This window comes from Equus przewalskii, chromosome 1 (genome assembly GCF_037783145.1).
Source record: "Equus przewalskii isolate Varuska chromosome 1, EquPr2, whole genome shotgun sequence".
Taxonomy (NCBI): Eukaryota; Metazoa; Chordata; class Mammalia; order Perissodactyla; family Equidae; genus Equus; species Equus przewalskii.
The window spans coordinates 94,944,853-95,082,880 of record NC_091831.1 but is presented as its reverse complement, the minus strand read 5'-3'; the positions used below and the strand labels follow the sequence as shown (position 1 = coordinate 95,082,880).

General features: G+C 47.0%; 1 long non-coding RNA gene across 2 annotated transcripts; it reads right to left on the bottom strand.

Moving 5' to 3' along the window:
• Window positions 1-28,902: 28,902 nt before the first annotated feature.
• LOC139083131 (uncharacterized) lies at window positions 28,903-96,191 on the bottom strand. 2 transcript variants are annotated; one of them, XR_011539703.1, is made up of 9 exons: window positions 96,073-96,191; window positions 88,057-88,201; window positions 86,374-87,239; window positions 80,978-81,075; window positions 65,349-65,463; window positions 62,765-62,990; window positions 60,139-60,253; window positions 57,094-57,148; window positions 28,903-29,227 (listed from the first exon to the last, which is right to left on the bottom strand). It is a non-coding gene; the product is annotated as an uncharacterized lncRNA (long non-coding RNA). The 2 variants fall into 2 exon arrangements; XR_011539701.1 differs by having other exon boundaries at window positions 60,139-60,222.
• Between the last annotated feature and the right edge of the window lie 41,837 nt (window positions 96,192-138,028).

Sequence of the window (138,028 nt, the reverse complement as noted above, 5' to 3'; positions counted from 1 at the left end):
TGTGGCAGGCTATATTTTCCAAAGAAGATCACAACAATATTATCTTCCATCCCACTTGTTCTTTCAATATGACTTTGAACTCCTCCTACAGAGAGGTGGGGGCCTTGTGGCTAAGGCAGAAGTGACATTATATGACCTTAAAGGAAAGTACAGCTCCACCTGGTTCTCTTGGGATGCCTATTCTTGGAACCTAAGCCACCGAGCTGTGAGGAAGCACAAGCAGCCACATAAAGAAGACACATGTGTGTGTCCCAGCTGACAGTCCCAGCTCAGATCACAGTCAAGAGCTGGGAGTAACCGCTAGACATGTTAGTGAAGGAGCCTTCAGATGGTTCCAGCCCCGGCCGCCATGTCACCCCCAGCCTTGGTCTTCCCAGACATCTTGGAGCAGAGACAAGCCCTCCTGATGGGCTCTTTCTGCCTTCCTGACCCACAAAGTCTGTGAGCATAACCAAATGATTGTTTTACAAAACTTGGAGTGGTTGATTATATATCAGTAGTAGGTGGAACATGCGCCAATTCATCAATATGTAGACACACCTGTCTGGGATCTTGCCCTCTTGCTGGGGGCACTGCCAGGGAACAGGGCATGAGTCCCCACTGATGTAGAACTTGCACATCTCTCCCCCCCTCTCTCCTGCTGGTATCTCTTTCCAGGCTAGGGTGGTGGGTCTAGCCTTCCTTTTTGTTTCTCCAAAACACTTTATATACAAGCATCTCATCCTTCTTCCTTTCATCTCTTCATAACTTCTCTAACTTTGCCTAATCGTTTTGGCTTTTGAAGCCCCAAAACCTATGAGATGCACAGGCTTTTCATGTGCCCCACCGTCTCTCCTATAGGAGAAGGAGCACAGAGGCAGGGACCTATTTCAAAGGGAGAAAGGAAAGGGAAAAACACCCCCTGAGAGGGGGAAAAAAGTGCACAGATTATTTTTAACAGCTTTATTGAGATGTAATTCACATAGCCTACAATTCATCTGTTTAAAGTACACAATTCAGTGACTTTTAGTGTAGTTACACAGTTGTGCAATCATCACTACGGTCCATTTTAGAACATTTCATCACTACAAAGAGAAACCCCATCATCCCCCAGACCCCCATGCCTCCCAGTGCCTGGCAACCACTAATCTTCCTGTCTCTATAGATTTGCCTATTCTGGACATTTCATACAAATAGAATCACACAATATGTGGTCCTTTGTGACAGCTCCTTTCACTTAGCATAAGGTTTTCGAGGTTCATCTGTGTTGTAGCAGATGCACAGATTAACATCTCAAGGTGTCGTCAACCAGAGGCATCCTTTCAGCTCCCCTTCCCTCTGCTTCAAATCGTGGGGAATGTGGTTTTTTTGTGTGTGTAAAGAGCAGTTCCTGTCATCACGCACATAGTCGTTCCACATACGACTTGTGCGGTGGAATCAGCAACCAAACCCCAAATTTGAGGTCCACACTCCAAAGAGAAATGATAATGGAGCTCCCAACAGCACCTCACTCTGCCCTCTTTCCCCATGTGATTAAGGGCCCCGTGGGAATCTTGAATGAACTACTTACTCCGCTGGACCGTCCACCCATATGGACCTGCCCTGCCCAGCTACCATGAGCTCACACAGAAGGCAAGGAGCTGGGGAGAAAAACGAGCAGGGGCCAGCCTTGCCCAAGGTCTCCAAAACACAGGGCTGGGGGCAAGGGCTCCAGTCATTAGGACTGCTGGCATGGACGGCTGTGAGCAGGCAGGGTTTAGGACCCAGCGCCGAATAAGAGCGGCTGTGGGGGTTGCCAGTGGAGCGCTTGTGGCTCACCTAAGAAAAGGATGAAGAATGGGCTGGAGAGAAGCGTGACCATCAATGAACCACAAACCCTTTTAGCATCCATTTGCGATGGCTGCTGAACAAACAATTGCAAACACACCGGTCACTAACTGGGGCTTGGGTCTCCTGGGGCAGCCTTGAACTCCAGCCTGAAGCCCCATCCCCAAACAAAGAAGAGAGGATGCGCCCTTGGCAACCCCATCTTGGTCTCTGTACATGGGTCCAGCCATGGAGCACTGCAGCCTCCATCTCCTTGCCTCTCTCCATTCGGGTTCTGGTCCTTGGCAAGGAGGAGCCCCCAACACCTTTAGCTCCGTGAGCAATGCTCTGTGATGAATAGAGATGAGTCGCTGGGCTCTGCTGTCCAGTAATAACTGTTTTGATGTCAGCTTTCAGAATCAGATCCTGTTTACCTAATCCGTCCGTTGCTTATGATTCCCTTGTTAGAGGAGGGCGCAGATCTTATGTGTTAAGATTACGCAACACATTCCACTCCCCCGAAACAAAGGACAGGAGGTTTGGAGATCCCTTGATTTGGATAAGTAGGAGCAGGGCTGCCTCTCCAACATTCCCCTCCATCCTCCATCCATTCTGTGGGGTGCTGGACCCAAAGGTTCGGTCAACTAGGCTTGGTCTGAGGGTCAAGAGGGCGTTTGCAATAAGCAAAGCTCCAAGGATCTCATACAGGGATATGAATTCCTCAGGAGGAGCAAAGGATTAGGGTCATCCACCCACCCCCCCGCCACCCAAGGCCCCCTTTGATCCATGGACCAGCCAGATCCTTCCAGCACCTTCCAGACACAGGGGCTTGGGGTGGGGTCTCTCCACACTGCGGGTAAATAGGAAGGCTGGAGACCGAGGGTGCTGAGGGATAGGGGCAGCCTTGCAGGTCCGCCAGCTGACTGGTCACCAGTTGGAGGGAGCACGCTGCTTTACTGAAATGGAAAACTCCCAGTTGGAGGCCAGAACAGAGTAGATGTTCAATACGGTCTCATTTAGTCTGAATCTGTCAACTCTCCAGCACTTTAAGACCCATTGGCAAAAGATGGCAAAAAAGGATGACAATGGGAGGTGTGGGGGACTTTGAGAAAGAGCTTGAAATCAACTGACTCGGGCTGCAGAGCACCCTCTCCCCAGACTTGGGTCCCCAGTATCATCAACTGGGCAGGCAGAACTGCCAACAAGGCTACAGAGCTCTGAGCACACACCCCCCACCGCCCTGCTGTCCTCCCCCGCCCCCCTGGTGACGTCTGCCTGTTTATTTGCTGAGTCCTGGTTTAACAATGCGCTGTTTTTACGAGTTGTGCTGTAGTTCTTGGTAAAGCACTTTAATCCACTTTAATGCCCCCACTCTGCTCCTCCATGACAGCCTGGCGGTTACGCTAATGCATCCCTCTCACCTCAGGGTTACTAATGAGGTCAGAGGGAACGCAATATCCCAACTGAATAATTCACTAATCAGATGCTACAGACTCCAGTGGTAAAATTTATTTCTGACACCTAAACGGCAAATGGGTTTGTGGACACACTCATTCTCTGTGCTGCAGAGCTATTTCTGCTAAATGGAGGGCTGCTGTGTTTGCTTAACAAAAGGGCTCTGGTCTGGCCACAAACACATCTCATCAACCGGCCTTGCATCTCTGCAGGGGGATGAGTAGGGGGGGTGGGGACCACCGAGGGTGGAGCGCTGTTTAAAGGGAAAGGGGGGCTGACACCAGATGGGTGCGGCCTTGCCAGCCCCTTCCCCTCTCCTTTTCCTGGCTGGCAGCAGGTGCCCTCCCACCCATTCTTTTGCTGGGGAACATGAAACACCCCAGGTGCCTACTCCCTGTTATGTCTGTCCGGCGTTAGAGCGGTCATTCTGATCAGTTCTCCTTGCAGGCATCTTGCAAACGGATAGAAAGCTCCCCAGGAAAGTGCACACGTTCATTATAATTCTGTACTCAGTTTTGGGGGGTTCCCAGCTCCTCTAAAGGCCTCGGCCTCAGGGTAAGACCCTTCCTTGCATTAGGCTCTGCTAGATTATCACCAGAGTCTTTTCCACACTAAGGGGCCCGAGGCAGAGGTCTCTAAGCTCCCTCCCAACTCTGGGATGCTCTGTACCTCAAGCAGAGCCCCCGTGGTCCAGTTCTTCACACACCAGCCCCACCTAGAGAGAGGGGACCCTCAGGGGGACCCTGACTGAGGGAGGAGTTCGCCCCTCAGCCTCTCACATCCCTTCCCTCAGAGGCTGGAAGGACACACATTCATCTTCAGATTCCACCCACAGAGAGCGTCCCCCGTCCTCCAGGGATGTGGAGCTGCAGTCTGAACTCCAGCCAGAGTTTCCCCCAGGAACCAGAGCAGCTGCTCTTGTTCTAGAACATTCCAGGCTTCCTTGGATCATACCAGGTTTCTTTTTACCCCTTCAAGTGACCAGTGCCCGGAATATACAAAGTCAACCAGAGTCCCTGTGTTTTGGGTTCAGGGTCTCAGATAAAAAGGAAGATGGGAGCCCTGCCTTCCAGAATCCAGCCTCTCCGATCACCGGCGCAACAACCGAGGGCTCTGTTAATATGCTTTGAACTTCATTGCCAAAAAAAATAATAATATATGCATATGTGTACAAGAGAGATGAACCTGAATATCCCTCAAAAATACAGGTTATAAATCAAAATTATCTTCAATTCTCAAACAGACCCTACAGATCAGACAACCTCTGTCAAGGAATTAAAACCAGAAGCTTTGGGGCTCCCTTTCCTTTCTCAAACCCCTGTACCACTCACTGGGGTCCAGAGCCCGCTTTGGGGGCCTCAGGCTCTGACCAGTGGGCTGGGGAAGGGAGCTGACTTGGGCAGGTGCCTGGAGCTCGGCCACAACCTGTCGCCTGCCCTGGGCAGGAATGGAGTGTTCGGGAAGGTCCTGGAGGAGCCTTGGGTGTCAGCAAGAGCTGGAGGATCCGAGAGAGCACAGCCCTCATCTGTGTGTCTTTATTAATCAGCACCCATGCCACCTGAGGCTGGTCATCAGTCCCCACCCCCGAGGCTGCACCAAGGTGCTGGAGAGGGCGACAGCTCGGCAGCTAATGGGGGGCCCTCCCCACAGCAGAGAGGGGAGAGGGTGGGCGTGCATTGCATCCTCAGGGCTGGCAGCTCAGGCGGCCCTAATTGCCTGTCCCCTAGCGCAGCCCCTCCCTGGCTCCTCTCCTTCACCCTGCCCCTCTCTCGCTCTGCAAGAAGCTAAATGGGCCTCTGCTCCGTGCCCCAGGGGCCCAGGAGGGGCATGGTCCCTGGGCTGAGTCCTGTATGCCCCACAGGTCACAGGTCTCCAGTCTGCTTTCTGTAAACAGAGGCAAACATGGCCGCTCCCCACCAGCCTGTCTGAGCCGCCTCTGGGCTGCAGACTGAAGCAGCTCCCCCGCTTGACCCTTGCTCTGAGGTGTGACCCCAGCTTTGCACTCTGGTTCTAATTTAGGCAGCCTCCTCCTCCCTGGTTCCTGGGAGCCTCAAGCCTGGCACACGATCTGAGTCCTGCATTGCTGATTCAGGCAGATTAACATGCTCGCTCCCGGTTTCGGTTTGGAGCCTGGCTGTGCCGGCAGACTGTGTCACCAGCAGGTCTAGCTGTCGCCAGCAGGTTCCAGCTCTGGCTCCCTGGTGCTGGGCAGAGTACTTTGCCACTGACTTTTCCAGAATCTATCGCTTCACCCCTCCTCCTCTTGGTGCTCAGCCTTGAGCCATGATGCTCTCGTCACCTTCAAATCCAGGAGACTGTGTTGGCCTGACACCCCACGGCTCCCAGTCCCCGGCCTCTTAGAGAAGCAAAGGGAACTGACATTTGCTGAGTCACTTCCACGTGCCAGGTGCTGTGCTAGGGACTTCATCCTTGAGGCAACCCTGGGAAATACTGTCACCATTTTTCCATGACCCCGTGCCTCCATGGTAACCCAACAGGAAGGAGGGGAGAACTGTAGTTCAGACCCTCAACTTGGAGGAAGCACTCACCCTAACCGGAAATGGTTACTCTTACCCAGGATGCCACAAGCTTGGGGTCCCAGAGTAGCAGTGTAGGACACTGGAAAGGGAACACACAGGGTCCCAAGCTTCGTGACTCTGTCACTCACCGCTGCACAGACTTGGATGGGTCATTTTACCTCTAAGCCTTGGGGTCTGCCTTATGGGAAAGGCTAGACTAGATGCCCCTCATAGCCCCCTTAAGTTCTATCATTCTATATTGGGATACAGATCCTTTATACAAGGAGGTGATAATGAACATGATCATGACCAAGATGCTAATGATATTAATAATAATAAGTCAAAAAAGTGGCACTAACATTTATTGAGAGCATGTTATATGCCAGGCATTGTGCTGTGTGTTTTACATGGATTATCCCTCAATTTTGCCCTCAGTCCTATAAGAACCAGCATTGTTCCTATTTTACATATGAGGAATCTGAGGCTCAGAGATGTTCTGGAACTTACCCAGGATCACACAGCTAGATATTGGTGGAGCCAGGAATCACTCCCAGGCAATCTGACTTCAGAAACTGTGCTCTTAGCCACTATTCTAGACCTTTCTCTACTAAGCTGCATAAAAGACTTTGCCAGTCACTGGTCAGGCTGTCTTGAGCCCCGGCGGCAGAGGGCAGGGCATGCTTTTCCAAGGAGTAGTAGATTGAGAGTTATAAATCTGGATTCCACACCCAATGGCTTTGACTTGCTCTATGGCTCAATTTCCATCTCTAAAAGGGGACAAAAGAGTCTTTCTTAAAAGAGCCTGTCTTAATCCAAAGTAGGAGGGATTTTAAAGAGAAGAAACTCGAAAGGAGATTCTATATGGAAAGATTGCCTATAAATGTAAGGTTGGAATTTGGGGTTCCCTCACAATTCCAGATCCTTAGGATGCCCTCACTCCCACTGATCTAGTTTCTCCCTCCAGGTTGTCCAAATGAGGAGACAAGTACAGGAGGATGTTCTCTCTTCTTCACATTGACTCATTTATGTATTTTTTCCATTCATCTTCATTCCATCCATTCATCCACCCATTCATAAACTCCTTTTATCTTTTAACCAGGTTAATTTACTCAGACATTCACATATCCACCCATCTTTATATCCATTCCCATCCACCTACCCACCAACTTATTTATCTGTTCATCCATTCACTCATTCATCTATCTATCCTCTCATCCATTCATCAAACCACACGCCTATCCATTCATTGACTTAGCCATAAATTCATCCATCCTTGCATCCATCCACCCTCTTATTTGTTCATTCAACCGCACACCCATCCACCCAACCTCCACCTGCTCATTCATCCATCCATTCATCTACTTACCCATCCATCTAACTACCCACCCACCTATCTATCCACTCAGTTATCTCTCCATTCACCCACTTATCTATCTATCCTCTCATCCATTCATCAAATTATACACCTATTCATTCATCTATTTATTAATTTATTCATAAATCCCATCCATCCTTCTATCCACCAATTCACCCTTCCATGCAACTACTCCCCCATCCACCTGCCTACAAATTTCTCTATCAACCCACTCATCCACCCATCCATCAGTCCATCTACCCTTTCATCAATTCTTCCATTCATTCACTCAACACGTTTAGACTACCTGCTATATTCCAGACCCTATATTATGTGCTGAAGAGAAAATGGTGAATAAACCACTGATTCTGCTTTGGAAAGGTCAAATTACAATGGATAAGACAGTGACACAAAAATAGGCAACTGCAGTAGGGAATGGTGTGGGCTGGCTAGTGGGAGGCATGGAGAGATGCAGAATTTAGAAGAAGGTCCTTTGTGGGGATCAGAGATCTGCTCCCAGGAGTTCATATCTGGCGTGGGTTTCAAGAGGTGATTAGGAGTTTGGTAGGTGAACAAGAGAAGTCCATCTTAGCAGAGGCAACTGCATGTGGAAAGGCATGAAAACATGAGAGAAAACAAAGCTCTAGGGCAGAAATTCTCAACTAGGGGTGATTGTGCCCTTGAGGGGACATCTGGCAATATCTGGAGACATTTTTGATTGTCACAACTTGGAGGCCAAGGATGTTGCTAAACATCTGCCAATGCACAGAACAGCCCCATTCCAAAACAAAGATTTACCCAGCCCCAAATGTCAATAGTGCCAAGGTTGAAAAACGGAGGAATCTGCTCGAGAAGGACAGTAGATAGTTCAGGACGGTTGGTGTAAAGAAAAGAGGAAGCAGTGAGAGGAAACCCCAGAGAGGCAGGCAGGAGCTAGATCGAAGGCTGCGAACCACATTTATTGAACACTTACTGTCTTGTCAAGTCAGGCTGCTATAACAAATAACCGTAGACTGGGCGGCTTAAACAACGAACATTTAGGGGCCAGCCCCGTGGCCAAGTGGTTAAGTACACACGCTCCAATTTGGTGGCCCAGGGTTTCACCAGTTCAGATCCTACGTGTGGACATGGCACCGCTGGTCAGGCCATGCTGAGGTGGCGTCCCACATGGCACAACCAGAGGTACTTACAACTAGAATCTACAACTATGTACTGGGGGGCTTTGGGGAGAAGAAAAAGAAAAAAAACAGTGAACATTTATTTCCCATCATTCTGGAGGCTGGGAAGTCCACAATCCAGTGCTTGGTGAGGACCCACTTCCCAGTTCATAGATGGCATTTCCTCACTGTGTCCTTACATAGGAGAAGAGGCGAAGGAGTTCTCGGGGTCTCTTTTATAAGGGCACTAATCCCATTCATGCGGGCTCCATCCTCATAAACTAATCTCCTCCCCAAGGCCTCACCTCCTAATTCCATCACATTGGATCACATTGGGGACGACGATTTCAACACACGAATTCGAGGAGCTCACAAGCATTCAGTCCGTAGCACTCCCTCTGTAGTAAGTTTCCTGCTAGGCACTGGGAACACCGCGATAAAATTGGATCTGGATGCTGCTCTCCAGAGCTTTACAGTCTCACTGGAGAAATGACACGTACACATGAGGGGACGGGAACCTCTAGTATCTGAGCCACCACAATGTGTCACTCTCCATTCCAGGATCTTCATATATGTTATTTCATGGACTTCTTACAATTCCATGAGGTAGATACTTTTATTTCCATGTTTCAGATGAGAAATCTGAGGCTCTGAGTTTTTAAAAAAAAAAACTAGCTCTACATCACCCAGTGAGTGAGTGGTAATGCACCAAAGTCCGCACTGCCCAGCTCCACAACTCGAGGTGGCAAATTACTAGCAGAGACCTTGATGGGGAGTGTAGTCCCCAGAGACTTCATGGAGAGAGCATAACTTTACCAGCATCTTGAATGAAGAGGGGAATCAGAGATGCAGGAAGGACACAGGAGGCAGGAGGGCGGAGTAAGTAAAGGCACAGGTGAGCAAGAATGTGGCGGGTTCTGGAAACCCCAGGCAGTTGGGGGATTGGAGAATGGAAGAGAGGAGGGGAAAAGTCCTATTGGGTGCCCATTGCAGCAAGCTGCATGGGGCCCTGCAGGTCTAGGGAAGATGCTCATGGCCGTGGGAGCCCAAAGGACACCAATGGCACAGGCATTAGAAATACCCTGTCAACAACCTCCGAGGAGTGAAGAGAGAGAAAAGGAAAGGTTGAGGGGAGTTTTCTGTTTCAAGTCTGAGTTTTGTCTAAAAATATCTGTTCTTGGTCCTCTGAGTATGGACGCATCCTCTGCCTGCCTCTATCAGTTTCCAGGGGGAAGGGGCAGCCCATGCAGATGACCAGAGGAGAACCTGCTGCTATAGGCGGCCCTGGCCAATCCTGGAGGGGCAGGACTGCTGTCTTTTGGGGTCTCACATTCACCTCTATTAAGAGAGCTGTGCCCCCTCCTTCAATTCCTTCCCATCCGCCATATACATCCTTACAGACACACAAACACATACACACACACACACACACGCCAGATCTGAGGGTTTAACGGACACTGCTCATCAGATGAGGGAGACAGTTTGCTGAAGAAAGTCTTCACTGACCCCACTGTTCGGAGCTGCATCAGGGTGAGAGGCCTAAAGAGAATCAATTTCATCCAAGAAATCCAAAAGGAGACAGAGAAGGGAAGGGACCGCCTCAGCAGTAGCCAGAGAGACAAGGCCAGGGAGCCACGGCCCAGGCCAGAGAAAATCTTTGCAAATGTTTGCAAAGAATTTCTGACCATGGCAGAGAGACAAGCCAGGGCAGGGAGAGGCCTGGTCTCTGTGGGAGGAGCCCAGTGCTTCAAGGGCAAACAGCCGCCCTTTGCCTCCTAGGGAAACACGTGAAAGAATAGGAAAATCCTGCCCCAGGAGGGCAGTGCCCGCCATGCCAGGCTGCTCCAGGCTCCTCACATCCTCCATTTCTCCTTCCCCTCTTAGCATCTCAGCTCCCCTCCTGGTAGGAAGGGGATGGGAGAAGGTCAGAGACTCTGCCTCTGGAGTGCGACCTCAGGGTTGGGCACCAACCAGGCAAAGAGGAGGTGTGAGGCTGAAACAGGGCATTATCTGCCACCTGTAGAGTCCCCAAGGAGGAAGCAGCTCCCCCAGACTCTGCTACCTTGCTCTAGACTCATAAAGAATCTTCAATCACTAGTCAACTGGGTTCCTTCTCTCTCTGGGTCTGGAGGTGTCTCCCTTCCATCTGCCCCTGCAGAGTACCTGGGCCAGCCATGCTTGGCTGAGCTGTGAGGTCACAGTCAGTGCTACATCCACAGAGGACCGTACTGGGGAATTGTGGGCCAGAGGGCAGGAAACAGGGTGTGTATGTGTGCCCCCAGATTGTCAAGCAGCGGGAGTCAACCCTAGCTGGCTCCTTGGGAGAGAGGAAGGCCCTCCAGCAGTCTTCTCTGGCTCTGGGCAGATGGGTTACACACCAGCGTCTTCATCTGGCTGGGTTTGAATAACAAGATCCTAAAAGTTTGCAGGAGGAGGCCTGAGGACTTGGGCTCAAGGAGTCCTGGGGAAGCAGCTGTCGCTAGCCAGGGCTGTCTTCTCACTGGGTGAGGGGCGGGACTGCACACCCTGCCCCACACCTGGAGGCATGGCCTATCTAGTCCAGCCTGGGGTGGGCATGCCTCAGGGTCACCTATAGTGTTCACAACAATGGAAACCCTTCCAAAAGCAGTGGCCTGCTCTGGGGTACCACCAAGCTGCCCTTCTTTCTTTCATCAAGGATCTGCCACTCTGCCAAGTACTGTTATGTGCATTACACGCACTGCACCCACTAGAACTGGTTCATTCAAGGCAGCAGTGCCTGACACGTACTCGGCACTCAGTAAATATTTCTTGGGGGAATAAATGTTTGCTTTATTTCATCCTTGCAACAACCCTGAAAGGAAGACAGTTTTGTCACCACAATTTGCCAATAAAGAAGCTAAGGCTTGTAGAAGCTAAGGAACTCACACCAGGCCACTTAACTTGTGAGCAGTGGAGCCAGGACTTGCATCCATATCCGTCTCACTCCAGAACTCTCATTCATCCTCATCCAGACACTATATTATCTTTGCATTATAATCAACGAAGCATCATCTTCATCTTGGGAGTTGTAGCATGTTAAACCAGGTACCGCTCAACTATGAATGGAGTGAATTGTCACGGCAGGAACCAGCCAAAGGAGGGGGCCTTGTGGGGAACTGGAAGAGGGGAGGAAGAATGAGGGGGTGGTCTTCAAGGGCTCAAGGCCTTTTCTGTCCAGGCATGGTAGGCAAATGGTTCCACCATGAGAAAGGCCCTTCACCAGTAGCCACGGAAATGCCTCAGTGAGGACACAAGGACTCGGGACCCCTTAGGGTCAGGAACCTGCTTGCATTGTCCAAGAACTGGATCAGGTAGAGCATATGCCACCAGCGCAGATACAGAGCCACCTTCGAATGATGGAATGATCCCTTGTATCTTGATACTGGCAAGGTGAGGGGCTCACTGATGGGCATTCATGATCTGTGACCCCTGCTCCTCCTCCCCCGGCCCAGACCCTCCATGGAATGGCCACTGCTGTCATGGAACACCCGGCGAGTTTAGATGTCATGAGCAGGTTTCCTCAGGGCCTGATGCCCTCGGTGACCTCAAGCTCACCCAAGAGGGGCCTGGTGCTGCCACCACAGACCAGCATCTCTAAGGCCCAGCCACCTAGACCTGTTACATTCTCTTTCCCCCACCCCTCCATCTTCCAGCCCAGGCTCTGTGCACCCCAGGGGACATTTTCTTCTGTCCCAAGGGGCTCATGCCAGCCCCTCCAATATTGTGGCCCAAGTGAAATTCCTGACCCCTCCCCCAGATCAGAGCTGCTCCAGCCACTGCAGAGTACAGGTCAGGCTCTCTCGACCATGGGGAGATCATTATTTTAGAATGTGCCCGCACCTCTGGGAAGTGTCAGTGCACAGAGCAGAGTGAAAATAACAAACCAACACCACCCAATAACAAACGTGGCACATCATGACAGGGACCTGACAAAGGAAGAAAATAACTTGGAAGGGGGAAAACAAGTTGAAGGCTCTGAGTCTGGGTAGGGCAAGGGAGGTGAGCTTGAAGTCTCCAAAGGGTGAGTTCCCCCAAACTAGGGCACTGTCCCTGCAGCCCTGTGCTCGACTCCCCTCCCGTGTCAGGTGACCTGGGCAAGGGAAAGGTGTGGATGCAGAGGGTGGACACTGGAAGTCCCATCTGGAGGGAAAGTCAGTTACGAGCCACACTAGATTCTCTGAAATGGGGTCACCAACCCCAGGGCAAGACAGAGTAGGGGCCAAGGAGAAAGGCCACAATGGGGCAGAGAGACTAGGGGAGAAACAGTGCAGGAGAAGAGGGTGGACACAAGCTTGGAGAAATGCTCTGCCTGGAGTAGCTTCTCTTGCCCATCTCACACAGGCCGTGAATGGGCTTTGAAAGGTGTGTCTGGTGTTGCCCGACGCATCTCTGCTCCCTGTTCTTATAACAGCACTTACATCCCCTTCGGCGACCAACTCCTCCCTCATGCTCAGCCCACGATTTGGTGGGGGAGGGTGTGCTGACTCCATCCTCCAGATTCAGAGGTGGGCAAATGGCCCAGGCATGGCCAGGGTATTCCATGCCCCCGGCCACATCAATAGCTCACAGATAGGCTTGAGAGTAAATCCTGTCGAGAAAAAGAAACTTGTAACTGACTGCTAGCCAAAAGCTGGACGTAAGCTTGTTGCTACCAAGGGCCGCCATATGGAGAAAGCCTGCCTGAGAGAGAAGAAGACAAATAGAAAAGAAATGAAAGAGTGAGAGAGAAAGAGAGCTGATGGCATTATTTGAACCTCTGGAGCCAGCCGTACCCGACATTTCAGTTATAGAATTTGATACATCATATTTGGGTTTAAGCCACTGCAGGTTTGGTTTCTGTCACTTGCAACCCAAAAGGTCTTGATTCATCCAGATACTGCAGGTGCGTTAAAGAGGCTGATGCCAACCAGCTCCCTTATTAGGGAAGTAGAGAAGCCACTGGCCAGACAGAAGCTTTCCCAGAGCATTGCTGGGGCTGATTCCACAGGGCATCCAGCAAGAAGCCAAAGGGGCCAGCAGACTAGGCCACGAGGGAGGGTTCCCTGCGTCATGATCTTGGCTGACACACTTGATGGAAGCCCAGGCCACACACGAGGGCCACAGTCATGAAGCTCATGTGCGTCCCCTTCCAACATGGGACTCTCTGAGTATTCGGGGTCCAGCATCACGTGGTAGCAGTGGCCTCTCCCCTTTGGTCCATGAGCCAGGAGCACTAGGTGGTAACACCAAGTGCTGATCCTACCCCACTTTGCGTGACTGTGACTTTTGTGCTTAGCTTGTCACCCCATTAAGTTGTGATCTCTCTGTTGTCTGTTTAATGTAATGGGATTAAGAGAAAGTTTTGTTTTGTTTTTTTGGAGAAAAGGATTCCCCTACCACTTTTTAAATTTAAGAACCAGTGGCCTAAAAGTCACTTTCTGGCCATGATCAGCCTTGTCTGGGACAGGGGGTTGACCTACGCATCTGTTTACTAACATGTCTTAGGCCTGCAAATTGGGTTTCTTGACCTTATGGCCCCAGTGTAGGCAACACAGGCCTAGTGTAGGCCAATTTTTTTATTGTGCTAAAATATACACAACATAAAAGTTACCATTTTAACCAATTTAAAATGTACAATTGAGTGGCATGAAGTATGCTCACCTTGTTGTGTAACCATCACTACCACCCATCTGTAGAACTTTTTTCATCTTCCCAAACTGTAACTACACCCATTAAACACTAACTCCCCTTACCCTTCTCCCCCTAGTCCCTGGCAACCACCATTCTACTTTCTCTCCCTATGAATTGACTATTCTAGATACCTCATATGAGTGGAATCATTCAGCATGTGTTCTTTCGTGACTGGTTTATCTCACCAAGCATGTCCCAAGAGTTTATCTATGAAACATAGCTTTTGAGAAATTTTGTGGGCATTCCTACTAACTGTGGTGCTCCAGGTCTTTGCTGCGATGGCCAACTCACCTGATTTCACACCTGAGGAAGATGATGTTCAGAGAAGGGGATCTGTTTCTTTAAGTATAGGCCCAGCATTTTGTAATTCCAGCCAACTTGAATTAATACTCCTGGAACTGAGCTGCTGGTTCCTCATACATTTGCTAACCCTCCCTCTTAAAATCCTTTCCCAATGAGCAACGAGGAATCAGATGATGGCTCCACCCAGAAAACCCCCCAAAACAGAGGAAGGTAGTCCCAGGACCCAAAGAGTAACTTGGCAATCTGCTGATTTGCTTCTCTCTCCTCCCATTTCCAAGCAGCCTCATGAGTTTGGAGCAGAGTGATTTTAGTAGAAGGCACTGCCAGGGTAGGTTTGTGATAACACGCCTCAGTCTCAGAAAATAAAGCCTTATCTGAGTGAATTCATGGGAGCTTAAAAAGAATTGAGGTTTGTTCCTGCAACTCCCACCAAAAGAATGGGAACCAGACGTACTCGTGGATGCACTCACACAGAAATTCCATCAGAGGGCCCTGGGTCCTGCTTCTGAGGCTCTTCCAGGTCAACCATTCTGATGTATTACGTTTTGCTCTGGTCACTCCTGGGTTCTACATGACTTATCACTGCAACTGGGTTTCCATCGTGTCTCAAGTCCCCTGCATTCTGTAGGTCCTTCACCAGTTCCAACTTGGCCCCCCCTTGGACAGTTTTATAAGATTTGCCCTCTGACCCCTTGCACTGCCCTCATCCACCTTTGGATTCCAGGTGCTTCCAGTCCCAGTCCTGAGAACAAACAGGCCAGGGGAGGGAGATGGACATTACACCAGAGAGCCATTTCTCCCACCTGCCTGATCCCAGCCCATGGGAGGACAACAGCAAAACCTGGCACATTCTACTGAATATTCTCATTCCTTTCCCCTAAAGTCTCCCCGACCCAACTCCCACACAAGCCCAGGGAATCCCCACACCCTGTCTCTCATCCCTACAGGAATACCCCTGAGCTTGCTAGGAAGTCAAGCCCGAACTGACAGAGTGTGCCTATGTGTGTCTATTAGGAAATAAATGCAATACCTGACATTCCCTTTAACTTAGGTGAAGTCACCTGGGCCTCATCTAAGGGGCTAGGTTTGACATCGCTAGACATTCTGTGAGTCCTTCGACACTCCCCAGATTGAATGGACGGGTGAGTTTTGCCCCATTGATGGGAGAAACAAGAGTCTTGTTGGAAGTGCTTTAAGAACCTTGTCTTTTCATTATCCAACAAACAGACATGTCCCACCTAATGGAACACCTGGAAAATGAGAGGTAGAAAGAGATCTGGAAGGACCGAGGACCAAAGGCTGATCTTTTAGATTCTTTTATCTTCATTCCACTTCCATAAAACGAAAGTAATACATTCTATCCAAAGTGTTGAGGAATTAAGTGAAATAGTGGATGTAAAAGTGTTTGACAAATTGCCTGACGTGTAGTGGATTCCAAATGTCAGTTTTTCTTTCTTTCCTTACTTTCCTTCCTTCCTTCTTCCCCTTTTCCTCAAATAAGCAATAATTTATTGAAGGACTAGACTCCTTCAGCATTTTCCTTCCCGCTTACCTCACAACCACCCCGGTCCCACCCCAGGAAGAAACATCATCTGATTGGTCCAGGCATAGAGCAGCAACTGGGCCACGAGCACTGGGTCACTGTGCACAGTGACCACATTCGGCTCTCTCTTCCCTCCAGTTAATGCAGACGACCCTCTAGGGACCTGGCTGGCCCTCTCTTCGGTGCCTTCCTCTGTTGAGCTGGCCACAGGTAGTAAACACCTAAGACCTGTGTTCACACTTTAAGTCATTCTTTATCATAGAGTCCAGCATCAGCCAAGCTATTAACAAAGTGCTTCTTTACTCCCATTTGGTTCTCTACTCCCACTCAGTATCTTGAAACTCTGTAAAAAGAGGATTGTCAGGTCAAGACATGAGCATTCCTGGGTCTCTGGCAGATATACCATCAAACTTTAACCTAATTTGTGCCACCTTTTACCAATGGAACAACTTCTGCCTGGCCTGGCAGTGGTCCTTGGATGCTTGGAAGAATTCCTTCAGCCTAGACCTTGCTCAAGCCCAAGTAGACCTGTTCACCTGCCCCAAACAACCTCACCCGGCTAGGACACCTCCAAGTTCACCAGGATTACTTCCATTCATCCTCTGCAGTAGGAACTGAGAGCCGTGTGGAAGGGGCTGACACCCACCCACAAGGAGACAGCCAGCTTGCAACACACAATCCACAATTCCTTCACCCAGAATACTCATTAGGAGGAAAAGGCACTTCACAGGCTGGAAGGTGAAAAAAAAGAAAGACTCTTGCTAGAGAGACGAGGGGCCTCAGCCTCCAGCCCCAGACCTGCAGACCAGTTCTCTCAACATCTCTTTTAGGTAGGTCAGATTTTGTGGCTAAAAAAATTGATACTGTCCACATAAATATAGTTCATATTGCATTGCACATATTTATAAATATAAGTGCTGTAGCACCACCACATTGCCTGCGAAGAAAGCGAGCAGGTTGTGATTAGAGGTGAGCTGGCTGCTGATTGTAGGTTAATTAGCTGTGCTAATAAACTGCCTGTGGCTTTACTTAAGAAAAATAACATATTTCATCTTAGGTAGAACAATTACGGTGCATGTAAAATAGGTATTTTTGCCTAACGAGTATTTGAAATGCTTGCTTTGCAAAAAAAACACACATAGACATACACACACCACTCTTTTCTTTAAAACAAAGAAAAAAAATCTCCCCCTCACCTTCCCCCTGATTGGATTGTGGCGAGGATGAACTTCAAAGTGATTCGAGCGGTTTTCCAGTCCAAAAGCTGACCTGCAGCTGATGACCACTGGCAACAGAGCAAGTCTTCGTGAAATCAGAGTTGGATCCCAGTGGGATGTGGGATGAAGAGCAATCCAAGTTGCTAAACAACAGGGCTCAGAAGAAAAACCTTAATTAGCAGTGACAGCGGTACTTGCGATGGGCATCGCTAGGACTTGGTCAAGGTGTCAATGAGGAAAGAGAGCAATGAAAGAGCAAGGACAACTAGTAGACTGCAGGGGCAGAGGTGGTCAAGGCAGCCGGATGGGGCTACGACTCCAGGTACAATATCAGGGGACGTTTGGATCCAGGGTCTGCATGAACATCTGATCAATAGACGTTAGAGACTTGGGACTGGAAGAGACCCTAAACCTCATCTGATGCTGGGATGGCAGCGACCTTACTACCATGTGAGTTCTCTTGCTCTCCTCCAGCACCCCTTTGCAGATGTGGCTAATGAGTCGCAGCATCCTTTCCTACTGGTGCCAGGCAGCCACTCAGAGTTGATTGGAACTGGTCATCCCCAATCTTTGCCATCCCTGATCTAACCGTGCCTCTTTGCTTTAAGGCAAGAAAAATGAGATCCAAGACAAATTCATATTGTGTTCAGTGTTTTAAGTGACCTTCACAAAGGTCGCTAAGTCTTTCTACCATAAACCACCTCCAGGAGACGTCCAGACATCTGTAGTTCTTGGCTTCATGAAAGCTATCCTCAAGTCAGTCACAATAAACCTTCCAGAATCCAGAAAAATCATCTGCGGGCAGAGAGGGCGATGTTTGTGCCAAGCATCACCTTTGAAGGAAGATACAAGGATACAGGTTGAAGGTGGAGAAGGATCAGCAGAGCCATGAGGTGGCATGCCGGGAACCAACTTTCTCATGGGCTCTGAGCCAGGAGAGATGGTGGCGTTGACTAGGAGGAACGCTGCTCCAGTCAGGGTGTCTCAGCCGCCAGGGCTACCATAAGAAAGGGCCACAGACTGGGTGGCTGAAACAACAGAAAGTTATTTCTCACAGTTCTGGAGGCTGGCAGTTCCACACTGAGGAGTCGGCGGGTTTGGCTTCTCCTGAGCCCTCTCTCGTTGGCTTGCAGATGGCCGCCTTCTCGCTGCGTCCTCACATAGTCTTTCCTCAGGCTGTGCACATCCCTGGTGTCTATCTCTCTCTTAGAAGGACACCAGTACTATTGCATTAGGATCCCACCCTTACGACCTCATTTAACCTTCATTACCTCTGTAAAGGCCCTATCTCCAAATACCACTGCATTGGGGTTAGGGTTTCAATGTAGGAATTAGGGGGAGACACAATTCAGTCCATAATACAGAGTCATCAGCTCACAGCCCTTAGAGCTGGAGGCATCTCCGAGGGCACCAGCTCCCAGCCCTGCCCAGCGCAGGACTCCCTCTGCAGGACATGGGTGAGCTCTTCCAGCCTCTGCCCCAACAGTGACAGGAACTCGGCAGCCGCATGAACACAGGTGCATGGAGGAGGGGCTAGCAACGCTGCCAAATGGTGGTTATCCATCCACCACTGTGGTAGGTAGAGTCATGGCCCCCCAAAGATAGCCACATCCCAATCCCCAGAACTGGTGGGTACGTTAAGTCACATGGCAAAGGGGAACTAAAATTGCAGACAGAATTAAGGTTGCTAATCAGCTAACTTAAAATAAGGAGGTAATCCTGGATTATCTGAGTGTGCCCAGTGTAATCACAGGGGTCCTTACATGGGGAAGAGGAGAGTCAGAGGGAGATGTGACTACGGCAGATACTGGCTTTGAAGATGGAGGCAGGGGCCAAGAGCCAAGGAACAAGGGTGGCCTCTAGAAGCTGGAAAAGACTCCAGAAAGGAACACAGCCCTGCTCACACCTTGCTTCCAGCCCAGTGAGACCCGTGTTGGACTTCTGACCTTCAGAACTGTAAGATGCTAAGTTTGCAGGGTTGTTTGAAGCCACCGAGTTTGTGCTAATTTGTTACAGCAGCCGTAGGAAACGAACACAAGAAGCTGATGAAGTTCTCCCAAATGCTGACAGAGGAGAAGGGACAACAGGACTGGAAAGAAGCTCACAGAAGGATCAGAAAACAGAGACGGCCAGGCCCCTACCTCTTGGGACAGTAGGCCCACTGCTCTCCGTTGATAGAGCATTTCAGACACATACTCGCTTTGCGGGTGGACCCTAGCTCAGTGCTGGAGAGAGTAAAGACTCAACACCATTCCTCATGGCTTCATGGAACCCCCTACTGACCCCTTGGGGGGTCTCAGGCCTCATGGGACAGGACTGGCTTACACAGATGTCGCCACAATGACACCATCAGCTCCTTGGGCCAGAGCTCTCAGCCTTGTCTGAGGGCTGGCTACAGAATGAATTCTGGAGTCAAACCTGGGTTCTTAGCAGCTATTTGAAAGGCAAGGCAACCCAGAATTCCGTTTGTCCATACAGACGTTAGCGTCTATAAAAGTCCTGCCGTAGAGCGTTTTCTTCCTGATACACTGCAGTTCTTGGTGGCAGTTTAACCCTTTGAATGGTGGCCCCCCCCCCCCGTAATGTCATTCATCTTCTCTCTGAGCTGTTCCCTTCACCCCCTAGGGCTTTGGCAGACAAGTCAATGGGGTGTGGAGATCAAGGCCCTGCTTTGGCAGGAAGCTTCCCCGGGGAGGGGAGACAGCCAAGGAGGGAAGGAGGACGAGGCCCCTCGGAAGCCAGAGTTTCTGCCAAGCCAGGGAGCCAAGCTGAAGGCACACTGTCCAATCCTGGAGAGCTGGCAGATAATAAGTGCGACCAGTTTTCCCTTGTCTCCCGGAGCCCGGAACCCAGGGACATGTGCAAGGCACGTCTGGGCTTCGGTGTAAAAATAAACCCGGGGCTGTCAAGCCCCAGCATATTAATGACAATTAATGATTCGCTTTAATCCTCCCCAGCTCTCCGTGGGCATCTGTGACATGCTTTGGGCCGGACACCCCTCCCAACTCCCTCCGCCTCCTGCGGATTCCGTCCATATGCTGAGCTGCTCAGGAATGCAGGTCTGGGAGGCAAACTGAACGGGAAGAGAGGCCCACTACAAAACGCCCACCCAAGGGTGGCTGGAGAGGGGCAGCCCATCAGCGATGGGTGGGGGCTCCCTTCTTCCTGCTCTTCCCTGGGACCTGCAGGGCCTGGGCAGCTGGCATCTCCTTACAAGACCCCCTGGGCTGAGAGCGGGAACCAAGAAAACTGAGGCCACCAACATGTGCTCCCGAAGGTGGGATTTTGGTGTTTCAGGTGCTCCTGCCCCTCAGCTCAGACCCCACTCAGAGAGCAGTGCCATTTCACCCCTGCTGCTCGGGACCCCAGGCCCTGTAGGTGAATGCCAGCTGCCCCCAGCCCCAGAAGGACTCCATCCTCTTTAACCTCTCTTCCGAGATAGAGTTCCCTTTACACAATCCCACAGCACCCTGCATCCCCCACTGCAGCACTCCCCACAGGAGGCGTCTGGTTACCCTGTGTCCCTGCCTTGACCATAGCATGGGGGCTGGGACAACATCTCCGTGTTCCCCATTTGGTCCCAATTGCTTGGCATAGTGCAGGCGTGTTACAGGTGCAAAATAAACATTGGCTGTCTGCCTGGCCAACTGGCCATGTATGGAAAGTGCTTAGAACCGGACCTCACACGGGCCACGTGCCCTGCGAGTGTCAGCTCTTGTTCTTCACGCCAACGGTTCCATTTCATCCTCCCACCACCCTATGCCTTAGGTGCTATTATTACTCCCATCATTCAGAGGAAGAAAATAAAGTTCCTTACGTTGAAATAACTGATTCCAAGACCCACAGCTCATAGGTGCTAAAGCCAAGAGGCAAACCGGGTTGTGTCTGCCCCATTCCATCAAGGTCACTCCCACAGAGGTGGGGCCCAGTCTCGCCAATCAGAGCAGAGCTGGGGTTCAAGTGAAATGTTTGTGGGTGATGATGGTTCACACATTTGACTCATCGATACTTGAGAAACGGGGGCAGAAGGCCTAGTTAGAGGCATGAGGATGTTTGCGACAACTAGTCCTGAGGTCTGGACCCCTCACTGTGGGTTTAGAGGCAGAGAGAGTGTCGCTGAAGCTGAAGTAAAATTATTTGCATTGCTGATCATCCAGCCGGGATTGCTCTGCCAATCTCGGAGTAGGAGCCTGGGTGGCTCCAGCCCAACCCACGCGTTTATAACCCACTCACGCCGGAGCAGGAGAGGAAGACTACAGGCTCTGCCAGCTTCTCCCCAGGCTCTAATGAGCGGGAGATAAACTCTGCCTAGATAACACACTGCCTTTCTTGCCAATTTGGGATTTAAAACCACAAGGAAAAGAAAAGGAAAACTGAATCAAAAAAGCCCCGAAAACCAAGTAACTTGAAGACTTCTCCCCCTTTGAAATCTCGGTAATTGGGCACTTATCTAGGGCGGGAATGTGGGCTTCTCCGAGCCATTACAGAAACACACACAATGAGGAAGTTGTTGCCTTTTTAGTCCTGTATGGAACGCCTATTATTCCAGCTGAACCCGCACTGGGTTTCCACACGGACAGTCTTTGGTGGCAAAGGAAATCTCTCTCCCCAAGTCCCCAGCTGGCCTTGGTAAAAAGAATCAGGTTGTTGTTATAGACTCAAATTTAACCACCAAATTCTTCCTTTTAAAAGCACAACCTCCCGCACAGGCTGTCCTGTGATGTGATGCAAAACCCCCAATTCGACACTGTTTATGCTTCCATTTCAGGCATCAGCCAGCCAGGAGCATTCAACCCGCTCGCCGCTGTGCTTTCATCTGGCTCAGTGCTGCTGCTGCTGCTGCTGCCGCGTGCTCCACACAGCCTCTCAGCCACCTGTCTTCTCATCTCCTTAGGCCTGGGCGTGGCTCCCCTGGGGACTCAAGCTGAGAAGCACCTTCCACCTTTGCCCTTGCTTGATCCCCCAAGACACAGAATCATGGGACTTCCATCCACGTAGCAGCCTCTCTCGCTCTCAGATTGAGGATGCTATTTTAGAAGAAATCAACAGGATCCACCTCTTCCTCTGAGCAAGCAGCACCTTCCTTGAGCTCTTCTTATAGAAAAGGATGGCAGTACATGACAAGCCCCCACTCTCTTGATCCGTCCACAGAACCAAGCGGCAGATGTGTCTGAGCAAACACAGACTCGACAGCAAGACGTATTTGTTGAGCTCTTAAACCAAAGCCTGCATTAGGGTCTTTAATGACCAACCCCTCTCCCTACTCCCCCTATGCGCACACACGCGCGCACACACACAAACACACACACACACACAGCTCTCTCCATTGTCTATGCCAGCACACTGGTCCAGGCCTTCCCCCAGACTATTGCAATCGCCTCCTGTCACATCTTACACCATCCGTCTCTCGCCACTGATCCAGCCCTGCGCACTTTGCAGAGGCTGGTTTATGCCACTGCCTTGCTCAAAACCCCTCAGGGACCCTCCACTGCCCCCAGAATAAAGGTGATCCCTTTAGCCCAGCATTCAAAACCTCTCCTAACGTGGCCCCAGCAAGTCTTTCCAGCTGTAGCTTTCACGGCACCCACACACAGTCTGACCAACTGGTTTCTTCCCACCCCTTGCGCACACACCCACGCTCCTCCAGCCTGTGAGCTTGCTCATTCTACATCCCCTGCCTAGATCGTCCTCTCCTCCATCTCTACCTGTCAAATCTTACCTCACCTTCAAAGCCCAGCTCAGGTGTCACCTCCTCCACAGAACTGCCCACAGTTAGCATGGTACCTGGCAAAAGCAGGACATTTTCACACGGCCAACTTGACGCAGTCTTTGCAATGCAACTGATTTGCCTCAGCCACATCCATGTCTAAAATCCCTGAGTCCTAGCTTATCCTAGCTCCATCCCATCCCTGATACTCACCCTGGGAACGAGGGTTGACCAGGGGATGAGGTGTGGGGATGGGATGAAGATGTCCGGTTTAGACATTTCTTAGTTAGAGAATAGTTGGGAGCATAAAGGTTTGGTTTTTCGGTGCATGAAAATCTTTCACTGTTGAGTCAACTGCATCAAATCTCCTGTTCTCTGCCTGCCCCAAGGTAGGTCTTCCATATGCTCGTTGAACAAGTGATTGAATAAATGAATGAACGACTCTCCCACAGCTCGTTATAGCTCTTCCCTTCCTTGGTTCACTCTGAGACAACCAGCCTGACTCCCTGCAGCCCCTCCCACCGTGTCTCTCCCCGCTGCTAGAACCCCAGGGATCCTGCTGCCCTCTCGGCCTCTCCGCGCTCAGAGCTGAGGCAAAGGGAAGGGGCCAAAGGCAGCCCTCCTGTTCCCAGTGGCTCTGTCAGTGATGAGCCACTCTGTTCCTTGTCTCTGTTCCAGTCGGCTTTTGCCTCAATCCTGAGACCAGGGCCCATCCTTTGTCAAGGTCTCAGACTTAACTCTATTCGCAGTCCTCCACTTCCTCCGTGGTTTGGCTTCTTTCTACCCAGAGGCTAGAATCTCAACACTGAACCTCAGTCACAGGACTAGAAACTCTGCCACCAGAAGTGCAACCTCTCTGATGCCCCTGCCTGGCACTGCCCAATACCCCCAACAGAATGCCTATTACCAGGTATTGTCACTCTCTTCTGCTAGATTACAGTGGCAGAGACTGGATACAAGCTCACCAAACCCATACTCTCTTCCTTCTGGCACACACCTAGACTTCATTCTGGGGAATAGACAGGAGCCAAATGCCTGCCTTCTGACCAGCGGAATATGGGAGAAAGTGAAGCACTGAGCCTCATCTCCAGATCCAGCCCATAATATTTCTTGTTCAATCTCCCTCTCTCTCTCTCTCTCCCCTTCACTGGATGATTGCACACGAGGATGAGGCTCTAGCGGGCACCATTCAATATAGTAGCCGCTAGCCACATGTGGTTATTTAAATTCAAATTACTTAAAATGAAAGAAAATTAAAAATTCAGTTCTTCAGTGGCACTAACCACATTTTAAGTACTGGATCGCCACAGTGCAGAAATTGAACCTGTTCGTCATTGTAGAAAGCTCTAGGACAGCCCTGCTCAACGGGGCCACGTTGAGCCAAGTTGGGCGCTTGAACACAGGCTTGGAACAGAGTTGGCTGCTCTTCCCAACTGACCTTTACAGGAAACCAATGTGAGTGAACAAGAAATGACCTTTGACTGGGGTAAGCTGCTGAGATTTTGAGATTGTTCAGGACAGTAGTCAGTACATACTAACACCAGCCTCAAGTGTGCCAACACTCTGGGCGCTGTGCCCAGCCTCCCTGGGTGTCATCTGTGCCTCCCTCCCTACCCCAGAGGGTGGGAAAAGCCTCTCTTCTTGACCCTTCCTCACTCCTGCATGGGTCTGTGGCTCTTTGCATCCCTCTTCCAACTTCTGCATTTCCCAAACCCTTTTCCCCATTTTGCCAAATCCATGTGCCACCCATGTTATCACTTACTTAATATCTTTCTTTAAATGGGCTCCTTTTTAATTGAAATAAGTATATTGAATAAGGACACTTTACGTAAATTCTTAAATAGAATATTAGTGTTACTCATTGTATTAGTCAGTGTTCTCCAGAGAAACAGAACCAACATGAAATACATACACATGAGATATATATAGATATAGATATAGATATAGATATAGATATAGATATAGATATGGAGAGAGGGAGAGAGATGTTATGAGGGTTTAGCTTACACAGTTAGGGAGGCTGACGAGTCCCAAGATCTGCAGTTGACGAGCTGGAGAACCAGGAGATCAATGGGATAGTCCCAGGCCAAAAGCCTGTAGGCTCGAGACACTGGAAGAGTTGATGTTTCAGTTCAAATCCAACAGCAGGAAAAAACCCACGTCCCAGCTCAAGGCAGTCAGACAGGAGAAAATTCCCTCTTACTCAAGGGAGGGTCAGCCTTTTTGTTCTCTTCAGGCCTTCAGCTGATTGCATGGGGCGCACCCACACCAGGGATGGCCATCTGCCTTAGTCACTGTACTGATTCAAATGTTCGTCTCATCCAGAAACATCTTCACAGACACACTCAGAATAATGTTTGATCAAATGTGTGGGCACCCTGTGGCCCAGTCAAGTTGACACATAAAATTAACCATCACACTTGTCGCAAATAGAAAATAAATACAATGAAAACCTGATAATATTATTTAATACTATCCAGCTAGTATCCATAGCTGTCTGAGGCTTGCTATTTTTTCTCTATTTAAAGGGAGATTAGCAAGTCTTGGGGAGGCGTTAAAAGGGAGCTGATACCACACTGAGACTTTCACCTTAAAATAATCCTAAGGATTGTACAAGAGTCCAAAAGGGAACACCTTCCCCAGTGAGTGAGTCAGCTCTTCAACGCGAGTTCATATCCCACCTCAGGTTATCCCCAGTGCCGCCAGCAGGATCCACACCCACTTGGGTGCCACTAGCCTAGACTACAGACCTCTGAAGGCCAAGACCACATCCTAACGACAGTCACATCTCCCATGGTGCCTCACGCGTAGGAGCCACTTAATAAACAGTAAGTGAGTGAAGACATGGCAGGGAAAATTCTCTGACCTAGTTGGCAGTTTCTGTCACAAGCAGAACATCATGACAAAGGAAATGGGACCAGGATGTTAAACCACACTAAAGGTTTCGTCTACCAAACAGGTCCCGTGGCACTTTGGGGCGGGGCTGTGTCTAAAGGAATTAAAACATTCAACAGCCCCGGGGCGAGATCAAGACTCATTCTCTGAGGCTCTAAAGTCTGCCCCACGTCATCCAAAACACCAGAGTGTATTTTAACAGAAAGAACATTGAACGTTTATATCTAAACACAAATTAAAGCCGCATATATACAAAAACACAGTGTACTAAGAGAGAAGAAAGAGAGCAGGAGAGAGAGAAGGCAAAGAAGAAACAGAAAATGGAGGAAAGAAGAACGCTGAAATCTGTCTGTGGCCCTCCTCAGCGCGAAACTTCCAGCGACTTCCCTCCACAATAGGGACAAGGCCAAGCTCCTTTTTAGATCCACAGAGCTCTGGATCATTTATAGCTAAATTGAGCCCCCTGAGACCACCCAGTGCCTGCAGGTCCCCACAGGAAGAGCTGAGGGAAGCCATTCCCTGGGTTCACTCATGGACCACCCAGGGCCATCTTTAGCTGATGGGACTCCCCGGGCCAGGGGAATTCTTAAGGATAGATTCAGGGAACTGGGAACTATTTTCAAATTTCCAGAAAACCTAATGGGCATCATATATTTTCCTGCAACAAAACCTACTAAATTACCATGGTCCCATAGAGGGGTCCCGCACTCACCTTCAGTGCTACATTTCATTTTCCTGCCTGTCTCCCCAAAGGAGTAGGAGCTCCTTGCAACTGGGAAGCATGTATTTGGCTGTTTTCACTTTCTTAAAAAAGATATCCTCAATGCCTGCCACATAATAATCCTTAAAAGATGTCTGAGAATAAGTCAGTGAATGAATGAATGAGACAAATAAAGATGACACTATACTGTTTTAATTACATACTTTGTTATCTATGTCTTTGAGTAATCAAAATGTGAAGGAAAGTCTATGAGTGGTTAAACATAAATTATTTGGACAGAAAATCACTCAAAACAAGTGAAAAAATAATGAAAGGGGTGCCAGGCAACGAAGAAGTCGGGAGCCTTTGACAGCACTCATACACACTTGTCCCCACACACAAAGAGTTAAGACTCTCCCCAAGGAAGCAGAGCCGTGGGGACACAGTCACTTCCAAGCCACCAGCTCCTAAGCCAGTATTTCTCAAAGGGAGGTCTAGAGATCCCCAGGATCAGAATCAATGGGAAATGGGTTAAATGCAGATTCCTAGGCCCTGCCCCAGACCCAGAGAGTCTGAATGTCTGAGACTAGGGCCTGGACTCCATATTCTAAGAAGTTCTTTGGGTCATTCTTAAGCACACTCACGTTTGAGAACCATCGCCCCAAGGGCTCCTGGGCAAACCTCATTCTGGCCACCTGCTGCCCAGAGCTGGGGACAGGCTCAGAGCAGCTGTCTCGTCCCCGTGCTCCAGCTGTGAGCGCTCATCCCTCACCTGGGACCCATAAACATTGTCCTGGAGAGAAGATGCAGTGAGAACCCGGCATAAATCATGCTCCTCTGCCCCTCTTCCCACCCCTGCCTTCCCTTAAGAAAGGCTCCGGCCCCGGGGACTGCTCACCGGCTATTTCAATAAACTCCAACTGGCCCTTTATCAGATGGTCCAGTCAATTAGAACTTCATCAGGAATCAATTTGTGAGGCCCAGCTGAGATGTAACTATAGATCAGGGCAATGGCAACTGATTATCCCGCTAATGGAATATTCCATTGATTAATTGAGTATTTAAATCTTCAGAGCGAGGCCATGCTTGCTGCCATTGTCGCTGGATGAAAGGGGTATGGAGAGCAGCTCAGGCAAAAAAGAAAGGAATGGTTCGTTCTTCATTTATCAGCTCTCAGCAAAATAACAGGTCTGTCCTGGGTTCTCGGAGAGCAGGAGCATGATAAGGCCTTCAGCACAATGCAGGAACCTCCCACCAGCTGACTGAGCCAATCAGGGGAAGATGGGTTTAAATTCTCCATTTTCTTGCAAGGCTGAATGGCCAGTGTCTCAAAGAAATATCCCTACCAGTGCTTCTCGCATTTCTGGCCACCTAGAGACCTGTCAAAACACAGATGCCTGGACCTACCCCTCAGTCTGATTCCACAGATCTGGGGTGGGGCCTGAGAATCTGCATTTCTAGCAGGATTCCCCAGTGAAGCTAGGCCCACACTTTGAGTGGCACTTATCTACAATTTATAAACATACATTTTAATACGCGGGGAGCCCCGGGGAGGGGGAGGCAAACATTATCTAAAAGCTATCTGAGTTACGCTACAGCCTGAAATTTTAAAATGCACATTATCAATGCCACTGCAGCACTGACAACACTTGTAATGCACGTGCATGCCGCATCGATGAAAAGGTGGACATAGCCCATACATTTTACCGGGATCTTCGATTAAGAGCGAAGGTTTCGTTTGGGGCTTACAACCTAGCTTCTCCAGGCCTGGGTTTCCTTGTGCTGATGCTGCCCATTCTCGCATCATCAACAGGCTCAGGGTAAGAAAGCACATAAAGCATTTAACGCATGCTTGGCACATAGTGAAGACGCAAGAGTCGGAAGCTATTACTATTATTACCCTGACACCCAATACCTAAAAAGGTCTCAGAAGTCGGGCTCCCTTTGGGGAAAAGAGAGATGTGATTGCTGTTCATCGAGAAGCAGATGTGTCTGCCTAAGGGATGGGAAGATGCTCCCCACATCTTCTCCGGTCGCTGCCCTGGGTCTTTACTGCGTGACTGTGAAGTTTATGGCCTGCAGAACTTCCAGGGGGCAGAATCACATTTCCCAGAACAGCAGGCAGATTGTGAGGGAAAAGGAAAGAAGAAAGAAATTGGCATTCACTGAGGCCCTACTATATGCTATGCACTTTTTTCATAAGTGATCTCATTTAATCTTTACAAAATCCTCGAGGGGTTGATGTAATTATCCCCATTTTTCTGATGGAGAAACTGAGACCCAGAGAAGGAAAGAGATTAGCTCCAGACAATCAGCTGGTGAGCTGGAATTGGAGCCCAGGTTTGCTTAACCCTAGGGTTTGCGTACTTTCCTCTACACCACACTGCGTCCCAGGTCTGGGTGTTCGTGCAGGTGTAGGTGCAAGTTTTTGGGTGGTGCTACCCTGTTATAAGACACATGACTGTGTGGCATGTATATACATGCCACACGGGCAGATGCAGGCCATCCGTATTCAAAGCACACTGCAGTCAGTTATTCTAGTCACTCAGAGTTCAACCTATCCCCCTGAGGACTTCTTTTTTTTTTTTTTTTTTTTTTTAAAGATTTTATTTTTTCCTTTTTCTCCCCAAAGCCCCCCGGTACATAGTTGTGTATTCTTCGTTGTGGGTTCTTCTAGTTGTGGCATGTGGGACGCTGCCTCAGCGTGGCCTGAGGAGCAGTGCCATGTCCGCGCCCAGGACTCGAGCCGACGAAACACCGGGCCGCCTGCAGCGGAGCGCGCGAACTTAACCACTCGGCCACGGGGCCAGCCCCCCCCTGAGGACTTCTTAACACCAGGTCCGCTCCTTGCCTGACAAATATGGATTGCTTCCTTGGTCCTTATATTTTCTTTTGAGTGACCTACAAAGCACAAAGAATGACAGCAGTTCTTGAATTATTTCAGTCTATAAAACACTCCAACAGGTGAAAGATCCCATCAGCTCCCTATCGTATGTACAGCTCCTGAAAACGAAAATCATCACCAGAATTCATGGCAAGACTGGCACACCAATGAGTGATGTCTGATTTTCAGAAAATACCAGAGGGCAATTATTCATCCATGCCACAGCAAATTGGAGCCACTGTCATCTTGTAAAACTTAATCCTAAAAGTGAGGCACCCATCAAAACCCGAGGGCCTCTCGTGTGTATGTCTGAGAACCACAAGCTCTGATGCCATCTTTCTCCCAGTGGCTTGAGCTCAAGTCTTAGAAAGTTATAGAGTCTGAGAGGGTAAGACACTTAGACAACTCTGTCTGCCCTCAGCCCCAACTTTCACAACACACTTTCCCATGACTTTCTTTCAGCTATTTTGGGACACCCATGACATGGATCTGTGTATTATTTAGTGTCATATAGGATGCTCTAAACTGGGCATCCAGGACACTGACTCAAGGCAGGCTGTTCCACTAACCAGCTGGTAACCTTAGAAAATGGTCTATCCCTATTTGGGCCTCAGCGTCCTCGGTTCTAATATTCTGATTCCAAAAGATATTCTCCATTTGGCCGATGGGATTTTAAGCCCTTTGTGGTGAGGGCTCCTGCTCTAGACAAGGATGTTTCCTCAAAGGGTAATTTGAGCCTGAGCAGACAAAGTATGACATAGACATCCTTTGCCTAGCCAGCTTGATGGAAGGCAGGGAGAGCATGAAAAATTCAAAAAGCAAAGATCAGAATTCAGCCAATAGTCTCAGACCACACCCCAGTTAAGCCTTTCAGATTTCCACCGTGTCCTGTGTGGGTTCCGAACCCTGCCAACTGCAGGCTCATCCTGGCCAGTTCCTCAGCCAAGAAGAGCCAGCCACACAGCTTATTCAGATCTCTGTTCCGCTCACATGAGAAGGACTTTTAGAGGTGGTATAGACTAAGTGGGCATGGGGTCAGAGTAACTCTCTGGACACTTTCAAGGGGGTAATGCTGTACCCTCTCTGCCCAGCACACTGGCAGTGACCTTGTGCCCTGGTGCCTGGTTCGTGACCACTCCAGTTTTCATCAAGACTGGGATCTAGTCTGACCCTCTAAACTATTTCCTACTAATCCCTGAATCACCAAAAGAAGGTGGTAGAAGAGCTGGAACTAATAGCTAGAGTCCTAACCCACCCACTGCTCCTTTCCCCCCACCATGCAGTTCCCCACACTCATGGTGGTAGATGGGAGGGTGAATATGTATCAGTTCCGATGCTTTTGGCTGCATGTAACAGAACACCCAATACAGATTAATCGAGAAGGGCATTTAATTGCCAAACCTAACAAGTTACAGAGCATGAAAGTTCAGAGGTCTATCTAGTGGTTGAACAATGTCATCAAAGAACAAAGCTTTCTTTCCTTCCACTCTTCCATCATTACCAATTTTCTTCAGGCTTGTCTCCTCATGGTCCCAAGATAACTGCTGTGGTTCCAGGCATCATATCCTTACACAACCATATTGCTAGTAAGAAAAAGGCACATTTTATCCTCATGTATCTCTTTTTATCAGGGAGGAAAACATTTCTCAGAAACCTCCCTGCATATTTCCTCTTAGGTCTCATTGGCAAAGACTAGATCTCATTGTCCATACTCTTGATGCAAGGGAGCCTGGGAAAGTGAGTATGTGACATTGGCACTTATAGCAGAAGGCTAGCTCTACCAACAAGGAAAGATTTGAGATGCAGAGAGCTCTGTTAGCTAGGCAACCAGCAGTGTCTGCCCCAATCAGTAAGATGGTCATTTGTCTGGGTAGAGTTGAGCCATAAATGTCTTTTAGACACGTGAAATTACTTCTTGTATGAGTTTGGAGTTCTAGGATGGCATAAATATTAGAAAACAAGTTTTGATATGAGATGTGAAAAACCATTCCAGGCACAAAGCTTAACCATACAGCAGGCAGGAACGGCAGACTCACAAAGTGATGGCTATGGCAGCCAAAGCTTGAGTGGTGGCGAGCGTCAGGGCTGCCGTGCCATACAACTCCAGGCGACGTCAATGATGTAGGATGGAATGATGGTACACCGAGGACATACATGTGTTGTGAAGAGAATCTAAGAAAAAGAACTTGATCCCCAGAACAATCAGAAGCCTCTGTGGGACCTTCAACACTGCCCCAGGCCTCTGAGCTCTCCCTTCAGATTCTCACCCCTGGAGCATCTGCTCCCCCATCCTAAGTCTGCCCTCACCCTCACCTCTCTTACCAGGCAGGGGATGAAAATGACCCTGAGTCCAATGGATCAAACCTCATGAATAATCTCTGATGAGCAAGAAGAAACAGTTATTTTTTGCATCCCTTCTCCCTCGCTCCACTCTTCTGCCTTTGGGTCCATTAGGGCATGGGTCACAAATAAGAGAGCCCTAGAGAAGAGCTAAAGACAGATAAATGCAGATCACTGGGATGAAACTGAGGGTGTGGCCTCTCCAGTAAGACCTCTTTGCCATCTCTGAGGCCCAGGTTGGTAAATAACCATCTCTATTCATATCAAGGTCTATAGGAGCCAAAAGAAGAAGCTAAGGGCTTGGCCAGGGAAAGCGAATGGGCCTGTTGGAGAGCCTGCTCTGAGCCACGCATTAGGTGGGTGTTATCTTAAGTAGAGTGATATAGCTAGTAACAATGAACAAGCCCCAGTACAGAGTCTAATAGGGACCACCCTCTGCATGGTTTCCCCATGCAATTGATAGAAAGAGTTCCCTTTCCTTCTCCTTTAAGAAGTGAAAGTGGGTTTTGAAAAGCAGTGTGAGGTCCTGAGTGGTGAGATGGGGTTGAGGGCAGATGGTATGATGTGTGTTTGTGTGTGTGTGTGTGTTTTGTGGCTCAACTGAGAACCAAGCACGGACACCTTGGAGCCATACACAGTGGAGTTTCCATTGTTCCAAGTGCTGTCACCAGAATGACATAGTTGCCCAAGGCAGCTGTAGATCTGACTGGGGTCTGAGCTGAGATTGCAGCCCCTCTTATGTGAGCTTGACTTGGTTCTCTCAGGTTGCCAGCCCTTGGCCCAACCATCCACACTTCTATACACTACCCTGGGCGTGAGCCTACATGAGGTTTTCACAGCCATGGGCCCCTACACAAGCCATCGGCTACATTGGCACAGTGTGTCCATGGTTCCCATGATCCTCTGAACTCCATGCAGTGGGTCTTACTCCCTCTATTCTACAGAAGAGACATGAAGTGACCCGTCCAAGGCCACACAGCTAATAAGTGGCTTAACTTGGATCTGACGTCTGATCTTTGAGACTTAAAAGCCTTTCCATGGGACGAAGGCCCCATTTTCCCTGGGATGGGGATGGAGGATCACAGGGCGCCTGAGGGTAATAGAAGACAGCTGCTGTGCCCACATGTGTCTGGTACATTTTTGCAGCGTGAGAAACTCTCTTCTCCCATAGCAACCACTTGGGGTTTTCGGCTGCTAACCCGGTCCTCGCGGGCAATAGCTGTCTAGGCTCAGCAGGACCGCCTTCCCACACCCCACTCCAACCTCTTTGTCTTAATAAACCCTGGATCCCACTCCTTTCTTCCCAGCTTCTCATTTATTTTTCCAAAGAGCGCAATAAGCACAATTGATTTAAAAATAAAAACCTCTGGCTTATGCGCAGAGGCATTATTCGGAAAGGTTAAAAACGATGAGGAGGCATTATTTCCATTAACCTTACTTTGTAACCTTGCGATTGAAACACCGCAAGACCGGGGTGGCCTCCCTTGATTGAAACACCGCAAGACCGGGGTGGCCTCCCTTGATGGCGTCCTGTGTAGGCGGCTGTTTCAGGTGGGCAATGAGTATGGCAGCGCCTGGGTGTCCTTGGCTCAGGGCGGACACAAACCACAAAGGACAAAGGCTTGTAAGTCAGCAGAGCTGGAAGAGGCCTGCTGAACCATCTGGTTCAACTCCTTCCTTTGCTACCTGGGGAAAGCGAGGGTAATTCCGTCCAGAAAGGAAAGGAAACCTTGAAAATTTGTAAGTCAGTGTGACCAAAGAGCTACATGAAAGTCTACAGAAAATTCAATCAGAAAAGGGAACTTGGCCTCCCCTTGGGACGAAGCAAATATTTTCTGTACCGAAATGCCCCACTGGGAATGCAGCTTGCGTCTCCCTCTCTTTCTAGAAAATGAGGTAGTGGAAAGGCTTTCTGGGAGGACTTGGCGAGTGAACCCTGGAAGAGTCTCTAAAGCAGGCGTAGACGTCTTAAAGCAGAGAGAAATCAGCCGTGAGAGGGAGGGCAGAGGTGGACTTTTGTGTTTGGAGGGTCTGAAGAGAGTCCACGGGAAGGGAAGGCCATTAGGTCCTAAGTCCCAGAGATGCCACATGTCTGTCTGCCCCAATCCCAGTGCAGCTGGGCAGATGGAAGGACTCGCCCAGAGATGCCATCCCAGGAGACAACTTTCTTGGGCCTGGAATGTGAATGAGGGTGTGTGGAGTCCCAGGAGATGAAATGTGGGGCCGGGGACGAGGACCCCCGTGTTATGCTGCAGACAGTAATCCTTTCCTCTAGCAGAGCCTCTCTCCCTGCTCTGGGCTCCCATCGCACTGTTAGTCCTTCTGATGGCACATAAGACTGATTTCTTGTATGAGCTCAAGTTGGTTTTGCACTGCCTTGTCCCTCTCCAAGAGGAGCTCCTTGGGGACAGAGTTCATATCGTATCAATTCTCCATGACTTACACACTCAGCCTCCTCCAGGGTCAACAGGGAGCAATTGCTTGCCCCAGAAATTGGGCAGCGCTTCTGCTTGGCCCAGATTGGCGTGGGAGGTGTTAAGAAGTTCTAACAGATCTCTAACAGGGAGGCTGGGACAATGCCAGGAAGGGTTAACTGGAGGCCAATGGTTCTCCCAAGGTAGCTTCTGCACCAGTAAATTTACCAGAATCCAGCACCTGGTCCTCAAACTGAGAGGCTGAGAAACTTGATGCGTCAACACACTAAGAGTTGATCTGCCATTTGGGGACAACTGACATCAACTCAGTTCTTCACATGAATATATAAACTGGACTCTAATTTATTAATTTACATTGAAAAACATGTAAACATAATGTCCACGCAGACTGGAGTGCCTGCATCTATCTGACTAGAGCGAGCTCTCCAGGTTAAGATCCTTCCCATCGGCATTTAAACGTGCTCAAGCCTCTCTCATCTGAAGAAGAACAACAAAAACAATCTCCTCCCGCACCGCCCAGCCTCTCATCTTCCTCCGGTTTCTACCTATCTCCTTCCTCCTTTTCAGAAACAAAGTTCTATAAAGAATTGTTCCTTATTATCTCAGTTTTTTCACTCCCCATTCATTTCTCACTCCATTTCAATATGGCTTCTACCCAGCAATGACATTCAAGATATGCAGTTACCAATATGGCCTGGAAACCAATCAACTAACCACAGGGTTCTGGCAGAGTCCCAGGGACCCCCTGCTGCCTGGGCGGTTGACTTTGTTACTGGACCGTGGGGAGGTCCGAGGATGAGCCAGGGAAAGAGCCAATATGCTGGGGTGGTGGGGCACCATTTAGGGGATGTGGGTGGTAGCTATTCACCAATCAGTACATAAGTATTTTAATATTCTAACAACTGTCATGGCTGTATCACCAGCTACAAGGTAAATACCAGCCTTGCTCCATCATTCCACATAAATAAGGTCATTGATGACTTCCATGTTGCTAAGTCTGGTAAGGATATTTTTCAGTCTTCATCTTACTTAATGTCTCTACCGTGTCTGACAGTCTTGACCATTCTTTTCTTCTTGAAACGCTCCTTTCTCTTGTCTTCCCTGGCCTCACACTTTCCTGGGGTTCTCCTACAGGTTGGACAGCCCTTTTTCAATCTCCTGTTCTAGCTCATCCTATTCCACCTGGCTATTAAGTTCTGTAATTCCTAAAAGTTCAGTCTTATGCCTTCTCCTCTTTCAATGCTATTCTTTCTCCCTCAGCAATTGGACCAGTGCCTGTATCTTCGATCTCAATTTATACACCAATTAAGCCACATTTTATATCACCAGCCTAGGACTTTCCTCTGAGCCGCAGCTCTAACCACTGCCTCAAAAGTACTTCAGGACAAATATTTACAAAGCACAGCTCTGATCAAGGACTTGTGTCCAGAATATACATTTAAAAACCCTCAAAAACTGATAATAAAAAACCACAACTTTTAAATGGGCAAAAGATTTGAACAAACACTGTAACTAAGAAGATATACAGGTGGCAAGTAAGCACGTGAGAAGATGCTCAACATCATTAGTCATCACGGAAATGCAAAATAAAATCACTCTACACCTACTGAAATGGCTAAAATAAAAAATACAGATGACACTCAGTGCTGGCAAGAACGTGGAGCAGCTGGAACCCTCAGACATCGCTAGTGGGAATGCAAAATGGTACAGCCACTTGGGAAAAGAGTTCGGCAGTTTCTCCTAAAGTTAAACATACACTTACCGCTTGACCCAGAAACCCCACCCTATTTATTATCAGTATTTATTCAAGAGATATAAAAACATATGGTTTACACAGAAACCTATATGTGAACGTTTATTGTGGCTTTAATCATAACTGCCAAATATTTGAAACAAATCAAATGTCCTTCCACTGGTCAATGAAGAAACTGTGGTACACCCACATCATAGAATAATACTAAGCAGTGGACAGGAACCAACTACTGACACACGGGACAGCAGAGGTGAGTTTCAGAAGCACTGTGCTAAATGAAGAAGCCAGACTCAAAAGGCTGCATACTGTATGATTCCATTTAAGTGACATCTGGAAAAGGCAAAACGTTTGTTAAACAACATCAGGAAAAAGCAAAACAGAAAACAGATCAATTGTTGCCAAGGGTGTTGGAAAGGAGCAGGAGGAAACTCTGGAGTGATGGAAAATGGGGTCAGCAACATAGTTCGCAGGGCCCAGTGTAAAAAGAAAATGCAGGGCCCTTGTTCAAAAACTGTTAAGAATTTCAAGACAGTGACGGGATGGCATTAAACCAAGCACGAGCCCCTTCTAAGCACAGGGCCTTATGCGACTACACAGGTCACGTGCCCACGAAGCCAGCCCTGGATGGAAACGTTCCATTTACTCCTTGTGGCAGTCCTTACACAGCACCATGCATTTGTCAGAACTCACAGAATCATGCACTAAGATGGATGAAAGTTACTGTATGTAAACTAAACCTCAGTAAACCTGACAAAAAAACTGAGTCCTGTCACAAGGCAACCTCACCCAGATGCAGGCTGAGGGTCATCCTGCAGAAGGAAAGGCCTGTACTCTTCAAACTGCACATGAAGGTCAGGCAAGTACTGAGAGAATGTTCCAGACTGGAGGAGATTGAAACGATGTGGCAATCAAATGCAATGGGTGTTCCCAGATGGGACCTTGGGCTAGAAAGGGAAAAGACCTAGTTGGGATGGTTGGTGCAATCTGAACGGGGTTTGTGGTTTCCTTCCTGACCTGGGGGCTTGCATGGCAGGAATGAAGGAGCATATCTTTGTCCAGGGTAGTGGTTCAGGCACACAAAACAAAGGTGATTAAATGCTAACTACTGGGGCGTCTGGGAGAAGGGACACAAGAGTTCTTTGTGCTGTTCTTGCAACTCTTCTTTAAGTTTGAAATTATTTCAAAATTATTTTTTAAGTACTTCAGGGTCAACAGGTCCAAAACCAAACTAACAATTTCTCCCAAACCCCCACCCCTGACCTTCGCCCCTTCCAGTGTCCTTGTAACTCAGGGAATGGCCCCACGTGCAACTGGTTAAGCGAGCCAGAATCTAGAAGGGTCCTCTGATGCTCCCTCTTCTCCTGTGACCCTGCTTACCTTCCAGCTTCTTCTCTCCCCCTACTATCTCACCTCTAGCCAGACCAGCCTCTGCCCACCCCAGGGGCTGCAAACACATTGTCCTGCCACCAAATGCCACTTCCTCCAGAAAGCCCCAGGACGCCCAGGCTAGGTCAGGTCCCATGCTGTGCAGCCTCACAACGCCCTGCACCTTTCCCTCCTCAGGCATCATCATTCTGCATCTATCCACACAACCCTTCCATCAACACCGGCCTCCACCAGGAGGCTGTACGTCCATGTGGGTAGAGACGGGGTCTGGTTCTGCCCACCACTGTCCCGGGCACATGGAGGAGTTCCATAAATATCTGCTGATGAATGGATGGAGGAGTGAATGGGTCCTGGCACGTCTCTTTGGAGGGCCAAATTCTCATCAGAGAATTGCTCTGGGCGGCTTCATGCCAGGGCCAAGGGGAGTGAACTGTTGTGAGACCAGAAGCTCAGGTAGGCTTCTGTTGGTCTGGTTTCCCCACACGGTTTTCCCTCTTTGAGGCAGTCTGACCTCCTTCTGAGGGACTCTCTTTTTGTAAGTGTGTCAATTTACCCAGGCCCCTAATAGTCAAGCTTGACTTGTCCTGTGACCTCTCATTTTGCCTGTCATTCGCATATATAGGTGTCCTTTGCTAAGGCTTAGCTCTTACCAGGCAACTAAATTTCCCCTTACTAACAAATCCTGAGGTATCATATGGCAGAGCAAGACTCATTCTCACGCCACAAGGGCCTGTGGAGTCCGAGACCAGCAAAGCCAAGCTCTGTCCACAGTCCCATCATGCACCCCCAGGGCACCCCTTGGGGCAGGGGTAAACATGCCGGTGGTTCCATCCTGGGAAAAGTGGCCCAGGGGCAGAGGCCCTGGGAGTGGACTCAGGGCATCTAGACGGTGAGGTCAAGAAGAGAGTGTGTGTTCCAGTAGGTGTATCCCTCTTGGCCCCGTGGGGAGGGCCTCAGCCAGAGGAAGGCCAGGAGCCTGGGCTGCCAGGTCCAAGGGCAGTAGTGCCATATGACACCCCTGTGCATTACCTAGTGTGGCAGTTTGTGTTGAATGCCAAGGCATTCATGACAGAAGGTGAGTAAGAAGCATAGTGCTAGAGCATCCACATCTTACTAATTGATACTGAATATTGAGGTTTGTCTGAATGAGTGATGAGGTCTGAATATGAAGCATTTTTAAAGAAAGACATAAAAGAATTTTAAAATCATAGGGGCCCAGGTCAACATCCTTCTTTTAAAGGAGAGTAAACTGAGCCCCAGAAAAGCTGAGTAACTCCCCAAAATTGAGCATCTAAGTGACAAAGCCATGACTGGAACCCAGGGCCCATAGCATCACTGGCTGGCACCGAAATACTGCTCCTACACCCTTAATACCTTCAAACACTCTCATGCCGAGGGCAGGGTCATGCAGGGGAGAGGCACGAGTTAACCAGCATAAGGGCACCAGCCCAGGAGTCAGGCTGCCCGGACAAACGCTGCCTCCACCTCTTGAGAGATGTAGGAGCTTGGGGCAAATTACCCCATCACTCTAAATTTGATTTTCTCATCTGTAAAATGGGTCTCATAAGAGGCCCAGATTCACCTGGTTCAATTGTTGGAAGGATTAAAATAAAATCCATGCACAGTAGGTAGCATAGTGTCTGGCATAGAGAGAAAAAAAAGCTAGATACATGTGAGTCACTATGTTTTTTATGACATAAAGAGAACAACATTGACAAGATATTTCTGGTATCCTCAGGCTTTTAGGAATGGAGGTTTCAGCACAGAGCAGGGTTGCCATATCCGTCATTTGTGCAGGAAGAATGCTGGGGTCTCTTGAATCTCAGTACTGTATTTCTAATTTCCTCCCAAAAATCCTGCTGAGGCAATTAATTTATATCATCTCTGTTTTCTCTCTCATTAATATCTTTCCCTCCCCCTAATCAGGCTCTCAAAACTGCTTCATCTATTGTACTAGTCTTTTCAAGGAACACTCTTTCAATTTTATTTATGCTTTCTAATATACTTTAGTTTCAATTTCGTTAATCTTTGCTTTTATCTTTATTAACATTCTTTTCCCATTTTCTTTGGGTTTATTCAGTCGTTCCTTTCCAATTTCTTAAGATGACTACCTAGCATCACTCCTTTTTTTGGGGGGAGGGGGTCTTCATTAATAGTGAAGGCTTTTAAGGCTATAAATTTTCCTCTGAAAACAGCTTTCACTGTGTCTGATAGATTTGAGGATTTACACCTTCTCTAAAGAAAGATTTCTGAGCACAAGTAAACTTAAGTTCAGGCCTTTAAAGAAGTGATCTCAAATTCAAAATTAATGAGATGCACAGCTGAGGGGGTAATGTTTAACTGCCTGTCCTTAAAGCTTTTCTTCCTTACCCCCTACCCCCACCCCAGCCCAGCCGCCAGTGTCCAGGCCTGCACCCTCTCTCCTTGAACTTGTACACTAACCTCTAAGGGTCTCCCTGCCTCCAGCTCTTTCTCCACAACGTGGCTCCTGTGATCTTTCTAATTCACAAATGTGGTCTCATCGTTGCTCTGCCTAAAGCCGTTCTGGAGCTTTCTCACTACAGGATAGTTTCAGCATGGTGGACATGACCCTGTGTCTGAACTCCCGCTCATCTCCAGCCTCGACCACCTTCACTGCCCACTCACCCACCCTGGTCCTTCATCCTCCAGCAGAAGGGCACAGCGTGTGCTTCCCTGCACCCCCAGCTTGCTCTAGAACTCCATCCCTTTGTTCTGCAGGCTGCCTTTGTCCGCTGCACTCACCACGTCTCCCCTGCCTACCCCTGCTCTGCAACCCTCTCTTCCGGACTGAAGAGCTGCTGGCTTCAGGAAGCTTCCTTAGCATTCTCCCTGTCCCCTGGCAAAGCATCTTTGGTTCCCCCAGCCACAGGATGTTACTCTTCCCTGTCCCTTACCACATTGCATTAAAATAATGTTTGTTTATTTATCCATCACTTTACTGTGGGCCAAAGACGACATTTTCTTTACCCTGGGTCCCCAGCACCCCCTCCCCGCCCCAGCACAGTGTTGAATTTGAACCTGTTTGATGCACATCCCTAAGCCTTTGGGATTTTTCAGCTCGGGCTCTGGAAGGCACACATTCACAGGAGCTGGGAGCAGATGCTGGTCCCCGCCTAACCTCAGCACTGCCTCCACAGCAGTGGAGGATAACAGGTGGTCCCCTCCAGTCTCCACAAACATCTGGCGGTAGAACTCAATGACAGGCAGGCCTGGCGGCCCTTCCACTGGGGCAGATGACGTGGGCTGAGGGGTCTAGTCTTCACTTCCCATTGGGCAAGAACTGGATATGGGGAACCTCACTTAATCCTACAAAGAATTATTCCCATTTGCCATGGCAGGAAATTCAGGCTTGGAGCAGCGGTTCTCAAACTTGAATATGCACACAAACCACGTGGGGACCTCGTGAAAATGCAGACCCTGACTCAGTCAGTCTGGGCTGCGGCCTGAGAGTCCACGTTTCTAACAAGCTTCCAGGGAATGCCGAGGCTGTGGTCCATGGACCTCACTTTGAGTCACTAGGGCTTAAAGAACAGGGTAAGGTGCTTCCCTTCTTGTCATACAACCTCCAGAGCAGGACTGGCAGAACCTTCTGCAGAGATGGAAATGTTTTATAATCTGCACTGTCCAATACAGGGGCCACGTGTAGCTAGTGACTGAGGACCTGAATTTTTTTAATTTTCTTTTTTTCTTGCCAATCTTTTTTTAAATTCTTCTTCCTCCTCCTCCTCCTCCTCCCCCTCCTCCTCCTCTTCTTCTTCTCCCCAAATCCCCCCCAGTACATAGTTGTATATTCTAGTTGTGGGTCCTTCTGGTTGTGCTATGTGGGATGCCACCTCAGCATAGCTTGATGAGCAGTGCCATGTCCACGCCCAGGATCCGAACCGGTGAACCCCTGGGCCGCCAAAGTGGAGCCTGAGAACTTAACCACTCAGCCACGAGGTGGCCCTTATTTCATTTTAATTTACTTAAATTTAAATTTAAATAGCTACATGTGTCTAGTGGTGGCTACCATACCAGGTCAGTGCAGCTCTAGACAAAGCTAAGGGGAGAAAGGGGCTCAAGGACTGGCCCTTCCCCGACAGTGGTCCAGGGTGGAAGGGGTCAGAAGCTCAGCCTGGGAAGCTCCAGCTGGCTGGATTTCAGCCCAGGTCTGGGAACCACCCTGGGCTTCCAGCTAGTAGCTAGGACAAGGTAGGTGCTGAAGCCACCCATCGGAGCAGTGGGAAGGGTACCTGAGTGGTCCCTGGATGAAGGGTGAGGAATGCAGTGGAGGTCACTGGCCAGCATAGCAGGCCGAGGCTGGGGGCAAGACTGTCACTAAACACTTCCTCTGTGCCAGGCACTTTTGCAGGCACAGCACATACTGCTTCATTTTAATCTCCTTAGCAACAATTTTCCCTTTGTACAGATAAGGTACAGAGAGGTTAAGAAACTTGCCTGAGGTTACCCAGCTTGTGAGCGGCATTGCTGGGATTCAAAGCATGGAAGTCTGGCTCCAGAGCCTTTGCTATTGACTGTACGCTAAAATTGACAAGGAGGTGGTCTGTCTGGCTTGGAGATGATTGAATTCAGGAATGTCTAGACCTCTGGCATCCCAAGGTGGACCCTTTCTCAGGGGGCCAGGGCTCTTGTGCCATCTGCTCCTGTGGGACAGCAGGTCCTGGTGGAGATCAGTTGCCAGAACTAAGGCTATTATCACCGTCATCGGGGCAGGGAGCCCGAGAGCCAGGGCAAGAGGAGCCTGGGCGAGCCCTCTTCTCCTTGTCCACCACATGGGCCCCAGCCCTTGTTCTGTCAGACGTGAGCACACCCCAGCCTCATTGGACTATCTCCAAGTTGCAAAGAGAGTCCCAGAGGAGAAAGGGAGTGGGCCAGCTAAGGTGGTATCCATGGAGTAGAAGATTCCATTTCACGCCAACAAGGCGCACCTCAGGACAAGGGTGAGAGAGTGGCTCCCTTCCTGGCCTGTCTTGGAGCCCACCTCAAGAGTGCTCGGGCAGCTGCCGGCCCTTTAAATGGAGCCAGCTCCCACTGGGCACTCTTAAAGCTCACTTCATTCATGAATTAAGTCCCTGACATCCCATATCTGTATGATCAATATGTTTGTTTATTAGCAGCAGCTGCTGTGTTTTAGTGAAGGCGGTGGGCCCCCGTAAGAGGGCCGCTCGGTAACCACAGAGCAGGACCTGGGACAGGGGGAAGAAAGGCCTCCCGCTGGCCGGTGGGAGCTGGGGCTGGATAGGGTTTCATGGTAATGGTCCTTTAATTGAAATCACTGGTTCAGGAGGACTATGGGGTAGGGAGCTGTGCCGATGGCTCCTGGCTCGGCCCCCCTTCAAGAGGTCCATTAGCCCATGGATGTGCTCCCAGCTGCTGGGCTAGGAGAGCAGCAGCAGTCAGGGGTGAGGCTGTGGTGGGCGGCTCATCAGTGCAGCTGCCATGGACCGTGCTGAGGGGAGCGGGACTTGGGGCTGGGTCCCTCTCAGGATGTGAGACCTGCTGACTTGGCCTCCCTGGCCTCCCTGGCCTGGTCCCAAACCCAAGCTCAGCCCGCTTGGCCCCACCCTGGGTTCATTCTGCCTCAGTGACTCAGGAGCCTCATTCCTAGGCTGACTTATGTTTTTCCAGAAGAGGAAAAGACTCATCATTTTCCAGCTCTGGTATATGCTCCGTGTGGATGATTCAAGATCCCCGCCTCCTGTCTGTGTGTGGTGCTGGAGGTCCAGGGAGCAATCCTGAAATCACTAATTCGTTCGTTCATTCATGCATTTGGAAAACATTTAATGAGCAACTTCTATACAGCGAGAACCATGCTAAGTCCTGGGAACACAAGAAAAAAGAGTCTTGTCCTAGAGAGATTTAAAGTCTTATGGGAGTAAAAACATGCAAACCTTGACAACACGAGAAATTAGCAGCTCTATTGGGAACATGTGTGACATACAGCAGGATCCTAGGGGATCAAACCTCTACATCAGGAAGATGGAACCCAGGAAGGTGACATTTGATCTGAGGGATCCTGTCCTAAGTTTTTAAATTAGTAAATTTCCAGGCCCACATGGTCTTCCATTTTTTTCAGATGCTCCCTTCCAGTCTGGACTGGCAGGTCTCCTCTACACCCTATAACAGGGACTGTGTGACATGGCCTGGCCGGCTATGCAGTGGTTCTCAATGGGAGGCGATTTGCCCCCAAGGAACATTTGGTAATGTCTTGAGGTATTCATGGTTGTGATAAAGGTGGTAGAGGGGAGTACCACTGGCATCTAGTGGGTAAAGGCCAGGGATGTGGCTAAATATCCTACAATGCACAGGAGAGCCCCCCACAACAAAAAAGTATCTAATCCCTTCTTGTCATACAACTAAGCTACATACATCTAATCCCTTCATGTCATACAACATGTCAATAACACCAAGGTTAGAAAACCCTGGGCTATGATGATGTGTTCATATTTTATTCCCAGTGAGATGCAGATACAAGCACCTTCACCATCTCTGCCTTACTTCAGAACTGCCCTCCTTAATCCATCCATCATACCTAATTCCAACACGCAACCAACCCTTCCAATGGTTAGTCTTGTTGCCTATTCTACCATTTACATTGTCACCTTGACCTTTGGGATTTGACATTGAGTACCATTTTCTATGACAAGATCCTGCCTATTTCCACATCAACCCCCAAATCCTCTAACCTTGGGCGTTCCCTCCTGAAAGGTATTCCCCCTGGGCTCACCCACTTCCCCAAACATGCACTCACTACTACCTCCACTCCCATCCTCGCTTTCCTGCCTCCACCCCATATCCAGCTTGAAGTGTGGACACATGGCTAAGACCACTGTTCCCCAACTCTCTCCCTAGAATCCCATCCTCCCAAAGGTCTCACTTCAGCCCTATGACTCACTTAGGCTTGAACACAGGTGGTCCTAGAACACAGAAAAGCTCAAGTGAACAAGTATAACTGACCTATAACCCTACATTTGCCAGCACATGGCTTAGGCTATTGAGCCAAAGATATGCGTGGACCCAAAAGTTCTGAGTCACTTTCAGTAGCTTGTTAAGATGTCATGATGTCAAAGATTCTGAGAGATTCCACCCTCCTGATTCTTTCTGTGCAGGATGCTCAATAGAGAATCTCAAGTTATCAACCTACTGTCCATTGGCCAACTTCTAGGAGGTTATAGAAAAGGTCAGTTGTTGCCCTTGAACTTTCTAAAGCAAAGAAGACAAATAGCCGTCTCCAATAAATCGATAGTAGCTGCCTGGAGCAATGGGTTGGGAAGGATTCTGGGGCTGTGGGGCTGTGGGAACCAAGGAGAGTCCTTGGGGAGAGAGCATCTGGGGTTCTCAACATTTCCTCCTCCATTCTTTAAGATAATTCAGCTTCAATCCCACATCCTCACCCCTGTTCCAATTAGGCAGCTGGCGCTAAGTCATTCCTATTACAAAAATTCTAGAACCTTAACTATTTGAAGCCAAAGTTCAGGAAGAAAGAGAGTCAAGATCAAATTAGCAATGTTTTCAAATACAAAGAAGTGAGGGGAATGGAGGCCATGTACCAGATGCTTGCCATTCTTGCATCTAAATGGAAAATGAATTCTCGTACATTCCTCATGTTGTATTACCATTAGGACAGTGACTACAGTTTACGGTCAATGTGTGGGTCTTCATGGGAGATGCAAACAAGTACTGAGATGGATTACATTCTAAATGAAGTTGACAACACATTCTTGTTGGTTTTCACCCATGGACACGTGCACAAAATCTGTTTGGTGATATAATTAGAAGACAAAACCGTCTTCAATCTGCAAATATCAATGAGCCACTCATTGGAGAGGTACCAAATGTGTGACTTTGTTTCCCTGAATGTCACTATGCATAGACCTTACAATATCCCAATAAGCAGGGATTTTTGAAAGTCCCCAAGAATTGAATCAACCACTTACCCAATGTTTGAATACACTCTCCAACATTTCTGCCAAGTTGCCCTAGCTTTTGTCTGAACAAATCCATGGATGAGGACTCACAGCCTTCTGGCCAGTGCAGTCCATTTGGAGTGGGCTCAGCCAGAAGCTCTGGCTGGTTAAACATCTTCCTTAATGGGAACAAAATCTATAGACCTATACTTTCCATCCTTCAGCCTCACATCTCCCCCTTGAGGACTCTCAGAACAGTCCAGTCCTCTCTCAGACATTCCTTCAGCCATCTCATGATAGGATCCTATAGCCCTGGGATTGGCCATCTACAGCCCTGGGGCCAAATCTGGCCTTCCACCTGTTTCTGTAAATAAAGTTTTATTGAAACACAGCCACACCCATTCATTTACATATTGTCTCTGATGCTTTCACACTTCAGCAGCAGAGCTGAGTAGTTGTGACAGAGACCAAATGACCTGGAAAACCTAAAATATTTACTCTCTGGCCCTTCACAGAAAAAATCAGCCAATTGCTGCTGTAAGACCACAACTTTTTCAGCGCTGTGCTGACAAGCCACCTCTTGCTGGTACTCATCATGGGGCATGGTTTTGAATCTTTTCACCCTGATCACTCTCCTGTTAACAGCTCCCATTAATTTATGTTCATTTTTTTAAAGATCAACCCCAGAACTGTGCGCCTGCAGGAGCTGGATAAGACTCGTCTCCTTGCTTTTTCTTAATAGTGAGCCTGTCCTTCTGGAAGATTGCATTTGCCTCCTCATGGTCAACAGTCACTGCTGACATCTGAGGTCTTCCCTGTTGACAACAAAATCGCACCACCATTACTAACATTTACTGAGCTCTTGCTATAAACCAGGCCAGTGGTAAGTATTCATTTTATATCATTGCTTTGATTGTTTCCATCCAACTAGCTACAAGGGAGATCCAACCATTATCCCCATTTTACAAATGAGGAAATTGAGGGCTCACAACAGTTAAGTAAATACCCAAGGTCACACATTCTCAAGTGACACGGCTAGATTTCAAACTCAGGTTCCGCTCACTCCCTAATTCCTTTTATAACAGCTTTCTCCTTCCCGGGTGCTAGGGCTTCATTGGGTTATATTTGGTTATGGTTTCCAGAAAAGTAAAACTTGACTTTAATTTGACAATTTGGCTCACTTGCGTTTATTCATTCAACCATTTATTTATTCAACTAATAGTCGATCGAGCAACCACACGTGCCAGGCCTTGTTGTAGGTGCTTAGATAATGGCAGTGAACAAAGTGGAAAAAAGTCACTGCCTTCATGGAGCTCACCTTCCAGCAGGGTGAGGGAGAGGGGAAGAGGCATAAATAAATAAGGAAAAGATGTATCAGAAAGCAGTAAGTGCAATAAAGAAAAAATAATAAAGCAAGGAAGGAATAGCTTGCTGGAGTGGGCAGGGTTACAATTTTAAGTAGGTGGTCAGAATAGCCTTGCTGGCAAGGGAACCTGTAGGACGTGGAGGACTGAGCCACATGGGCACCTGGAGGAAGAGCCTTCCAAGCCGAGAAAGAGCAGGTGCAAAGACCCTAGGGCAGGAGTGTAGCTAGCATGGTCAAGAAGTAGCAGAGAGACCAGTGATGGAGCAGAAGGACCAAGGTGATAGTAGTAGGAGGTGAAGTCAGTGCCATAGATTGAATGTTCGTGCCCCCCCAAAATTCATAGTTACATCCCAATGCCCAGTGTGATGGTATTTGGGGGTGGGGCCTCTGGGAGGTGATTGGGTCATGAGCGGAAATGCTCATGAATGGGATAGTGCACTTATAAAACAGATGAAGGATGTGGCACATGAGAGAAAGAGTAGAGTCCAGGATGCCACCAAGATCTCTGGCCTGGGCAAGCGGAAGGATGGAGTTGCCCTTAACTGCGATGGGAGAAGACTGCGAGGGACAGGTCTGGAGGGGACGATCGTGAGTTAAGTTTGGACACATTAAGTCTGGGATGCCAATGAAACACCCAAGTAGAGGCGCTGAGTATCCAGTTGGCTATGAGAAGGAGGTTCAAGGAGGATCTCTTTGTTCATTCAGCCCTTCATTTATTCACGGCTGTCTACTGAGTGCCTGTTTCAGGTCAGCAAGTTGTAAAGCCATCAAAATGTTTCTGGACAAAAAAATAAACCTGTATTTCGATCAATACCAAATGGCACGGCCTACTATCTTAGACTATTAACAGCCATCGTTCCTGCATCAGCAGCACCAGCACGCCCTCTACACAGACACACAGACACACAGGCGCGCAAACCACAGAAGGCTGGAGCCTCCGCAGAGGAAATCTGGGGGGAAGAGAAAGGGAAAAGATAAGGCAGATGCACCCTGGATGGAGGCAGAGCTCAGTGCCTCTCCCCTCCTGTGCCTGACACTTTGCTCCTGCATCTCCCAAAACTCCCCAGCCACCCCCACATCCCCTCGCTCATCTGGCCTGGCCACCTCCTCCAAGAGCGATGACCCCGCAGGCACCACGGGCCAAGGAAGGTGTATGGTCTCCTTCTAGAACTGCAGCGAGGGAAGATCCCTCTGATCTTAGATGACATCCTTTTTTTTTTTTTCTTTTCCAGCTTAATTATGGCTTCTAGCAGAAAGGGAAGAGCTGGTGCAGAAATCTACACGCTGAACTCACTGGCACAAAGGTTCCAGACAGACAGACCTAGGGAGCCTTTGCTCTTGGACTTCGGCTGGGAGATGGAGACTTTTAATTAGAACTCGTTATTAATGGGAAATGCTGCAAATTAAAACGAGGCCTCCTCCCCCTCCCTCCCTCCTCCCCACTATATTTATCTCTGATCTCAATTAGAAAGTTCAGGGACTCGCTGCTGAATAGAATTTGTGGAGATGAAAGCTACTGGAGACACCAGGAGGAGGGTGAAGACGTGGGAGTGGAGGGTGGGGGTGGAAACTGGAGAGGGAAGGCAGGAGGCTGAGCCAGGGCCGAGTTGGGGGGGGCTCCCAGGACCACAATCAGGCCCCGAGCTCCAAAACAGGTCCTGGAACTGCCCCCAGAAAGTCCTCCTCAGCTTTTCCTGCCTCTTACACTGGTGACAAATGCCTCCTCTCCTCCGAGAGGGAATAACTAGTCACCGACACACAGATGAGACATCAGAGGTGGCCATGCTCTGAAAGGGACCATGTGCAGCAAGAGCCGGGCCAGCTTCAGTTTTGATCGGTTCATACATTTTCAAAAAATTTTTGGATGGAAAATGATTTTCCCAGTTGCTAAGATAACGCATGCTGGTGATTTTATAAGTTCACATATTAAAGATAAGGTTAAAGTAGAAAAGAATAAAGTAAAAATCATTCGAAATCTCACCGCCTAAACAGATCTGCCCTGTTGGTAGTTTTGGTGAGCGTCCTGCGTCCTGGCCATCTCTGTCTCTCTTTCACGGTTTTATTTCTTGGGGATAATGCTATATATATCAAATGTCCCGAGGCACACTTCTCCCTCAACAAAATATATTTCGAGACATCTTTCTATATCAATCAACATAAATCTATGTCATAATTTGTAATGGCTATGTGGCATTCCATTATGTGGCTGTACCATAATTGATGGAACCAGGCCCACCTTAGTGGTCATTTAGGTTGTTTCCAGCCCATTCTTATAAACACCACTGTGCCTTCTCTTTTTTTTTTCACTATATTCATAAACATATTTTTTATTAGAGAATAATTGACATATTGGTTTCAGGTATACTATATAATGATTCGATATTTGTATATACTGCAAAATAATCCCCACAAGTCTAGTTACCATCAGTCACCATACAATCTTACAAATTTTTCTTCTCGTGATGAGAACTTTTAAGATTTCCTCTCTTGGCAACTTTCAAATACACACTACAGTATTATTGACTCTAGTATACATGCCATACATTATAGCCCCATGACTTGATATCTTGCTACTTGTGACAACGTGGATGGACCTCAAGGGTATGATGCTAAGGGAAATAACTCAGACAGAGAAAGACAAACGCTCTATGATTCATTTATATGTGGCATCTAAGGAACGAAACAAACAAAACAAAACTCAAAGATGCAGAGAACAGAATGATGGTTATCAGAGCAGAGGGAGGTTGAGGGGGTGGGCAAACTGGGTGAAGGGGTCAGGAGGTACAAACGGCCAGTTATGAAATAAAGAAGGCTTCCGTTTTGTAGAGCTGAGCTGGGACTGGCCCACGTTGCTCCCTCCATCCGTCCACCGCACGGGTCTTCCCAGGGTCCAACAGCTCCACCTACGGGCTGGAAGACCCCAGAGCAATAGCATCTTCTCACGGCCTCTGCTCAGAGTTGGAGCTGTCAAGTGTAGCCTCCAGCCCTAACACTCTGCCTAGTGGCCTGGAACCGTGGACAGTCACATTCCCGGAGGATTTATAACAAGCAAACCTCATGTTATGGGTTAAACCCTTAGGAGGACCTTCAGAAGGACAGGAGCCCAGGCTCTGCACACTCGCTACGGTTTCCTGATTATTCTATCCAACTGTGAGATGACATTTGGAAGTATGAGCACGACAATCCAATTTCACCCAAAGAGAGGGAGAGACAGAGACAGAGAGCTCGTGTCGGCCAGCCCAGGAGCGAATCCTGATGCCTCCCACCCTGGTTGTAGAACAGAGGCCAACTGACTTGGCCTCTCTGAGCCTCACTTCCTTCATTCCAATATGGTAGGAATGATCCCACCCTTGCAGGTTTGTTGGAGAATTAGAAATAATACATTGAGATGCTCACACACGGTCAGCAGTGGTAGCTATAATTATCATTATTGTGAGTATTGTTTACAATAGCAAAATAACACAGTATTAGTAACAAATTTCACTCCATCCTGCCTTCTGCTGGTCTGACTGGGAGTATGTACAAGACACGGGCTCTGCCCTCAAATCAGGCACAAATCTATCTGTAGGCAACTCTCCCTGGAAGCAGGTCTTTAGAGAGGCACGCAGTGGCCATGGAGAGTGAAAGAAGTCTTCCTGGAGGAGGCGGCACAGGGGAAAGAATGAAAGGAACGTGCAGCACAGTGAGGGGAATTTCGGAACCGGGTGGGAAAGGACCTAAAGGTCATGAGGTCCAGCCCCTGCTTCCATCCTTAAGTGGAAACCCCCTCCTCACAGGTCTGCTTGCCCAGCTCCAGGGACAAGCCCCGCCACACCTGTAAGGCCACGCTTTGCCTCCACCAACAGCTCAGAGCTGGAAAACGCCCCTGCTCAAAGCTGAGGAGGCTCTAGCACAGGCTCTCTGGACCGTCCAGACGACGAGACGCAGACCTCAGAGAGGAGAGAGGCTGCAGCCACAGACAGGGTCAGCACCCACGGTCATGGGCGGCCCTGGCTGTCATCTGCCAAGAACAAGGACGGGTCCCAATGCCCAGATGACCTCTTGGCTACACCAGCCTCGTGGCCCATATTTCATACACGTGTTGTCCAGGATCTGTGTTTCCATTCCAGGCCGAGGTCCAGCTACTGGGGAGGACCTCAGAGCACCCCCATGACAGCCAGTGTGCTGGTGCTGAGGGCAGAGAAACCATGGGCAAGGGGTCTTCTCTCCATTACACACTGCTGTCCCCATCCAGATTCATGCCTCTGCTGTAGACTAGAACCATCTAACTGGCTCCCATAGTTGTCCTCTTTCCACTGCAAGCCCTTCCCCTCACCACTGCCAGATGATTCTATTGCAGCTGCTCCCCAGCTCTAAAACCATCCATAGCTCCCTACTGCCTCCACAATGAGGTTCACATGCATCGACCTAGCATGTGGAACTCTCCATTATCTGACCCCAACTCTCCCACTAGCTCTCCCTCCTCTCCAGACACACAGAAATGTCCAATGTCTCCCATACGTGTCCCCCATCTTCCCACCTTCCCGTCTTTGCTCAATTAATGCCCTCGCTTAGCAATGGCTCTCCTCCAGATCTCCACATGTCCAAACTCTGTCCCTCCTCCAAGGTGACACCTTTGCTCGTCAGCCATTCAGAAGTGACCCCTCTCCCCTCTGGCTTTCATTTGTATCTTTTGCATGGAAATTAGCATTTTACACTTTTCATAATTATTAATGATTATAGAGCATGAGCCTGGTAGACTCATCCCCGAGGACAGGGACGATGGCATTCATGTGTCTGAACACCATGACAATGATTACTAGTTGACGGATGTTCGGGACACACCTCTGGGTCTTAGGTCACCCTCTGACACTCACTGACTGTGTCCTCAACTGAGTCACAATCAAAAGCCTCAGTTTTCTCGTCTGTAGAATGGGGCTAATAATACCTTGCCAGGGTTATTCGTCCATCACCAGACTAACAAATAGGACCCTACTCTCCACAGCAAAATCAGCGATGAATGAGGCACCCAAGAGAGCGACCTCCAGGTGAGGTGCATGGAACGGAACGGAAAGAACAGACGTGAGGTTGGCTCTGCTCCTCCCCTGGAATCTGGGCAAAGTCCACCGCTTTCCCAAAGCTGGAGTTCTGGGAGGTGGGGCGGGGGCTCCCTGGGAGGCTGGAAACTTCACTTTACCTCCCTTCTGGAGATCCCCAACCCTCTGCCCATCCCTCAGAAAGATGCTGGACCCCGTCTCCACTGCCGGAAGCCCCGTCCTGGTCCCCTACCTCTCCTCTTGAATGCCCCCCCCCCATCCCTCCCCACCCAGGGTCCCAGGCCTCGCCTGCCCCTGCTGGGGGACTGGGGCTCCTGAGAAGCTTAATGCATCACCCAAGGTGCTCACTCTCCCAGCCAAGCAGCCCAGGCTCCAAAATTACCCCTTGTCTGCTAATTGCTCGCTGCTATCTCTCCCTCTCTGTAGAACTATCACTGCCAGCAATTAGCACAAAGATCCTTCCTCACTCTAGTTAAGATCCCGGGTGCAGTTAAACGCTCCCAGATCCCAATTAAGTGATTTCAAATGCAATTCATTCCGGCTCATTAAATAATTCCTGGGCTGGCTTTCCTTCTATGACCACCTTAGAAATCTCTTTTTCCAGAGAAGAGGAAAACACCGAGGGCGGCTTGATAACAGGAGACCATCCGGTCTGGGATGGGGAAGCGGAAGGATTTCTGCTTGGCCTCTCCAGCATCGTATTTTGCATTTCACTCCCTCCCTCGGGTTCCCACCCCGCTCCCCCTCCAGCTCTCTGCCTCCATCCTTTTCTCTCGGAAATGACTTCACCTGACAGCTATGGATTTAGAGCTTTTTTGCCAATTACTTATGCCCAGTGAGAAAATAGGTTTTTAATGTCTGTCCTTGTTCCGCCCAGCCTGGCTCCCTCACCGTGAAGTGAGCCCACGGCCCCTCTCCCCGAGCAGACTGCGCTCCTTGCCAAAGGCTCTGTTCCCCGGGGAGGCATCCATGCTACAGAGCAGGATGGACCAGCCTGTGCGTTCGGCTTCCCTGGGCAGCCCAGTTCAACGCTCATTCATTCATTCATCCTTCATTACTAAGATTTACTGAGGATTTACTATACGCCAGGTATCAGGTGAGCATTTTACACGTATTAATTTACTAAATCCTTAAAACAATCCCGTAAGATAGATGCTCTTATTAACGCAGTCTTACAGAGAGAAAGGTTAAGGCTCCTGAGAAGCTTAATGCATCACCCCAAATCAATCGACTCGTAAATGCCTCAGTTAGGGCTGGGACTCAGGTGCTGGTTTTCCCACACACGTGTGGCCACCCGGTGCACAGCCCGTGCTTGGTGCTCCCACCTGTGCGGGGCCCTGGCACACCTGGGGATGCCTCAGCAGGCCGAGGTCCCTGCCACCCACAACCCACATTCTTCCTGGGGAGACAAACCCTTCAACTATTTTTCTATAACACACACTTGGTCTGGTGAGGGCTGTGATGGAAGTTTGTGCGAAGTGCTGAGGGAACTCAGGCAGCAGAGCCATCCATCCTGCCTGGGGAAAGAGGAGGTTGGTTGGGAAGGACTACAAGAGGAGGCAACCTGCCACCCAGGCCTTGAAAGCTAAGAAAGAAATCAGATGAAGGAGGGCAGTGAAGGGCATTCCTTGGAGAGGGAACAGCATGAAGAAAAGCTCAGAAGCTTGAAAGGGGCTGGCATGATTAAGCAGCACCATCCCAGGGGAGACACAAACCAAGTGTGGTGGGGCATTTGTTGCATAAATATTCCTGTAAGGCAGTGGGGTTCTCACCTGGGGGTGACTCATCCCCCTACCTTCCCCTGCCCCAGTAGACTTTGGGCGATGTCTGGAGGCATGTGGGGTTGTCACAACTAGGTGGGGAGGTGCTACTGGCATGTAGTGGGTGGAAGCCAGGGAGGCTGCTAAACATCCTCTAACGTGCAGGACAGCCCCCACCACAAGGAATACACACCCCTCTGATCTCAATGGAGCCGAGTGGAGAAATCCTGGTCCAGAGGAGTGATGGTACCAAGGTACCCAGAGCAAAGTGAAATCAGTTCTGATTGAAGAAATCAGAAAAGGCCCATGGAGAAGGGGTATCTGAGCATCTCTTAAAATGAGTAGAGTGGACAAGTAGGGATGGAGGACATTCCCACCAGGGAGAGAGCATGCGCAGGCCCCGGGAGGCGGTGGTGAGGGGCATGTTCAAGGAACTGTCTGCTTTGGCCGTTTGCAGGGTTCGTAAGGAGCAGGCAAGAGGAAAGGGCTGGAAAAGTAGTTTCAGGTTAAATCTTCGTGAACCTTGAAGCAACTGAGAATGATTTAACAAGACAAGGGGGAGCCATGGAAGGTCTCCAGGCATCAGGAGCCAGGAGATACACTTGAACTCAGGCAACGGCGGGTAGAGGCTGGAGGAAGGGTGACCAGAGAGGAGGCCGTTTCGATGTTCCTAGCAGGAGTTTCTGGCATCCTGAGCTTTGCAAAGTGGCAGCCACATGGGGAGGAGAGGACAGTACCACGAGACTATGCAAGGGAGAGGAGGCTTGGGAACTGCAAGGGCCTGGACACTGACTGCACGCCTAGGAGGATGGAGAAGGAGAGGACAGGAGGGCTGCGGAGGAATCCCCATCTCAGGGGAGCAATGAGCGATGCAGGCCACCAAATGGTAGGAGCGGAGGGCACTCAGAGGAAGGCTTCCTGCTCACCGTGACCCAGCGCCTCTGGGAGAAAGCCAGGAGGTGGCAACCCCGGGCACTTTGCTCATCTGCAGTCCCAAGGGGAGCGCAAAGCGGGGGCCAAGGAGGCTGCACTGGGAAGGCCTGCTGGAAGGGCCTGGACGGCATCACCTTGGCAGAGGAAGGCACAGTCTGAGCACTCGGGTCTGCTTGTTGACGGTGCTGATGGGGACGGTAACAACAGCAGCAGTTAACTCGTGTGGGGAAGTCACCCCCTGCCGGGCCCATCGCAGAACACATCCCTCGCACAAGACTGAGCCACAGCTGAGCCTCACTTTACCCAGCAGACACTTCCCTGGGAGACACACAAACCAAGCTCCTGGGAATTAATTTAAAATTGAAATGGAATTCGATATTTTAATTCGTTAAAACAAGCATGCATTACTTTTGTAATTAAAAATATAAGAAATTTTTTAAAAATGGAAACCAAGATCTATGCACAAATATACTCACTAAAGTATTTTCTAGAATAGCAATGTGTTTGCCACCAGTAGACCACCAACTACGTCCAGGCATTACACTGGGTGTGTTTTACGTGAAAACAAACAACTATTTGCTTTAAAAAAAAAAAAAAAAGGAGAGTTTTCTTTTAATGGACTGGTATACAGTAGGACTGCAATAAAATGTGTTGAATGAATTCTTTAATTCACCCCAGTTAGAACTGAAGGGCATCTGACTGGGACGGGCCTCAGGTCGGAGTAAGAAACAGCAGACGTGAAGGCATGCAGATCATGCAGGGCTCGTCTGAAATAAGCAGACTGGCAACGGGGGTGGGCTGGAGCTGTGCAGCCCCTCCTGCCCCAGATCAGGTCCTGGGAGCAGGGGGAGCGAGTCTACGGCAGGGAAGCAACGCCCCAGCAGGGAGGCAGGAAGGGGGACCCTGAGAAGGGGAAAGCTTTCGGGGAGCCAGGAGGGCTGTGTTGAAGGCAGGCTGTAGAACTCACTGATGGCCCTGAAACCAGGAGCCTCAAGGTCTCAGTGACGTACAACACCGAGCACATCTTCGTCTTCAGAGGGTCGGCTAGGGACGGCTCTGCTCCACATGCCTCTCATCCGCCTCCTGGGAGCGGTGAGCTACCCAGCCAGGCTTTTCTCAAGGCAACGACATAAGCTCGAGAGGGCAAGACCAACTCCACAAGGCATTCCAAGCTCCTTCTTGCATCAGGTCTGCTAATGTCCACCTGGCCAAAGCAGGTCATATGGCTGAGCCAAAGGCAAGGAGCAGGGAAATATACTCACTCTTCTGTGGAAGGGATTACCAAGCCTCCTAGCAAAGGGCCTGGGTATACGCAGGGGTAAGAATTGAGGGCAATAATCACCACACAGCCTCAGCCCAGAACCTATTTGCAATTTCCTATTCTCACGCACCAAATGTGCTCAAAGCGAGCCCTGTAATAAACTAGGAGTGGCTCTTTGTGGTGGATGAATGCGCTCCCCTGAGATTCTAAATGAGAGTCACGAAATAGAAGAGGGTGCAGGGAGGGTGCTGGCCTGTGAATCAGAAGCCTGGGTCTTTCCAGGATTCTTGGCGCTCAGCCTGTTGAGCTGCAGCTTCAGGTGACGCTGACCTAACCTTAACCTTCACGTCGACCCTTTGACACTGTCGATCACCTTTGTCCTCATGAAACTGTTTTCCCTCTTTCCAGAACATCATTCTCTCAGTGTTTTCATTCTGCTCCGATACCCTCACCCCGAGCAGTTCCTTCTCAGTTTCCTTTAAGGCTTCCCCTCCACCTGCCCCTGAAATACTGGTGTCCCCCAAAGGCCAACTTAGACTTCATTTCTCACCCTACGCCAAGGATGAGCTTCAGAGCACCCACAGACTCCAAGAAAAGTATGTAAACTAGTTAAACTCTTCTCTCTGTAGATTTCTGAATTGGGGGTTCATGGGTTTCTTAAGATCCATGCAGGGGTCCATGACTGCCAGTAGGTTACCAACCCTGCTCTGCTCGCTTCCAGGTCGGTTCTCACCTTCCCTCAGGCCTTGAACGTCACCCCCACCCTGATGACTCTGAATCTTTACCTCCACAAAAACCTCTCACCTCTCTGCACCCAACCACCCACTTAGTCCCAAGGGCAGCTCAAACAAGTCCATGACAGAGGTCCACATAGAGCTCATTAGCACTTCTCCTCATGGATTTCCAGACTCAGTGATGGCATCACATTGCCCTGTCCTCTAGGCAAACTTCACAGAGTTGTGTCTGCTCTCTGCCTTGCCTTCCAGTTATTCCTTAAATCCATACCTTCCCCTCCATCCCAACTATCCAGCCTCAGTGGGAGCCCCCACACCTCTCATCTGAATATTCTCCCAACTGATCTCCTTGACTTCAATCTCCCCAGTCCAGTCCCCTCCATGACATCAGTGGCTCCTTCTAAAATCCAAAGAGGATGATGCAAATCTCCTGCCTAAAATGCACCCACAATCTCCCATTGCTTTCAGGATCAAATCCAAAGATCTTGGCAGGCCATACAAACTCATTATGAGCTGGTTCCCACCTACAGATCCAGCCCCATCTCTCCCAACAAGCACCGTGGCCAATTATTGGCAGTTCCCAGAGCATATGCTGCTCCCTCTCACCTCTAGACCTTTATGTGGCTGCTCCCTTAACCCTTCTCCCAAACTTTCACTCTTCCTGTAAGATTGAGCTTTGACATTACCCCCTCCGGGAAGCATTTTCAGACCCCAGACTGGGTAAGCGCCTTTTCTCTGAGATCTTATAGAACCAAGGAACTTTTCTGTAACAGCTCCAACAAGGTTGTACTGCCCAGTGATTTATAAATGTCACATGAGCAGGAATACTGTTTAGGCCTCACAAAGGCCTTATAGCATATGACACAATAGCAGGTGTTCTATCAATGTCTGTCAAATGAATGAATATTTAACTGATATATGAATGGATAAAATATTGGTTGGACCTCTTACCTGTCTTGTGATATTGGGTAAATCTTGTACCTCCTATAGGTCTCAGTTTCCTCATCTGCAAAGTGGAAATAATAATCTAAACATTAATAGTGAACAACGAATGGTGGCCCATTCACACAACCGAAAATTACATAATCAAAAAATGTTGATCAAGACTATGTAATACCATGGAAAATGCACATGATGTTAAAATGAAAAAACCAGGGTAGAAAAATAATGTGGAAGGTGCAATTGCAACTACACAAAAAGAATAATTGTGTGTGGACACAACACGTCCACACACACAAAGGACTGGAAAGACAGGTACCAACATTCATCCTCGGGTGGTGTGTCCATGAATAACTTCTCCTTCACTTTATATTCCCATGCTTTCCACATCTTCTTTAGAGAATGTGCATTATTTCTATATGAAAATTAAACTTTATTACTAAAAAAAAAAGAAAAGAAAAGAGGTTTCTAAGAAAAGAGCCCAACGTCCTCCTCACTTGGCAACGTGTTGAAGGCCTCCCAGCCCTCTCAGAGAGGGAGCTGATGGCGTCCCTCCCAGGTCTTCCAACTCTAAAGAAGCTTGTCCCCAGACTCCGTGCCTCCCACTGGGCTCACAGGCAGTGCTGCAGGTGCCTGCGGTGAGGATGCCCATGAACACCATGCCTGGAAGGAACTCTGTCCCTGGTGCTGTGAGCATGGGAGGAAGCACTCCAGAGGCTCAGATTCAGCACAGGGGGGATGAACATCTTTCTGAAACCTCACTGTGTGAGAACACACTCCTGGAACCAGCTCTTTGGGACTGCCCACCTTCAAGGTCTCACCCTCTGCCCTTCCATCCCAGGAAGGGCACCCCATTGCATGTCATTTAGAGCATCAAACTGCTAAATCAGAGCCATTGTTCTGACTCTCGTTGGAGGGGGTTCTGGGAAACCCACATTTCCACCCACTGCTGATAGGAGTAGAAAATGGTATCATCTTCCTGTTGAGTCATTTGGCAAGTTGTATTTGACCCTGACTTTTACTTCTAAGCATTTATTCAGGAAAATGGCAAGAGAGAATACTCGAAGAATGTTCATCAAACTCTATTGATAATATTAAAAAACTAGAAATAATGTCAATTCCAAAATAAGGATTGATTAAATAAATTATGATAGAATCACTAAATGGGTTACCATGTAACCATTAAAATAACAAGGTGGGAGAATAGCTTATTACATGGGACTGTTTGTGGCATATTTTTAAGTTAAGAAGCAGATTACAAGACAGTCTATACATATGATTCCGTTTTGCAATATGTATAAATGGATCCTAAATGTATCTATAAGCACAGAAAAGAGACTGATAGGATAAACAAAAAACTGTTAGTAGTTATTTCTGAGTAATGGCTTTCCTCTTTTTGGCTCATTTCTATTTTCTACATTTTCTGTAATTAGTTTGGATTGGTTTTGTAACATGAAAAAATATTTTAGAAGAGTTATATTTTTAACAATCTTCCAATTCTCTTGAGCCATCTTACTTTTAAGTCTTGTACTACGGATTGGCCATCTTTCCTTTACTCCACTCAGTTCCACCTTCTTAAGCTTTAGGGCTTGTGCCAGCTGCATCCACTCTGGGACAGCACGGAAGCTTCCCAAAGACTCTAAGGTCTTCTTTATCACCCAATTTCTCCTTACCAGTTCAAGGACTAGAGTCGTAGGACCCCATGTGTTTCTCCCTGTGTGCCAACACACGAATTTAACAGTAAGGCAAGTCTAGAAAGTGTCAGACACCCAGCTTGTAGACGAATGGAATTGCTAGTTGGTTGGACTTCCCCATCCCAGGCTGCCCCATTCTTGGGCACACGGACACCGAAACCCAGTCCTTGTTCTGCTCAGTGGGCCACGTGCCTGGTGCAAAGCTCTATCCTTAAGGCAGAGGGGGTCCTTTTTAAAATTCAAAAGGCAACCATCGTCTTGCCAATCATGGTGCCTGCAGGGCTGAGTCTCCCTACGGGGGCTGTTTTTCTAATTTGCACAAAAACACTGGGGGCTGGCGGTGGCCTTGTCCTCTACACAGTCTGCATCAAGAAGCCAATATCGATTTCCTCCACCAGCTCAGGCAGCTTCCATAGATATTGGATCTCTCCCTTTCTCCTATAAGCTTCTCAAATGCTCTCCAACCTGCTTCTACCCCGAGTTCCTCTACCCTCTTCCAGAGTGAGCAGCAGCCTTGCGTTTCACCCCACAGAGTGGCAGGGGGCGTTGTTCAGGTTCCCAACCCTGGCTACACATTAGAATCCCTCGGGGAGACTTTGAAAGTCCAGATACCTCAGCCACACCTCAGACCAGTTAAATCAGAACCCCCGGGTGGGACCCAGCCAGGCTGAGAAGCACTGCTTATTGGAAACAACCTGAAGTTTAAAAAAAAAGTTGGGTTTAAGGCTCAGTTCCTCCGCTTATCACCACAATCTTGGACAAATTACTTTTTCTCAGCCCAGTTCTCCAACTGGGAAACCACCAGATCAATGATTTCCAGTCGAAATCATACTGTGAACTGGTAAATCCTATAAATGTTCTACCACTGACCCCAGAAGGAGAGAGCAAAAGAGACACAGCCACTGAGATCAAGAAAGAGTGGGGGGAGTGGGCAGGGGGAGGCACAGGCATGAGGTGCTAAAACTTTGGCTCACCAGGCCGTGAAACAGTGGTTGAGAGTTAGAGGTCCAGATGGTCCCGGAGATTCCTCTCCTCTCGTAAAATTGGTATTCGATACATGTGTGCAAAGCTGGCAGGAAGATAAACCTCTGTGCTTCCACATGGCTCAGAGGGGATTGTGAATTGCCTAAATATGATGCCATTTATTTTTCCAGATTCAGGTCATCAGGCTCAGAGAATTTGCTGTTATTGCTACTCCTTCCCCATACCATCTTGAGTCCTCGCTTTCTGTGTACCAGGCAAAACCTTTGAGCTATTACCAGTCATTTCCAACCACTTGGCTCCCCAGAGAGACCAGCAAGAGAAATAAAGTCACCTGGCCAGAGAAGTAAAAACCTCTTAAGGATTTTATCAAATCTCTTACCTTTTTCCACTTTTACAGTCCCTTCCGCAAAGAGAAGCCATGTGTCATTTTCCTCCACATTGAGAAGCTATCCTGCCAGGTGATCTGATGTAGCAGAAAGAACACTGGGTCAAGCCTAAAAAGACGTGAAGTCAAGACTTGAAGCTCCACCACTTCCTAACTGCTCGAAGAAGTGTACCTCCTCGAGCCTCAATTTCCTCATCTGTGAATTGGGGATGGTAATACTGTTCTACTTTCCTTACGAGGTTTTGTGAGGAGCAGTTGATAAAGTGCAACTGAGAACAATTAATAAACTCTATTATTCTAGCCACGTTCCCTGTCAGATCTGCTCAAGCCTATATCCTCCCACCCTCAGACTCTGTGGTTCGCTGGAGCCAACAGCATCCCCTTGGCCATGCTCATTGGATGAGGGATGGTCATATGACCTAAGCTGGCCAGTGAGCCTTTTGCTGGTTCTATTCAGAAAAAACAAGTTTCTATTTTTGCAGGGAGCTATCTTGTCCCGACAAGGGAAGGGGCATTCCAAAGAATGAAAGCAACAGAGAGAGAAGCAGGACAAAAGACCTTTAAAGACAAATTTCCAGTGATGTCATTTGAGTACCTGTATGAATTCATTCATTTGTTCTTTCATTCAACAACTAGCTATTATGTTCCTCCTATATTCCATGTCCATTTCTGGAAGTTTGGTATTTGGTGATGAAGAAAAGAAAGACCCTACCCTACTGGAGCTTGCAGTCCAGGGGGAACCCCAGGCAATAAGTAAATACCAAGTAGACACATAATATAATGCCAGGTTACGATAAGTGCCATGAAGACTGAAGGGGAGGTGTTATTTAGACTGAGTGACTGAATCCAGCTCTACCTGCGGACTCTCAACCTTTGTGAGCCAATAAAGCCTCATTATGCTATGCCAGCTTGAATTGGGTTGCGATCAGTTGCCACCAAGAGTCCTGATGAATACAGCTTTACAAATGTAAGGATTGGTAATGATGCTGATGCTGATCATTAAAATAGCAGCACAAAAGCCTCTTTGAGTCTGGGAATCCATGTCTGAGATATTTATGCCAATGGACCACCCCAAAAACAGGAAGTTAGCAATAGATTTCCAAAAATATTCCCCATGGAATTAAACAAATACCAGGGTCATTCCTCTAAATTCATCCACTGCATCAGTTTACTTGAAAGTCAGAAATTTAACTTTAGAAAAAATGTGTTTAGAAGGTTGGAGCTGTTGATCATCAAGTCAAACAAATCTTTAGGTTGGTCACCTGTGGCCAGTTGGCCATAGCAATGTTGCCAGAACTAGCACCTAGCACTTATGTGGATTTAAGAGGGGACTCTAAAAGCATTAGGAATAATGCCATTAAACAGCATCCACAGCCAGAACCCACAGTCAGCTGACTTCCTGCAGTTCTTACAGAGTAGTTAGAGGCTGAGAGTTGCAAACTCTGACCTTGCACAACCAGTCATCAACAGGGGAGTGCAAATGCCCAATAATATCATCATTCCCACAGAAGTTGAGTTTCAGTATTTCAGTTTTAAATTCCTGACACCCAGGACATTTTCTAATGTTTTATAACTCACCCCCGCTCCCTCACACACAAACCCAATCTCTAGAATTCTGGTGGGATGACTAGTCTTTAAGGAATGCCCAACCATGGGAGCTTCCCAGCTTGAGCTCTTGGAAGGACCCTGGAACATCCTCTATCATTTTGATGCATTGGATGTACAACCAAATAAAGAACAATGTGAAACTGGGACTTCTGTCATTGTCCTCCTGGGCTGCCACACCCACACGGTGAATAATCCTGGCCTTACTCAGATTAAGACATGTGCAAGCCAAGATGAGCCTACTCAAAATCAAGGCAAGTACTTCAAGCCTTCTGCAGCGTCTGGAATTTTCTCAGGCTTCTCCTCCACAAAATGCAACAATCGCTGAGACTCTGCATTACCTGCTGGGGAAAGATGCTCAGTGTCCCTAACTAGATAGCCATGAGGACCCTTTCCAAAATGTCAAGCAGCTACTGTCTTCCTTAGCTGGGCTGGTTTAAAGCTTTGCACAGCAGGACTGAAATGAGCTTTGCACAGGCAGTATTCTGTCAGGAGTGCTATGATTACAGTTTTGGCCCCTTTTGCACCAAAATCTTGACTCCAAGAAACATATGATCTACCAGAAAATATATCTCTCAACATGTCCCTAAAAATGTTGGAATACAAGATGTTACATCAGGGAAAAGTTCTATGGTCACCAAGTTTGAGAAACACTAGGTTTAAAAAAAAAAGACTTTTAAATGATAATACACATTGTGAATATCCCAGAGTGAGGTATGCCAGGGCTCCCGAATTTATTTTGTCAAAAACATTTTTTAGGTGGGAACACCTATTAATGTCCCACAAAACACAGTTTGGGACAAACTGAACTATAGCAATATTCAGTAGAATCCTTTATTTCCCAGACACTGTGGATTCAACACAAAGGAATAAATAAGAATGTTGGAACTCACACACTATGGAAAGACATTAAAAGAGATTATGCTCTGGATTTAACTTAAGTATAATGGAATCCAATAAACTACAGGTTAAGAAAAAAATTCTCTGCCTATGAATTTCCAAGTGACAAACTTACCTAGATACAAACAACACTCTATCACGTCGCTCAGATCACATCAGCTCAGCCTCCCACCAGCAGATGGCGATAGTTACAGCACAAGCTCCTTCCAGACTGGACCACAGAGTCCTCCATTTAAGAGTAGCAATCTTGCTGGGTTTCTACTCCGTTTTGAGGTATTTTGCAAACATGATTAATCCAATGGTGTCCCGAAAGTCCAAAAGCAGCAGATGTTTTCATGTGCCTGAAATAAAAGGGGCGCAACTGTGATGCAATTGAAAGGAGAGAGAATAAAAGATTGAAAGTGCTGAGAGAAAATAATGACTGCGCTCGTGCATTGTGATTCATTCCAAAGGAGGCACGGGTCAGAGGGACGGAGTGCTTAGCGTGCAACCCGGTACACATAAGGCGTCCATGATGATCAGCAAGGGAGTAGGGAGAGGACGAACGCGAGAACTTGAGCACAGGGCGCTATAGGACAAGCACCCATGTGGGCTGCCTGTGAGCCGGATGCTAATTCAGGAGAGAGCTGGGACTTTGTTCAAGGATCTGGTGGCAGAGTGTGATCAAAGTGCTGTAATTGAAGTGTGTATTTGCTCATTCAGCACCTCTTTTATTGAGTGTCTAATATATGCCAAACATACTTGCTGCCACTGGGAACACATTAATGACTGGAACAGATGTAGTCCCTACGCTTGAGATACTTACAGTCTATGGGGAGATGGGGGGAGAATGGGGAATAAATAAACAAAAACAAGGGAAGTGAAGACGGGGTGGGTGTTGGTGCACACATGGTCCTTTGTGGATAACTAGGTGCGGATCATACGTTCCAGGCCCTTCAAATTGGCACAACATCAGAGTGAGTGGGGAGGTGAGATGTGTGCCTCTCTTGGTATTGGAGGTGCTCCATGAGCCGCAGGTGGAGGCAGGAGAGAGCCACCCAGCTCCGCAGACCACCCTAGCACATGGAACTGATCTGCTTTGGAGAAAGGATGGCACATGAAATACTTATCTCTCTGAAGATGAAGCATCTGCTGGTTTTAAAGTTTCAGAGGACTCACATTCTGATTAAGTGAAATGCTCCCAGGGCCTTGGTCCCTCTGGACTCAAATAGCCTTACAAAGAATATGACCTGTTCTTAAGTAAAGGAACTTCCATGCTACCTGGCAAGGCAGTGGTGTTAGTTTTTAATTTTTTATCACTAAAGAACTGAGGAAATGTTCCAGTGGGTTTAGCTAAGAGACCTGTCTGTTAACCTCATCTGAGTTTTTTCTTATCTTGTGACCTTTACCCATACTGGTCTGCACTCCCTGTGTCATGGCTTTCTCTTTGCAGACAACCCCTAGGTTTTATTTAATAGGTCAAAATTTAGTTCAGTATTTATCCTTTATGATGCTGTGTTTGCTAAGATTAGGTTTGGCTATGAGTAGTAGAAAATTCAAAACAACAATGGCTTAAAAAGATAGAAGTTTATTTCTCTCTCAAATAAAAACTGAGAGATGAATAGCCCAGGGATAGTGGCAGCTCTGTTCCACAAAAGCCTCCTGAAGCCAGGCTCCTTCTCTCTTGTAGCTCCAACCATGGCCTCTGTTTACTCACGAGCCAAGATGGTTGCTCCAGTTCCAGCCATCATATCTTCATTCTCAGACAGTAGGTCAAAGAAAAGGAAGAAAAGTCCCTTCAAGGAACCTTCCTGGTAGCTCCACTTACCTCCTCCACTTATATCCCATTGGCTAAGACCAGTCATAAGCCCATACCTAGCTGCAAGGGAATCTTGGGATTTATTCTCTTTTGAAAAGAGAAGAAGGCCTGCCTTGGCCAACAAGCTCTGCAAGTTATGTATTACGAGTTTTGTCCCCCAGCTTTCATGGCTCTGCTGTGCTGTCCTTCATATATATCCCCACCTCAGCTCCTTTTGGGTTCTATTGTCTATGAGAAGTCATCTCTCTCTCTTCTTTCAGAAGAAAAGTCACATTGTGATTTTGTCAGAGCTGAAAATAGCCCATTGGGCAAAAATCCAGACCCTGGGCTATATCCTATGTATTATTAGAAAACAATTTGCATAGATCACAGCAGCTTGTAAATTTACCTTTTAAGATCATCCTGTTCACTACTCTACGGATTGAAGTGGTACCATTATAAGAGAGTCTGAGCAAAGAAGGAAACTAATTTTTGTGGAAAAGCTGTGTTATGCCACACAGGAGCTCGGAAGCACTTTACCCACTTACAACCGGAAGTTCCTTAGCAGTATTACCCATTTCTTGAGCAGCTACTGCGTGCCTGATGCTACTTTAGGCACTGAACGTATAGCAGTGAACAGGACAGACAGGGTCCCTGTCCTCGTGGTTCCTGTGTTCTATGGTGGAGAGGGAAGCAAGAAACAAACAGATTGATAATATATTCTCAGATAGTGGGTAAGAGGAGAGAATGACTGGGATGCACGGAGGACTACTGTGACACAAGGTGACATATGTAATTGACTAATACTAGGAGCTAACTCGTACACAGGCTTCCCATGGAATAGGCACTATCCAAAGGCTTACATACACCGACTCATTTAATCCCCACAACAACCCATCCACTCAGGCCACAGAGCCAGTACCTTGCTCACAGTGGCAGAGCTGGGGTTCCCACCAGGCAGGCTGGCTCCGGAGTTCTTGCTGTTAACACTGCAGATAAGATCCTCCTGAGAGAACGAGTAGAAGCCACGGGAGGAACTGGGGAGAGAACATTCCAGGAAAAAGATAAGCAAGTTTAAAGGCCCTGAAGCTGGACTTGGCCAGGATGTTTGGAGAACCCCGGGAAGGCCAGCACACTGGAGCCTGGAGGTGGCCCGTGAGGTGGACAGTGTGAGAGGAACAGGCTGACATCTACTGACCCCCGGCCAGAGAGTCTCAGAAGCAGGTCTCCACGCCACTCCTCCTCTCTCAGTGTGCCCCTGCCCCAGGGACGCTGAGCCCCGCTCAGCCACACAGCACCTGGGACCATTGGCTTCCCACCCATGAGCGAGGTTGTCTACAGAGGGACATAGGCAACATGGCTACAAAAGCCCTTGTTGTTCCTGGAGTTAAGAAGAGTCACCAACTTTCCTTTTATAATCGCTCACCATTATAATATGGCTGATCACAGGCGCTTTCGGGGCTCCTTGGAGGAGGAGCCCACACTCCCGCCATGCCTGTGCAGGCACTGTGGTGTCTCCGCCTGGCGTTTCAGCCCACTGCCGACAAGCAGGAGGAGCCATGGAAGGCAGGAGCTTCGGATACTCCAGTGCTATGTCCCCACCCACCTGCACCTGGCCCAGCTTCCTCTCTTGGAGGCGGCAGCGATGGATGTAGAGCTCACCTCCTCAGATGGGTTCCTAACACCAGATAATAACGCCCCTGGAGCAATGGCTCACTACGGTCTGGGCAGGCTGTCGGGAGGTGTCCTACAGAGCCTGCCTGAAGAATTCAAGCCAGTGACACAGGCTCTCTGTCCACAACGACCTCTGTATTGAGAAGGCACCCACATGCTTATATGACAAGACAAACATCACCTTCTCTCTCATTCTGCTGCTTGAAAACCTTCAAAGGCTCCCATGCCCAGAAAATAGAGCCAACACTCCGTTGTGTACACGGCTTTTTAATAACCCGATTTCTGCCTCACTGTCCAGCTTCATCTCCTGCCATCCTCCATCATGCCCACTTTTCTCTCTCGTGTCAAACACCTTACTATTCCCCAAACACACGTCCGCTGGTTCAGGCTGGAATATCTCCTCCCTCCCCAAGGACTCTCTGCCTTTCAAGTTTTCACTCCAAGGCCACATCATCTGTAGAACCTCCTCTGACTTCCCCAGGCAGAGCTGGACGCTCTCTCCCCAGTCAAGTAGCCCCTTGCACGTTGTGCTGTGATGTTCATCCGCTGTTTCCTCCATCACATGCACTGCCTAGGGCAAGGTCAGTCCAGTTTTTATTTACTTTTGTCCTTTGGTAAACTTTTAGAGTCTTCTCCAGAAAGATCTGGCACGTGTCCTGTTCAGGATAATTCTTGGGTACCGTTATATGGATTTCATTGCCCTTGTGAATGGCATTCTTGTCTCTTTTATATTTTCTAGTTAATAATTGCTGATATATTGGACATTTTTTAAGTTTTTATTTTTATCAGTCTATGCATTTAAGGTGAAAAGTCATCTGGTTCAAAGACTTTTCCTATGATAAACAGCAGCTCCAGCCTTCCTTTTCCCTACATCCTTATCTCATCCCCATACGCAACAACTTTTAATTCTTTTTTTAGCACTGATATAACTAATTTTTAAAAATTTTATTTTTCCTTTTTCTCCCCAAAGCCCCCCAGTACATAGTTGTATATTTTAGTTGTGGGTCCTTCTAGTTGTGGCATGTGGGATGCCGCCTCAGCATGGCTTGATGGGCAGTGCCATGTCCGTACCCAGGATCTGAACCGGTAAAACCCTGGGCCACCAAAGCGGAGTGTGCGAACTTAACCACTTAGCCACGGGGCCGGCCCCAACAACTTTTAATTCTTTCAGATGATTCTTTTGGTATTTACGTTGCTATCTCTAAGTACCATGCTTATTACTGCTGATACTGTGATTTCTTGATTCTTTATTTGTGGGAATGATCTGTGAACTTCCCACTAAAGAAGATGGAGCGCTAGCCCCCTCCTCTCCCTTTCCTGCCCGCCACCAATACACACATCCTTCCCATCTGTGTTAGCTTCCTAGGGCTGCTGCAACAAAGGACCACACATTGGGGGCTTCAACAACAGAAATGTCTCACAGGTCTGGAGGCCAGAAGTCCAAGACCACAGTGTTGGCACGATTGGTTCCTCTTGAGGGTTATGGGGAAGAATCTGTTCCATGCCTTGCTCCTAGTTTCTGGTGCTTTTGCCAGCTATTTTTGTCATTCCTTGGCTGGTGGCAGCTAACTCCAATATTCAGGTGGTGTCCCACTGCATCTCTGCCTCCATGTCCAGGTTTCCCCTGTTTATAAAGACCCCACTCATATTGGAATAGAGCCCACCCTAATGACCTCACCTTAACCTGATCCCTGCAAAGACTCTATTTCCAACTAAGGTCACATTCACAAGTACTGGGGGTTAGGACTTCAACATCTCTGGGGGGGACACAATTCAACCCATCACACCCTCCTTTCAGAACTATATATCATTACTCTGGTTAGATTACTGGTCAGTATTTACATCATAATGAACCTATACTTATTCAGAGCTGAGCCACATAGTTCCATTTCCTTTCCTGAATAATTTTTTATATCCCTGGAGTTAATAAATATCTTTTATTCTGTTTGATTAATTTTTTATGTTCTTATCACAAATTCAGCTAAAAATCTCCCTGCCAGTTGTCTAAATCTTTTTTCATCGCATTCACTCACCTCAGCTGTTCTACCAATTTCATCTTAAATTTCCCCTTGCCACGCCTTCTGACCTGCTCTGATCTGGTCAGACTTCTCTTTGGAGAATGTGCCTTCACCACTGTGCTGGAGATTCTCCTTATTTCCTGTCTTCAGGATCAGAGGTCTTCCTTTTGTTAGTTACTCCTTTGAATTATAGAGCATAGTCTTCAGCAGCTTCCTAAGAAAGAGTGTGTGGGAGGTAAACATTTGAGACTTTTTTTCCCCAAAGATGTCTATACTCTACTTTCACACTCAATGGACAGGTTGGCTGGGTATAAAATTGTAGGATGGAAATCCTTTCATTTCAGAATTTTGACAGCATTACTCCATAGCTTCCAACATTGCTGTTGAGAAGGCTGAATCATTCTACTTCCTGATCATTCGAATAAGGCTATTTATTTCTCTCTGAAGGTTTATAAGAGCTTCTTTTGGTCCACAGTTATGGTAGGCAGAATTCTAAGATGACTCCCGTGAGTTACTCCCTTATTTAATCTGAGTGTGAACAGAACCTGTGATTTGCTTCTAGCCAATAGAATATAGCAAAGGTGAAGGAAAAGTCACTCCCTTGATGAGGTTATGCTCTATGACAAAGGTGATGGGGTAGTCACTCATGTGACTGCATTATATAAGACTCTGTCTTAGACTGGAGTGAGGGATATTCCTGTGGGCTATGAAGAAGTAAGTTGCCGTGTTGTGAGAGGGCCTGTGAAAGGGCAACGTTGCAAGGAACCGAGGGATCTCTAGGAGCTGAGAGCAGCCCTAGCTGACAGCCATTAAGGAAGCAAAGATCTCAGTCCTACAACCACAGTGAACTGAATTCTACCAAAACTCACATGAGCTTGGAAGAGAACCCCAAGCTCCAGATGGGAACTCATCCCACTGCTGCCTTGTGAGACTCTGAGAAGAGAAACCAGCTAAACTGTGTCTAGACCCTTGACCCATGGAAACTGTGATATAATAAATGTATGTTGATTTGAGCTACTTATGTTTATGGTAATTTATTACACAGCAATAGAAAACTAATATAACAGTACTGTAAAATTTTGTGATGAAAACCTTTAGTGTTGATTTATTTTCATGTTCTTAAGCAATGGAAATTTTTCTTAAATATTTTATTGATTATTTTCTCCTGTCCATTTTCTTTGTTTTTTCCTTCCAACTCTCATCATTCAGATGTTGAACATCCTAGACTGATAGCTAGATAGATTTATATATTTTTTATCTTCTACTTTGCATTTTTCCATTTTTGTTATACTGTCTAAGAAATTTGGTCAGCTTTATCTTCTGACCCTTCTGTTGAGTTTTTCATTTCTGCTCACATGATTTGCATTTCTAAAAGTATTCTTTTTTTGTTTCATAGATGCAGTGTCATCTCTTATGTCTCTAAAGATATTCATGAGAGCCTTTTTCGTTGACATTTTCTTCTCCCTTCAATCTCTGGTTCCTCCCCATTGCCTTTTTCTGCCTGCCTATGACTTGTTTGGATTTCAGGCTTTCACATCAGAGTCTTTCCTCAGGTTTCTGGTGATCAAACTTAAGAGTAGGGGCCTAAAACACTGACTGGAGGCTCTGAGGCCATTGATGAGACTTGTTTGTTGTGAACGACACTGTCAAATGATATGGCTGGGCCATCTTCCAGGAAATTTCGATGTCAGTCTCTTCAAGTCTTCTTTCTTGAACTACCCAGATTCCACAGAGAGCATTCTTCCAGTCTCCTGCCAGGAAGGTCAAGGCCTGTGATCTGGGATTCAAGTAGGGACAAGAGCAGCGGAGAGGCTGGGAGCCTCAGCGTTTGGTTTGCATTCAGTCATTTGTGTCCTCCTATTTTCAAAATGGTACCCCTGACTTCAGTTGTGCCTGGTGCCCCACTGTCCATGGAACCTCTCTTCTACCTCTCCAGAAAATAAAGCACTCGTATTTTGGCCAGGGTGGGAAGGCATCTTACCCAGCAGCCAGGAATTGGAGTTGGGGGATGCAAGGGGCTGACTGCTTCTTTTTTTATTTTGGTAAAACATATATAAGATAAAACCTGCCCTTTTGACCATTTTTAAGCCTACAGCTGGCATTAAGTACATTCACAATGTTGTGCAACCATCACCACTATCTACCTCCAAAATTTTTCATCACCCCAAACAGAAACTCTGTACCCATCAAGCAATAACTCCCATCCCTAACTGCTTTTTAAACAGCTTTCCACCAATCCTCTTTATTGCCTGCCCTACATCCAATCTCAAAAGTTTCTAGTGCCACCAATCTCTGAGCCTTAGAGGATTCTGTCTGTGTCCATCTGGTTGGTTCTTAGGATTCTTCTGGTTTAAGATTCTTCTTTCTCACGTTAGCTACTTAAGTTACCATTTATCCATTTGCTTTCTAGCTTCCAGAATGATTTTGTCTCCACTCTCATTCTACCCATCTTTGTGGATTTAAGGTAAAAAAAGGAACCCTTTACTGGTAGTTTCAGTGGCATTTCAGGACAGTGTGAATTTAAATGAGTGTACTTAATCCACCATTTTTACCAAAAAGTGATTGAGCATGTAGATCTTCTACCTGGTCACCTTTCCAAATGCTCTAATTTCCAACCACTTTTCAGTTTATTTCTTAAGTGAAATAGCTGATCATCCTGTGTACAAATAAGGAGAGTTTTAAGACTTCTTGCCACATGGTCTGTTGAGTTGATGCAGTTCTCCCCTCTGGCTACAAACACATAGGAACATTTGATATTATTTTCTTATCATAGCTGCACTTGAAAGAAAGAAAGGGAACTGTCATTGTACTAGAAATCAAGAGAGAAGCCAGCACTAAAAAGGTACAGGAAAGGTCATGGCCACTCCCAGAGGGTTTGGGGTCTTGGATTAGGGTTTTAACAGCCATAGAGGTACAGGAGATACTGCCTTGGCTCCTGAACTGGGAAGCTGGAACTGAGCTGTAAGAGGTGATTTTTGTGTCCCACATCATATGCCTTTGGCCAGCCTCTGATTTTCATATAGCAAGATGCTAGTGTCCCACCTCTGGCGTGCATGTAACAGCAGGAGCCAGGTCATGTGGGGCCTAATAAGGTAAGGAGTTTGGAAGGGTTTTATGTGACAGAGTGATATTATCTGATTTATGTTTCCAAAAGATTCCTGTGGCTGCTGTGTAGAGAAATAGATATTAGTGGAAGCAAGGAAAGAAGTTGGGAGGGCATTGCAGTAGTCAAGGGGGGTGTTCTGATTATCTATCGCTGCACAACAAACCAAATTTAGTCACACTGATCGTTTTATTATGCTCATGAATTCCGTGGATCAAGAATTCAGAAAGGGCACAGTGAAGATGGTTTGCCTCTGCTCCATGATGTCTAGATCCTCAGCGGGGAAGTCTCAAATGGCTGGGGACGATTCAGATGGCTGGGCACTGCAAGAGCTGGGCTTAGCTGGAACTGTCAACTGTAACCCCTACATGTGCCTCTCTTGGGCTTCCTCACAGCATGGTAGCTCAGTTACAAGAGGGAGCATCCAAAGAGAGTGATCCAAGAGAACCAAACAGAAATCTTTTGTGACCCATCATAAGAAATCACATAGCATCACTTCCACCATACTCTATTGGTCAAAGTAGTCCCAGGCCCATCCAGGTTCAAGGGGAGAGAACATCAATCCCACCAAAGAATTTGGTCAAAGAATTTGGGGATCATATTTTAAAACTACTAAGGGAGAGATGATTGTGGCTCTAACTAATATGATAGCCATAGAGACGGTGGGAGAGGACAGATTCAAGATACATTTGGGAGTCAAACTGAGAACCTTGCTACTGACTTGTGTGCTAAAGAATGGGGGATGATATTAAAAAAATGAATCTGAGATAACTCCTAGGTTTTTGGCCTGAGCATCTGGGCAGATAGTAGTGCCATTTATGAGACGGGGAAGGAGTTATCCCAGAAGGTTGTATTTCATTCAAAGGGAAAGGTTAAAAGAAAATTACATTTTTGACCATCTAAGATACACAGACTTTGTGCTTGAAATGTGTTTTTTCATTTAATCTTTAAAACGACTCTGTGAAGTAGGTATTTTTATTTCCAATTTTCAGATGTAGAAACCAAGATCCCAAGAGTGAATTACTTGCATAAGGTCACACAGCAAGTAAGTAGCAGAGCCAGGATTCAAACTTCAAAGACTCTGCTCTTTCTACTAAACCTCTCTCCTTCCCAAGGGGTCACTGAAGCTCAGAAACATTAAGTAACTTACCCAAGATCACACAGCCAGGAAATGACAGAACCACTTTAAAATAAGTTCTGGCCCAAAAGCCCCTGTTCTTAATAGCCCGGGTGGTGATTGGAAGCAAGAGCGCATGCATGTCACCAGGGCCCATTCAATAGGAAGGCTACAAACTCCCTGAGTAAGAGAGCGAAGGCTCCTCATAGACCCCAGTGTCCCTTGTCAGTCCCATGCACATCACAGGGCTCTGTGAATGGTAGATGATTATCAATTTTAAAAAAAGAAAGAAAAAGGAAAAGGAATAAAAGGTCTGCCATTAAATGCCTTGACCTAGAAGTTACTCCCTGAAAATTGTGCACAGCTCGTCCCATCCACCCAGGACATGGTGTTATGGATGCTCCCGGAAGACACAGAGCTGCATGGGTGTTCGTCAAAGGGGAACATTGGTATCATCGACTTTTAAAATGCAAGAGAGAAGCTGTCTGTTTTGCTTAAATCCCAAATCTTTGATCATCCACATCAGGCATCTTTGACGCTGGTGGCAATCTACAATTGGTGGAAATTAACACTCAGGCAGGAAACAGGTTAAAGAGGCAGTGAGAAGTGAAATTAAGGTCTTAGATCTGAGGAGCAGCACCCTTTTTTCCACTTGCTTCCCACTCAGAAGATGAGGTTTGTTTATTGTTTCTCTCTTCCACTGGAAGTGAAGTTTCTTGAGATCTTGGACTCATCTGCCATGTTCATTCAATCTCCAGTACTTAAAAAAGGATCTAAAAGGGAGTAGGTCCTCAACAAGTATTTTCTGGGTAAATGAATCAATAACCTAGTCAATTTTCCTTACTCCTACAATAGAGAGTGGCATCTCTTTTCCATTGGTGAAATCTCAGGATGCAAAATCGGTTGCAGACTTCCCATCCCAACTGCCCACCATCTGGACCAGGGTAACTTCATCCTGAGAACAGCACAGGACTTCCTGATGTCTGGCAGCTGCCTGGTGGGCATCCCTCCATCATTGACCCTGTTGGTGCCTCCATGTGGCTGGTGGTCCCCAGGCTGGGGAGTGCCAGAGGCACCAGGCAACAGGGAGCAGCGTCCACCTGTGTCTCTCCAGGATGCCAGTCCTGCAGCCGGGAGCAACTGGGACACACCTTCTGCTGTGTCCCCAGTCTGTGCCCATCCTGCATGCACCAATCAGCCAGCCTTGGCCCCCTGCTCACAGTCGACACCAGTCTTCCACCTAGAGAACTGCTGTCTGGGGCACTGGATTCAACAGAGGGCTCCACTCAGGATATCTGATGACTTTAGAAGTCATAACAGTGAAAAAGGAAGGCAAAGGGAGAGAGGGAGAGAAGGAGAAGGAGAAAGAGGAAATGAAGAACGGACATTAATTTCAAAGGAATGAGTTTCTGTGGGAGGAGAGAAAAGGACAAAGTGAGAAACTCTCCCTTCTTATAACGGACTTTTCCCAGACGCCTCCTATTCTTCTCCAGAAACTGGAATAAGCTGTAATCAAAACGTCCTCGTGAACTTCGGAGGCAGACAGACCTGGTTTGACTCCCGGTTCTGGCATCGGCTTGCTCTGTGGCTTGCGAGGCCTCTCTGGACCTGTTTTCTCCCAGTAAAGGGGGGAAATGACTTGTATGGCAGCTGTGAAGAGTCAGTGAGAGATCACAGGTGAACCTGCCTTGTGCGCTCATAGCCACTCAAAAACGTAGTGTTCATTCTTTTCCTCCCTTATTCTCTCGCTTTGTTGAGCCCGTCTTTGGTTGGGCTTTATTTTTTGGCAGTGGATTTCTCTACTCCACAGCCTCTCAAAAGCATCTGACCCTGGATTGCAAGCTCAGGAAAGTAATCTATTTATGAAGGAGATCTGTGATAAATAAGTTATTGTGCCCCAAGCTAGCAGTCAGCTGAAGATGTTCCAAGGAACATATCTGCCTTCAATGCTGAAGCTCACCCCAAGGGTCTTGTGGTGAGAAAAGGCAGGGGGCAGCACAGGGAGAGGGAGGTCATGGGGGTAAGGAGGTGGAACAGGGGAGGAGGAGGAACAGACAGGAGGAGGAGGAACAGGGTAAGAGAAGGAGGAGGAACAGGTAGAAGGAGGAGGAACAAGGGAGGAGAAGAAGAAGGAACAGTGGAGGAGAAGGTGGAGGAACATTGGAGGAGAAGGAACAGGCAGAAGGAGGAGGGACAGGAAGGAGGAGGAACAGGGGAGGAGGAGGAGGGACAGGGAGGAGAAGGAGGAGGAACAATGGGGCAGAAACAGGGGAGGAGGAGGAGAAGAAAGTGGAGGAGGAGGGGAATCAGATCACACGTGCGCACACACACACGTGAGCTCAGGCCTCAAGGATACTCTGGAAGGCAGCGTGGGGAGCAGAGAGGATCCTCTCTCCGTCAGGAGACTGGGTCCATCCCACCTCCACAATCCCTACAGCTCTTTCCCTCTCTGGGCCTCGGTCTCCTCATCTGCAAAGCTAGGGAGTCGGAAAAGCTGGCCCTGAAGCCTCCTTAAGCCCAAAGAGTTTACTGCGCAGAGACTCCTCCTGCCCAGACCCCAGAACACGATGCCCAAGAGGCCTTGGCAGGGTGCTAGACCTGGCCTGGGGAAGCCAAAAGGGTGAGGGGGCCAATAGTGCCCATTGCACAGACACCTCTTAGGGGTGGGCATGACTGACCCACCGCTGGCAGCAGCAGGTCTGAGCTGCCAGATTCCTGGGAACCCACAAGCCTTGTGCCCAATCTCCTGAACCCCTTGCTTCCTTGTTCCAGTGCCCTTTTCTTACTGAGAAGTCGAGCATTCAAGGAACTCAAGCTCAGGCCTTCTCCTCCCATGCCTCAGAGACAGAAGAAGGCTGGATTTATGGGGGACGCTGAATTAGACTCGTAGCAGGGCAGGGACAGAAAGCCAGCGTTCTAGTGTGAGCAGAATTAAGCAAGTGAATAACGCTAACAGCCTCTAGTCATTGGCTGAGAGCGTCAGAGAAAGGCTCTCATTTCATTCTCTGCACAGCCATGAGAGGGAGGTGCTATTATTATCCTCACTGTGCAGATGAAGAAACTGAGGCCCAGGGAGGTTAGTAAGCTCATCCTTGATGAGTTAGTAGGTGACAGAGCTGGGATTCCAGGCCAGGCCCATTGAAACCGAAGCTTATCCTCGGAGCTTCTAAGCTGGAGGCCTCTGCCACTGCATGATGCAGAAAGAGGGCTCTGAAAAGGACAAGGAAGGTGTGTACATCCTGTGCAGGACACCAAACATTTCCAGGCATGTGGAGAGCCTGCAGGGATGCAGGAAGGAGGAGTGTCCGAGTAGGCTGTGTCCTGGCGCACAGCCCCAGAGGACTCTGGGAACTCTTTGGGAGGAATTTGGGGGTGGAGGTGGTCAGAGTATAAATGTCCCTGAAGCTCTATGGATGGGAGCTGTACCCATCAGGTCCTGTGATGCAGATAATAAAAACCTACTCTGGTTAGTCTAGCTCAGACAGAAAAGGAATGTATTAGAAGGAACTATGGTGACCTGGAGAACTTGGCGGAAATGAGGAGAGGCCTGGCAGCCACGAGCTCACCAAGTTCACTGTGGAGGAAGAGGCTGACGGAGCACTCCATCACCCTGGCACCAGCACTCTGCAGGCGATGCTCCTGGACTCTCCTCAGCTGTCTCTGCCCCAGTGATTAACTTCTGATGCTTCTGCGTCTTTGCATCACTCCCTCCATATTCACACATCCAGGTAGCTGCCTCCGAGGGGCCTGGACTAGCAAGGTTGTGTGTGTGGGTATGATTGGGCGTGAATTCCAGGAGGGGAAGTGGCTGGCATCCGTTGCCTCCCACGGTGCGAGGCAGGTTGCTGGCTCTCACCAAGATTCTCTCAGTGCATGGATTCTCCCAAATAAAAAGAGTGTGTGGATGTTTGGTAGCCAAACCAGGACAATGTCTGTCTCAGATGCTGAGCCATCTGTTTGTGCAAGGCTCCTGACTGCCACAGAGCTCACAAAGGCTTTCTCAGACGGTCACTTCTGGGAGGTAGACAGGACGGATGTGAAAATGTATAGCTCTGCTGGGTGGGGAAACTGAGGGAGATGAATTGGCTTGCCACAGGCACCCAGCTAGCTGGTGTGGGGTAAGGATGAAGACCTACGCATACCAGGCCCAAGAGCAGCGGCCTTGCCTCCATTCTGCAAGATGCCTCTCCTGTAACAGGGGCCGACACACACACGGTAACCGCTCTCCCTCCAGAATTCCCTGAGGCCACCGCAGGGTGCCTCCAAGGGAACCTGACCATTCACAGTCACCTGACAGAGATGCAAACCAGACAGAAGAGGTCAGAAAAGACCTCTGACTCCTCTGTCTCTTTCTTCTGACAAGCTCAGCACACTTCCCAGAGACCCTCTTCTTCATCCCCCCAAATGCTGGGAAACTGAAGACAAAGAAAGAAGGCCAGAGGTCAGAAAAGGGAGGTCACCTGCCACATGACTTCGTAGGCTTGCCCCACTCATATATATTTGTGGCTCATGCTGGAATTTGGTGCCAGACCCGGAGAGCAAGTGTCGGCTCCCCCAGCCGTGTGACCTTGGCATGTCTCGTAAGCCTTGGCTTATTATGTCAAACGTGAAACAGTAAAACAACTGTCCACCTCACACGGCCGTGGTGGGAACTGAATAAAAGACGCAGCCCTGGGGATGACCATGATGTGCACCACTGTCACTGGAACCCGCTCCTTGGACAAGCCTCACTGGATGGCTCACAAACACAAACACCGTTGCTTTTGTTTTATTCTCAACACCATCTGATCTCCTTGTTCTGCCCATGATTACTGAGCAGATCACATATAGTTTCTGGTTATTTTCAGGCTTTAACAGTTTTTACATGTAGTAAAAGTCTGGAGGAGTCCGACAGGAAAATCTTCCATCTCATCTGGTCTGAGTGGTTCCTTTGCCCGTGGCTGGAGACTGCACTAGGGGAAGAAGATATCATGGGCTGGCTCCTCCCTTCTTCCTGTCTCATTCCTGTCCCGTCCACTCAGCTGCTTCTAGTACAGCTAGGAATGGGGTAGAGGGCTAGGGAAGGAGGGGAGATAAGGACCATAGAGGTTCTCACTTGTTTCGATCCGCCATTGATGCCCTCTGTAGGGTTTCCTTTTTTGATTGTGGTAAGAACACTAACATGAGATCTGCCCTTAACAAATGTTTAAATGCACATTACAGTATTGTTAACTGTAAGTACGATGTTGTACAGCAGATCTCTAGAACTTATTCGTCTTGTATAACTAAAGCTTTTATATCCATTGAACAGAAACTCCCCATTTCTGCCTCCCCCCAGCCCCTAGCAACTGGCATTCTACTCTCTGCGTCTTTGAGTTTGACTATTTTAGATTTCTCATATGAGTGAGATCATGCAGTATTTGTCCTTCTGTGACTGGCTTATTTCACTTAGCATACTGTTCTCCAGGTTCATTCCTGTTGTTGCAAATGGCAGGATTTCCTTTTTAAGGCTGAATAATATTCCACTGTGTGTACACACCACATTTTCTTTATCCATTCATCCATCGATGGACATTTAAGCTGTTTCTACATCTTGGCTATTGTGAATAATGCTGCCATGAGCAAAGGATTGTGGACATCTCTTTGAGATCTTGATTTCAATTATTTTGGATATATACCCACAAGTGGGATTGCTAGATCATATGGGAGTTCTATTTTTAATTTTTTGAGGAACTTCCACACTGTTTTCCAGAGCAACCGCACCATTTTACATTCCCACCAACAATGTACAAGGGTTCCAATTTCTCCACGTCCTCTCCAACACTTGTTATCTTTTGTGCTTTTGATAGTAGCCATTCTAAAGGTATGGGATGATATCTCATTATGGTTTTGATTTGCCTTTCCCTGAGGATTAGTACTGTTAAACATCTTTTCATATACCTGTTGGCCATTTGCATGTCTTCCTTGGAGAAATGTACATTCAAGTCCTTGGTGCATTTTAAAATCAAGCGATTTGATTTTTAGCTGCTGAGCTGTAGGGCTCTGTAGGGGTTTTGAGAGGCCCGCCTTCCCCCTTTGGGGACCTCTCTGCATGGTGTCCTTGTGCAAGGGAAGTGCTCTCAGGTGACTGCCTCGCCACGGCTGCCTCATCCAGCGGCACAACGCACACAACTTCTTTTTGTTGGGAGTCATCTTGCATGGGGCCCTTTCCAAATGGGTCCAATCCCATCACCCTCTTAAGACTCAGAAAAACTCAGCTGGCATTGGGAAGGGCAGACGTCTCCCATCTCACCATCTCTCCGTGTTCCAACAGGACAGGCAGTTCCAGCCAATTCCGGCCTTTAGAGCTTTGGGGCAAGAGTCAGACCCAGCCCCTGTGCCCACAAACTCTGGAGGACACAAATCATACTCTCTCAACAAAGCTGTCTTACCTCCCTCCACCCAGAGTCCTGGGGGTCACAAGGGTCCTCCCCTTGTCTGGAGGAGAGTAAGAAACATCCTCTCCTCCCCGGTTAATATCCTGTTCCATTGTTACCAGGCAGATTACATCAGAGGCCATTTTATTAACCCATCTTTAACTGGAGTTGGGGTTTCATGCATAGCCCCACATGCTCAGGAAAGAGCCCAAGGAAGCTGGCAGCTTCCCAGAAAAATGTGTCCTCCCAGCTGCTCTGCATGTCCACGAGCATCTCTCCCACCAGGACCTGTGGATGGAGCTCCATGGGGCTGGGGTAGACAGACAGAAGTGTTCTCCTCCTCCTCCAGGACGTGCTCAGGATCCAGAAGCAGAAGCAGTCCCTGGGCTCCTACATGTGAGGCCCTGAGGACGAGGGCAGCTCCTGTGGAAGAGGGAGGGCTGGGGGCCTGGTGAGCCAGGAAGTCAGGGGCAAGACACGTAGGGACCTCCTGAGGCTTCATCTGCCCAGGGACACCTGGTGGTCCTCACAGAGGGGCATGCTTAGGTCCCCACTGCCTTCCTTCTGCAGAGCAAGGAGGGAGTGGGGACTAAAACGAGAATATAATAATAATGATAATAATAATAATGGGAGCAGCCACAATGTGCTAAACTGTCAGCACAGGTCTAGGTTACACGTATGGTCTCATTTATTCTTCACGACAATATTCTGTGTGGCAGGCAGAATAATGGCCCAAGAGATGTTTGTGTCTTGATCCCCAGAACCTCTGAATTCATTATGTTCTATGAAAGGGGAAATTAAGGTTGCTAATTAGCTGACCTTAAAATAGGGAAATTATCCTGGATTATCTGGGTGGACCCAGTGTAATCACCAAGGTCCTTCAAAGGGGCAGAGAGAGGAAGAAGAGTGAGTGTCGAGTGACACCATGTGAGAAGGACAACCAGCCATCGCTGATTTGGAGGATGGAAGGGGTCACAAGCCAAGGAATGAGGGTAAGGAAAAGGCAAGGAAGCACTCTCCCCTGGAGCCTTCAAGAGGGAAGCCAGCCTGCTGACACCTGGATTTTAATCTGGTGAGACCCATTTTGGATTTCTGACCTCTGAAAATATAAGATAATAAGTCTGTATTGTTTTAAGCCACTAAGTTTGTGGTAATTTGTTGCAGCAGCAATAAGAAACTAACACAAATGGGTACTCTTATCAGATATGAAAACAGAGGCTCAGAGAGATTAAGCAACTTGCCTAAGATCACACAGCTAGGAAGGGAAGTGGGAGAATTGGAATTTGGACCCAGGGCTATCTGCCCCAAATTCGGGGCTTTTTTCACTATACCATGCTGCCCTCTGATGGGAGCTTTGGAGTGTCCCACACTGCACACCAGCCATCTCCCTGAGTCCCCACAGCAAGCCCAGGAAATTGATACCCTAACTACTTTGCAGATGTGGAAGCTGGAGACTGAGCGGTCAAGAGACTGTTGGGCCTCACACCCAGAACACAGGAGGAAGGGAAGCCCCTGCCTGAGGGTCGTAGGTACCTTCATCAACTCCTCCCTGACATTCTCCTCAAGCCAAGCCACTTCTTTCATCCATTCAATGTTTACTAAATGCCTATTATGTGCTGGGCACCATGAGAGGCCTAGGATCACAGAGGGAGAGGCAACCTCACCCCAGGCCCTGAGGTCCCTACAGTCAAGGCTTTCCTACGGTGCTGAGGAAACATCTGCTGCCTTCCCACCCCAGGCCTCTGCATCTCAGCGCTAATGCTTGGATCACAGTGTCCCAGAGGTCATGGAGCAGGGCCTGACTTACTCTTCTATCTCAATTCATTTCGGCCCAAGATTCCATCCCAGAGGGACAGCATCTCAGCTGCTGCCACTGGCACGGTGGTCTCTGGACAGTGGGATCTGGGTCCCTTGCATCTGTGAGTGTCTGGCTTCCCTCTCCCCACCCTCACATTCAACTCCTTAAGGCCTGCCAAGGAGAGAAGGACCTGTGCTAACTCTAGCCTCCATGTCCCCGCACTGACAGAAAATCCGCCCCAGGGTTTGGCCCCATGGATAAAAGGTACAGGCAGCAGGGGCAGAAGCAGCAGAGAAAAATGCTCCCATGGTGGCCAGACGTGCCGTTACTTCAACAGATGCGAGGTGGAGACTGACGGCTTTGGCTTTCCCAGTTGGTGGGCCTGCCCAGTCTGCTGGGCCTTGTTCCTAGGAGAACAATAAAGAGGCCCAATCACTGACACTCACCTGGGAGGAAAGGATCACCTGGCAGATGTTTCCCAGGTGAGGCTCCTCCTCTTCCTCATGAATCTGAAGATCCTCACGGGTCCAATGTCTGTTATCAACTGGAAAGAAGTGTTTGCAAATGATCAGGCCCTCTTGGTCTCCACACCAGGAAAATGTGAGCGAAGGAAAGGATTGTTGTCACTTCAAGGATGTGGCATCTCCTGACCAAGGAGAGGTCATAGGGAGGAGGAGCCTTGCTTATTTGTGCAAAAGAGCCCACTCTCATCTCTGTCTGCCAGTTGACGTGCTCTGAAGGACCTGCTCTTGAGAAGCAGCCAATGCTTGGTTTTTCCAGATGACACGATGCATGGCCAGGGCTCAGCCCTCCATGCCCTTCATTCTGCCTCCCTGATCCTCGACATTTTGGTTCTGGACTTGGGGCCTACTCCTGGCAAAGAGAAATAGGGAGGGGAGTGGAGGTGCCCATGTTATATGACAGGAACACTCAAAGGAATGCCCAAAATAGAAGGAGAAGATCCTCGGAAGGAACCAACACCAGGACCAGCCTGAAGAGAGAGTGAAAGGAGAGCACAAGGTTGACAGTCTTGCAGATGATTGACAGGTCAAGAGGGTGAGGATAAGAAAAAGCATTAGACATCCATCCATCTACAGAAGTTGACTGTGCTCCTACATATTCACAGAGGATAGAGTCTCCACTCTGGTGAAATACCTGTTCTCCTTCCATTGGAGAGAGAGCCTCATTACAAGCTTATTTTGGGGTGAGTATGATGAAGCAGCATAGTTTGCCTTCATTTTTTGCCTGAAAGCTTAAATAACATCAGTAGAATCAATAGTTTGGAAAATAGGTACAAGCCTGAGGGGAATAAGAACCCCCACTGAGGCAGTGCTCATGGCCTGGCTTCCACAAGCCAGCTAGGAAGGAATGGTTAGAGCTGGCAGGAGAAGGCAGCATTTAGGGACTGAGGGATGGAGAAGAAGAAAGAAGACTTCGCTGAATGAACAAAGGTCTTTGAGAGAAATACAACAATAAAAGAGGACAAGCTAGGGAAGGAAAGATTGTTAAAGAATTTGTTTAATGGGGTGAAGCATCCACTTAAGAATGAAGTCAGTCACAAGGCCAAGGAGAAGTTTCCCAGGTCGGGGTAATGCTGGGGTGGAAAGGGCAGACCACAACGCTTCAGCCTAGAGGAGGAGGCGCTTGTCAAGGCCACGGTTGTAGGGGCCGCCTTAGGAATAGGTAAGAAGCCCAGTTGCTAATGTAGAGGGATAAGGAAAATGACTATTTTACCAGATGGCACCGGAGATTCTCTTAGGGAAGGAACTATGTTTGTTTGTGAAAATATCAGAGTTTCTTGCGGGGTGCAAGGTGGGATCCTGGAACACTGGTTTAGAAGGAACCAACAAGGGGAGAGTTAAGCTCCATGGCAAATTAAATGCATAGAAAATCAGATATAGAGCAGAGAAAAGGAAGGAAGGAGAGAGAAGGCCTAGGGACATCACTGGGGGCTTGAGTTGTTAGAAACGGCTGAGGGGCAAGAAAGGGAAATATTCAACTTTAAATGATCTGTCTGCAGTTCTGTGATGCTCCTCTCCTTGATGCACCCTCAAATCCCAAGGGAAAATCTATTATGCACATTGACCTCATGTGAGCTGTATTTGGGAGGTGTGAAAGTGCAAAAAGGTAGATCAAAAAGAGCTTGTGTCCCATATCTGGGTTGTAACCAAGGTCAAGATAAAGGTCCAGGGCACCAAAAAGATCACAAGAATTACCAAGCCCCCCAAATCAGAGCCATTGGTGACTAGGAAAGCCTTTGAAATTTACAAAAACCAAGAGAGGGAGCTAGACTGGGCTCCGCCTTCCCACAGGAAGATACTTGGGATTTGAACCAATTTCACCCAGTCGTTTAAACAATGCAGCTCAAACTTTCATGCGAAATGAAACCACCTGGATTCTTGTTAAAATACAGATTTCTGGGCCCCAATCCCCGAGAATTTGATTCAGCAGATCTGGGTGGGGCCCATGGCTTTGTATTTCTAATAAGTTTGCAGGAGATGCTGACGCTGCGGGTCCAGGGACCACTCTGTGAATAGCTCTGCTTAAGAGACAGGATGACCTCAGCCCCTGACAGCACCCTCAGGATCCTTCCTTCCTGAATCTCTCTCTCTTGCCAGGGAGCCCAAAAGTCCCTGCAGTGTGGAGCTTCATGTAGAACCCAGATCTTCTGATCTCTATAGACTGCTGCCATACCCAGGAAAGCCAGGAGGGCCTGGTGAGGGATGCTCACTGGGGCCTCCCCTCGGACCCATGTGGAGCAGCTAGGCTACCTCTTGGATGGAAGAAAATGGGAAACAACCAGCACTTTTCTTGTCACTCAGCATCCTATTTGCCTGTTGACTTGTCCATCCTGTTGACTTAAACTGTGAGCTCCATGAAGGCAGGGGCTGGCACATCGTGGGTGCTTAATGTTTGGTAGGTGAGGGAGTGAGTGAATTACCCCCTTGAAGTCCTGACAGGGGAAACATTTCCCTCTGGACCAGAGTGGGCAGGAAAGTGGGGAGCTGGAGTCCACAGGGTGGGCTCAGGGCCAAATATTTCCCCACTTTCAATTCCCATGACCCCTGGTCTCCCAGGCTCCTCCCTCACTTATAGACTCTGGGCTACTCCTTAATTCTAGACCTAAGACTGTGCTGGCAAGGGAGGAAAATGCCACCTCGTGGGAGACAAAGAGAAGCAAGGAGGGGCTCTGGCCTGCACAGGGGGGAAAGGAAAGAAATAACATTTCCCCAGGGCTGTGGAGGCCGCTCAGAGCGCAGGATGCAGAGCTTGTGAGGGAGGCTGCCACCGCCCCCCAGCCCTTCACCATTCTCCCAGCCTCCTACTCAGAACCAGTGACTAATTGCATCGCATTTCTCTTTGACTTGCGTCACCCAGCAGAGCGCGTGTGGTTGTTTTTACAGCTTATTCTTTCAGGGATTCTAAGAGACATTTTTTAAGTGCTGTTCCTCTGTCTTGGAGCAGGGCACCCTCCTCCACTCTCTCCCCTTCAATCTCTCTTTCTCTCCCCCTCGCTCATCTCCTTCCGGGGGCTGCTAGTGAGAGTAGGAGCAGCTCAGAAGGCAGGAGGCAGGCCCCACAAAAGCAGCAGAAAGACCTTCCAGCTCCCTGACCCTTGGGAGACTCAACAGGGGAGAGCTCCTCAGAAGGTACCCCTCCAGCCCACAAGAGAGGGCTCACACTGCACAGTGGCCTGAAAGGCTCACCCGGGCAGCCTCCTTCCATCCTTCCTTCCTTCTTTTCATCTTCCTTCCTTTCATCTTCCTTCCTTCCTTCCTTCTTTCCTTCCTTCCTTTTCCTTCCTTCCTTCCTTCTTTCCTTCCTTCCTTCCTTCTACCTTTCCACCCTTCCATCCTTCCTTCCATACCTCCGTCCTTCCTTCCTTCCATCCTTCCATCCTTCCTTCCATCCTTCCTTCCATCCTTCCTTCCATCTTTCCTTCCATCTTTCCATCCTTTCTTCCATCCATCCTTCCATCCTTCCTTCCATACTTCCTTCCATCCTTCTGTCCTTCCTTCCATCCTTCCTTCCATCCTCCCATCCTTCCTTCCTTCCATCTTTCCATCCTTCCTTCCATCTTTCCACTCCTCCTTCCATCCTTCCTTCCTTCCATCCTTCCATCTTTCCTTCCATCCTTCCTTCCATCCTTCCGTCCTTCCTTCCGTCCTTCCTTCCATCCTTCCATCGTTCCGTCCTTCCTTCCTTCCATCCTTCTATCCTTCCTTCCATGCTTCCATCTTTCCTTCCATCCTTACTTCCTTCTTTGCTTCCTTCCTTCTTTTCTTCTTTCCTTCAATCTATGAACATTTTCTGAGCACCAGCTAAATGCCAGCCCCAAGTATAGAGTAACAAGTAGAACAAACACAACTTCTGCCCTCAAAGTGATGGGTGGACGAGGAGGTCCCTTGTCACCCATCAGCAAACTAGCAGTTATAATACAATGGGTACATCTACAATCTGGAAGGTACATTGCACTGAGTAGGCACCAAACCTAATCTGGAGGAGGAAAGATGATCAGTGAGGCTTCTAGGAGGTGGTGTTACAAAATGAGGATGAGATATTATAGAAAGGGGGCAGGGAATGGACAGAAATAAAGCAAAAACAAAACAAAACCAAAAAAAACCCCCAGTATCATGGTTAGCAGATGGTAGAAACAGCAGAGGAGTGAGATGGAGAGCACAATGTGAGCCATGGGGCAGCCACCTGTGGGCCTCAAGTTTCCTCCTCTATAAAATACGGGAGTTGGGCTGGATCACCTCTTAGATCCCCTCTAGCTCCAAAACTCTGATAGTCAGGATCTTCCATCATCACAAAAAGGCAAATATAGCACTATGAAGGAGAACTGTCAAGTGAAAGGGGCAATGGGTTTGGAATCTGAGGATCTGTATTTCAATCTAGGTCACTTACTACTTGTGGGACCTTGGACAAGGCAAATAAGTTACTTGAGCCTCAGTCTCTTCTGTAAAGTGAGGGTGAGCATGTTACCTATTTCACAGGACAATTAGTAGACTAACCCTGTGAAATGATAATGAGAGAATGCATTTGCAAGTGTATATTGAGCACAGGAGTGACTAAGTTCTGAGCTACTGTTGCCAGGGGCGTGTCTACTGGCCCACACAGAATGTTAAGGACAGAGCGATCTCTTTTTAGTTTGAATTTCAAGCAGGCACTCTTCCCATCAAAAGAAGAAGAGTTCTTACAACCCCAAATTCCAATGGTCAGAGAACACAGAAGTACAGCCACCAACAACACATTGCTGATCCCAAAGGGCTTTTGTTCCTCCCAGAGAAGCCACTGTTGGGGACAGGGAACTGTAATGTCACAGGACCCTCCCCAGATTACCAAAGACTTCCCACTCCAAGGACCTCAACACAAGAAACAGGCATCTCAGCACAGAGTGGACCACTGGCGACAAGAACACAGAGGGGCTCTTGGACCAAAATCCAAACCAGACCACAGCCAGTCTCAAATCCACTGGGCTGAGAGTCCTGACCTGCTCCTTAGTGAGGAGGACGCAGAGACCAACATCAGGACAACCCCTATTGTCTCCGCTTGTGGGGATCACCGGTCAACTGTCATAAGAGTGACCCCTTCCAAGAAGTACTGTGGACAGTGCCCAGAAGTCTCCAGTTAGCGAAGAGCTGTTGTTCCACGCACGTGCCTGGGCTAGCAGACCCTCCCTGACAATTACAGTCAAGATCCCAGTGCCAAGAAGGAGCAAAACCAGGTGAGCCACTCCCTTCCAGAATTCTGTCTAGGGGTGTGCTGCTGTTACAAAATATCTAGCATGGCATTTGGCACACAAGGCTGCCCCCTAAATGTTACTTGAACAACATCTTACCTGTGTCTATTATTTGCAAAGTGATTTTTCATCCATCATCTCCTTTAATCTTTACAGTAACCCCACAGGGAAGTTGATATAAGATTACTCAATGTGGGAGCCAGTAGTGCTGTTCACCAAACATTTCCAGATCTCCTCCTTTCTGGGCACGTGGTAAGACTGCACTTCCCTGAATCCTTGGAATTAGATGCCGCCGTGGGACTTGCTCTGACCAATGAAATGTAAGCAGAATGATGTGTGTTACTTCCAGGTGGAAGCTGCAAGAACCAAGGTACCATTATCTGTCCCCACTCTCCCTGTCCAGCTGCCACAGGATTGGCAATGTCTCTGACGATAACTATTTTTGTCAGTCTCTGTCCTAGAACAAAGACAACATGTAGCAGAGCCTTTAGTAGACCCAAGGTGGGCATGAAAAGTGAATACAAAACAAACCTTTGCTGTGTTAAGCAACTGAGATTTGGGGATTGTTTGTTACTGCAGCATGAGCCTGTGCTGACTGATACACCCATGTCACAGATAAGAAAACCAAGGCTGAGATAAGTTAAGTGAACAAACTTGCCTTAAGTAACACAGCAAGATAGTGGCAAAACCAGGATTTAAAGGGTAGTCTTTCTCACCCTAATTTCAATATAGAAAAACCATTTTGAATCTTGCACTTAGCCCCTTTGAAACTAGAACCACATAACTTCTTGTATCCTTGTCACCAGTCCCTAGGATCTTGGCTTCTGGCAGAAAAGAACACACAAAACAGTCAGTTCATGAGTATCTTCACTGGGTTGAAGCTTCTAGGAGGCTCTGAACTTCACATGTAGTCAAGCTGATGCCATCAGTAAGCAGATAAGGCCCTCTACTCTGCCTCAGTTTCCCTAATAATGGAAGAACAGAGAAGATGGCTTAGGTCACCATCCCTTTCTACTTTCCTATTTAGGATGATGAGAGGAGACAAGTACAAGCACACCAGAAGAACCCAGTGATGGCCTAAGCAGGGGAGGCCAAAATCCTGCCCAGGAAGAATCACAACCACCTTAGCCCCAGGCCAGACTACCAGGTAGCTCTGGAGAAGCCTAAGAGGTCTGGCAAGGTTGGGAATAATTATCAACAGAGCTCAGTCATCAGTGACAAGAAGTGGACTGGGGCCTTAGAGGTAAGCTGTATTCAGCAGAGACTGTTCCTCTAAGAAGAGGAATAGATCCAGCTCTGCCACTTGGAGGTAAAAATAGGCCAGAATCACTGCTCTTGGCTCAGGCTGCTGGTCCAAGCCATTTAACAGAGGACCTGGGTGCACCACGCAGCTGGCCTCACCCCAGGCCAGGGCTGCATCATGGGCTCCTGGGCAGCCCATCAGGCCTATGGTCACTTACACAATGTCCTTTGTAGGTGCCTCTGAGTTCACTCAGCCTTGTCCAGCAGTTCCAACAGTCTAGGGCAGTGGGGCAGGGAATTCCTTCTTCATGATATCTTGGCTCCCCAAAAGGAGTACGAGGATGGCCAGGACAGGAAGGAGCTGACGTGAAGCAAGCATTGACCAGGTGCCAAGCGTTGCTGTGAACATTTTGCATACTTAAATCATTGAGACTTCACAATTCCCCTGTTGGATTGATGCTGCTTTCTTCATTTTTTAGATAAGGAAACTGAGGCTCAGGAGATAAGTAACACAGTGCCTGCCAAGTATTAAGTACTCACGTAAACAATAATTCTTCTTATTATTGTCTTCATCCTCATCATCATTATCATCATTTGGAAGATCCAGACTTCAAAGAGTTCCATGGGGTCTCCAAATCCCCTCTTGTAGATATCAGCAAACTCTTTAGATCAAACTTTCTCAACCCTGATACAAACCAGAATTACAGGAGTTCTAAAAAATGTATACGCATGGATTCTACTTCAGTCCAACTAACTAAGAATCTACACAGTTGGAGCCCAGGCTTTGATATTTTTCTTGCTTTCCAGATAATTCTAATATGCCTCCTAAGTTAGAGAACCACTGACCGAGATGGAAGAAAGTTTTATAGCCACTCACCTACCCACCCACCCTCTCCATATCTCACTTTCCTACGTATTAGGATGAGGTCCCTAAAGTCTGATTTCTCCTGCCTTAAATTTTGGAAGCCTAATCTCTGATCATTATGGATCAGCCTTCCCTAAGGGAAGTGGTATGTGTGATTGCTGGAGTAAGCCACCTCTAAGATGGCCCTGGATTTGATCCTCCCTTCTTGATTACACTCTTGTGTAATCTGCTCTTCTTGAGCAGGGGCTGGATTTATTGACTCATTTCTAACAAATAGGATATGGCAAAAAGGAATGAGATGTCACTTCCAATATTAGGTTATAAAAAGACTATGGCTTCCACTTGGGTGCTCTCTTTTCCTCTCACACTCGCTCACTCTGAAGGAATTCAGCTGCCATATTGTGAGCTACCCTATGGAGAGGCCGATATGGCAAAGAACTGATGTTTCCAGTCAACAGCCAGTGACAACCTGAGGGCTGCCAACAGCCATGTGAGTGAACTTGGAAGTGAATCCACCCCCATCAAGCTTTGAGCTGACTATAGCTCCAGCTGACCTTGATTAGAGCCTTGTGAGAGACCCCCAGCCAGGGATACCCAGATTCCTTACAAATAGAAACTGTGAGGCAGTAAATGCTCATTGTTCAGGCCACAAAATTTAGAGGTAATTTATTAAGAAGCAATAGATAACTAATACAATTATCCTTGGGGCTAGATCATGTGGTAGGCAGAATAATGGCTCCCAAAAAACATGCCCACATCCTATTCCCTGGACCATGTGATTACGTTACTTTACGTGGCTAAATGGACCTTGCAGATGTGATTGAGTTAAGGATCTTGAGATGGGGACGTTTCCCTGGATGATCCTGGAAGGCTCAGTGTAATCAAAAGGGTCCTGAAATGGGGAAGAGGGGGACAGAAGAGTCAGAATCAGAGATATGGCACAGTTAGAAAGACTTCACTGGCCTTTGCTGGCTCTGAAGATGGAGGAAGAGACCGTGAGCCAAAGAACGCAGGCAGCCTCTGGAAGCTGGAAAGGCAGGGAAATGGATTCTCCCCTAGAGCCTCCAGAAGGAATGCCACCCTGCCAACACTGTGATTTTAGCTCAGCGAGATCCACTTCAGACTTCTGACCTCCAGTAAATGATACATGTGTGTTGTATTGAGACACTGAGTGTGTGGTAATTTGTTCAGCAGCAATAGGAAACTAATACAAGGGTGAACAGGACAATCCTGGGAAGAGTTTTTCCTGCACAAATGTAGTAGTCTTGATATCTCTGTAAGGAGCTAGGCTTTGGTTAGTATGATTATTGGGGTGAAAGTATGGAGTCCACGAGAAGAAAGATGAAGTAACTAGTTTGCCCGCTTAAGAGAAACCAATTGAAGTAGCTTGGTTTCCTGGCCCCAGAGTACTCACCCAACACCCACCAGCTGTCCCACAAAAGTATGTCACAAATTAACCTTTGGAGACTTCCTGAGAGGGTGGGACTAATGTAGGACAGTGTCAAGGCCACTTGAGATATCTGCAGCAGCATCTTCAGGTATCAGAAAGGCAGATAGTGACCCACACAATTCTCAACTGGCCTTCCTACTAGTATCGCCCACTCCTGTCTCATTCCCACCACTCAACTTCCAGGAGACGGAGGTTGGCTCAAGAGGAATGGGGCAGTATTGGGGACTTCCTAGAACTCAGGGTCACTGAGATTTCTACAGCCATATCTGACTTTTCTTTACTCAAACAACTAATCTCCCCACACCCACCCCGGACGACCCAGGAGCCTACCTATTAGATTGCCATTGTATTAAGATCTCTCACTTTACTAAATTGATCTAACTTTTCCGCAGCCAATCAATGAAGTAAGTGGAGAAATGAATGCTCAGAGAAGTTAACTGATTGCAAAGCCAAGACTGGAATTCAGACTTCCTGATCCCAGCCTTACATTCTGTCCACTGAACCATACTTTTTCCCACTTTTAGCAAAACAACTCAAATTAAAATCTAATCTCAAGGGCTGTAAAACAGATTTTGAATTCCAAGCCTGACTCAGCCACAGAAGTGCTGTCGCTTCCCTGTGCCTCAATTTCCCCATCTATAAAATGAAGATCTACAGGGAAACATGAGACAGTTTGTGATTGTGTCAGGGAGCTGAGGAGGAATACAGAAATACCCAAAAAGTCAGTAGCTACCTTCACTCAGATTTCTAGACCCAAAGCTGAAAACCATGAGAAGAAGAAAAAAAATTCTCCAAAGTTTTTTTACAACAAACTTTGAAAACTGGAATGTGGGCGTGAACACTACTTTGAGGGTTTATAAAGTGACACGTGGATCACCTGTCAGAGAGCCAGGATCGGAATGCTGGTTTTAATTACACCGAATATTTCACTTTCTTATGCAGAGGCATAATCAATTATCTTATTTAAAGGCATTACGATAACGTGTGTGTAAAATGGAGCCATTCCCTGTATTGCATTAGATTCTACTAATTATAGGAGAATGTTTGGAGCTAAAATGTCAGCTTGTCATCCGGATGGCTTGTAATTCAGGATTTGCATTCACAGACGGGAAGGGAACTCTGACAAAAATTGTATTCAGCTCCAGCTCGTCTGGCCTCCGCCTCACCGGCTCCAGCAGCTTGGAGAGCACTGATCTTTGCTCTGCCCCTGCTCCTGTGTGCCACGGTGGGCGCTCCATCCTCCTCTCTCCCCCAAGAGGGCAAGATGGGAGGAAGGGCTATCTACCAGGCAGGGGCAGCATCGGAGGGCAGCAAACCACACCAGCTGCAAACAGGGAAGAGTGAGATCCTTCTTGAAGACCTACCCACCCTCCTATTTTGTTTTCTTCCCAGTAACTGAGATTCTAAAAATGGTGTTTAAAGAGATTCGGGTTCCAAAGAATTTATGATCTTTGGCTTTCCTGGGAATAGCAATCTGATTTGATTTAACTCAGCGCAACAAATATTTCATGAGTGCCTACTGTGTGCAGCATGCTGGGGATTTGGCTTAAAGGACAGAGGTTAAGAGTACAGGCTCTGGACTAGACCACCTGCATCGGCCTCTGGAACTTACAGGACGTGCACTGTATGCCAAGGTAACTCTTGGGCCTCTGACTCCTCGTCTGTAAACTGGGGATAGTAGGGTCATACAGGGTTAAGATGGCATTTGCAAAGTGCTTAGTAGGAGCCTGACATCAATTAAGTGGTTAACAAAGCTTAGCAGTTATTACAGCCGTGAACACAACATCCACGAACATGACAGTCTAGGAGGACAGACAGGCATTCAACAGGAAGGGCTCCCCACCCTTGCAGGGATAACCACACTAATACCCCACTCTCACGCAGCCATTTGCTTTATAGCAAGTTATTTCACCTCCTGTGTCTCACTTTATCCTCCCCAAACTCACATGCTTATCCCCCCTCCCCAAAAAATCAAGAGGACCTTTCTGAGCAATGAGATGAGTGGATTTTCTCTTTTGAGATAGCCCCTCTGCCATGGGGATGCAAACCAACAGGGTTTATATTCAAAGTTTCCTTCCCCCTGGTTGAATTCTCCTCTCACCAGCCCAACTGTGCAATTCTACCCAGCTGCCGGCACACTTACTCCCAACCTACCTTGAGTGTGGAGATCCAGGGCTGGGAGATACCAGAAGCCCTTCCTCCAATAGCAAGTAGAGGATGAAAGCAGCCTGCCCAAGCTAGCCAAAGTCAGGGGGCCAGGGTAAGCCAGGGGCGGGGTGCACTTGAGAAGAAACATTAAGCTTCAGCCTCCCTCTCTACAGCCTGGGTACCATTGCCAGGCCCCCTTGGGTCAGCTGGCTATTGATTGCTACTCACCAAGCCTTTCTCCCCTCCCTACCCTGCCCAGGACCCAGGCGAGCCTCCTTGCATCTGCTTGCATTTCAGGACTCCCTAAGCAAAGCTTTGGACCTTCATCTGACTGCCCGGTGCTCTCAGAAGTGATGACTTGCAGATGAGACATCATACCTCCACGCCTACCCTCAGGACTCAGCGACTTGGACTGTTCCACTCTCCTTGGCTGGAGAACCCAACCCTGTGGCCTGGCCCACCTGGACATATGTTCTTCTGCCACCCAAGGGCTCCCAACATGGTCAGGCCGACTATGACCAACTCAAAGCTAAGCACCTAAAACACCAACTTTCCCAAAAGGCCGTCAAGGCCAGGTTACTTCACCCTCCCCTTCCCAGCTGCCACCACCATCTTTCCTCAACTGTTCACAGATTTTCAGACCTGTAAAGTTGGAACTGTCTCTGCAGCTCCAGGGAGAGTGACCATTTCCCCTTTCTGTCCTCCTTGGGCTTTGCTCTTTTGTGGGGTCCTGGTGTTTGAGAGCAGAACCATATCTGGGGCCCCCCTTTTCCTGGAAGTAAAGTTCTATTCTCCAGCCTTAAAATCTTCTTGTTTTGATTTGTTTTTGTAATTTGGTTTTTGTGTGTGTGTCCTTTTAAAAATATTGCGTGCCAAGAAAAAGTACTGAATGCTCATTACAGAAGATTTGGGATGTCCAAAAAAATAGAAAGAAGGGGGGAAAAAAATCACCCATTAATCTTCAGCCGGGAGGCCACTACAGTTAGCATCTCCTTGTTGAGTTTTATAGATGGGCTTTTTAAAATTAAATCAAATCACAGATTGCGATTGGAAATTAGCTGCCCTTGGAGCACTGTGGAAGTCTGGAATCCACTCATCTGTGAGGCCCTCTTGATGGTTCACATTTTCTCCTGAAACAAAGGGTTTCCGGAGAGACTGACCCCTGCAGACTAAATCTTCAGTAGGCTGGTAGGCTATCCAAGCTGTTACTTTAGCTATACTTCACTTTAATCCCTGGAGAAACCTGGGATGTCCCAGCCTTGTGTCCCTAACCCAGCCCTTTGAGTCACTGGTATGGTCTGAATGCTTGTGACCACCCCAAAATTCATATGATGAAACTCTAACACCCATGGTGATGGTATTAGGATGCGGAGCCTTTGAGAGGTAATTAGGTCATCAGAGTGGAACCCTCCTGAATGCCTTTAGTGCCCTCACGCAAGGGACGCCAGGGAGATTCCTCACCCCTTCCACCAGGTGCAGACACAGAGAGAAGATGGCAGCTTATGGAGCGGGAAGCAGGTCTTCACCAGACACAGAACCTCACCGCGCTAGCACCCTGATCTCTGACTTCCATCCTCCGAACTGGAAGAAATAAGTTTCTGTTGTTTCTAAGCCACCCAGTCTATGATGTTCTGTTACAGCAGCCCAAAGCGACTAAGACAGTCATCCTCCAGGTTTCAAGGGCCTCCTGCTCCCCAGTGAGTCCCACACCTCCAGCCCCGTCCCTGGCCACTCTCCTGAGCTCAGACCCATATACTCACCTGCATCCAGGTATCTCCTTCTCACAGCCAACTGAGCAAAGCTGAACTTGTTCATCTTCCCCCCCAGACCTGCTCTTCCTCCCACTTTCCTCAGCAGCGTTGTTTACCCACTTACCCAGGCTGGCAACCTCCGAGGCATCTCTGACTCACCCTTCCTGCTCGTACCAGTCATTCATCAAGTCCCATTGTTTCGTCTCAGGAATTTCTTGCACTTCATTCCTCTCCTCTCGTCCCACTACCACCGCTGTCACATCTCCTCACTGTGGCAATCAAGGCCCTTCCTAACCAGCCTCACTCTCCTTTCCAGTCTCACTAACAGTAATTCTCTCCCCAGGCAGACCTACTATGTCCCAGGCACAGTCCAGGGCACCTATCACTGATGCCCCTCCCAACAACAAGGTGCTCCTGTGCTAAATCTCAGAATCCAAGGCTTAGAGAAGCCAGCAGTTCACTTATCCATTAATAAGCAACAAAGCACCCCAAAACTCAGTGCCTTGAAACAACGATTTTTTATTTCTTACAATCTGGGTGGTCCTTCTGCAGGTCTTCCCTAGGGTCACTCATACGCTGCAGCCAGCTGACAGCTCACCTGGAGCTGGAAGGTCACCTTGCTCACAGGTCTGGCAGATGGTGCTGGCCATGAGCAAGCCACCCTGGTTCTCCTCTACAGGGGTTCTCACCCTCCACTAGAATAGAAAGGCTCCCTTTCATGGGAGTCTCAGGGCAGTATTCCAAGCAAGTGGAAAGCAGCTCCAGAATTCACCTAATGACACTTCCACCATCTTCTGTTAGTCAAAATAAGCCACAGGCCAACTCAGGGTAAAGGAGATGGAGAAATGTACTCTGCCTCTTAATGGGAGGAGTGGCAACATCCCATTGCAAAAGGGACACAGGGAGGGCCATTATTCATTGAGGGCCATTATTATAATGAGCTACCACACCAAAGAAGCTGTCCACATTCGCTCAACTTGAGAATCTCAGCATATAAACCAGGGTCTTCTGATGCCAGTGATCTCCCATTTCCACATTTGTTGCTAGACCTGCTTCCTACCAAGAGGAAGCCATCAGTGGATTGTCACCAAGAGTAGTCACAGTGGTGACACTAGCTGAGCTGTGCCATCCTGGCTGAAAGTGACTGTCAACAGGGCCAGCCCTACCCCACCTTCTAGTAGCTCTGGCTGTGACAGCAGCTGCCCATCCCACCTTCCCACTCACCACGTCCAGCTTGGCTCCAGCAAGCGGCATAATGCAGGACTCGAGAACTCCCCCAGGTCCCCAGACTCCATTAAGGAACTGATTAAAATTTGATGCTCCCATTTAACACCTATTAGCGAACACAGTGCCCTCTTGCTAGGAGAGAGAACTTGCAAGAGGGGCCTCCCTCGCTCCCAGCAGCACCCTTCCTGCCAAGGTGGCAAACCATTAGGAGGAAGAAAGCTAAAACAGAGATGGATGGGGGAGGGTGGACCAGCTCTTCCTGAACCCCAAAGTGGGACTGAGAGTTTGAGTCCTTAACTGCAAGTGTCCCACAGAGGACAGTAGGGACCAGGCCAAAGGTGAGAAATTGGCATCCAAGATTCTGGAGCCCAAGGGATCACAGGAGGCCACCATCTCTCCCCTGTCCTCCCACCAGGCCAAGATCTAAACTGTCCAAGACCATGAGAAGATGCATCATGGGAATGGGTGTGATCAGGATATAAATGCTCCAAATTGAAAGAATTGGATCTCTGTTCCCAAGGTCAGCTATGGGAATGCCCCACAAAAACTCCCAAACGGAAGAGGATCTGAGAGAAACTAACAGCATTCCATTGCTCCTTCCTAAGCAAATGACTTAGGGGCAGAGCATCTCGAATTTGGGGTAGGAGAGAAGAGATAATCAGCCAAATGTTGACTGAGCGTGTACTATGTGCTAGTCCCCAGCACGAAGCAGGCCTTACGCAAAGCAGGAAACAGAATCTCCACACTCAAGGAGTACATAATTTCACCAAGGCCACAGGTGCACACACACCTGCAGTTAAGTAACAATACAGGTGTTAGAAGCAGCATAGAACTAGGATTTGATTCCCCAGCTTGTCACTTACTAGCTGTGTGAGAAGCTTCTAAAAAGCTAATTAAAATGCTCTGGGTTAACACTTAGCAAACACAGTGCCCTCCTGCTAGGACAGAGAACTCAGAAGGGGGTTTCCCCAGAGATCTTGAAGGCCAGGGTTGTGGCCATTACGAGGAGACTAACAGATCAGGTTTGATCTTGAGCCTCAGCATCCCCACCTGTAGAATGGGGATGACGACCCTCACTGAACAGGTTACTATGAAGACTGGATGAGGGAATGTACCTGAAAGCACATTGTGAATGTTCAGTAGCTCTTCAGGGTTGCAGCCTTGTGATTACCGTGACAAGTGTTAGGAGAAGAACCCACCTCCTCCAGGTCGGGGATCTTCCTGGGGCCACTGAAATAACACGGAAAACAAGACATTTTCAGGTTTACCCAGCTAGCTCTACTCCCAAGAGGCCCTCTCCCTAAGACACAAAGACCTTCCAGCCCCACCCCATATGCATGGCCTTGACTACATCCCACGATGGATGTCTTCACAGCAGAGCCCATGACAGTCCTGCAGGGAGCGGGGTGACTAGGGAGACCTATGACGACCTTTGCCTAAAATCTGAAGGTTCCTCCAACACACTGCCCCCAGGGCCCTGTGGTTAATTGGTGGCCCCCATTATCTCTGCCTCCAATTTGGTGTTTTTCTCTATCCAGGGGTCTTCTGCTCCAGGACTCAAGGCCCTTGGCTTCCCTTTGAAACCCCCTCTTCTCCCTTTTTACCTGGAACAAGCACTTGGTCAGCCCTCAGCACCGCTCCCTGAGAGTAACTTGGACCTCACACCATCACAGCATGGGGAGAGCTGACTGGCCGAGGAAGACCTGGAGGGAGTCGGGGCCCAGCTGCCCCTGGGGGAACGCATCTCCCTGGGTTTACAGAGGGATGGGGCCATCTCAGCAGAGGGCTACCATGCCTCACTGGGGCCAGGGCAGTAAAAGTTCTGTTGGGGACAGTAAAAAGTGGACTTTAAAGAGAAAACTGGAGCCCTGTGCTGGTCTGGCCTTCCCTGCCAGGCAGGAGAGCCAGATGTGGTCTGTTGACAGTGGCAACCCACTGAAAATTGGGCACTTCAGTGTGGTAGAGGCACAGAATGGAACTGACAGCTTGGGAAAGGTGCCCCAGCAGAGCTTGGGAAGGTGGCTTTCCTGGGAGGACAGCTTTGTATGCAGAGTGACCAGACCCGCTCCCGCGGCCCCCTCAACATCCTCCCAGCCAGGCTTCAGAAAGGAAAACCACAGCCAGAGGCAGCTCAGCAGGCTGCCAGAGGTCTCTCTGAGCCACACCCTCGATCCGTTCTCTAGAGTCAAACCCAGACTCCCAGCAGAGGATCTGTTTGTCCGCCTTCTGTCAGTTCAAGCCCCTCCCACCTCCCCCTGGTTTGCTGTGCTCTCCTCCACAGCCTCCAGTGTGACCAGGCACCCATACATACGACCGTCTGGGCTTGGGGTGCCCCATGCTCACAAACTGCCCCCAGCAGGGTGTCCAGGTTGAAAGAGATGGATGTTTAGAGTGATGACCCAAGACCAGAGCTCCCCTTTCTCTTACCAGCTGTGGAGCCTGGGGCAAACTGCTTAACCTTTCTGGGCCTGGGTTTTCTCATCTGTAAAGTGAGACCATAGATTCCCTCTGTAGGACAGTGGTGGGACTGAAGGAGAAGATGTTTACAAAGCTCCTGGTCCCCAACAAATGGGAAGCCCCTCCCTGCCCTTCCTTTGATGCACCATTAGACACTACTGGCCAACACACTGAGGGCGCATCATGGGGTGCCGGCCCATAAATGGCACTCCACTGGGGATGTGACCTTGGAGCTGGCCTCCGCTCCTCCCTAACCCTCTTATCTGGGCTGTTTCTACCTATGGATTCTCCCTCAGGAATCTCTCCAGTCCGGATTCTTACTCCTGTCCCCTCTGCTATTGCCTCCATTCAGGTTTTCGCCTGCTCTCCTCCCAATCTACTGAGACAACCCCTCCCTGGGCCTCCTGCCATGACCAGGTGGGGCCTCCTGCAAAGTCAAGAAACTTCCACAGGAGCCCCGTGGGCCTCAGGATATCCTCGACTCCTTTTCATGGCTTATATGGCTCCCCGACCCCACCCCAACCTTGCAGTCTCCAGTCTCACCCACTCACTTCCCTACCTTGCACCTATAATCCAATCCCTTCGGACTCCCCGTCCTCCGGCAGACACTCCTGCTGCTGCCTCATCGCAGGAGCAACCGCACTTCCCTCTGCCTAGAAGGCCCGCCCCTCCCCAGCACGTGGTCCCAGTGAAACCTTCATATTCTTAGAGACCCGGATCCAGCAAAGCCTTCCCTGGTCCCCCTAGTGGACCCCATCGCTTTTTCCTCCTTGCCAGGAGTCTGCAAACTCCAGCCCAAATCCAGCTGCCCACCTGCTTTTCTGTGGACCACGAGCTAAGAATGGTTTTGCCATTTTTAAGTGTTTGAAAAAGTCAAAAGAAGAATAATATTTCAGGACATGTGAAAACGATGTGAAGTTCAAATTTCAGTGTCCGCAAATAGTTCCATGAGAAATCAGGCACGCACCTTCCTTTACATATTGTCCAGCCTCCTTTTGTGCGACAATAGCAGAGTTGAGCAGTGGTGAGAGACCGCACGGCCCGCAAAACCTAAAACATTGACTCTCTGGCCCTTGTCATAACAGAAAAGCTTGCAGACCCTGGCTCCCACTGCTACAATTTTCATTTCAAACTGCTCTTGTCCTAGGATCCTCTGTCTTCTCTGTGGATGATGAGCAACCTGGGGAGGAATTTTGTTCAACTCTGTCACTCGGGCCATTCCACTCCCAATAGTAGACACTCAATTAACGTTCTGTTCCCACCAGAAACACCTCTTCAACTATCCCAGCTCCAAGTGGCAGGCCCTAATGCCTGGGATCTGCCATCACCACTTCTCTTCATCCCTGGCAGTAGTAGGGTCTGCTGGGGACACTTCCCGAAGCAGAGAGCAAAAAGCACTACTCCCACCAACCGACCTGGAAACTGCAGCCTAACTGACTTGCCTAAGATCACGCAGTGAGAAGGGGCAGAGCACAGACTCAAATCCAGACCTTTCCCTGCAAACTTGTCACTACTCTCTCATCTTGTCTGGCCATCTGCTCATGGCCACTGTGAGGAGGCACCAGGAGAGCCCCTCGACTCTGGGGCACTGGGACTCCTTCAGCAGCAGAGTCCTGGGACCAGAAGCAACTCCCCGGGAATGTTTGCTGCGTGGGGTTTATAAGCAGCATTTGTCTAATAAAGCAATTTCTGAACATCTCACATCCCCTAATTACTTGTCACAATAATGGGAAGCATCTCCCCGCAAGCTTGTTTTTCCCATTTCTGGCACAGAGCGGGAGCTCCTGGGCCTGGGGGATGGAGATAAATATAGCCACCCATTTACTCACCAGTTGGGTTGTCTGAGTCCACAACAATACATTTCGCCACCCCGACATCCGTCAAGCCCATGCACATGCGCACAAGGAGCAACTCTGCTGGAACCACATGACGTCGCTGACACTTCCAGGACCAGCCCTAACTTGGAAAGGGGCAAGAATTCGTCCAGCATGGTGCCAACTGGCCACAAGTGGTACCATTCTTTGGCAGTTACTGGGAGGCACATCTGGGTGTGATACAGGAGGGACCTTTCTAATGATGAAGCATCAAATGATGCCCAATCAAGAACATTTTTCACTAAGTGAGGACAAGTAGGCCTCTGAGGTTCCCTTAGGTTCCAAGTCTAAGACCTTCTGTACTTGGAAATGTTCCACCCATTTCACCTCAGTCTCCAGGAGCTCAGACTGGAAGCACAGAAGAGCTGGGTGGGGCTAGGAACACAGAGAAAAGGCAAAGCTCTCAGACAATATTTCTGTAGCTGTGCTCAAATTCAACCTGTGCCTTCCCTTTGGGTCTAATGCTGGGTTCTCTCACCATCTCTGCCTCTTGGGGGAATCAGTCAGAACCATGAGGTGTGAAATTTGTGGTCTCAATTCTTTCCTTTCTGGACCCACACTGCCATCCTCCCTCAGCTACCCCTTCTAGTGTGCCCTGTGTCCCCCACAACCCCTTAACTCCCAGAACCCCCTACTCAGAGCCTTGACCAGAGGCTATATTTCCCCACATCATGTTCTGGAGGCCCCGGATAAAGTGCTCCAGAAAGAATGTGTGTGTTTGTGTGAGGGTGAGTGTGTGTGTGTATGCATTTCTCCTCTTTCCATATGTGTACATAACAGAAATGACACCAAATTTTCTAGAAAGCAGCCCCATCCTAGACCAGCGGAAAACTGCTTCCTCCAGGCAAATTCTCATATATCTCGTGGTCTTGCTCAAAGGGTCCCTCTCCCTGGCAAGGTTCCAGGTGGATGCAGAACTGAAATATCTAGTTAGGCAGTATTTGTGCAGCTCATCCAAGGTGAGGATTCATTCCTGGGCTCGCAGGACTCCCCTGCTCTCTGATGTCATTCTGTGAAACACCAGGATGTGTGTGTTCACAGCAGTGCCCTCTGAGCCCAGTGGTGTTAGGTAAAATACAACGGCGTTTGCCGAACATCTAGACTGATTAGAAAAGGCTTTGGACAAACAGACAAGTAACGCCCCTTGGAGAAGACAGAGAGGACAGGTCTCTCCAGTGTAGATGTCTTCCTTACAGACCCCTCAATTCCCACCACCTCTGCCCAGCCACCTGAGTCCACCCAAGGTTTAGCCAGTCAGTGGTTCTTTTCTCACTGATTATTCCAGAAGACCATATTTTCTTTCTTATCATTCCCCTTCATGTTCCCTTCTATTCCCTGACCAAGCTCAAGTTTCTTCCAGTCCCTTGGCAAGCCTAGGAATCAAAGTAGAATATAGAGTGAGGACGACTTGGGTTGAAATTGCATCTCTACTCAGTCTTAGCTGCTTAACTTGGTACAAGCCATTTAACTTCTTTTAGGCTCAATTTATTCGTCTGAATATGGGTGTTGTAATATTTACCTCTAACGGACAAGTATCATTTTTGCCTACCCAGCAACCATTCTCCCATCTTCTGTGTCGACACCATGATTTTCCTTTGAGGAAACCACATCATTCTCACTCCTACTCCATGTGGTTTAGATGGAACTGATGCCCCCATCACTGAAACTGGGCAGATAGCCCTGGGCTGGCCAGCGACAGTACAGCAACTGCCTAGCCACAGTGATTGGTTCAGGAAAGGCCATGTGACCCAGCCCAAGCCAATGATAGTCAGCCCCAGGATTTTTGCTGAAGTTGTCTTTCCGTGGGAACTGCTACAAGGTAGAATATAAGTCTAGAGCTGCTGGTAACCATCTTTGTCAACACATGAGACATGCCTGTCTGAGAATGAAACCAACACAGAAGAAAACAGCACTGAGAAATACAGAGAGAAATTCCTTAGGACATTATTTAAGGATCTGGATCCAGCCATGTCTGAAGTTCATCCTTGAACTTCCTAATGACATGAGCCAATAAATTTCCTCTAAGCTAGTTTGTTGTAGAGTTTCTTTTGCCAGTAACTAAAAGTTCTGAGTAATATACTACCTCAGGGCTTTTGTCAGAATCAAATGGAACAGCATACGCAATCACCTAGCAGACTGCTGGCACATTATAGGAACTCATTAAATATTAGTCACCTTCCCAACAAGAGGAGGAAGGAAAAAGTGCCAATGGACACAAAACTGAGAACACAAGAAAGATGTGTAGTCAACAGAGCAAGAGCCTGGTGGAGCCAAGAAGGGATGAGATCAAAGCATGGATGGAAGGCTCAGCCTGAGCATGGGAAGGGACACTCCTTCCTTGGGGGCAGCAGGAAGAAACTCTGAAAAATTCAGAAAGGTTGAAGGGGAGGGACTTCTCAGCAGGTAGCTTGGTCTCCTAGAGCTCGGGATTTGGGTCCTCTGCACAGAGGGGCACATGGGTGGCCTCAGAGGCTTTAGGACAGTGGAGAAAGATTGGATCAGCTGCTGTAATCATCAGCAGGAGAAAAACAGAGGGTTACTGATAACAAAGAGCCCGCTGCCCACAGCCCCTGGGGACCTCATGCATTTTTCCTAGCTTCTTTGGCTCCAGTCCTATCTCTCTTTTGGGTCTTGAAAAGAGGGCACTGCATCTTGCTTCCCAAGAGGTAAGCTCAGAGACCCAAGCCCAGGAACTCCTCTACCCCGAAAACACATAGCCCTTGTTTGGAGAGGATTCCTGCTGGGCCCAGCCTCGTATGGGTCCTGCTCCTGCTAGAAAAAGAGAAATTGGCTGGCAGTAGAAGCCACTCTTCCACCTGTCTCTGCTTGTGGGGTTCACTTGTCTGCAGTAATCCCCCTCAATCCAACACACCAAAGACCTATGGCCTCCTTGCCCCTAACCCCTCACCTGAGGTCACCCCTGGGAATCCTACTCAAGGCCAGAACCAAGGCAAATCTTCCGGAATGCCCAGTTCTCTCTCTCCTTCCTTCCTCTAAATCAGAGGTTGGCAAACTTTTTCTGTAAAGGTCCACATAGTAAATAGTTTAGGCTTTCTGGGCCATATGGTCTCTGTCGCAACCAACTACTCAACTTTGCAGCTGCAGAGCAAAAGCAGCCATAGACAACACATAAACAATGGAATATGGCTGTGTTCCAATAAAACTTTATTTATCACACTGAAATTTGAATTCCGTATAATTTTCATGTGTCATGAAATATCATGCTTCTTTTGATTTTTTTTCAACCATTTAAAAATGTAAAATCATTCTTAGCTCATGGGCTGTGATGAGGATCCAGGCTGCCCCAGTGAGAGAAGCCCAAGGCATCCTGCCCTACATACCTATCTATATCATCCTCCGGGAAGCATAGGATGTCCTGACCTGATCTGACCTGATTCCTATCCAAGTTATAGGACCACCAGATACCCAGACCACACCTGCACTGATACCATTTTAAGGACTCTTTTCATTGTCTTGTAAAGAAGTAACTCACATATCTATGCCTTATAAATTTAGCCCTACCCTCAACTCATTGCAGCTCTTCACTGCCCGTGGGTCCTGTCCCCACTCCTGCAGCTCTTACTGCCCATGGGTCCTGTCCCCATGCTGCAGCTCTTACTGCCCATGGGTCCTGTCCCCATGCCTGCAGCTCTTCACTGCCCATGGGTCCTGTCCCCATGCCTGCAGCTCTTCACTGCCCATGGGTCCTGTCCCCATGCTGCAGCTCTTACTGCCCATAGGTCCTGTCCCCGTGCTACTCCATGCTATTCTCTGAATAAAGGAGCACTACTGCCAGACCTTGAGAGTCCAAGAAATCTTTCTTTCGACTCCTCGACTCACTGAGCCCACATCAGGCTATACAAACACAGTCAGTAGACTGGATTTGGCCCCTGAGTCATAATTTGCTGACCCCTGCTGTAAATAATGATGGCAATGGCTGCCATTCAATAAATTCCTGTCCTGCACAAGATCTTCTACTTATATTTCCTTATCTAGCCATCGTTCCAGCCTTATTAGATCAGTGGGATCATCTCCATTTCATAACTGAGAAAATCTGAGTTTCAGAGAGCTTTGGTGTCTTGCCTTAGACTATCCAGCTCATTGGTGGTGTTTAAAAACAAAATTCACCTGAGTAAATCTGAAGATTTAATTGGCTTTATTCAATGAGTCATCAATAGGGAGCATCCCATATAGTCACCAGAGAGATGCTCCAAGGAGTATTGTTTCAGGCCAGGACCTATTTTCGGGGAGGGAAGGCAGGGTTTTACCATGCAGATTACCCCACTAGTGCTAGTCAGGAAATTTCAGATGAATTGTTTAAAGGTCACATTCTTGGGAGGGGCTGAAACTGTATTTAAGTCTTGGTTTTGCTGTCCTGGGGGCAAAATGACTCCATTTGGGGCCTGTTATTTTTTTTTCCACGGGAAAGCTGGGATTCCAACCCCGGTCTGTCTGCCCCCAACTCCTTCTACTTCATCAAGCTCTTCCCAAAGCCTCTGGAACCTTTCTGAGCCCTGCTTCCTGCACTGTCTCGTGCTGCTCTGATTTGCAGTTATTTGTCATCTCGACTTAACCCTCCTGCAGAGGTGTAAGCTGCCCAAGGGCAGGAACGTGTCTAATTTCACTCCCCCTGCTGCCTAGCCCTCAGCCAGTGCATCTCAGTCACTCAAGAGAGCAAACCACACAATGAGGCCAGTGATCCTTCACATGCAAGACCACAAACCGCAAAGTGCCCTCAGTGCTGTCCAGCAATCCTAGTCTGCTTTTCTAGGAATTTCTCTATCTCACTCTCCAAGATAATTATTGAATACCTCCTCTTCTCTCCACATACTCCCTCCATCCCTTGCTCCCCAACTCCCCCCTCACTCTCAGCTGCTGAGCTCACTGTACACTTCAATTAGAAATAGAAGCCAAGCTCACTCGGATGCTCCCTGAACTGCCATCACCAAATCCACAAACATCCCTCCATCCGAACCCAGAGTTTCCTCCACAGGGCCCTTTAGGATCTGGCATTGGCTCCCTCGCTGTTCCCATTTCCCACCCTCTCCCCACACTCATGCGCCCCTAGCCTCACCGCACCTCATGCTATTCCGTGAGCAGACTATGCCATTCCCAACCCGCTCTTGCTCCCCTCTACCACCTCCCTTCCCCCTCTCACCTGCCTCCTTCACTCCCTCCAGTCTCAGGGCAAAGGTCACTTCCTCAGAGGTCTGCCTGGGCCCCCTGCCCAAAACCACCCTCCGCTATCTTTCTATCCCTTCACTTTGCTTCATGTTTCCTCTCCCGAGTCCCACGCCCTGGCGCTGTTCCGCATATGCATCTGCACATGTGCTTCTTCTGCGTCTCCCACCTGGAGCAGGAGCTCTTCAAGGGCAGGGATGCCCTTGCTCTGTTTTGCCCAGTGACAGATCCCCACCATCTAGAACAGGCACGGAGAGCAGGTGCCAAATAAGTGTTTTTGAACGCACTAAAAAAAACCCCAGGGTCCCAGAAAAATTTTTGCCACATTCTCCTTCCTTAGGCTGCCCATCCCTGGCACTTCCTCTGCCTTATCCCAGAAGCCTCTCTTCCTGGCCCCAGGGACCTACAGGGATGGGAGACTCCCAGGGACCCTTCAGGAAACACTAGCCCACATCTCCAGAGCCTGCCAGCATCTGAGCTATTTCCAGGGCCTTGTAAACCTTCTTTAACTTGGGAAGCCCAGAGTGGTGCTGGAAACCAGCAGTGCAATTATAGAGCTTTTAAACTGCCAGGCTCCTCTATGCTCCATTCCCCAGGGGCCCCTCAGAGGCCTGGATTGTGTCAGGCCAAGAAGGAGGAGGTGAGAGCACTCATTTTCCTTAGAGCAGAGCTCCCCTCCAGCCAGCGCAGCAGCTCCTGCTCAGGGCCTGAGAGGAGGGGCAGCCAGGAGAGCAGCTCAGGGTCCAACAGTGGATCCAGCTGTAGGGGAGGAAGACAATTCCTCTACCCTCTGGGTCCTTCTGGACTAAGAATTAAATTGACGTGAAGCAGAATAACAGGATAAAATCAAACAAAGCTTTATAACACGTATAGATGGGAGAAACCCAGGAAAACGGAGCAACTCTCCAGAATGGCTGAAGCCACCACCTTAAATCCCATCTTCAGCTAAAGACAAAGGAGGATGTTGGGGGGGGGGGGTAGGGTTGGGGCTTCAAAGGGGAGGAAGGCCAGTCACATGGAGATGGAAAGTAAATGTTTGGTAGACAGAACTTTGATAAGACTGGACTTAGCAAGGACCCTCACAGTTTACTGATACCCAGAGTTATCTATGGTGATGGCCTGTCCTGGGGACAGGCCTTTTGTCTTAAATTCTTCTAGGCAGTTAGGGGGAAGGTCAAAGTTTCTTTCCATCTTTCGTTCTTGAAAATAATCAAGGCAAAGAGACACATTTTGGGGCAGCCAATTCTGATCCCTCACATAGAGCTCTAAACCCACAAATAGGAATCTGGAACTGGCTGGGGTTGGAGGGTCTCCACCAGGGACAGCTGGGGTGGGGTGGGGAGGCACTGACCTCAAAGTTAAGCCCATCTCCTTGGCAGAGAAGCCAGAACTGGCCCTGCCTACCTCTCCAGCTGCACCTCCAGGGAGGCCATCTGGAGCCGTGGGCACATGTCTGTCCATCAGACAACCTATGACATTGCAAAGCTCATCTTGGCTTATGAGTCTGTCTTCTTCTCCTCCAGCCTGTAGCTTCTTGAGACTCACAGACTACGACTTTTACATCCCCAGAGCGGGTGCTTAGCCAATGTTTGCTGAATGAAGAAATGGCCAGGAGAGGCACATGGGGCCAGAAATGCATGGGGTAGAGGAGAGATCCCCCAGCAAGTCTACCTTACCTATGGTCTGGTATGTCACAGGCTGCCCTCTGCTCTGCAGCTCACAACAGTTTTCAAGTAGGGGGAGGGAGAGGTAGGGAATTTGGCAAGGAGGTAGCTAGACCCCCTAGTGGGCTCAAGCTCACCAGGTACATCTTGGAATGCAGGTGGTGTGGCCCCAGGAACAACCATTCTGCAGCTCTGTCCTGCCCTCTAGGATCAGAGGGTCAGTGGATCAGCATATCCGTACCACCAAGAGCTCAGCCACCCCTAGGACAGATATGAGGGGCTGCTCCTCCAGTCTCTGGAGTTCCTCTCCTGAAAGCACAGAGTATCAGAGCTGGAGGGAACTTCAGGGGTCTTCTAGGCCAATCCCCTAAACCAAAGATGCAGAAAACAGATACCCAGAGCTCCTGGAGCAGCCTCCTGATATCCTAGCAGGACTACTGAGACTGGAGCGAGAAGACCCCCAGGCATTAGGAGAAGAAGATCTTCATCCCTCAGGGATTCTCCCTCATCATTCGCAGGGGGCAGATCTGACCCCAAGGATTTGGGGTGGGCTCCAGAATCTGTCTCCTTAACAAGCCCCTCGGGAGATGCTGAGGCAGCCATTCTAGACCACTGTTTGCGAAGAAGCAGCTCTGGATTCACTGCTTTATGGATAAATGATTAACAGCCTACAAATGCCCAGCAATGCAATGCTAAGAACCTGGTCCTCCCTCAGCCCCTTTCCTGGTATCAGCAAGGACGGCTCCCAAAGTATGAGGGCTCACAGAGGTCCCTCTCCCTGCTCTCTCTGGCTGGAAGGTGATATCCTTCGGAGGGATGGGGCAGGAGCCCCTCTGAAGTCACCACCCTCCAAGGTGACTGTGTCCCAGCTTCCACACTTGGGGACCATGCCCCACTGTGGAGGGGTCCTGATCCAATCCCTGCACTGGGCAAGGGGAAAGGAAAGAGGAAGCCCCTACCGGGAACCTCTGAACCAGGTCTCAGCCAATACTCACAACCATCCTTTGGATGGCTATTATCACCCCATCTTACAAAGGAGGAAACTGCGGTTCTGAGCGGTGCAGTGGTTCCCCTAGGTAGTCCACCCAGTACGCAGCAATGCCCAGAGCCCCCAGCTTCTGACCCAAGCCTGGTATCCTCAGCTTCCCCTCAAGGCCTGAGGCAGCGGTCACCATCCTGACTGCAGATGAGGCTACAAACTAGATGCTCCCCTCCGAAGGAGGCAGCCCAGTGGGCTGAGAGCAGCCGAGATAGGAGTTAGGCCATAATATGTGGATCACCCCCCTCTGCCAAGCCCCGGCCAGCAAGTGAAGAGAAAGATTTTGCTGGTGTGGTGCACCTCCCAACATCCGGCTGTGAAGCAGGGGAACAGACAGAGCTTGCGAACTTAAAGTGCTCGATGAAAGCCCATTAATAAACCTCCTGGCAAGGACCAACCCAGGCGGCATGGGGGTGCACCGTTCATCAATCTACCCATGGTACTCCAGCCACTGCGCCACAGCCTGCAGAGAAGGGATGACTGGACTTGAGCAGCCTACAGAAGAGGCCTGGAGAGGAGCTGGGTGTGTCCCCAGCCCTCCGAGGGACCTTAGAGGCTCTTGCACCCTAAGGGCTTCTTTCCAGACTCAGTGCAGCGAGAACCGAGGGACACCTAGGCTGCCCTTATCCAGGGCATCCAGGATACGCACCTCACGGTTGACAACCCTCCCTGGTCTGGAGCTCAGGCACCTCAGCAGGTGCTGGGCTGGCCTTCTTATCCAGAAAAGGGACCTGGTGATGGCTAAGACCCTTCCAACTCCACCATTCTAGGATGCCTACGAAAGTCTAATTGTGAGACTCAGTTTCCCTCTTAGGAGTGTAAGGAACTAACATTTCTAGAATAACCACCAAGATCCAGGCACCCTGTCTGTTCCACTGCACTGAGCCCCCTTAATAACTCAACAAGGCAAGTCCTATTATGATCCCCATTTTGCAGAGGTGAAAACTGAGGCCCATAAAAGTAAAATAACCTCCCCAGAATCACACATCTACTAAATGACAGATTTAGCCACACAGATCCCTTTGGGTTATGACAGAATAGAAGTAAATAAAAACAACAGACAGCGGGAGGATTCAAACCCAGGTTGTGGGCCCACAGAGCCCCCATGCTGTCCCGTAGTTTCTTTCTCTACACCATGGTTCTCAATGGGGACACCTGGCAATGTCTGAAGACGTTTCTGCTTGTCATAGCTGAGGGGAAGTGGTGTGCAACCGGCATCTAGTGAGCACAAGCCAGAGATACTGCTGAACATCCTACAGTAAACAGGACAGCACCCCTCCCCGACAAAGCCAAATGTAAATAGCATAGCAGTTGAGAAACGCTGACCTAGAGCCACTGAGACCAGACAGACTCGTGCTCTGGGCTGTCACTGCACAGCACCACTGAGGTAGGGCCAGAGAGCGCGGGCCAGCGATTTCTGAGGCGTCCTGTGGGAACACTGGGTGTAAACAGCTGTTGAGGGAGGATGGGGAGTGAAGGGGTGGTTCTTGTTCACGGAACTTTGGGAAACCATGTGCTCAACAAAATTAAGGTGTCTTTAGTACAGGACTTAGTGTGTTTATCGTATCATGGTCAGTTTTATAAGTGAACTTGATAGACGAACTTCTCTCTTATTCAGTCACTGTATAGACTGTGTAGGTCTGCCATAGATGTGATTGAAATCCATAATCAGTTGCCTTTAAGTGAGGGGGATTATCCTTGATAATCTGCGTGGGCCTAACTCAGTCAGTCCAAGGCCTGAAGAGTAGACTGAGGCTTCCCTGAAGAAGGAACCCTGCCTGTGCCTGGAGCTCCACCCCACACCCTCCAGCCCCATGTCCGTGAGCTCCAACCCGTGCCCATGCCCTGCAGCCCGTGCCAGTGCATTCCAGCCCCATGTCCGCGCATTCCAGCCCCGTGCCCGCGTGCTCCACCCTGTGCCCGTGCATTCCAGCCCTGTGCCTGGCGTTTCAGGTGCCCTCCCTGACAGTCTGCCCTTCAGACTTCAGACAGACCTGGCCAGCCCCCAGAATTGCATAAGCCAGTTCCTTTTCATAAATCTCTATCTATCTATCTATCTGTCTATCTATCTATCTATCTATCTAATCTATCTATCTATCTGCCTACCTACCTACCTATCTATGTTCCTATCTACCTCTCTCTCCTACACCTTCTGTCTCTCTGGTTGAACTCTGCCTGATACAACTTGTATCAGATTCATGATCCCCGAGAGTGGATTATAGCTTTATGACAATTCCCCAACAGATTTGGCCACTGGGGCCTTGAAGTTAAGGAGCATCTCGTGGGAATCCTGTTTGGCAGATCTCGCTCTCTCTGGAAAACTCTGATTTAGGCAAACTGGGCAAGCCAATCATAAGGGCACGTCAGCTTCCTCTGACAGCTGAGTGTGACCATGTGCTCCTCCTGTGGGCATAGTGTACTCACCACTATCATGTCAGCTGCCAGTTACAGTCTGGGCTGCTCACAAAACGCATTCTCCACATCAGGTCAGGTCTGACTCACTGGGACACCTCCTGGGCCCAGATGTTTGCCCTCAGTCAACATCTGGGTCTATAGAGCAGAGCTAATAGGCTCCAGCCCTTCGCAGAGGGTGTAAAGACAAAATGAGACCGTTCATGCACAGTACCTGGCACACAGAGGGTGGTGGGTGTCCAACCAGTGCCAGGACCACCCCCCGCCCATCCTGCTCCCGCTGACGACGAGCTGTGCTAAAACTGGCCTCCGACTATATAAGGTATGAGCAATGTTTTAAAACCACTCAAAATGTTCCACCGTTGCCAAAAGATGCTACGGAGCTCTCCTAGGCCCATGGCCCACCCTAAATTTAACAGGCCCATGTTTACAAACCCAAATCCGTGCATCTCCGAGGCTCCCACACGTGTCCCAGCTGTCGTCCCCGAGAGCTCTGCTGGAGAGTCTCTGGCAGTGTCACACCAGCTGGCACCTCTCAGAGTGTCCCTGACACTCGGCCTGGGTCCCAGGCAGCCACTCACGGGTAGGAGAGAGGGGAACCAGGAGACACTTCGCTACCTAAGGACCACTGGGACCCCAAGCTGGAGCTTTGAAACCAGGACACGTGGGAAACACTAGCAGCTAAGAGCAGGGCAGCGGAGCATAAGACATGGCTCTGTCTGGGCCCTGGTTTCCTCTGTCTCTATACCCTTCACACTCAGTTTCTGTGTGCATGCACACTCACGCACACACGCACGCACACACACACCCCTTCCTAGGACTCAGCCATCCTGTAACAGTCCAATCACACTGAACAACAGCCAAGAACCAGGAAGAAACACAAGCCCCTTGATTGAACAGAACATAGATCACAGTGGATGCTCTGAAGTGCACGCAGATTGCACACAGGAGAGCAGCTCAGCCCCCCTCTCCCTTATTTATCCTTCCGTACAGCATCGGTTCTCAAATGTTAGGGACACCTGAATCACCAGGACAGCTTGTTCAATACAGCTCGCTGGCCTCAGCCCCATAGTCAGCAGGTCTGGAATGGGGCCCAAGAATTTGCATTTCTAACAAGTTCCCAGGTGAAGCTGATGCTGCTGGCCCAGGGCCTCACTTTAAGGATCACGCGTCCCAGCTTAGATAAGCCAAGTCCACTGACTCCCAAGAGATACCAGATCAGAATCAAATCAGTGAGCGTGTGTGGGGGGCGGGGCAGATGCCACTAGTGGTGAGCCTGCCAAAGCTAGGCTTTCTGACAGCTGCAGGAAGCGACAGTTGACAGCCGACAGCAAAGAAAGAGACAGCAAACTATAAAAAGCAGACATAAGAACTCAAAAAGCAAAGCAGACTGAAGCCATCTCAGTTTGATAAAATTACTATCTACCCCTAAACAAATCCTGAGGACACCCTCTCTCGAAGCATCGGATAGTCACGATCCTCACAGTGAAGGCCCTGAAATAGGGAGAAAGCAGTACTTGGGCTGATTAAGAGGGTAGGGAAACGTAAAATTAATTTTGTAAAAAAACCTACATCTAATTTCCCGGCAATAAAATCATCTGCGTGCTTAGTGGATTATAAACTTGGCAGTCTGGAAAATTTTTCTCTGTGTACTAATTCATTTAGCTCGTTACCAGGGTTGTACTTCACGTGTGCACCAACACGTACGCACAAGTACACATTTCGTATAAATGCATCCCCTGATCTAACTGCTACCCCTTCTCGGGTCTCACCTTAACATCATCACCTTCTTGACCGCCTAGGCAAGGTTAGGTCCCCAGTTAAGGCTCCCTTAGATGCACCCATTGCAGCTTTAATTGTTCAAACTCTGTCTTGCTTGCCAGAATGTGAGCAGTGTGAGGCAATAGGCTCATATTCCCTTTTTCCTGGGTGCTGCCATTACCTAACCAAGTAAAACACAGTAGGTGTTCAGTAAATGGATGTTGACTGCATGAATATCCACATTCTTGCCACTTTTCCTTCCTGCTCTGGCAGCATCTCCCGCCCTCCTTCACAGAGACAAGAGAATGTGGGTCAAGGAGCACAGAGCACATGCTTTTAGGCAGCCTCACGTTCTGAAAGCTGGCGGAACTTGTGCTGATTCCTGTTAGCAAGGGAGCACGTCAGCCCTCCGGAGGGAGAGAACGCTGTCTCTCCCTGCTCTCGGTTTTAATCAGAATTTGCATATTCTGGGTGAGGCGGGGACAAGGAGCAGGATGCAAAACCAACTCGACCATTCCTCTCCGAGTCCCCACCCTGTGACTGTTCCTAATGAAGCCATCTTCCGTCCTTCCGCCCCCCACTCCCTGACCAACACACGCCCCTCTTTGTGCTCTCACTCCAACTCCCCACTCTGAGAAGGACAGGGCTGGTACTCGCCGCCCAAAACACGGGCATATATAAAATGGAGCACAAAACTGACTAAGAGAAAACTGTGCTTTCCATAACTGACTCATTTGCCTGCAAGTAAAGAGGATTAATGAGATTCAGCCTGAGCTAATCAGGAGCAGGAACCCCCTATGGGTTGGTGGGGAGGCAGAGAACTCCTCTCTCCTCCCAGGACTGATTGCATTAGCCAAGCAGGATTCAAGGACACCGGAAGATTCCCTGCCACACGCCCGGCCTGACAGCCCATCTTCCTCTCCCAGGCTCCATCACAGCCTCTGAGCACAGGAATCCACTGCTTCCCACTCTGCAGAAGCTCGTGGAGAACCCCACTAATATGAACACGTGAGTGTGGAGCAACTCAGCAGCTGCCTCGGCCCATGAAGATGGTTTTCCTCATTTCTCTTTTGGCCAGGTTCAAATGGGTTACGATTCTCCCAAAACTTCTATCCAGAAGCTTTCTCCAAGGGAGACTATAACTCCTTTGGGCAGAGTTTTTCCTATTTACCACTAGTATCCCAAAGGCACGTCTCTCAGACAGACTTCCTTTCTCTCATACCAGTCAGGGTACACTAGATTGTGCTGTGGTAACAAACTCCCTGAAATCTCCTCGCCTCTCAATTACAGCAGATTATTTCCCCCTCACTGTGCAGGTCTGTCACGGGTCAGTTCTGGCTCTGCTCCAAGTACTGTGCTGAAGGAGCAGCCTCTACTGAAGATGGCCAGTCTTCACGGCACAAGGAAAGGGAACTTGGCAGAAGCACACGCTGGCGTGGACAGCTTCTTTATTGGTTAAAGCAAGTCACATGGCCGTGTTCAGGTTCAAAAGAATAGGAATATATACAATCCTTCCCCAGGAAGAGTACTAAGGAGAAGGACACCCAATATGAGTTGAATAGTTATACAATCCACCACAACCTTTAACTTCCCGGGCTTCCATCATCCTTATAATACATTTAAAAGTCATCAAAACCACCACCCATACCATCATCACCCACAGAACCAAGAGTCTCCATCACCACCACCACCACTTTCACCAACCTCACCACAACCTCATCAACATCCTCATCAACAACACGATCGCATTGTTACTACCCGTCTTAACCCAGGTTCCCTGGAGAAGAGAGCCTGCCCAGAGAGCAGCTCACCTACTAACATTTTGTTGGTGAATACAATACCAGGGAAAAGAAGACTGAGGCACGGAAAAAGGGAGAGCAACTAGAAGGGCATGTTTCAGAAGTATGCCAGAGTTTCACCACAGATGCAACTGATTGCTCAGTCTTGCAGATCATCTTCAGATCTTAAATAATTTTTTATTGGGGTAACATTGGTTTATAACATTATATAAATTTCAGGTGTACATCATTATATTTCGATTCCTGTGTAGATTACATCATGTTCACCACCCAAAGACTAATTACAATCCATCACCACACACATGTGCCTAATCATCCTTTCACCTTCCTCCCTCCCCCCTTCCCCTCTGGTAACCACCAATCCAGTCTCTGTCTCTATGTGTTTGTTTGCCATCGTTTTTATCTTCTACTTATGAGTGAGGTCATATGGTATTTGAATTTCTCCTTCTGACTTATTTGACTCAGCATAATACCCTCAAGGTCCCTCCATGTTGTCACAAATGGCAAGATTTCATCGTTTTTGATGGCTGAGTGATATTACATTGTGTATACATACCACATCTTCTTTATCCATTCGTCCCTTGATGGGCACCTAGGTTGCTTCCAAGTCTTGGCTATTGTGAATAATGCTGCAGTGAACATAGGGCTGCGTGTATCTTTATGCATTTGTGTTTTCATGTTCTTTGGATAAATACCCAGCAGTGGAATCGCTGGCTCATATGGTAGATCTATTAATTTTTTGAGGGATCTCCATACTGTTTTCCATAGTGGCTGCACCAGTTTGCACTCTCACCAGCAGTTTAGGAGGGTTCCCTTCTCTCCACATCCTCTCCAACACTTGTTGCTTCCTGTCTAGTTAATTATAGCCATTCTGATGGGAGTGAGGTGATATCTCATTGTAGTTTTGATTTGCATTTCCCTGATAGTCAGTGATGTCGAACATCTTTTAATGTGCCTATGGCCCATCTGTATGTCTTCTTTGGAGAAATGTCTTCAAATTTTTTGCCCATTTTTCAATTGGGTCGTTAGTTTTTTTGTGGTTGAGATGTATGAGTTCTTTATATATTTTGGATATTAACCCCTTAACAGATACATGGTTTGCAAATATCTTCTCTCAATTGTTAGGTTTTCTTTTTGTTTTGTTGCTGGTTTCTTTTGCTGGGCAGAAGATTTTAGTTTGATGTAATCCCATTGTTTATTTTTTCTATTGTTTCCCTTGCCCTGGTCAGACGTGGTACTTGAAAATATGCGGCTAAGACTGATGTCAAAGAGCATACTGCCTATGATTTTTCTAGAAGCTTCATGGTATCCAGTCTCACAGTCAAGTCTTTAATCCATTTTGAGTTAATTTTTGTGTATGGTGTAAGATAATGGTCTATTTTCATTCTTTTGCATGTGGCTGCCCAGTTTTCCAAACGCCATTTATTGAAGAGACTTTCCTTTCTTCACTATATGTTCTTGGCTCCCCTGTTGAAAATTAGCTGTCCATAAATGTGTGGGTTTATTTCCGGGCTCTCGATTCTGTTTATTTGATCTCTGTGTCTGTTTTTGTGCCAGTACCATGCTGTTTTGGTTACTATAGCTTTGTAGTATATTTTGAAATCAGGGAGGGTGATACCTCCAGCTTTGTTCTCTTTTCTCAGGATTCCTTTGGCTATTCAGGGTCTTTTGTTGTTCCATATGCATTTTAGGATTCTTTGTTCTGTTTCTGTGAAAAATGTCATTGGAACTTTGATAGGGATTGCACTGAATCTGTAGATTCCTTTAGGAAGTGTGGACATTTGAACTATGTTAATTCTTCCAATTCTAGAGTAGGGAATTCTTTCCACTTCTTTGTGTCTTCAATTTCTTTCAACAATGTTTTATAGTTTTCAGTGTACAGATCTTTCATGTCTTTGGTTAAGTTTATTCCTAGGTATGTTATTCTTTCTGTTGAGATTATAAACAGGATTTTATTCTTAATTTCTCTTTCTGCTACTTCATTGTTAGTGTATACAAATGCAACTGATATTTGTATGTTGATTTTTTATTCTGCAAATTTACCATTCATTTATTATTTCTAGAAGTTTTTTGGTGGATTATTTAGGGTTTTCTATATATAAAATCATGTCATCTGCAAATAGTGACAGTTTCACATCTTCCTTTCCAATTTGGATCCTTTTTATTTCTTTTTCTTGCCTAATTGCTCTGGCTAGGACTTCCAATAAGATATTAAATAAGAGTGGTGAAACTGGGCATCCTTGTCTGGTTCCTGTTCTTAGAGGGATAGCTTCAGTTTTTCTCCATTGAGAGTGATATTAGCTGTGGGTTTGTCATATAAGGCCTTCATTATGTTAAGGCTCTTTCCTTCTATACCCATTTTATTCAGAGTTTTTATCATAAATGGATGCTGTATCTTGTCAGATGTGTTCTCTGCATCTATTGAGATGATCATGTGGTTTTTATTTTTCATTTTGTTAATGTGGTGTATCACATTGATTGATTTGTGGATGTTGAACCATCCCTGCATCCCTGGAATGAATCCCACTTTATCATGGTGTATGATCTTTTTAATGTATTGTTGTATTCAATTTGCTAGTATTTGGTTGAGGATTTTCGAATCCATGTTCCTCAGTGATATTGGCCTGTAATTTTCTTTTTCTGTGTTGTCCTTGTCTGGCTTGGGTATCAGAGTAATGTTGGCCTTGTAGAATGAGTTAGGAAGCTTCCCCTCTTCTTCAATTTTTTGGAAGAGTTTGAGAAGGATATGTATTAAATCTCTGAATGTTTGGTAGAATTCACTAGGGAAGCCATCTGGTCCTGGAATTTTATTTTTTGGAAGTTTTTTGATTACTGTTTCGATCTCCTTACTGGTGATTGATCTATTCAAATTCTCTATTTCTTCTTGATTCAGTTTTGGATAGTTACATGATTCTAAGAACTTATCCATTTCTTCTAGATTATCCAATCTGTTGGCGTATAGCTTTTTGTAGTATTCTCTTATAATCTCTTGTATTTCTGAGGTGTCCATCATAATTTCTTCTCTTCCATTTCTGATTTTATTTATTTGAGACTTCTCTCTTTTTTCTTGGTTCATCTAGCTAAATGTTTGTCAATTTTATTTATCTTTTGAGAGAACCAGCTCTTTCTTTCACTGATTTTCTTCTATTGTTTTTAAGTCTCTGTTTCATTTATTTCTGCTCTGATTTTTATTATTTCCTTCCTCCTACTTATTTGGGGCTTTATTTTTTCTTATTTTCCAGTTCCTTTAGGTACACTGTTAGACTGTTTATTTGAGATTTTTCTCGTTTGTTGAAGTAGGCCTGTATTGCTATAAACTTCCCTCTTAGAACTGCTTTTGCTGTATCCCATAAATTTTGGCATGTCATGTTTTCATTTTCATTTGTCTCCAGGTATTTTTTGATTTCTCCTTTGATTTCTTCATTGACCCAATTGTTCTTCAGTAGCATTTTGTTTAATCTCCACATATTTGTGGCTTTTCTGATTTTCTTCCTGTAGTTGATTTCTAGTTTCATACTTTTGTGGTCAGAAAAGATGCTTGGTATTATTTCAATCTTCTTAAATTTATTGAGACTTGTTTTGCAGCCTAATATGTGATATAGCCTAAAGAATGTTCCATGTGTGTTTGAAAAGAATGTGTATTCTGCAGTTTTTGGATGGAATGTTCTGTATATATCTACTAAGTCCATCTGGTCTAATGTGTCATTTAAGGCCAGTGTTTCCTTATTGATCTTCTGTTAGGATGATCTGCCCATTGGTGTACATGGAGTGTTAAAGTCCCCTACTATTATTGTGTTACTGTCTATTTCTCCTTTTATGTCTGCTAATAATTTCTTTATATATTTAGGTCTTCCTATGTTGAGTGCATAGACATTTACAAGTGTTATATCCTCTTGTTGGATTGTTCCCTTTATCTCTTTATGTAGTGCCCTTCTTTGTCTGTTGTTACACTTTTCATTTCAAAGCCTATTTTGTCTGATATAAATATCATTACCCCAGCTTTCTTTTCATTTTCATTGGCATGGAGTATCTTTTTCCATCCCTCTACTTTCAGTTTGTGAGTGTCTTTAGGTCTGAAGTATGTCTCTTGTATGCAGCTTATATATGGGTCTTGTTTTTATCCAACCAGCCACTCTACACCTTTTGATTGGAGCATTTAGTCCATTGACATTTAAAGTAGCTATTGATAAGTATGCACTTATTGCCATTTTGTTACCTTTTTTCTGGGTGTTTTAGTAGTTCTCTGTTCCTTTCTTCTTCTCTTGCTCTCTTCCCGTGTGGTTTGATGGCTTTCTTTAGTATTATGTTTGGGTTCCTTTCTCTTAATTTTTTGTGTATTTATTATAGGTTTCTGGTTTGTGATTACCATGAGGTTCATATACAATAACCTATGTATATAGCAATCTATATTAAGTTGATGGTCTCTTTAGTTTGACCACTTGCTAAAAGCTCTGCTCTTTGACTCCCCTCCTCCTATATTTTAGGTGTTTTATATCATATATAACTTCTTTTGTGTGTGTGTGCATGTGTATCCATTACTCTCTTATCATGGAAATAGATAATTTTAGTATTTCATAGGTGGTTGATCTGCTACCTTTACTATCTATTTGCCTTTTCCAGTGATTTTATTGCTTTTTTAAAAATAATTTTCTTATTCCTTTTTGTGGTCTTTGCTTTTCCACTTAAATAAGTCCCTTTAGCATTTCTTGTAGGGCTGGTTTCTTCGTGATAAACTCCTTTAGTTTTTGCTTGTCTGGGAAACTCTTTATCTCTCCTTCCATTCTGAATGATAACCTTGCTGGGTAGAGTATTCTTGGCTGTAGGTTTTTTCCTTTCAGCACTTTAAATATATTGTGCTTCTCTCTTCTAGTCTGTAAAGTTTCTTCTGAGAAGTCACCTGATAGCCTTACGGGGTTTCTTTTGTATGTAACTTGCTGCCTTTCTCTTTCAGATTTTAGAATTCTCTCTTTATGTTTAATTCTTGACATTTTAATTATAGTGTGTCTTGGTGTGGGCCTCTTTGGGTTTATCTTGTTTGGTGCTCTCTGTGCTTCTCATACCTGGATGTCTGTTTCCTTCCTTAGGAAAGGAAGTTTTTCAGCTATTATTTTTTCAAATAGATTCTCTGCCCTTTTGTCTCTCTCTTCTCCTTCTGTGACACCTATAATACAGATGTTAGTGAGCTTGATGTTGTCCCAGTGGTTCCTTAGACTTTCCTCATTCTTTTAAATTTTTTTTTTTTTTTTTGAGGAAGATTAGCCCTGAACTAACATCTGCCAGCAATCCTCCTCTTTTTGCTGAGGAAGAATGGCCCTGAGCTAACATCCATGCCCATCCTGCTCTACTTTATATGTGGGACACCTACCACAGCATGGCTTGACAAGCAGTGCCACGTCTGCACCTGGGATCCAAACCGGTGAACCCAGGCCGCCAAAGCAGAATGTGCGAACTTAACCCCTGCACCACTGGGCCAGCCCCTATACATGGATCTTATATCAGAACAATACACAGTTAATTCTTCCCCAAGAGGTGAGGTGAAAGTCCAATTCTTCAAGGAAATGGCAAGTTACAGTATTCCAAAAAGACTTAAAGAGGGTTAGCAAGGCATATTTGCTACATCAGTACTACTGCAGCTGGCCTTGGGGTTGTTACAACTGATATTCGTCATTGCTCTCATTCAGCATCCATTTTGACTGGTTTGGATTGCTTCCCTGGTGAGGTGACCTAGACTTTCATCCCCAAAACTTCTGAATCATTAGTTGCCTGGACCTTGCAGAGCCATTGTTGCTAGAGTTTCATTTGGGCATAGCAGCTCCAAAATACACCAATACACCCCCACTAAATCTTCTAGGCTCCTGACATTCTCTTCTTTGTCCCCATTATGTAGGAGCAAACCTAGCTCCTCATGGTCATCAGTCAATTATTTCCCTACCCAGTAACTCCTTTCTTTTTCTGTTGGTTGCACTGGCATAAGGACCTAAAATTTGCCAAGTGGTAGTAGCCATTCCTAGTCAAGTGGGAACCTTACTGTGCTCCCTGGAAGTCACAATTCCCTTCAGTTAATGAGCCCTGGGTCTAAGAACTGATAGAAATCTGGAAACCAGGGAAGGGACCACGATTTTCCACTCTTGTAGATGACATCAACCTCCTGATAGGCTGGCAGCTCTGACTTTTTCTGCATCTATTGAGACATTTATATAGTTTTTCTCTTTTAATCTTTTTAGGGGTGAATTTAATTGGTTGATTTTAAAATGTTAGGAAATCTTGCATTCTTGGGACAAGCCTCTTTTGGTCCTAGTATATTATTCTTTGTATATTTTGCTAGGCTCAATTTGCTAATATTTTGCTCAGGATTTTGACATCTATATCCATGAGGGATACATATCCATGAGGGTAATTTCTTTTCTTTTAATGTTGTTCTCTGGTTTTGACATTCCTAAGTTGGAAAGTGTTCCTTCCTTTATTTTCTTAAAGAGTTTATGTAAAATTGGTATATTTCTTCCTTAAATACTTGAGAGAGCTCACCAGTGAAGTTACCTGGGCCTGGAGTTTTCTTTGTGGGAAAATTTTTATATTTACACAAATATTTATCATTTCTGGTGCTTTTCATTCCTTCCTAAAGATCTGAAGTTCAATTGAAGTCATTTATCTTCAGTCTAAAGAACTACCTTTAGCATTTCTTGTAGTGCAGGCTTACTGGCAATGAATTCTCTCATTTCTTTTATCTGAAAATGTCATTATTTCACCTTCATTCTTAAAGAATATTTTCACTGGAGATAGAATTCTCTACAGAGAAAGTGACCTTTTTTCCCTATCAGCACATTACAGATGTTTTTCCACTATCTTCTGGCCCCTCTGATTACTGATGAGAAGTCAGTGGAAATTTGAATCATTGCCACCATGCGTGTAATGTATCACTTTTCTCTGGCTGCTATCAAGATTTTCTCCTGATCTTTGGTTTTTAGCATTTTGACTATAATTTGCCTAGATGTGATTTTCTTTGTATTTATTCTTGGAATTCACTGATCTGCTTGAATCTATCCATTTATGTCTTCACAAAATGGAAATTTACAGCCATTACATCTTCAAACATTTTCTTTTCTGCCCTCTTTCTCCTCTCCTTCTGGGACTCCAATTCCACAGACATTAGACCTTTTGATGTTGTCCCACAGGTCCCTGATGCTCTATTCTCTTTTTTATTCAATCATTTTTCCCTCTCTGCTTCAGATTATAGAATTTCTACTCATCTGTCTTCAAGCTCACTGATTCTTCTGTCATCTCCATTTTGAGTATTTTTCAATTCATTGATTTCTCTAGTTATCTTTATTATTTTCTCTTCACTACTAACTTTAGGTTTAATTTATTCTCCTTTTTCTAGCTTCTTAAGGGGAAAGCCAGATCATCGATTTTAAACCTTTTTTCTTAATATGAACATTACAAGCTATAATGCTTTATTTTTATCCCACAAATTTTTACATGCTGTGTTTTCATTATCATTTAGTTCAAAGTACCTTCTAAGTTCCCTATGATTAGTTCCATGACCTATGCCTTACTTAGAAGTGTATTGTTTAATTTCCAAATATTTCAGGATTTTCCAAATATCTTATTGATATTTTTTATTTATTTTTTATTTCTATTGATTTCTTATTTTTATTGATTTCTAATTTAACTTCATTGTGATCAGAGAACATATTCTGTATTATTTCAATATTTTGAAATTCATCAAGACTAGTTTTATGGCCCAGTGTATATTCTAGCATAGTGCACATTCCATATGCATTGGGAAAAAATGTGATTATATATATTATAGATGATGGATGTGTTTGTCAGGTCAAGTTACTTCGTAATCTTGTTCAAACTTTCTACATACTTATGTTTTACTGGTTCTATGAATTACAGTGATGCTGGTAAAATATCCAACAATGATTGTAGATTTTCCCTTTTCTCCCTTTATTTCCATCAATTTTTGCTTCATGTATTTTTGTAGCTTGTTATTAGGCAAGTACAAATTTAGGATTATCATATCTTCTTGATGAATTGGCCCTTTTATTATTATGAAATGACCCTTTTATCTCTGTAATACTCTTTAACTTGTGTGATATTAATATAGCCATTTCAGTCTTCTTATGCTCAGTGTTTGCAAGTTATTTATTTTTCCATCCTTTTACTTTCGATGTGTCTATTTCTTTAGATGGCAAGTGGGTTTCTCAGAGACAGCATATAGTTGGGTCTTACTTTTTTATCCCTCTGATGACCCCTACCTTCTAATTGGAGTGTTTAGTATTAGTCTTAGTACATTTAACAAATTTATGGATATGGCGGATTTGGTTCTATCATCTTATGATTTTTTGCTTTTTGTCACCTATCTTTTTTGTTTCTCTAGTCTTCCTTTTCCTACTGTCTTTTGGGTTAATTGAATTTTTTCATATTCCTTTTTATCTCCTCCATTGGCTTTTAAGCCATATCTCTTCACATAATTTTTTGATAGTTCTCTTAAGATTACTATATAATTTATCACAGTGGACCTTGAATTAATCTCATGCTACTTTGCATATAAGAACTTATAACAGTAAAGTTCCATTTATCCTTCCTACCCTTTGTGATATTGTTGTCATATAATTGCCTTTTACACAATACATTGTTATTATTTTCACTCTAAAGAGTTGTCCTTTAAATAATCTATGAAAAAATCTTTCTTTTTCCCATAAATTTACCATTTTCAGCAGTCTTTGTTTCCTCCTGTTGATTCAAACTTCCATCTGGCATCATTTCCCCTTTTCCTCAATAACCTCGTTTAGCATTTCTTATAGTGCAGGTCTCTCAGTCTTCACTTATCTGATAATATCTTTATCTTTGTCTGCATTTTTTTCATTTATTTTGCCTTCATTTTGAAAGATTTTTACACTGGACATAGAATTCTAAGTCAATGGATTGTTTTTTTCCTGATTTTAAACGTCATTCCATTCTCTTCTGGAATGCTTTTCATGAGGACCCAGCTGTTATTCTTATCATCATTCCCCTGTGTGCTGCCCTTTTAGACTTTTTATCTGGCTGCCTTTAAGGTTTTTTTTTTAACCTATTGCTCTCATCATTTTGATCCTATGTGATTTTCTTTGTATTTATCTTCCTTGGGATTTGCTCTCCTTTTTAGACCTGTACATTGCTGTTTTTGATCAAATTGGAACATTTTTAGTCAATATTTATTCAAATATTCTTCCTACCCCATGCTCTTCTTTTTTTCTTTTTTCTGGGATGCCAAGAACATGTATTCCAAACTCCTTAATATTACTTTCAAAGGTTATTGAGACTCTATTCGTTTTTGTGTGTGAGTGTGAGGAAGATTGGCCCTGACCTAACATCTGTGCCAATCTTCCTCTATTTTATGTGGGACACTGCCACAGCATGGCTTGATGAGCAGTTCTAGGCCCGCACCCAGGATCCAAACCTGTGAACCCCAGTCTGCTAAAGCAGAGAGCACAAACTTAACCACTATGCAACCAGGCCAGCCCCAAGACTCTATTCTTTATTTCCATTTTTTTCTCTCTCTCTGTTTCAGTTCAGATAATTTCTATTGGCCTGTCTTCAAGTTCACTCATCCTCTTTTCTATTCTGTTCAATCTATTGTATTCTCATCCAACAGAATTTTTATTTTGTATAGTTATTTTTTAGCGTTAGCATTTCCATTTGGTCTGTTTTACAGTTTGTATATATCTTTTAAAATTCTCCTTCTCTTCACGCATCATGTCATCTTTTCCTGTAGACTCTAACATATTCATCACAATTATTTTAAAGTCTTATGTGCTAAAATTGACATCTGGAGCAACTCTGTGTCTGTTTCTATTGACTGGTTTTTCTCTTACTATGGGTCTTCTCATGTCTAATCATTATTTTTTATTATATCCTGGACATTGTGGATGATATGTTATAGAGAATTTGGATGCTGTTATCTTCCTTAGAAGAGTATTGATCTTTGTTCTAACAAGCAGTTAAATTAGTAGCAGATAAACTTGATCTTTGGAGCCTTAATTTTAAGCTTTGTTAGGATAGTTCTTTTCTCCTAAGGAGCAGTCCATAGTCCTTGTAAATGATCCTTACCCCTAGAGTTTGACCCTTCTGGCATTTTAACAGAAAAGCTGAGATATTTGTCAAGCTCTTTTATCTTGGCAGAATTTGAACTCTAAATTGTGTGTCCACAGCACTGGAGAGTTGCTGTAATATCTGCTTACTAAGATTCCCTAGAGCATTTTTCTGGGGTTCCTTGGAGTCTTGCTCTCTGTCTTCACAGTTTAGGAGTCAACTAAGGATTTCAGAGGAAATTGTACGCAGATTTGGGGGCCCCCCTCTCACAAATGACTCCCTCCTTTCCTGGACATCCCTCCTTCAATTTTCAGCATCCTGGCAGCCCTGAACTCCAACCTCCATCCGCTCAGTCCTTTCAGAATTCTGTGTGAGCTCTATTCCTGTACATTGAGCAGACTGGGGAGCACTCTCAGGGAAAAGATGGATAAAGGTAGATCTCACCTAGGGTGTTTCCCTTCTTTCATGGCTTGTAACCCGTCAAGTTTCTGTCTGCTTTTTGTCACTCTACAGTGCCTTCAAACAATTATTTTTATATTTTTGCCAAGAATTTAAAATTATTGTCACTGGGAATGTTAGCCTGATATAAGGTCCTCTGCTATTATCTGGAGCCAGAAATCTCTTGAAATATGTTTACTATTCAAATTGAGCAACATCTTAGTCAGTTGTCCATATATCTCATCACTTGAAACTCAGCCCTCCAGCTTTCTGTCATTTATCTGGCAAGCATCCCAACATCCTTCTAGGTAAATCCATTTGGTTTGAGTTAATCAGAGCAAGTTCTATTGTTTACAGTCAAGGACTGGAACTAATACCTAGGGTTTATACTGAAAGCATGTTGCTCATATTTTGACTACATGAGTAGCTTCAAAGACCTCACTACAACCACTGGCCATCCATGGCTCTCCCTGAGTATGTCACCTCAGATCACTGCCACCTTTAATTTTTTCAATTTTTTTCACTTTTTAAGTTAACAAGTTGACAAAATATTTTAGTTTTATAATGATTATATTTCTGCACATGGCTAAGTATATTCCTTCCTGACACCATTAATTCATTTCACCCATTTGTTGGGATACTACTGCACTAGTCCCTTTACTCTGCACCCTCCTGGTCAGAATTCCTCTCCTTTACTTCAGTTCTAAAGGTCTATAACATCCTCACCAAACCATCTGCCTTGCTCTCCACCGATTCATATACATGTACATGCCCACACACAAACACACACATCTTCCATAGCCTGCAAATGCAGATGTTCCAAACTTTCACACCATTTCCTCCTGGTGACAGGCAGAGAAGAATTCCAGACAATTAGTAAAGGAGAAAAAGATGTATATTTGGAAGGTGGTGTATGACACCAGAGGCAGAAGTCAAGAGAGAGAGAATATTGTGAAAGCAGGAAAGCCGCCCTAGAGAATTTACGGAAGTCCTCGTGAGTTTGTTGGGTTGTGCATCGTCCAATCATTTTCAGAATTCCAAACAAAGTGCTGTGCTTGTGTTAATGACTCTTTAATTTACCCAGTGAAGACCAATTCATAAAATATTCATGCTCCATGATGCAGGATTTCCTCTGTCTCTCTGAGGTGAATCTTTCTCTCCTGGGAGAGACTAAGAATGGGAATGGGCAAAGTCTTTTTAAAAGTGGGTTCCTGGATCACTCTTCCTGCCAAAGTCAAGAAGGAATGAAGAGAAGGAGAATGGATTTTGGTACTAGGCAGACCCAAAGTTAAGTCTCCGCTCAGATTCTTACTAGTTTTGTGGTTTTGGGCAAGTCAGTCACGAATAATAATAGCCAGCACGTATAGAACCTTAAGAGTTGTGTGTCACTCCAACACTTTAAAAGTTTTATTTCACTTAATCTTATAACTACATATTGAGGTAGTACTACTATTATTCCTATTTCACAGATGAGAAAACACCATCATAACAACATGTCATCTGAGCCCCGTATTCATGGCACTTGATCCTTGGTTTCATGAATGCTGCGCATCAGATGAAAGTGGCAGCAGGATTGCAGCTATAATAGTCTCATTGTATGGTTGGACACAACTCCTGGTTGTGTCAGTTCTGGCTTTGTGGCTTTCAAGCTTGGGTCCTAGACCTTCTAGAGATTCTGTAAGCTTGTTAGTATACTGTATTCATTTTCTATTGCTGTGTAACACATTGCCACAAACTTAGTGGCTTCAAAAGCCCACATTTATTATCTTATAATTTCCATGGATCAAGAGTCCATCACATTTTAGCTAGGTCCTCTGCTCAGGACCTCAGGGAAATCAAAGTGAAGCCAGCTGTGTCCTCTTTGAGAGGCTTGACTAGGGAAAGATCCACTTCCAAGCTCTCTCAGGCTATTGGTAGAATTAATTTCCCCGTAGCAATGTGATTAAGGTCCATGTTTCCTTAACTGACAGCTGAGGACCACTAGCAGCTCCTAGAGATTGCTTTTGGGTCCTTGCCTCTTGGTCCTCTCTACAATATGGCAGTGAGCTCTTTCAAGGCCAACAGGAAGGTGTCTGCTATTTCTTCTCATATCTTTTAAGGGATACTCTAATTAGATCAGGCCCACCCAGAACAATCTCACTTTTGACTGACTCAAAATCAACTGATTAGGGACCTTAATTATAGAAGCAAAATCTGTTTTGCCACATAATGTAACATAATCCCATGAGTAATATCCTATCATATTCAAAGTTTCTTCCCACACTTAAAGAGAGGGGATTAGACAAGTCATGCACACCAAGAGGAGAGAATCCTGAGGACCATCTTAGAATTCTGCCTACCACATTGCCATAGACTGAATGTTTGTTTCCCCCAAAAATTCACATGTTGAAATGTAATCTCCAGTGTGATGGTATTAGGAGGTGGGGTTTGGGGGAGGTGATTAGGTCTTGAGGGTGGAGCCCTCATGAACGGGATTAGTGCCCTTATGAAAAAGACCCCAGAGGGCTCCCTTGCTCTTTCCACCATAGGAAGACACAGAGAAAGATATCTATGAACTAGAAAGCAGGTCCTCACCAGACAGTGAATCTGCAGGTGCCTTGATCTTGGACTTTCCAGCCTCCAGAACTGTGAGAAATACATTTCTGCTATTTATAAGCCACCCAGTCTACAGGATTTTTGTTATAGCAGCCCAAACGGACTAAGACATACATATCCTATTTTAATTCTCTTCCTGCTTAAACTTGGCAAAAAAGATTCTGCTGTCTGCAATTGAACCCTGCACAAAACAGTAAATAATATAAAGAGCAAGAGAGTTTGAGGAAATGAGAATAGAGGATTAAGAGGCTATCTAACCTGATGGAGTAAGGATTCAGTTATCAATAAAGGATGTGATATTGTTAGTTGATAAAACTTAGTGACAAAACGATTTCTCAAATATCACCTGCGTCTGAATGGAATGAAGACTTTGGTGGTCAGAGTGGCAGCTATGACAGAATATTATCAGAGGCTTGAGGAATACAAAAACTGTGAACTAGACTAGGATTTATAGTTACACTACTAAGCTTAGAAAATAAAAATTAAAAGGCTGATGTTTTCGGTTTTCCACTCAAAGTATGGTCAGAGAACCAGAGAGTTTCTATGACTACCCAGAAAGAATGAGTGTCTTATCTCTAGTAAGGCTGATGTAACTAACATCAAACTCAGACTCTGCTGTAGTTTATTTAATTACATTGGAGCTTGAACTCAAAGCCCTATCATGTCTTTTGAAAAGGCAATTGTTAGAATAGAGGAAGACCTCAAGAACTGGGATAGTGACATTTCAGAGGATCCAGATGATACAGGACCCATGAGCCCTGTATCATGAGGCTGGTTCTATCTTCTATCAAGACCCTGTAATGACCTCACCTGAGATAGCTAAATTGTAAGAATTCTCCCTACGACTTATTTCCATCCTCTCATTATCTCCAGACCTATAATGAGGGTCAAATCACAGTATTCCCAAGGAGGCCAACTACAATGTCATACCTGGAAGAAGACAGCCAATACACCAAAAGAAATACAGGATCTCACCATTTATGTCAAAAATATGGGAAGAGAGTCCTGGTTGCAGGTAAGATGGAGTAAGCACACTTTACTCTGTATCTCCCAGTGAAGACAGTTTTAAAACCTGGATAGAATGCATGGAGCTACTTGAGGTTTCTGAAAAATAAATAGTACAATGTGGGGAATTAGACCAGAACTTGAAGTATCACTGAACTAGTGGTGAATGTTCTATTTTTTCTCTGGTATCCCCCAGCCTGGATTCAAGAAAGTCAGAAATCCAACAATGGGCACCAGGCACAGACAGAGAAAGCTCAAGGAGGAACCCTCCAGTTCTGGCTCAAGGAGCAAGAAAGGGAACTCCTAATGCTTAGAGAAAGACTGAGTAGAGAATTCTATGGCTTCACTTTTATGGCTAGAGGACAAAAAAGAGAAGCACCAGGAACTGGAAAGTCCAAGAAAGATCACAGAGAGGGAAGAGCTCAGGAAAGTGATCCCATAAAGTTGTCTATAAATTCTGGGCTCACTCCTGAGTTGCACATGTGTGGATCTGGCCCTAAACAGCACACCAAAGACTGAGAATTGAACTGCAGCATAGACCCCCACCCGGATCCCAGACTGGCCACTGGGTGGCACACGAGTGAGACAGATTCCATTATCACTGCAAAGGCTTTGAAGACCCTACTGGCATTGAAATGACAACCCACAGATGCCTAGTTGGAATGTGCAGGCTGAACCTAAGAGGGTGAATTGCCTGCCATAACAAAAATATCAATATTCTCCATAGAATTTAGATAAGACCCAGAGTCTCCTAACATAATACTTAACATGTTCAGAATATAATAAAAAATTACTCAGTATTAGAAGAAGCCCCAAAATTTAAACTCACATAGGAAAAGACAACAAACGCCAATGTTGAGATGTCACAAAGACTTTAAAGCAGTTATTTCAAAAAGACTTCAGAAGTAGGGATCAATTAAAATGAAAAGAAAGATAGAAACCCTCAGCCAAGAAATAGAAACATATAAAGAATTCTGAACCAATAAAAATTTTAGAACTGAAAAACACAATTACACAAATTAAAAATTCACTGCATGGTTCAACAGCAGAATTGGAAGACTGAACAAGATAAAGATATCAATTCTTGCTAAACTAACCTATAGTTTAATACAATTCCATTCAAAATCCTAGCAGGAATTTTTATAGATATAGACAAGTCAATTACAAAATTTACATAGAAGGCAAAGGAATGAGAATAGCCAAAACAATTTTGAAAAAGAAGAATAAAGTGGTAGGAATCACACTACTCAATTTGAAGATCTACCATAAAGCTATGGTAATGGAGACTGTGTCGTATTGGCAAAAGGAGAGGCAGAGAGGTCCATGGAACAGACGAGGGAGACTGGAATCAACACACGTAGAGGACAACTGATTTTCAACAAAGGTGGGAAACGAATTCAATGAAAAAAGTACCTCATTCAACAAATTTTGTTAGAACAATTGGATATTCGTGCTCAAAAAAAAAATTAACCTCATAACTTATTTTAAAAAATTCAAAATGGATCAGTGATATAAATGTAAAACTTAACACTATAAAACTTTTAGAAGAAAACATAAGAGAAAATCTTTGTGGCCTGGGTTAGACAAAGGTATCTTAGATCTGACACCAAAATCATGATCAGTAAAGAAAAATTGACTTCATACAAATTGCAAACTTTTGTTCTTTGAAAAGCATTGTTATGAAAGTGAAAAGACAAGCTACAGACTGGGAGAAAATATGTGAAATCATGTACCTGACAAAGGACTTCTATCCAGAATATCTGTTTTTATAAAAACTCAACAGTAAGAAACCAGACAACTCCATTTTAAAATGGGCAAAATGGACGAGAGGATCTATGGATAACAAAAAAGCGCATGAAAAGATGTACATCATTAGCCATTAATGAAACACAAATTAAAACACACCTACAAGAATGGCTGACATAAAACAGAAAACTGACAATACCGAGTGCTGGCAAGAATAGGGAGGAACTGAAACTGTCATACATTGTTGGCAGAAATGCAAAATAATATATTCATTCTAGAAAACAGTTTGGCAGTTTCTTATAAACTTAAACCTTCTTATAAAGTTATACCTACCACATGACCCAGAAATCCCACTCCTCAGATGTTTACCCTAAAGAAATGAAAATTTACATTCACATGAAAACCTATACACGAACATTAATAGGGTCTCTATTCATAATCGCCAAAATCTAGAAACAACCAAAATGTCCTTCAAAAAGCGAGTGGGTAAACAAACTGTGGGACATCCATACAATGGAAAATTCATCAATAAAAAGGAGCAGACTGTTGATACACACCAACAATGCGAATGAATCGCAAATGCATTATGATGAATGAAAGGAGCCAGTCTCAAAAGGGTGTATACTATATGATTCCACTTATACGATATTCTCAAAAAGACAAAACTAGTGATGGAGAACAGATCAATGGTTTCTGGGAGTTAGGAGTGGGGTGAGTATGACTACAAAGGAGTAGTACAGGAAGATTTGGGGAGTGATGGAATTATTCTGTAACTTGTGTGTTAAAACACGTAGAATTATATTCCGAAAAGAGTCAATTTACTGTACATTAATTTAAAAATTAAAAAAATATTTATGAGGAACATGTATGAGAATGGAGTCTCATGGACCCGCCAGGGGGAGAGGAAGATAATTTTAGATCAGGTAAAATTTTCAATTACCCACCAGAGATTCTAGATGCAAAATATTGACTCAAGCAACTGGGAAGGATTCCATTTATTTGCTTGATTGATGAAAGTCAACAGTAACCTATATGAATTTGAAATGCCAGGAAGAACTTGATAGAACATAGAAGAAAGAACCCAAAAAGCTGGGGAGATAAGCATATAAGAGCAGTTTTATCAACTGTTCACAACTCTCACCCCAAAAATAACCCACAAGAGAATTCACAAGACAATTTCTACGCCATGGCATTGAAAAGTACATTGATGAAGAGCACCAACATCCTCTAAAATCACTTTAGTAGCTATCCACTGTAGGTAGAGTATAAAAGTAGGCAACGCTGCCATTATAATAATCCCCTTGATTTAAGTGACAATGATGGAAATATAAGATGACAAAGATCTAGTAGATGTACTAAAATACCCGAGAAAAGGTGGACATAGTTATCCTAAAAGTAGTAGAGCCAGAGGAACCAACAGAATGGTTTTACCGATAGAGATCTTTGGAGATAATTAGGCTGGTATAACTAAGATAAATGGGCTACTCCCTAAGGTGTTACTTCACGTGTGGGACAAAAAAAAAATGCTAGGCTTAGTAAGCAGAGAAGATTGGCTGGAGCCACCATTATAAAGACTCACTACCTTTCACCCAATTCCCAGATCTAAATCAGTGCAAAGAGCCAGCTTTCTGATTGAAAACGAGATTGGGTACCGTTAAAAAAGAATTATGTAGTAACATCACAAGCATGTACCATAAAACTTTCACCTGACTCTTACCAAAGGGACAGAAAATACGTTTCGGGGTAATCGTACCCTGGGGAGAAAAAGGAGTGCCTGGAACTTTCGGGGATTACTTGACTCTGGCTCTGAGCCAACGCTAACCCATGGCAACACAGCGTGTCACTATGGTCCACTGGTAAGGCGGAGGCTTGTGGAAGTGAAGGTTAATGGAGTTGGGTGTGAGTCCTGCCATGGTTATTTCACCAATTCATGATCCTACAGTTGAAATAGAGAATACAGTAGCCCCCCTTATCTGCGGTTTTAGTTACCTGCAGTCAACCGCTCTCCAAAAATATTAAATGGAAAATTCCAGAAATGAACAATTGCTAAGTTTTAAATTGCCCACTGTCCTGAGTAGCATGATGAACTCTCACCCAGGACATGAATCATTCCTTTGCACAGGGTACACCCGCCCCTTAGCCACTTAGTAGCCACCTCCGTTAGATCGACTGTCACAGTATCACAGTGCTTCTGTTCCAGTAAGCCTTATTTGACGTAATAACGGCCTCAAAGCACAACAGTAGTGATGTTGGCAATTCATACATGCCAAAGAGAAGCCGTAAAGTGTCTCCTCTAAGTGAAAAGGTGAAAGTTCTCAAATTGATAAGGAAAGGAAAAAAATCGTATATATACTGAGGGTGCTAAGATCTACGGTAACTTTTATTACAGTATATTGTTATAATTGTCCTATTGTGTTTTTGTTATTGTTGTTAATCTCCTAATTTATAAATTAAACTTTATCATAGGTATGTTCGGTATTATCTGTGGTCTCAGGCATCCACTGGGGGTCTTGGAACGTATCCTCCGCGGATAAGGGGGGACTGCTGTAATTACCCGTAAGGCCACCAGCTTTATGTGGGACACAAAGCAAGAGAAGGCTCTGCAGTAGGCCCTGGATGCAGTGCAAAGCTCTGCCGCTAGGACTTCCTGACTGGGTCAAAGTGGCTGGCTGGGAGCCTTGTAGAGCCTGGGCCAATCTCAATAGGAGAACTGTAGTGGAGGCATCTGAAACAAAGCCATGCCCTTTCAGGGGATCAATGTGTCTTGGGTTATGCAGCTTCCAGGTGTTCTTGCCAGCCTTTCTGGTCAGAGGGGGAAGGGGGGTGCTACACTCAGCAGTGGGCTGGGCTATAATTCCCTGGTCAGACTGCACCGTCTACTTGGTTCTGCAGATGAGCAAAGCGCTGGTTGGAACTACTACTTGGGCTCCACAGGTAGAAACTCAGCCTGCCTAGATCCAAGGGCTGGTTGTTTCAAGCCCCTCCCTCTTCCCCATCACAATCAGATTCCCAGTGGCAGAGCCCGGCAGGTCCCACTGCAATCCCCATGGGGTGAGACTGGAGTGGGGGCTCCCTAGAAATGACCCACAATGCTGGGCGAGCTGGATGTCCCCTTGGGCTCTCCTTTCCCACTGGAGGAACCATAGGCTCAGGGGAGACCTCTCCACGAGGAGCTGAGCCGGCCTGGGGGAGGGGCAATATGGTCAGAGTGGAGCTGCTCCTCTTGCAGGTCTCAGGCAGTCTGTCTCGGTCTCTGTGGTGCCAGTGAGTGCTTCAGCCTCACCCCTGTGTTCTAGGATTCTCTCAGTTGTGTCTTTCCATGCATAGCTGTTAGTTGTTCTTGTGAGGGAGAGCGAAGTCAGCACCAACCTATGTCACCATCTTGGGGACATCACCTCAACAGTTTGTGGCTTGCTATTAGCTTGGCAGAGACAGAATGTCCAACCATGGGGAAACTGGTGGCCTTGAGATTGAGCTGCCCGTTGTGAACTGGGGGTTGCCAACCAGCATTAGGGTGTATCCCAAACACTTCATGATCAGATGTAAGTGGTATATCATGAATAAACTCGGCTGATCCAATAGACACAAGAAAATTGCATGACTCATATTCCAAAGGCGTCTACTCCTCCACACTTCCACCCCTTCTTCAACCCATGCCTAGAGCCTTAAGAGGTGTTCCATATGACTAGTTGACTGAAAAGGTAAAAACTAGAACCTGATTTTTAGGTGGCTCTGTGCAATCTGCAGGCATCAGATGAAAATGGACTATAACCCCACCTAGGGATATCCTACAGAACAGTAAGGAAAACAAATCTCTCCCAGTGGGCAGACTTTTAAGAGTCTATCTCATGCTTCACTTTGTTTGGAAAGAGAGATGCTCTGGGTGGGGATCTTCTGGGATTCATGGTGTGATCAGACCTGGATCAGACCTTACTACCTCCAAGGTAACAAGACTGGAGATCGGTGACAGAGTGTTGGAGAAGAGGCCTGGGAATGGACCACTCAGAATGGACAGTGTGTGAATGCTTTGCGGTCCTACTAAGGAGGAAGCTCACAATAAATGGGCAGATAAAGTAAGCTTTTCTGTGGATGCCAAGGCCTCTTTCCTCAGCTATCCCTATGTTTGCCCAACAGGCTCATGAAAAACATGCCATAGTGACAGGGTTGGACTCAACCACAAGGACTTCACCTGACTGGGATACTGCCACTGCTAAGCAACCAACTTGCCAGTGGTAATAACCACTTGGGATCCCTGGACAAGTCATAGACCCCTTGGGGAAGAGCCTTCCACTTTTGGGCAGATTGATGGCACTGAAATCCCGCCTCCATGGAGGGGGCAGTAATTTGTTCTTACTGGAACAGACACTTAATGCTAGATATGGATTTGTCTTCTATTGTGGGCTGAATTGGGTCCCCCCCAAAATTCGTATGTTGGAGCCCTAACACCCTGTACCTCAGAATGTGACTGTATTTGGAGATAGAACCTTTTAAAATGTGATTAAGTTAAAAGAAGGGCATTAGGGTGGGCCCTAATCTGATCTCATCTTCTAATAAGAAGAGGAAATTTGGATACACAAAGAGACACCAGGTATGCTTGAGCACAGAGGAAAGGCCGTGTGAGGACACAGCGAGAAGGCAGCCATCTGCAAGCCAAGGAGAGAGGCCTCAGAATAAGCCCAACCTGATGATACCTTGATCTTGGACTTCCAGTCTCCAGAACTGTGAAAAAATAAATGTCCTTTGTTTAAGCCACCCAATCTGTGGCATTTTGTTATGGCAGCCCCAGCAAACTAATACATCTTCTTTGCCTACCATGCTTCTGAAAACCACAATTCATGGACTTACTGAATTCCTTATCCAAAATCGTGGCATCTCTCAAACACTGCTTCTGACCACGGAATTCATGTACAGCAAAAGAATTGTAGTGATGGGCTGATGTGCGTTCACTGGTCTTCCCATGCATTCCATCATCCAAAAGCAACTGGCCTTATGGAACGGAGGAATGACCTGTCGAAGTTATGGCACCAGTGGAAAGACAACATCTGGATCTGGTGAGGTTGAGGTGTTGCCCTACAAAATGTAGTCCATTCTTTGAGTTAATGACCACTTTTTCACCCCAGGAAACAAGAGGTAAAAGTGAGAGTTGCTCCTCTCATTATGATACCTAATGAACCACTTGCTAAATTTTTGCTTTCTATGACTTTGGGCTCTGCTCAATTAAAGGTCTTTGAACAAAGGGAGGCATACTTTCACCAGGGGACACAATAATGGATCCATTGAACTGGAACCTGGGACTTCCAACTGGAAATCTGAGACTTACCATGCCCCGATGGACAAAATGACAGTCCAGATGATCAGAGTAGACTGCTGTCACACATGTGGACAGAAAGGACTATTTCTGTAAGCCAAGGGATTCCCTGGGGCACCTCTAAAATTGCCATGTCCAGTGATAAAAGTTAACAGAAGGTAACTTCTTGCCCCATACAGACAGAGCCATTTAGTATTCAGATCCCCAAAGAATGAAGGGTGGTTCACCCCACCAGACAAAGACGCATAGCCAGCTGACTCTTTGAGGACAAAGGGAACATGGATGGGGAACATGAATGGGTAGTGGAGGAAGGACATTATAAATGCCACCTGCAGCCTCGTGGCCAGTTGCATAAATAAACTCTGCAGTAGATACCCGTAATTTCTTCTTTACCTGCTGTGTCATGTACATATTTATGTATATTTAATATATTTTCTTTTTTCTTCCTTCTCTTTTTCCTCTACTATTTTATATAGTCTATGTGGGTGGTAGTTAACCTTACAATTTTGTCCACAGGCTACAGAATATCAATATGATATAACGACTGAACTAGAGGAGAAATGGATATCACCCAGAAAACCTGAACTCGTATCTGGATGCAACAACTAATGAAACTTTGGGTCCTTCCTTTCGGGGATTGTATTTTCATTGTACGAGTGACAGTTGTATTATATTAGGCAAGCACAGTTATTGTGACTATTATGGTTGGAAATATAAGCATGAAAACAGGGCACATATTGATGTTAGGCAGCAAAGGGGTAGACTGTAGTGACATCTGTAACTTCTGAACACTTCCACGTTCTAAATCCTGCCTTTCGAAGATATAATCCAAAACCCACATTTCCCAGCCTCCCTTGTAAGCAAAGTATAGACACGCAATGAGCTTCCTTCAGGCAGATGCATCAGCACGAGACTTAGCAGAAGGGAGGATAGTGAGGTCAATCATGAGAACAGTGAGATCACAAGCAAGGATGCGATTTTAGGCGGTTTTGCAGGAGCTGTAAGAGAAGTTCTGGTGCAGCAGAGGTCCAGTTTTTGCTTGTGTAGTGGTTGAGCAGAAGGTCACAACACCTGCAGGATTTCTAGATGAGAAAATAAGTCATCAGGATTTTGATATATCCTTCTCCATGTCCAGGCTTTGCTTTCCTCCGCATTGGATTCATTCTGACGCAGGTTCTCCCCTTCACAGTGGCTCCTGGAAGCTTCAAATCCAGTAGGAATAGAGTTTCCCTTGCCAGTAGTAAAAAGTTGGTTTTAAAAGTCCCTAAATTGAATCTCATTGACCCAGTTTGGGTTACATGTTCATCACTGAATCGACTGCTACAGCCAAAGGGATTGACTATGCCAGACCCGGGTGATATGTGTACCCTGAACAGTGAGAACAGGATGCAATCTAAAGGGGAGAATGGATTTCTCCCATATCTTTCCTCCCATGTACTTCATCACCCAAAAGCAACTGGCCTTACAGAACGGAAGATCAACCGATTGAAGTTATGGCACCAGCAGAGAAACAACACCTGGTGAGGCTGAGGTGTTGCCCTACAAAATGTAGCATATGCTTCACGTTAGCTACTACTAACCTAAGGGGGATTCTCACACCAAATCAGGATGTTATAAAGGAAAAGAGGATGGATGCTAGGCAGGTAGAAACAACAACTGTCCACTAGACAGGAAGTTCTGGCTCCTCCCTTCAACTGCAAATGGGATAGAGACCGGCACAGCCTGCAAGCTAAGACCCTGACTATTCTCACTTTGTGATCCCAGCAACACTTTTGGTTTGCTGGAGCAAAATTCAGAAGGCCTGGTTTCCAATTCTGACGTCTGTAAACTTGGGAATCTCCCTTAACTTTGCAGGGCTTCCATCCCCTTCTTCACCGAATGAAGAACTAATAGACATTCAACAAGGTTAAAACTCATAAAACCACTTCGAAATCTGTAAAGTACTCCATAGATACAATGGATCATCTTTATTGCTCCAAGGAAACCAGGGACAACCTGAGCCTGGCTCATCCCATTTGCAAATGATAGGGAAATTGAGGTTGATGGAAGACGGTAAGACAAATAGAGGAGTTTAGATTGGAACCACTGTCACGTGCCCTTCACCATACAGAAAAAACCCATCCACCTCTTTCTGGGCTACTGATCAAATTTTTCTGAGCTCTTCTCCTTCCCTGGACAAGAGTGAAGATAGCAGGTGAGCTGTGACCAAAGGCTTATATGTTTGACACAGAATTCCTCACTGAGAACATTTCTTCTCAGGAAAGAAACTGGATAGAAAAGCACAGATTCCTACAGAAGGACATTTACTGCAACAATTACTGGGATAACAAAAGTTTGAAAGTAAATGCCTCCAATAAAGGATTGATTACATAATTACACAAATTATAGTATTATCTCTTCAGCGGCATACCAGGAGGTCCTGTGAAATGATGATATGGATATTATACAGAAGGATATCCAGGATGTAATAGCTGGAAAGAGCATATACAGTATGATCCTGTTTTTATCAATCAATCATACAGGTGTACTCATAGGCATAGACAAGGATTGAAAAGTCATACGGTGGAGTCACACCACACATGAATTTAACTTCTCTGAATTCCACGCTACGCATTCCACAGCCAGGTCAGGGGACGGGGGTAGGGAGAAAGAGCAAGAACAACTCTGAAGTTTCAGCCCCTCTCAGTTCCCACTTGCCTTCCAGAATGTGAGCATCCTCCCATGCTGAGTGTGGCTCTAATGTTCCGTGACATATATTTTTTCCCTAAATGCAAGCCAACTACTTTTTCTGGGGCTCAACTACAAAACAGTGATCTGGTCCAAACCCAGAGGGGAAGGGTTGGGTTGCGTGGATTGAGAGATAGTAGGCCACTCCCAATGCGCCACATTCCTGAGGAATTGTCCAGGGCAATTTTTCTCCTTATGGACCAACTTTACATCCTGACACCCATGGCCAGGTTTCACCCAACAAAATGTGTACAGTGGGAATCTTTCTTTTTTTCTTTATGATAATCTATATCTCCAAGTTTCCTAAAATGAACATGTATTTATGTAATATATTTTTACAGGATAGGTAAGACCCTCTGTCCTAGAGGGTACTTGACTGAGTACCCTCCAGAAAGTTCCACTTTGGGATCTCAGCTCTGTTAGCCCACAGGGCAGCTTCTTTTCAGGGCTCTGTAGAGCCAGCTGCCCTCCTGCAGTGGCCTGCAAAGCTGCTCTCTCCCTTTCTCTCGGCCCTTATCAGCAAGGATCTCCGTGGGTTATAGCATTAGGCTGGGCGAGGCAGCTCTGAAAAGCTGCAGGGCCTAGGGTGCCAGGCAGCTCGGGGCCATCTCAGCCCATCCCTCCCGGGCTCCATCAACCCTTGTTAGTCTTCATTACCAGCCTGAGCCCAGACAGGCTGCCTCCACGCTGGGTCCTTGATTTTTCTATTTTGAGAGGGCTACTCGGGCCAAACCACCAAATCAAGTTACGCCCCTGACATCTTATGTTTGCGGGGCTCTGACGGCTCCCCACACACTCAGTGCCCATAGGCTAGGGATGGTCCTGCCCTGGCTCCCCAGCGCATAGAAACACACTCTCTCATAAGCACACACACCCGAATGCCCACACACACACAAACACCCTCACAGGCTTGCAAACACACCGATTCACCCACGCTGACACGAATAAGCATCCTCCATCACAGCAGCACGAACACCCACACTCAGGC